This window comes from Emys orbicularis, chromosome 25 (genome assembly GCF_028017835.1).
Source record: "Emys orbicularis isolate rEmyOrb1 chromosome 25, rEmyOrb1.hap1, whole genome shotgun sequence".
In the NCBI taxonomy this organism is placed as follows: domain Eukaryota; kingdom Metazoa; phylum Chordata; order Testudines; family Emydidae; genus Emys; species Emys orbicularis.
Window position 1 is genome coordinate 16,051,469 of NC_088707.1, and position 143,174 is coordinate 16,194,642.

Consider the following 143,174-nt stretch of genomic DNA (forward strand, 5'->3'; position numbering starts at 1 on the left):
GGCACCCGAGGGTGGGGGTCAGCAGTTACCATGGGGATCTGTATAGCCATTGAGTCTAAGGCCAGAAGGGTCCATCGGATCGGCACGTCGCCTTCCTGCACAGCAGAGGCTGAGAACCTCCCCAGTGACCCCTGTACTGAGCGCCCCAATGTACAGATCTGGGAGGGGCTGGCTTAGGCGTAGCCCGTACTATCCTTGCCTTTGCTGCGTGCCCAATGCCTGAAACATCCCCCCACCCCAGCTGTGTGCACTTCCCCCAGCTCCCTCCCACAGCCTCGCTGGTGCCCTGGGCTAACCCCTGGGCATGGGCATGACACATGGTTCTTAAACCAGCAGCACTTCTTTCCCTTAGAAGGGCAGAGCTTAGCCAAGAATGAAAATTGAAATGAGATAAGCCCATGCAGTGTGTGTGTGTGCGCGCGTGCACATGGTGTGCACTTTCTGGGGCCAGTGTCCATTGCTATAAATACACCCGTGCAGTGGGTGTGTGTGCACACATGCATGTGCACCCTCTGGGGCCTGCGTGCATTGCTGTAAATACACCCAGGCAGTGTGTGTGTGTGTGTGTGTGTGTGTGTGTGTGTGTGTGTGTGTGTGTGTGTGTGTGTGTGTGTGTGTGTGTGTACCCTCTGGGGCCTGCGTGCATTGCTGTAAATACACCCAGGCAGTGTGTGTGTGTGTGTGTGTGTGTGTGTGTGTGCGCGCGCGCGCCCGCCCTCTGGGGCCTGCGTGCATTGCTGTAAATACACCCAGGCAGTGTGTGTGTGTGTGTGTGTGTGTGTGTACCCTCTGGGGCCTGCGTGCATTGCTATAAATAAACCTGTGCAGTGTGTATGCACCTGCAGCATTGCTGTTATGTTTGCTTCGTCTAGTTTGCAATTCCTCTCTAGGAAGCTGCTCGGTAAGAGTCATGAATCTTGTTTCTTTCACCCCGGTCACACAAGGAGGCGGCGGGGAAGCCAAGGGTTAAACCCCAGGGTCGGGAGTCCTCTGTTAGCAGCTTAAAGTTCTCACTATTTATTTTAAAGGAAACAAGAGGGAGGGAGGCGGTGAGCAAGAGAGAGTGAAGGGGCGGGGGGAGGGGGCAGATTTTCAGAAGCTCCCAGGCAAGGCTCAGCACCCACAATTGGGGCCAGGTTCCTTAGCACGTTCAGTGCCCCCCCCCCATGGTGGCACCCAATATGACCCTGTTGGCCTTTGAGCTGTAATCACCAGATGCAAGGTAGCCCCGGAACACGCCTTACAGGGCCTTGATGGGTCTGTCTCCACTGCAGTTAGATACCTGTGGCTGGCCCGTGCCAGCTGACATGGGCTTGTGCGGGTTGGCCAAGGGGCTGTTTAACTGCTGTGTGGATGTTCAGGCTTGACCTGGAGCCTGGGCTCTAGGACCCTGTGAGATGCCCAGCCTGAGCCCCTTAGCCTGAGCCCTGCGTGCCTGTCAGGGGGTATGGGCCAGCCCCAGGTGTCTAACTGTAGGGTGGACAGACCCACAGAGACCTGATTGTGGAGAGCCCAAAATCTGCCAAGATTTGAGCACTCCTTTGCAACAGGGAAGCTAAATGGCTTGTAGGGCTGCTACGCTGCACTGGAACAGAGCGACTCCACCAGACGGTTGGGGTTTAGTTGTGGGATTTGGTAGCTGCTTTCAACTACCTGAGGGGGGGGTTCCAAAGAGGATGGAGCTCGGCTGTTCTCAGTGGTGGCAGATGACAGAACAAGGAGCAATGGTCTCAAGTTGCAGTGGGGGAGGTCTAGGTTGGATATTAGGAAACACTATTTCACTAGGAGGGTGGTGAAGCACTGGAATGCATTACCTAGGGAGGTGGTGGAATCTCCTTCCTTGGAGGTTTTTAAGGCCCGGCTTGACAAAGCCCTGGCTGGGATGATTTAGTTGGGAATTGGTCCTGCTTTGAGCAGGGGGTTGGACTAGATACCTCCTGAGGTCCCTTCCAACCCTGATATTCTGTGATTCTATGATTCTATGACACCCTCTCCCCTGCTCCTTCCAGGTGCTTTGCCGCTGCCTCACCCTAGAACCACAGGATATGACTACCCTGCATGGGAGCCCAGGACTGCGGGACCTGGGCTTGCGCGTCCACACTGCATTGCAAACCTGGGTTTACAGTTGCAGGTCTCACAGCTGTGTGCTGATGCGTTCACATTGCACTGTGCACTGCTGCGTAGGGTCTGCGGCTCCAGCTGCATCCACACTGCACAATGACAGGGCTTGGACCTGAGTCACAGCAGGACTTGGGCTCTGACCTCCCCTACCCCAGCAGGGGCCCAGGAGCTGGCTGACCCAAGTCAGACTGATTTGTGTGTGGACAGAAGTGGGGACTTGGGCTCAAACCTGAGTCAGTCCTGGGCTTAGTGTGCCATGTAGACACACCGAGCCCTGTGCTCTGGCCTGCGTTAGGGACTCTGCAGGGTGGGCCCCTCCGCAGCGGTGCACTGGGCTGTGCTGAGCCAGGGGCTGGCTGAGGGGTGGCAAGGAGCTACCGCAACCGGAGCTCAAGCATTAGCCATGCAGGGGCTGAGCTGACCTGCTAGTTCCAAGCCCTGAAGAATGAAGCTACTTCTCTAGTCCCCCCGCCCTCCCCAAACCCTTTCTCTTTTAAACGGACCTGGCAAATTAAAACACTCTGCTAATGCTCCAAGTACCCAAGCTAAGTAGCTCAGGGGGATGGGGGAGCCTCGGGTTAGCAGGCCAGCAAGTGATGTGTGGTGGATTGGACCCCAAGGGGTTAATGGGAATGTTGGCAGCTGATGTAACACAAATCAGACACGTTTCTAAACAGGATTGAGCATTTCCAGTTTTTATTTTAAGAAATATACAAAGAGAAATTGCTCTAGCTCATTGACTGAAACTCCTTGGTATTCTTCCACCCCTGCCCAACAAGTATGTACAAGCAACAGCAGCTATAAAACATGCTTGGTTGCCAGGACTGCACCCCTTTTCTCCACGGACGTTCACAGGTAAACACACTTGAACCCATCCTCTCAAGCAGTGAATAGCCCCATCACCCTGAGCACGCTGACATCACAGAGTGCTGCTGATGAGCGGAGAACTTTGTTGTCTGCAGGAAAGATGCTCACCCTGCCACCCCAGCCCCCAAGAGGATTTGAACCCTAACCGTCTGTTGTTGGTTTGAGGCAAGTACACTCAGAAGAAGAGCCTGCAGGACCAGGGACAGCAAGTTATATGGGTCCGTGGTGCCCGTGCTCCAGGAATATTCAGAGCACGGGGACCCAGCTCCCCCAGTGTTTGGGACTGGGTCTCTCCCCTATCCCCGCCTGCTGCCCCCGCATGCCTTCCCCTGGAGCATCTCCCAGCCGCACCTGCCGCCCCCGGGCGATTTAAAAGGGCAGTGCAGCGGGGCTAAAGCGGCTTCCTGCCCGCCCTCGCTCCACACGGCGCGCCACTCCCGGAAGCAGCCGGCACGTCCCTGCAGCCCCTGGGGGGAGGGGTGTCTCCACGCGCCACCCCCGCCCCAAGTGCCGACTCTGCCATTGGAACTGCAGCCAATGGGAGCTGTGGGGGCAGTGCCTGCGGGCAGTGACTAATGGAGACCCCTGTCCCCCCATCTAGGAGCCGCTGCCAGAGGGATGTGCGGGTCCTTTTCGGGAGCTGCCCAAGGTAAATGCTGCCCCCCTCACCCTCTCCTGCACTCCAACCCCCTGCCCCAGCCCAGAGCCTGCACCCAAACTCCCTCCCAGAGCCTTACACATGGGGGGGCGGGGGGATGGGACTTGGACCGTTCTGGGCACCACCAAAAATCACACAAACCTGCGGCTCCTGCGCAGAACCCTGCATTAGGAGAAATGGCCCTTTTTCTACTGGACAAGCCCTTGGGAAAGTTATTGGGGACAATAACCCAGACAAGGTCGGTCAGGAAGAACAATGCCTGTTCATTAACAGCAGGTCTCTGCTGTGGGCAGCTGGCTCCCAGCCTAGTTGCTGCATACTCTGGGTGGAATTGCAGCCCTAGTTAAGTCAGTGGCAAAACACTGATTGGCTCCAACAGGCCGGGATTTCCCCCTGCTTGGTTCCTGAATCGCAGTCACGACGGGAAGGAAGAACAGTTCTATCAGCACAGGAATCACGCAGGGCCAAATCCCTGCCTGCCTCCAGAGGGGCTTCCAGCTTCTGCCTGGGGACGCAGTCCTGCCTTGTTCCATGCCATGACGCCCCGGCAGAGTCACTCTACAGCCGCTACAGCCATCGGCACCAGCAGCCGCACGGCCCTGTGCAGGGGACCTGTGTGCAGGGCCCTTGTGCTCAGTGAATCTTCAGGTTATGTCCCTGCCTCCCCCTGACCTCCCCCAATCCACCCACCCTGGTGCTCCGGAGGGGCTGGCTCTCCACCGCCTTCCACCCTCTGCAGCAGCACCATTCCCTTTGCTCTCAGGCTGTGCGCGCCCACGCCAGCGGGGAGGGAAGAGCAGGAGTCATGGCTTGAGCCTGCACCAATGGAAGCTTTTGCCATTGGCTTCAGTAAGGGCAAGTTCAAGTGATACAGCTCCAGCCCAACGCGTGCATAACCTTGAGCCCGCGAGCGGTCCCATTGAAACCCACTGAGCGACTCCCAGGCTTAAAGCTAAGCACGGGCTGGGGCGTGTTTTGTGGGAGCAGGGGAATGCAGCGAGACCCGTGCTGAGTGTGCCATGCTGCCCCCATGCTCACTGCCTGCCAGGGAGTCGCTAGGAGCTTGGCCTGAGCTGGGGCTGCAAGATCAGGCCCCCAGTTCCACAGGAGTCTGGAAAACAAATCTCTAGAGAGGGCCCAGCTGCCCAGGGCTGGCTAGACCCGGGACCCTTCGTGATGGCCACTGGTGATGCTCAGTGACCCTTTGGCAACTCTGACACTTCATCTGAACAGAGCGAACAGAAGAGCGTGATTCCATTAGCCAAAGCTGAGCCGGTTACAGCTTACGTTACACAGCGTGACTGCTGCTCTAGTTCACAGCTCGACACCGGACGGTGCGGCTCTGAGCAAATCCACAGACCGATCAAGACAAAGGCTTCGGAGTCAAAACTAATCAGTTAGGAAGGCCTGTTTTGAAACTCTACCCCATCTGTTTCCACAGCAGAAAGTCCAACTCCACACTAAAGAGACGTGATAGAAAAGTCTCCCCGCCCAGTCAGAGGTCACTGTGTATGGGAGGAGGAGTTGGCAATAAGATTTAGAAAAGGGAAACAGTATTTCTAAGGTGACTTTTTGCTTTACTATTTTAGGCTTTGCACATATGTTTTGCCCTGATATGTTCTGTCCTCCCGGAGGACTGTTAATTCATAAGGTGGGAGGAAAGTATTAATCACCAAGAAAGCACAGGGTTTTCCACGAGTAGATAGCAATTCTGTAAATGTACCTGATCAAGCAATTCATTATAAATATTCCAGTGCAACCAAACTGTTTTATCACCTGATCTGGCTCCACATGGCAGCCCGTGACCTGATGGGAACAAAGATTTCCTGCTCCAGGAGATGTGCATTAGTTAAGATTTGGTGAAGCTGGACTAGAGGTATTTCTGTAGAGAGAGGTGGGAATATTTGGGAACTAGTCCCCATACACCATATTTTGGTAGCTATTTTCCTTTCACATAATCTAGTTCCTAGACGAAATGGGAACCCAGAAAAGCAGCATGAAAATAACTAGTTGACGTTCCTACTGTTCAGAGCTGAATGCTTTCTGGTGTAGATGAGTGTTCGGAAAAACGTCAAAAGCTGGCGTTTAACCCTGAGAATAGAGCTGCAGATTTTTTTTACTATGCAAACAAATCTTTAAGACATAATTGCACTTTTACTGTATATAACAAAAATCCATAACGCCTATTCAAAAGAAAGGTGCTACTTTTAAGACATTGGAGATTTTTGTTCACAAAACCTTGTCATTTCTGCAATTATTTTTAATATTATTTCACTTGGCTCGTCTCTCTCCTCTAATTCATTGCACTTCAGGAACAATAATGGGGCAAATACCTCAAGTGTGAAATAATATTAAGAAATAATTTTGAAAATAAAAGGCGAGCCATACCCAGTCGTTAACTTCTGAAACACATCGCTACCATGGTTATATCGTTTTAAAACTTACAGTGCTTCTCTTTCACCAGCAATAGAGAGATTTCACATTTACCTCAGAAGAAAAATACTCAATGCCGCAAGTCGCGGTGAATTATAAAACCTGTGATGAATATGAGGTTCTGGTTAAAAAGTTGAGATGGGTCTGAAATACGGTACTATGGCGTTAGCTGTCTACAGAGAGGGATATGGGAGCGTTCTTGCAGAAGAGATACAAATGGAGTCTTTGCAGGATAGGAAGATGAAAAGTGGTTTCTGTTATACTAATGACTCTTTCACCTCTCGCTCCCCATCCCGTTTTTTCGCCTCACTAGGAGCAGCTCGAGTCTCTGGGCTTGCAACTGGTGCTGCAAGAGCCAGGCCTGGGGCCATTTCCAGGTGTGTATCACCTTTCCCATAAATCTCGTTCATTTTGTCTACAATTAGTCCTTCTTTTTCCGGTGCTCCCTCTGCAAAGACGCCCTCCTCTTGACTATGCCTGTACAGATAAGACGCCTGTTTCATTGACCGCTTTAGTAAATACCTTCGGAAGGCTCTTTGGATTTTTATGGCACAGACTTCTTCGTGCTTCCTTTTCAAAGTCGTAGTGATGGGTTCATAGGAAACCTTGGATGGGTTGGCAGCCATGAATTTCTCCTCCATTGTGGCTTTCAAGCCGTCCATTTCCCCTGAGTCACCCAGCACTTCTTTAGTCAGCGCAAAGAGAATATCCAGACAGTGGATTTTATCTCCGACAACCATCGGTAAATCCATGGTGATTAATTTAATCTTGTTTGGTTTGGCAATCTTGAGTGGCTCTTGCAGGGTGTCTACAAAATCCGACAGCATGCTGTACGTGATAAACTGGGTGGCATCTGGATCAAACTTCTCCCACGTTTCATAGAACATTTCAAAGTCATCTTCACAGAGCGGTTCACTGCTCTCCTCTGTAGCCACATTGAAGTTCTCCAGGATGATGGCGATGTACATGTTCACAACGATCAGAAAGGAGATGATGATGTAGGTGCAGAAAAAGCAGATGCCAATAGACGGGTTGCCACAGTCTCCTTTTACTGAACTTCCGGGATTCTCCAAGTTAGGGTCGCAGTCCGGTGGGCCACTGTTCAGGATAGGGTTGAGCAGACCATCCCACCCGGCAGACGTCGTGATCTGAAACAAACAGATGATGCTGTTTCCAAACGTCTCGAAATTGAAGATGTCGTCGATCCCAGACTCCTTCTTGACGTAGGCAAAGTTGGACATCCCGAAGATGGAGTAGATGAACATCACCAAGAACAGCAGGAGGCCGATGTTGAACAAAGCAGGGAGAGACATCATTAAAGCAAACAAGAGAGTCCGGATTCCTTTTGCTCCTCGGATCAGCCGCAGAACACGCCCAATTCTTGCCAACCTGATCACCCTGAAGAGGGTGGGGGACACAAAGTACTTCTCTATGATGTCGGAAAGGACGATACCTGAAAAGGGGTGAAAAGAAGGTAAGCGTGGCTCGCTCCATGAGCTGAAGTAGTGAAGCAATGGGTAACCTGCTCTGGGTCTATATGCACCCTCTGTGCTGGAGAGCTGAGGAGGTGAATTCATGTGAAGGCAAGGGTGCTTAGCGGAGGACCATAAACTCACATGGGCTGGAAAAGGCCTCAGGAAAGTTCCCTAGCCAGTGCTGCTGCACAATCCTATGTTCCCTGCGATTTGCCATCCAGCCACCATCTCAGAATCCACCATGTCCCATTGCTACTTGCCCCATTGCCTGATGTGTTTCATGGTTGAAAGGTTTTCTTACTGCTCAGTCTAACCCTTGCTCTTTTCTGTTGCCCCCGGTACTTCTCTCTGGCTAAAGGTGACAATCATGCTTTAGCCCAGGGGTCGGCAACTTATGGCACGCGTGCCAAACACGACACAGCGAGCCGATTCTGAGTGGCACGCTGCCTGCCGGTGAGAGGAGCAGGGGCGGAGGGGCCGGAAAGCGCCACGCTGGGGGAAGAAGGGGGAGGAGGGAAGCTTGGCTGCCGCAGGACCAAGCTTTTGCCTCCTGCCCCCGCAGGGGAGAGCGGGGGGGGGGGGGTCCCGGCCCCCCGCCCCACTCAGCCCCCCCGCCCACCGCTCTCCCCTGCGGGGGCAGGAGGCAGAAGCTTGGTCCTGCGGCAGCCAAGCTTCCCTCCTCCCCCGCTTTTTCCCACAGCTTGGTGCATTCCGGCCCCTCTGCCCCTCCTCCTCCCTCTCCCTGCCGGGATGGCCCTTGCGAGGGGGAGCGGAGCAGAGCAGAGCCGAGCGGCAGCGTGCTCACTGCTCTGTAGAGCAGGCAGAGAGAGGTAGGGACGGGCCTGGGGGAAGGGGGTGGAACAGGGCATATCCCTCCCAGTCCCCTGCCATGAGCCGCTCAGGGCAGGGGGCTGGGAGCACCCCCACGAGCCGAGCACCCCAGCCTTCTGCCCTGCACCCCCCCCACACCCTCCAGCCCTCTGCCCTGCACCCCCCACATCCCCCCAAGCCCTCTGCCCTGCACCTCCACACACCCCCCAGCCTTCTGCCCTGCACCCCCCACACCCCCCCAGCCCTCTGCCCTGACCTCCCCCCAACTCCCAGCCCTCTGCCCTGCACCTCCACACACCCCCAGCCCTCTGCCCTGAACCCCCCCCACACCCAGCCTTGTGCCTCCACACACACCCCAGCCCTCTGCCCTGACCTCCCCACACACACTCAGCCTTCTGCCCTGCACCCCCTCCACCTCCCAGCCCTCTGCCCTGACCTCGAGTCGCCCCCAACACCCAGCCTTCTGCCCTGCACCTCCACATCCCCCCCCAGCCCTCTGCCCTGACCTCGAATCCCCCCAACACCCAGCCTTCTGCCCTGCACCCCCACACCCCCCCAGCCCTCTGCCCTGAACCCCCCCACACCCAGCCTTCTGCCCTGCACCCCCCCCAGCCCTCTGCCCTGACCTCCCCCCAACACCCAGCCTTCTGCCCTGCACCTCCACATCCCCCCCCAGCCCTCTGCCCTGACCTCGAATCCCCCCAACACCCAGCCTTCTGCCCTGCACCCCCACACCCCCCCAGCCCTCTGCCCTGAACCCCCCCACACCCAGCCTTCTGCCCTGCACCCCCCCCAGCCCTCTGCCCTGACCTCCCCCCAACACCCAGCCTTCTGCCCTGCACCTCCACACACACCCCAGCCCTCTGCCCTGACCTCGAGTCGCCCTGCTCAGCCCACTGCAGGCCTAGGTGAACAGAACCCCAGGCTGGCAGTGGGCTGAGCAGGCTGGTGGCGTAAGATCAGCATTTTAATTTAATTTTAAATGAAGCTTCTTAAACATTTTGAAAACCTTGTTTACTTTACATACAACAATAGTTTAGTTATATAATATAGACTTAGAGAGAGAGACCTTCTAAAAAACGTTAACATGTATTACCGGCACGCGTAACCTTAAATTAAAGAGAATAAATGAAGACTCGGCACACCGCTTCTGAAAGGTTGCCTACCCCTGCTTTAGCCCCTGTTCTTCCACACAGGGAGAACAGGGAGAGGCTGGTGAGCAAAGATGGTGTGGCAGTTAGGGCAGTAGCATTCTGGCTTCGAATCCCAGCTGTGCCACAGACGTCTTGTGTGATCTTGGCCTCATCTGCCTGTCTGTAACGGGGGGAATTGCCCTGCGCCCCAGGGGTGTTCTGAGGATACCGTGGGAACAGGCAGCCCTTATTATTTTGAATGTATGAGTTTATCTAAAACAGCCTTGTAGCGCACATGCAAAGATTAAAATGTAGCCAACTCGTCGCTAATGAGACGCCCTCCCAGAAACAACGAGCCCTCCTGAGCCCTTGCTGCACCCCAGTCCATGCTAGAGGAGTGTGCCGTACAGTTCCTCCTGAAGGCTGAAAGAGGGGAGCAAGGGAGCCCTCCGCAAGGTGCCTGGGGTTGCAGACAGACCTTAGCCCCTTGGAGAAGGGGAGGTCTGCCCATGTAGGATCCCTTTATGCATGGAACCCGGGGAGTTGCTTGCGGTGAGAACGTGGGGTAGGATTTGCGGGAAGCACTTTAGGGTGCGCGCTCAGGGAAGGTTTTAGTGAGCACACAGGAAGGAGTTTTTTAGGGGGAGCACCTGGGGAGCAGGACCAGGTTAAGGCATAAGCATAATGGGCCCCTGCACCTGGAGTCATGTGAATCTCAGCTTTAATATATATAAATAATCATGTTTCTAGCTCTCCTGGTTGTGAAGAAAGTCTTGAAAACATGCGCTGAGCATGACAATGCAGCAACAGCTGTCTGAGTCTGCAGACAGCCTGAGACAGTTGCTCTAAAAGGGGTGAAATGTCCCATGCATCCCTATGGGCTGTTAACTCTGAAACCTACTGCTTTGGGGGCCCTGCCACCTGCCCACCTCTTCTGGGGTGACTGATGTTGGTAGGGTCCCCCCACACCGAGTCCTCTATCTGGGAAGGGAGGCAGGGTGGAGATGTGTCCTCCCTCCTATGGGGTGGACTTCTGCCCATCTGAACAGTGCTCAGGGAGGCCCAGTCTGTCCAAAGAGGAATGGTGGTGGGTTTCTCGAAGTGGCTCATAGAGGGTGTCCACTCCTACCACCACTCCAGCAGGCACAGGAACAGTGGCAGAGCTAGGGCCCCAAGGCAGGGCCATGGGTCTCCCAGGTAGGGGGGTGCCACCAAACCCATATTTCCCATCTAGGCATTTCTTCTCTATCTTGGTTGCTACAGAACCCACTTGGAGGCTTGCCTGAGTCAATGGAAATGCAGCTGGCGGCTGGTGCTTACCTCCGATGGAGAGGATGACCACCACAAAGTCGAAGATGTTCCAGCCAATGGTGAAGTAGTAATAGCGCAAGGCGAACATTTTGAGCAAGCACTCGCCCGTGAAGATGACGATGAAAATCATGTTGATGTTGTAGAGGACGCTGATTTTGGTTGGGCTTTGGTCGTCTGTTTCAACCATCATGGTCACCATGTTAAGACAAATCAGGACCATGATGATGATGTCAAAAGCTTGCTTTGTCACAAAGTCAAACACCAGCCCCTGACATTTGTTCTTTAATACATGGAACGTGGGTGAAGATGGAGGCAGAAGGGCAAGCCAGGAGGTGGAATGGACAGACAGGGCACAGTGGAGAATGAAGACAAAAATGGAAAGAGAGAGAGAGAAACAGTGTTTAGAAGAGGACAGAGACCCATCCGTCTTATCCCTCGTGCAGTGTGATCATGCAACAAGGATGTGGGCCCAGAGCCTCCCATGGGAGTTAGGCACCTAAATATCTTTGAGGATCTGGGCCGTGCTGCCTGGAGTGCTGTGGGCCCCTCACCTGCTGCTTAGGTCAGTGGGTGTTGCAAGATGGAGCCTAGCTGGCACATGCCGACGTCTCATATGTTATGGTGTAATAATGACATGTCTCCCAAGCGCCAGGCTCAATGACTGGGCCTCCCCACGATGGATCATTATTGAACCCTAATTAATGCCAGTTGTTTATCATGGAAAAAATGGGAAAGGTCATCATTTGAGTTAAGGGGAGGGAATGTCTTTTATTGGACCAAGTTGTGTGGTGAAAGAGACAAGCTTTCGAGCTACACAGAGCTGTGACACTCTCAGGACCTTTCCCAGACCTGAAAAGGAGCTCTGTGTGGCTCCGAAAGCTTGTCTCTTTCACCAATACAAGTTGGTCCACTAAAAGACAATCCCTCCCCTACCTTGTCTCTCTAATATCCTGGTACCGACATGGCTACAACAACACTGCAAACAGCATTTGAGTTGTACCTGTTCAAAAAAGTCAGTCACAATCGTCTAATTATTAACCACCCCCATTTTCTATTCTAGGACTGTTAACAGCTGCCAGGAATAGGGAAAAGCTGGGGATTTTCAGAAGAGCTGCCACACTGGGTCAGACCAACGGTCCATCTAGCCCAGTATCCTGTCTCCAAGAGCAACCAGTAAAGAGCTTCAGGGGGAGTGCACAGAACAGGCCAATTTTGGAGCGATCCACTCCTTGTCTTCCCCTCCTGGCTTCTGCCAGTCAGAGGTTTAGGGAGACCCAGGGCATGGGGTTGCATCCCTGGCCATCTTGGCTAATAGCCATTGATGGACCTGTCCTCCATGAACTGATTAATTCTTGTTTGAACCCAGTTATACTTTTGGCCGTCACAACATCGCTTGGCAATGAGCTCCACAGGTTAGTTGTACAATGTGGTGAAAAAGTCCTTCCTCTTGTGTGCTTATTAATTTTATCGGGTGACCCCTGGTGTTTGTATTGTGGGAAAAGGTAATTAACACCTCTCTCTTCCTTTTTGCTACACCAGTCCTCATTTTATAGACCTCTGTCATATCCCCCCTTAATCGTCTCTTTTCTAAGCTGAATAGCCCAAATCTTTTTAAACTCTCCTCGTATGGTAGCTAGGCCAGACCCTTGATTACCTTTGTTGCCCTTCTCTGAACTTTTTCCAGTTCCACTATATCCTTTTTGAAATGGGGTGACCAGAACTGCACGCAGTATTCAAGGGCTGGATTTAGATAGTGGCATTGTGATATTTTTGTCTTGGGTTCTATTCCTTTCCTAATGGTTCCTAACATTCTGGTAGCTTTTTTAACCGCTGCTGCGCACTGAGCAGATGTTTTCAGAGAACTCTCCAGTGACTCCAAGATCTCTTTCTTGAGTGGTAACAGCTAATTTAGACCAGTGGTTCTCAACCAGGGGCCCGGGGCCCCCTGGGGGGCCGCAAGCAGGTTTCAGGGGGTCCACCAAGCAGGGCCAGTGTTAGACTTGCTGGGATCCTGGGCAGAAAGCTGAAGCCCCACCGCCTGGGGCTGAAGCCAAAGCCTGAGCAACTTAGCTCTGCAGGGCCCCCTATGGTCTGGGTCCGGGGCAATTGCCCTGCTTGCTACCCCCTAACGCCGACCCTGGCTTTTATATGCAGAAAAAACAGTTGTTGTGGCACAGGTGGGCAGTGGAGTTCTTATAGCATGTTGGGGGGGCCTCAAAAAGAAAAAGCTTGAGAACCCCTGATTTACACCCCATCATTAGAAGCACTTGACTATCCTCGCCACCTTTGAAAATCTGAACCCGAATGCTTGGCAGAGCCAAATGTGTAGCAATTCCTGGGGAGGTAAAAGACCAGAGGTGAAATGCTGCTCCCAGGGAAATCAATGGGAGTTTTGCCTTTGGCTTCAATGTGGCCAGGATTTCACCCCAGGCCCATGCCTGAGCAAACCCTGAGCGTCATGGAGTTTGTCACAAAACTCATTGGCCATTATGAACATCAAGCTGTAACACTGACACGTATCTGGGAGCGTGACAGGAGGCTCACGCAGAAAGGAAAATACATGCACTACGAGAAACGACAGTTCGAAGATGGAGCAGTGACAGAATTGTGTTTGCTAGAAGGAGAACAGCCACGAGCCGTTTGGAAGTTTTAAGGAAAGGAAAACTTAAAGAAATCCAAACGAGCAAGTGATTTATAAAGCTGAAGTAGAAACTGCTAACAGGAAAAGGGGATTTGGGAGGTGGTGTCACAGGAATAACAATCTCTCAGAGTGCTTTACAAAGCACATCAGTATCAGTATCATTATCCCTATTTTACCAATGGGGAAACTGAGGCACAAGCAGGTGAAGTGACTTGTCCAAGATCGCCCAGCAGGCCAGGGTCAGAATTGGGACGAGAACTGGGTCTCCTGAGCCCCGGTGACTGCTCTAGCCACTAGGCCACGCTGCCTCTTCCCCTCACAGAGCTGATGGGCTCAGCCAGATTCAAAATTCAAAGAAAGTGGCATTTTTAAAACCACTGCCACTCTCACCATTCCAACAACCAAGGGGCTGTGCTCGCGGTCCCAGCAGGGCCCTTCTGTCCTAGCAGCATTTGCAATGGCTGGGGACATCTAATGCGCTCAGCATGCGCTCTCCAGCATGTCCTGTCAGATGCCCACCCGTCCTGGCTCGGCCTCCAGAACAGCATGGGCTAAACTGGTTTTTTTCTGCTTTGCGGGTTTTGAGCCTTCTGGGGGGAAGCTGCCTGCTCCCCCACAAGTGCTCCCCTTGGCTGCTCAGAGGGGTCACCACATGCCTTCCCCTGTCTCCTGGGCTGGGGGAGCTGCCTCTCCACCATTAGCCATTGCCATCCATTATCACTGCCCTGCCTCCTCCCCACACCTTTCTTCCTCCCTTTCGCCTAGGAACCACGGGCAGGGGGATGGAATCACCTGGGCTGGACGGTAACCAGGGCACGGGGCGAACACTCGGTGCTTGTGAAAAGGGCTATGGGACGACAGGTGGGCAGGATGTTGGGGCACGTCTCAGCCGAGAGACAGCAGCAGGAGGACTCTAGCACCATGGGGGACCACAGAGGAACCCCCCATCTAATTTCCTGGGAGGTTTCCTCTCCACAGGGCTGATTCTGGGAGATGCTAAGTACCCCCCCCGCGACGCGCTGAGCACGCTCAGCTCCCAGCGAGGAAGTCAGTCCTTGGCGCTTCTCAGGGTCAGGCACTCGGCAAGTACTCAGGGTACCTGGGCAAATACTCAGGGTCAGGTCCTGGTCCCTTGGGGGTAAGCCCTCAGTTAGAGGCAGTTCTCCTGAAGTCAGAGCAGGAGACCATAACAAAAAGAAACTAGTCTATGGTGCATTAAATACTCCACTAGTACTGTATGGCTGAAGGGCTTGGTTTCCCAGGGCGCTCACCCAACACGCTGCCATTCTGAAACTCCATCCTGGCTGCTTGTTGCCAGATGTAAAAGCATAGGAGCTCTATGTGGAGCGGAAACAGTGATCCGAGGCGCATCACAAAACCTGATTCGCCCTCTGGACACCTGGCCCCGGCTCATGCTTGTTGGCACCATTTCTGTTTCTAAACACCCCCTCCCACTAGCCCGCAAACGCTTTTAACATGCCATACGTGGGGCCTGGGGATTGGCTTCTGGGGCTTCTTTGATCCAAGCTTTTTCATGGCGTTGTAGTATTTCTTCTGCTCCTCTGTCATGAAGATGTCCTTCCCTCCAAAGTATAAAAGGAATCACCATTATTAGACTTGGATACATTTTGGTTTTTAACAAGCATCTGCACCAGCTTCCAGTAACACTGGGAGGAATTTGCTGCTCCTGGCAAGTCTTGGGGCTTGGCTACACTACAAAATTAAGTTGACTTAAGTCGAAGTACAGCCACCGCAGTAACTATGTCCACACTACGCTCCTTCTGTCAGCGGTGCCTGTCCTCCCCAGGAGTGCTTCTACCGACTGAAGGGAGGCATTGTGGGGAACTGACAGCTGGAGTCTCCCTGCCCCAGTTGTCAGCCAGGCGCATGGCTCACAGTTGCCCCCGCCCTGGCGCTGACAGCCAACAGGTGATGTAAGTAATGCAATCTCTACATGGACACTGCATCGCCCTGACTACATTGATCTAAGCACTACACCTCTCACAGGGTGGAGTTATTAGGGCGGGGTAGTGGGTGACTTATATCGCCGGGAGTACCGTTGTAGTGTAGACACTGACACAGTGAGGTCGACGTTAGCTGCCTTACGCCCACCTAGCTCTGTAGTGTAGACCAGGCTCTGCTGGGGGCAGCGTCTCCTCGAGCTCAGACTCCCTGTCCTCTGGCTTTTAGAGTCTTTTCTGCCCTGCTTTTCTTTACTCCACCCAGGAATGGAGCTTGCTTTAACTGCAGCCATGTTTTAGCCAGAGCTACCCACAGTGGCTCATGTCTCTTTCCTTGGAGGATCCCACCAGCTCAGCAAACACTGCTGGCTCCTGAATCCCAGCTGCCCTGGTGCTTCCCAGCCCGTCCGGAGTTCCCTGTAATCCTCTAGGTCTTTTCCTAATGGAAGCAGCTCAGTGTCATCACCCATCACCCGGCCCCTCCCTCCCCACTCCGCGTTTCACTGGAGTGCAGGGGATCCATGGGTGCTATGGCTCTGTCCTCCTAGGGGCTCTGTGCCTCCACAACACCCCTCCACAACACCCCTGCCCAGGCCCAGGCCCAGGCCCCTGCCCCCCCAGCGACCCCAGCAGAGCACGGAGGGCCAGGCCTGGCAATGCTGATGCTTCTGGGGTCAAAATCGAATAGAAAAGAGACTCCCTCCCTGCACCTTCTTTGGTTTTTCTGAGTACTTTCCAGGCCCCCTTTACATCAGAAAACCCCAGGCACAAAGCCCAGGATGTGACTTCTCAGGTTCCCATAGGGAGCTCATTTAGCAACCCCAGTGATCGGGAAGAGTGGGCGCTGGCACGGCAGGGAACTGCCCAGGGGATTCTCAGCTCCCGCACAGCAGCTTCTCTGCTCCTAGGCTGGGTCTGCTCCTGTGTCTGACCTCTCACTGTGACCCCACGCCCCCGTCTGCGCCCTCGCCCAGGCAGGGCCGGCTTTAAGCCGATTCACCCAATTCCCCGCGCCAAAGAGGGCCCGTGCCCACGCCTAATGGGGCCCCGCTCCGGGGGTCTTCAGCGGCATTTCGGCGGTGGGGGGGTCTGCTCCGGGGGTCTTCGGTGGCATTTCGGCACCGGGGGGTCCTTTGGTGCTGCGGAAAACCCGGAGCGGACCCCCCGCCGCCGAAGTGCTGCCGAAGCCCCGGACTGCCGCCGAGTATTCCAATCGGGCCCCGCGGGTCATAAAGCCTGCCCTGCGCCCAGGAGCTGCAATTCGCTGCCCGCCACAGAGCGCTCCTTCCTGGCCTGTCTCCTGAAGCTCTGCGCTAGGAATGACTGTGGGGCAGTGCTCTGGGTTATGCAGGAGGCCAGACCAGGGGCGGCTCTAGCTTTTTTGCCACCCCAAGCATGGCAGGCAGGCTGCCTTCGGTGGCATGCCTGCGGGAGGTCCCCAGTCCCACGGATTCGGCGGCATGCCTGCGGGAGGTCCCCGGTCCTGCGGATTCGGCGGCATGCCTGCGGGAGGTCCGCCGGTCCCGCGGATTTGGCGGCATGCCTGCGGGAGGTCCGCCGGTCCCGCGGATTCGGCGTACCCGCCGCAGAATTGCCGCCAAATCCGCGGGACCGGCGGACCTCCTGCAGGGAAGCCACCGAAGGCTGCCTGACTGCTGCCCTCGCAGGGACCGGCAGGGCCCCCCCCGCAACTTGCCGCCCCAGGCACGTGCTTGGAGTGCTGGTGCCTGGAGCCGCCACTGGGCCAGACTAGCTGATCCCAATGGCCCCGTCCGGATCTCCAGGGCTATGGAAATGCCAGGAGCCCAGGCGGGCCAGGAGATACTTATCTTTTTCTTTTGCTGGTTGAAGTTGTCGATAATGACGCCGATGAAGAGGTTGAGGGTGAAGAAGGCGCCGAAGATGATGAAGATGACGAAGTAGATGTACATGTAGAGGTTGGTCTCATACAGCGGCTGTTCTTCGATCTGAGTGAGGAGAAGGGGACGCATGAGTGGCAGGGCACAGCCCACTCCCTCCCCCCCAGGCATGGGGTCACTGCTGCACTGCAGGGGACTGGGAATGCTGACAACCCAGCCTCCCCCCTGCCCTGACATTGGGGCCCTGGCACAAAGAACAAAGAACGCACTGCTCCTCCTCTTCCCCCAAGGCCCTGCCCCCGGCCAGGCTGGAAGCTGGAGCCAGCCTGTGGTAAGTGCTGCCCAGGGAGCCTGGTCCACTCTGGGAGCCCCGGACCCTCCACCTGCCCTGGAGATGCTCTGAAAAGCTCCGTGCCGCAGAACGTCAGTCTGCCCCCAGCTGCAGATGTCATGAGGGAAGGTCAAGAGCAGCTCCCGGGACGGACTTGGCTATGGGAAAGAAGTGGGAGCATAGGGTGGGGGGACAAAGCTTCTGTCATAAACATACAGCTAAGGGTAGCATAAAATCCCTCCTTTACCTGTAAAGGGTTAAGAAACTCAAATAATTTGGTTGGCACCTGACGAAAAGGACCAATGAGGGGAGAAGATACTTTCAAATCTGTGGGGGAAGGTTTTTGTTTTGTCTCTCTGTGTGAGCGAGAAACCAGGGCAGGGAAAATACATCTCCTAAAGCCAGACTTGAACTAAGCATGTAAGATTACAAATTGTAAGTATAGAATGTCAGGGTTAGAAGGGACCTCAGGAGGTCATCTAGTCCAACCCCCTGCTCAAAGCAGGTCTAATCCCCAGACAGATTTTTGCCCCAGATCCCTAAATGGTCCCCTCAAGGATTGAACTCATAACCCTGGGTTTAGCAGGCTAATGCGCAAACCACTGAGCTATCCCTCACCTTAGGAAGGAAATGCATTATAGCCCCTCTCCTTAGGAAGGAAATAATCCCCCTGCCTTAGGAAGGAAATGCATTATATTATCTTTTGTTTTAGCTTGTGAATTTTCCCTAGGCTAAGAGGGAGGTTTATTTCTGTTTTTTTGGTAACTTTAAAGTTTTGCCTAGAGGGGAATCCTCTGTGTTTTGAATCTGATTACCCTGTAAAATTACCTTCCATCCTGATTTTACAGAAGTGCTTCTTTTTACTTTTTCTTTATAATAAAGTTCTGCTTTTAAGAACCTGATTGGTTTTTAGTGTCCTAAAAACCCAAGGGCTGGTCTGTGCCCACTTTGTTAACCTATTTGGTTGGTATATTATTCTCAAGCCTCCCCAGGAAAGGGGGTGAAGGGGTTTGGGGGATATATTGGGGAAACAGGAACTCCAAGTGGTTCTTTTCCTAAATCTTTGTCTAACTCACTTGGTGGTGGCAGCGATACCGTTCCAAGGACAAGGAAGAATTTGTGCCTTGGGGAAGTTTTTAACCTAAGCTGGTAGAGATAAGCTTAGGGGGTCTTTCATGTGGGTCCCCACATCTATACCCTAGAGTTCAGAGTGGGGAGGGAACCCTGACAGCTTCTGTCCCAGAAAAGAGGGGGAGATCTGACAGTTTGGGGTCAGCTTGGAGTACTTTTGGGGGGGCTGGTTTCTGGGGGGCGCTGGCAAGGCAAAGGGGGAGGGTGGCGCCTGCAGAATGTGTGATCAATGAAACATCAGGCTGTGTCCTGTTCCCATGGTTCACTGCTCAGCTATGGGACAGGGTGAGAGCTCCACCCCTCGACCTGCCCGAGCCCCCCAGCTGGGTGAGTGGGGCCTGGATCAGTCTGTCAGTGCCGGGGGCAGAGCACAGAGAAAGTGCCCCTCAAAGCCCTAAGCCGGCCCCAGGGCCATGCTGAACCATGCAGGGCAGGGCTCCTTGTCCCAGCATGCCCTGTGAAGTCAGGCGTGTCGGCGAGAGAGCTGCAGTACACGCTCCTTGCTCTGTGTCACCTCACCTCGCGGGAGTCCACGGCCGCATACATGATGTCCATCCAGCCTTTGAAGGTGGCCTGCCGGGACAGCACAGAGCAGTGGAGTCAGTCCCCAGGGGAGCTCAGCACGTTGGCTACTGAACATCTGGCCCCTGGGCTGTGGAATAACCAGGCTTAAATTCCTGCCCTAACTCAGGCAGAGCAAGGATGTAAGCCTAGGGCTCCTGCATCCCTCAGAAGTGCGCTAACTACGGGGCTCTCATAGGGTCTAGCACAGCCTCTCCCGCTTGGACCAGAGATTCCAGCCGAGATGCAAGGAGCCTTCCCAATGAATGGGTCACTGAAACCGAGACATTTCCAGGGGAAGTTCCCCCTTCGACGAATCGCCATTTGGACAAAAAACCTCATGTTGAAAAATTCCCAAGCAGCCTGCCGTGGAACAACCAAAACCCCCACCCACACTCCATTCGGGGGGAGAAGCTACACTGATCCCTGGAGATGGTGCTTTACCTCTGTCTGGGGAGCCCAGAAAATTGCAGTGTCACACGATGGGGCAGGCTGGTGTCAACCACTGAGCTGGGCCAGGAGCTATCTCAAGCTCCAGCTTTGCTAACCAGAAGTCTAGCTGACTCCTTGGCTTCCCAGTTAGCTTCCGGGCTGCATTTGTACAACACACAGCTAACTGATCACTGCCTAGCTGTTAACCTGTAGCACCTGATCCTGAGTCTCTGGCAATCTGGGGGGTTGGACCATTCACTCCACCAGGAGCTGGAGCGGGCTTGGTGTTTGTGACTGAACAAACGAGGGTGCATGTCTCGTTTCCTGCATTAGATGGCATGACACCACTGCAGGGGAAGCTGAGCACCAGACTGGTGCTCAGCTAGGGCTGCACTGGGTGCCAATCTGACCTGGAGGGGGTGACCTTGGGCAAGTCCCTTCCCCTTTCTGTGCCTCAGTTTCCCCCACCCCTTTCTGTAAAATGGGGCTAATCATTTGGTCGTATCTATTTTTCCTGTAAGCCCTTTGGGACAGGGACGATCACTCACTCTGCACTAGCACAGCAGAGCCCTGATCTTGGTCAAGACTCTAGGTGCTACTGTCAGGTACATAATGATAAAATAAAGCCCAGCAGCCTGGTGCCTAGGGACTGCAGGGGAGCCTCTCACTCGGCGTCTGACAGCTGCTCTATCTGGGGAGCTGTGCCAACCTGGGGTTACCCCGGGCCAAGAGCTGCCGCGTGGTGGAGTCCTTACCACCTGCAGCAGGGACAGGTAGCCCAAGCCCACGTTGTCAAAGTTGACCTTGACGTTGACCCAGCGCGCCTGGTTGGTGTGGAGCAGCGCCAGGCAGTCGCTTTTGTTGTTCACCTCGCTGATGTCAAAGAGCTCGTCCGTAGTGGTGTTGATGCACCGGTAGTACTTCCCCGCAAACAGGTTCACCCCCATGATGCTGAATATCAGCCAGAAGATCAAGCAGACCAGCAGGACGTTCATAATGGAGGGGATGGCACCCAGCAGGGCGTTCACCACCACCTGCAACGGGAAGGGAGAGGGGGCTGGATTGGCCTGGGGGAAACAGCTCGGGACCTGGTGAGTGGCAGTTCTGTGGCTGGGTGCTAGCTCTGCTGCTCGGATGGAATTACAGGTACCCCTCACCTGGGAGCAGATGCGTCTCCTCAAAGCCACCTGGACAGGCGAACAGCAGAGGGGAGCGGCGAACAGCAGAGGCTAACAGAGGGAGTTTGCCTGGGAGCTGTCCGAGAGGAGGTACGCTAAGTGCTGCATTGGGGGGCTGTGTTGGTGAGTATCTGAGTGTCTGTTGCTGGGACAGTTTGTCAGTTTGACCGTGTGCTTGATTGCTTGCTTGTTTGTTTGAAAAGTGTGAATTGGGAGTGCTTTGTTCCAGGTGGGCCTTGAGTGGGCCTGACTGGTATATAAGGGCAGTCAGCAGCGAACCAGCTGAGCGGCGAACAGCAGAGGCTAACAGAGGGAGTTTGCCTGGGTAGAGCGCACTGAGGCTTTCATCTGCAGGTTTCTCTGAGTAGTTCCTGCAACAGCTGAGGAAGCTCTTAAGAGGAAGGTGATATGGAAGGTGAGCAATCAGCTGTTGTAACCTGCACAGGTTGTGCCATGTTTGTCTTTCTTCCACAGGACAGAAGCGACTTTGTCTGTACAAAGTGCAAGCTGGTCTCCATATTGGAAGAGAAGGTTCGAGGTCTGGAGAAACGAGTATCGACTCTGCGTTGCATAAGGGAAAATGAAGATTTCCTGGACAGACGTCAGGAGATGCTTCTACGGCCACAATGTTCTGAAGATTCAGAGCAGGTGCAGCAGGGACAGAAGGATGGTGAAGAAGTTTGGCAGCATGTGACCTCCAGAAGGAGAAAGAGGAGCATCCATGTACCAGCAATGGAGATACAGGTGAGCAATCGTTTCCATGTTCTCTCTACAGGTACTAATGCGGAGAGTGGACTAGATGACCCATCTGAGGGAAGGGAGCAGAAGGAGACTCCACCGATTGGAAGGCAAAAGATGCACTGTCCTAGGGATGGGGGTTCCACGACCACCATCCCCAAGAGGAGGAGGAGGGTGGTAGTGGTCGGGGACTCCCTCCTCAGGGGGACTGAGTCATCTATCTGCCGCCCCGACCGGGAAAACCGAGAGGTCTGCTGCTTGCCAGGAGCTAGGATACACGATGTGACGGAGAGACTGCCGAGACTCATCAAGCCCTCGGATCGCTACCCCTTCCTGCTTCTCCACGTGGGCACCAATGATACTGCCAAGAATGACCTTGAGCGGATCACTGCAGACTACGTGGCTCTGGGAAGAAGGATAAAGGAGTTTGAGGCGCAAGTGGTGTTCTCGTCCATCCTCCCTGTGCAAGGAAAAGGCCTGGGTAGAGACCGTTGAATCGTGGAAGTCAACGAATGGCTACGCAGGTGGTGTCGGAGAGAAGGCTTTGGATTCTTCAACCATGGGATGGTGTTCCAAGGAAGAGGAGTGCTAGGCAGAGACGGGCTCCACCTAACGAAGAGAGGGAAGAGCATCTTCGCCAGCAGGCTGGCTAACCTAGTGAGGAGGGCTTTAAACTAGGTTCACCGGGGGAAGGAGACCAAAGCCCTGAGGTAAGTGGGGAAATGGGATCCTGGGAGGAAGCACAAGCAGGAGAGAGCAAGAGGGGAAAGTGTAGGGGACAATTTCCTGGTGCAAGTGCTGGAGGAACCAACTAGGGGCAGAGCTTTTCTTGACCTGCTGCTCACAAACAGGGAAGAATTAGTAGGGGAAGCAAAAGTGGATGGGAACCTGGGAGGCAGTGACCATGAGATGGTCGAGTTCAGGATCCTGACACAAGGAAGAAAGGAGAGCAGTAGAATACGGACCCTGGACTTCAGAAAAGCAGACTTTGACTCCCTCAGGGAACAGATGGGCAGGATCCCCTGGGAGAATAACATGAAGGGCAAAGGGGTCCAGGAGAGCTGGCTGTATTTTAAAGAATCCTTATTGCGGTTGCAGGAACAAACCATCCCGATGTGTAGAAAGAATAGTAAATATGGCAGGCGACCAGCTTGGCTAAACAGTGAAATCCTTGCTGATCTTAAACGCAAAAAAGAAGCTTACAAGAAGTGGAAGATTGGACAAATGACCAGGGAGGAGTATAAAAATATTGCTCAGGCATGCAGGAGTGAAATCAGGAAGGCCAAATCACACTTGGAGTTGCAGCTAGCAAGAGATGTTAAGAGTAACAAGAAGGGTTTCTTCAGGTATGTTAGCAACAAGAAGAAAGTCAAGGAAAGTGTGGGCCCCTTACTGAATGAGGGAGGCAACCTAGTGACCGAGGATGTGGAAAAAGCTAATGTACTCAATGCTTTTTTTGCCTCTGTCTTCACGAACAAGGTCAGCTCCCAGACTGCTGGACTGGGCAGCACAGTATGGGGAGAAGGTGACCAGCCCTCTGTGGAGAAAGAAGTGGTTCGGGACTATTTAGAAAAACTGGACGTGCACAAGTCCATGGGGCCGGATGCGCTGCATCCGAGGGTGCTAAAGGAGTTGGCGGATGAGATTGCAGAGCCATTAGCCATTATTTTTGAAAACTCATGGCGATCGGGGGAGGTCCCGGTTGACTGGAAAAAGGCTAATGTAGTGCCCATCTTCAAAAAAGGGAAGAAGGAGGATCCGGGGAACTACAGGCCAGTCAGCCTCACCTCAGTCCCTGGAAAAATCATGGAGCAGGTCCTCAAGGAATCAATTATGAAACACTTAGAGGAGAGGAAAGTGATCAGGAACAGTCAGCATGGATTCACCAAGGGGAAGTTGTGCCTGACTAACCTAATTGCCTTCTATGAGGAGATAACTGGCTCTGTGGATGAGGGGAAAGCAGTGGATGTGTCATTACTTGACTTTAGCAAAGCTTTTGATACGGTCTCCCACAGTATTCTTGCCGCCAAGTTAAAGAAGTATGGGCTGGATGAATGGACTGTAAGGTGGATAGAAAGCTGGCTCGATCGTCGGGCTCAACGGGTAGTGATCAATGGCTCCATGTCTAGTTGGCAGCCGGTTTCAAGCGGAGTGCCCCAAGGGTCGGTCCTGGGGCCGGTTTTGTTTAATATCTTTATTAATGATCTGGAGGATGGTGTGGACTGCACTCTCAGCAAGTTTGCAGATGACACTAAACTGGGAGGCGTGGTAGATACACTAGAGGGTAAGGATCGGATACAGAGGGACCTAGACAAATTGGAGGATTGGGCCAAAAAAAACCTGATGAGGTTCAACAAGGACAAGTGCAGAGTCCTGCACTTAGGACGGAAGAATCCCATGCACTGCTACAGACTAGGGACCGAATGGCTAGGTAGCAGTTCTGCAGAAAAGGACCTAGGGGTCACAGTGGACGAGAAGCTGGATATGAGTCAACAGTGCGCTCTTGTTGCCAAGAAGGCTAACGGCATTTTGGGCTGTATAAGTAGGGGCATTTCCAGCAGATCGAGGAACGTGATCGTTCCCCTTTATTTGACATTGGTGAGGCCTCATCTGGAATACTGTGTCCAGTTTTGGGCCCCACACTACAAGAAGGATGTGGAAAAATTGGAAAGAGTCCAGCAGAGGGCAACAAAAATGATTAGGGGTCTGGAGCACATGACTTATGAGGAGAGGCTGAGGGAACTGGGATTGTTTAGTCTCCAGAAGAGAAGAACGAGGGGGGATTTGATAGCTGCTTTCAACTTCCTGAGGGGGGGTTCCAAAGAGGATGGAGCTCGGCTGTTCTCAGTGGTGGCAGGTGACAGAACAAGGAGCAATGGTCTCAAGTTGCAGTGGGGGAGGTCTAGGTTGGATATTAGGAAAAACTTTTTCACTAGGAGGGTGGTGAAGCACTGGAATGCGTTACTTAGGGAGGTGGTGGAGTCTCCTTCTTTGGAGGTTTTTAAGGCCCGGCTTGACAAAGCCCTGGCTGGGATGATTTAGTTGGGAATTGGTCCTGCTTTGAGCAGGGGGTTGGACTAGATGACCTCCTGAGGTCCCTTCCAACCCTGATATTCTATGATTCTATGACTGTGCCGCAGGTGCAGTTACCTGGAGTTCTTGTGTGAGGCACACCCCACCACGGCCAGATTTGAGCCTCCCCACTCCACATAGCCGAAGAGCACACGGGATGCGCAACCCGGGAGAGATGGGACCTTGTCTAGCTGGAACAGGATTGTCAGGGACTGTCTACACTGCAGTCAGAGGTGTGATTGCAGCATGTGTAGACATACCCACCCTGGCTCTGCTGTAGCTAGATCACTGAGTGCCAATAGCAGGAAAGCCATGGTAGCACGGGCGGTGGCACAGGTTAGTACCATGGCCTCCTGGGCCTGCCCCCTCCTCTTCCATTTCGAAGCTCTAGGCCGGCACTGCGGAGGAGAGAGGAGCGGGCAGCGGGCCAGGCACGGGCCAGGTGTGGTGCAATCCAGGGCTGCACTTTGAGGGCATTAAAGTCCCTCGTTGGAGCAACTGGGCTTCAAAGAGTGAGGCCCAGAGGAGAACATCTACCCAGCGGTTACCTCCATGCACCACCAACGCCAGCTGGAGAGCGAGTCTGAGTCTACTGAATACAATTTGGAGGCCTGGCCTCCCTGTGCCCACCCTGTCCTTCCCTCAGCTCTGTGCAGGCAGCCACAAGCCAGGCAGGAAGTCCTGTCCCTTGCCCTCTGTGAGCACTCCGCACTCCCCATCGCTGGGTCTGTAAGGGAGCGAGTCTCAGGATAGTTGAGGATCTTGTTAAAGTCCCAGCTCCTGGAATCTGGTGATTTCATGAGAATTCTCGGCTTTCAGTAAAGAAGCAACGTGTCTAGCCCTTGTGATTGCAGAGAAAAGCTTCCACACGTGACCCCAAAAGACCAGCAAAGGAACTTGCCAAAGTTACTAGTTTTAGAATCTCATGATTTTAGGCCGATCTCCAATTTCCGAAGGCTGGGCTTTGGCAATGCAGGGCACCCATTTCCTCTGAAAAGCCCTTTCTAGAAGCACCAGGGCCCAGCTGGCTCTGTGTCCAACACATTGGTTCCCTCGGCCCTCACACCGAGAAGTACCTAGCGGTTCTGGGTCTACCAGGTGCCAACGACCCGGGGTCACACCTAGCCAGGAGACCTGGCGAAGGACCTACCCTCATGCCTTCGAATCTTGACAGAGCCCGCAGTGGTCGCAAAGCCCTCAGAGTCCTCAGAGATTTGATGGCACCCAGTTCGGAATAGCCCAGCCAGTTCGCTGTCAAGCTGATAATGGAAACCTTGGGAGAAACCCAGAGCCGTTAGCAGCGGCACCGATAGACCCAAGGCAGCTCCAGAGGAGATGGCAACCTACATAGGCGCTGATGTCCTCTGTTCCCAGGGGAGTGCTCGACCCCTGCTCTGCCCCAGGCCCCGCCCCCACTCCACCCCTTCCCCCAAGTCCCCACCCCGCCTCTTCCCACCCCTGCTCTTCCCCAGGCCCCGCCCCCACTCCACTCCTCCCCCCAAGCTCCCACCCCACGTCTTCTGCCCCCTCCCCCGCCTCTTCCTGCCCCTGCTCCTTCCCTACCCCCCCAGCGCCTCCTGCATGCCACTGAACAGCTGATCGTGGGGGGTGAAGGTGCTGGCAGGGAGGGGGAGGAACTGATCGGTGGGCCGCTGGCGGGTGGGAGGCGCTGGGGCGGGGAGGAGGCACTGATCCATGGGGCTGCCGGTGGGTGCTGAGCACCCACTACTTTTTTTCCATGGGTGTTCCAGCCCCAGAGTACCCATGGAGTCGGCACCTATGGCAACATGCCCTCTTCCCCTGCAGGGCCTGCGCCTCATTCCCCATCCCTGATGGACATTTCCCACCAGGAGGATTGGCGCTCAGAGGCTCAGCCCACTGGTTACGGGGTGAGCCTGGGGTTCAGGGGACCCTGCTTCTTTGCACATGCCCTGGGTGACCGTGGGCCAGTCCCTTGGGGGCGATCTACACAGCCTGGGCACCATAGGTGGTGCATGACTCTTGTGTTAGGGGAGGCTGGGTGCGAGCGCTGGAAGCTCCCAAGAAGTGGGGGAGGCCACTGGCACCTGGACCATGGCCCCACCTCCTGCTCCGCCCTGAGGCCCCGCCCACTCAGCCTTTTCCCCTGAGGCCCTGCCCCCACTCCACCTCTTCCCCTGAGGCTCCCCCACCCGCCGCTTGCTCCTCTCCTCCCTGAAGCACCCCCTGCCTGCTGCTTGCTCCTCTCCTTTCCTGAGGTCCCCCCTCTCACCCACTGCTCGCTCTCTCCTCTCTGCCCCCACCCCCAAGACTGCCCCACCCGCTGCTCATGCCTCATTACCCCCTCCCCCAAGGCCCTGCCACTCGTGTCTCTCTGCCTCCTCCCCTAAAGAGGCATAAGCGGTGGGCAGGGGGGTCTAGGGGGGCAGAGGCAGAGCAGGGGCAGGAAGAGGTGCAGCGCGGGCGAGGCCTCGGGGCAGAGTGCAGGCAGGGCCATGGTCCGGGCCCCAATGGTGCCCCCACTTCTCGGGAGCTTCCAGCGGCAGCGCTTCACAGGCGGTGGGCCCACAGCCGCCATTTCTTGCCTCTTATACCCACTGGCCATGCCAGGCAACGAGCCTCGGAGCCGGGGCCGACAGACTCAGGCTTGCTCTGCCATGCTAAAGAGCTCTGTGGATGCCGCGGGCCGGGCTCTGGCACCTCGGGAGGGCTTCACAGTCCAAGCCCTGGCCTGAGCTGCAGCTTCAGTGCTGGGGTTTGTGGGTAGAAGGGGGGCCAGTGCTGGGGATGCAAGGGGGGGATCAGTTCTGGGTTTGGGGGGAGAAGGGGGGCCAGTGCTGGGTTTGGGGGAAAGGGGGTCAGTGCTGGGGTTTGGGGATGCAAGAGGGGTCAGTGCTGGGGTTGGGGGGAGAAGGGGGGTCAGTGCTGGGGTTGGGGGGGCAAAGGGGGGTCAATGTTGGGGTTAGGGGGGAGAAGGGGCGTCAGTGCTGGGGTTAGGAGAGAGAATGGGGTCAGTGCTGGGGTTAGGGGGAGAAGAGGGGGTCAGTTCTGGGGAGGGGGAGAAGGGGGGCCAGTGCTGGGGATGCAAGGGGGGGATCAGTTCTGGGTTTGGGGGGAGAAGGGGGGGTCAGTGCTGGGTTTGGGGGAAAGGGGGTCAGTGCTGGGGTTTGGGGATGCAAGAGGGGTCAGTGCTGGGGTTAGGGGGAGAAGAGGGGTCAGTGCTGGGTTTGGGGGTGCAAGGGGCAGTCAGTGCTGGGGTTTGGGGGGAGAAGAGGGGGTCAGTTCTGGGGAGGGGGAGAAGGGGGGCCAGTGCTGGGGATGCAAGCGGGGGATCAGTTCTGGGTTTGGGGGGAGAAGGGGGGTCAGTGCTGGGTTTGGGGGAAAGGGGGTCAGTGCTGGGGTTTGGGGATGCAAGAGGGGTCAGTGCTGGGGTTGGGGGGAGAAGGGGGGTCAGTGCTGGGGTTGGGGGGGCAAAGGGGGGTCAATGTTGGGGTTAGGGGGGAGAAGGGGTGTCAGTGCTGGGGTTAGGAGAGAGAATGGGGTCAGTGCTGGGGTTAGGGGGAGAAGAGGGGTCAGTGCTGGGTTTGGGGGTGCAAGGGGCAGTCAGTGCTGGGGTTTGGGGGGAGAAGAGGGGGTCAGTTCTGGGGAGGGGGAGAAGGGGGGCCAGTGCTGGGGATGCAAGAGGGGGATCAGTTCTGGGTTTGGGGGGAGAAGGGGGGTCAGTGCTGGGTTTGGGGGAAAGGGGGTCAGTGCTGGGGTTTGGGGATGCAAGAGGGGTCAGTGCTGGGGTTAGGGGGAGAAGAGGGGTCAGTGCTGGGTTTGGGGGTGCAAGGGGCAGTCAGTGCTGGGGTTTGGGGGGAGAAGAGGGGGTCAGTTCTGGGGAGGGGGAGAAGGGGGGCCAGTGCTGGGGATGCAAGCGGGGGATCAGTTCTGGGTTTGGGGGGAGAAGGGGGGTCAGTGCTGGGTTTGGGGGAAAGGGGGTCAGTGCTGGGGTTTGGGGATGCAAGAGGGGTCAGTGCTGGGGTTGGGGGGAGAAGGGGGGTCAGTGCTGGGGTTGGGGGGGCAAAGGGGGGTCAATGTTGGGGTTAGGGGGGAGAAGGGGCGTCAGTGCTGGGGTTAGGAGAGAGAATGGGGTCAGTGCTGGGGTTAGGGGGAGAAGAGGGGTCAGTGCTGGGTTTGGGGGTGCAAGGGGCAGTCAGTGCTGGGGTTTGGGGGGAGAAGAGGGGGTCAGTTCTGGGGAGGGGGAGAAGGGGGGCCAGTGCTGGGGATGCAAGAGGGGGATCAGTTCTGGGTTTGGGGGGAGAAGGGGGGTCAGTGCTGGGTTTGGGGGAAAGGGGGTCAGTGCTGGGGTTTGGGGATGCAAGAGGGGTCAGTGCTGGGGTTGGGGGGAGAAGGGGGGTCAGTGCTGGGGTTGGGGGGGCAAAGGGGGGTCAATGTTGGGGTTAGGGGGGAGAAGGGGTGTCAGTGCTGGGGTTAGGAGAGAGAATGGGGTCAGTGCTGGGGTTAGGGGGAGAAGAGGGGTCAGTGCTGGGTTTGGGGGTGCAAGGGGCAGTCAGTGCTGGGGTTTGGGAGGAGAAGAGGGGGTCAGTTCTGGGGTTTGGGGGTACAAGGGGATCAGTGTTGGGGTAAAGGGGGAAGTCAGTGTTGTGAGTGTCACTCTTAGGGTGGAAAGGCCTTTTCGAATGGAACGGTTTTCAGTGCTCCCTATAGCCCCCACTCTGCATTTGCCTGCTCTCTGGACGCCTGTCCCACAGCCAGGTCCCCAAACACGGATCTGGGCCATGTCAGAGCACTATGTGCTGGAACCACATTGTAAAACTGGACCATGGAGCACCCCATCAAGCCCAGGCCCCCATCCCACTCAGTGTGGGAGCAGCCTGGGCTGCGGCCTCTTTTAGAGCCTGCATGGAGCAGAGATTCTGCATTCACAGACCCAAATGGCCCTTGACCCAGAGATTGCTACATTTCCCGTGCCCCAGAGCTATCCCTTTGCCCTTTGCTGCAGAAATATCTGCTGATTGCTAATGTAAAGCTCCAAATCATGGAGATGCTCTTTCCTGCTCCATTGCTCGAGCAGCAACTTACATCCACGATGAGAAAATCGAGCCAGCACCAGGCATTGGTGAAATACACCTTGAAACCATAGGCCACCCACTTGAGTAGCATCTCGAGGACAAACACGAAGGAGAAGACCTTGTCAGCGTACTCCAGGATCGTGCGGATCACCTTCCGCTGCTCAATGTAGACGTCTTCAAAAGCCTAGTAGAGACGCAGAGCTAGATGAGTCGGGCTTCCGTGAGATGGGCTCTAAGCAGAGGAATTCACGGCTACAGTGGGACAGGAGAGCAGCAGCCGGACTGAGGCCTTTCTCCTTTTGCTACATTTAAAGGGTTCTGGTGGTTTTAAAGGGCAAAAATTTCCAAAGCACTTCAGTGACTTAGGAGCCTAAAGCCCATTTTAAAAAGTGACAGACACTTAGTGCTGGATTTTGAAAGGTAGTTGAGCATCCAAAGGTGCCAATGAAATCAATGGGAGATAGGCGCAGAGGGCATTTGAAAATCCCACTGAGTGCCTATTTGCATCTTTAGGCACCTAAATACCTCTGAAATTCTGAGGCCTTGGAGCCTATGTCCATTGACAGTGGCACTCCTAAGTGCCTAAACCACTTCTGAAAATTGGACTCAGGCCCCTAAGTCACTTAGACACATGAAAATGTTACCCCCAGAGTTGCAGGGAGGAAGGTCTCAGGAATGCAAACAAGGACTGATTTTTGCAGCCCAGATGTATTCAGTCCAAATATTTAAAGGGGAACCAAAAACAAGCTGATCCATGACTTACTGTCTGACCAACTTCAAACCATCACTCAAGCACTAGGATAGCAAAGCAATAACCAGCTGCTAATGCAAATACAATAATCTTGTCTAATGAGTGTCCCCTGACAGCCAGGGCCACAGAGCTGATGAAAAGTGATAAAAGCATCCCCGTAAAATCAAGCCACCGTTACGAAAAAGTTATCTGGCAATGTCGAAGTGTGGGTGGTATTTGCCAAGGGAGAATGGACTATACGCCCTGCAGCCCGGCCACCCGAGCAGACCCACAGTCATCTAAGACATGCGAGGGGGACGGATCTGCAAAAGCTGTGATTTGGCTCTGACACCCTCTTTCAAAGAGCAGGGCCCTGGCGCAGTGGGGTGGTGTCTCCCAGAGCATTGGGAGTCCCTAGGAATGGCCAATTTTGGGGCCATTCGAGGCTTTTATCTCTAGGTTGCAAATCTTTGGGGATTACAGAAATCCCTTCCAAATGGGAACAAATGAAATGAAGTTTCCCGGAGTGGGCGGGAGTTGTGAACAATCTCATTTATTCATCTAAATGAATCATTAATACTGAACATAAGAACATCAGAATGGCCACACTGGGTCAGACCAAAGGTCCATCTAGCCTAGTGTCCTGTCTTCCAACAGCGGCCAATGCCAGATGCCTCAGAGGGAATGAACAGAACAGGTAATCATCAAGTGATCCATCCCCTGTCGCCCATTCCCAGCTTCTGGCAAACAGAGGCTAGGGACACTCTCCCTGCCCATCCTGGCTAATAGCCATTGATGGACCTATCCTCCATGAATTTATCTAGTTCTTTTTTGAACCCTGTTATAGTCTTGGCCTTCACAACATCCTCTGGCAAGGAGTTCCACAGGTTAACTGTGCGTTGTGTGAAAAAATACTTCCTTTTGTTTGTTTTAAACCTGCTGCCTATTCATTTCATTTGGTGATCCCTAGTTCTTGTGTTATGAGAAGGAGTAAATAACACTTCCTTATTTACTTTCTCTACATCAGTCATGATTTTATAGACTTCTATCATATCCCCCCTTAGTCGTCTCTTTTCCAAGATGAAAAGTCCCAGTTTTATTAATCTCACCTCATACGAAAGCCGTTCCATACCACTAATAATTTTTGTTTCCCTTTTCTGAACCTTTTCCAATTCCAATATATCTTTTTTTGAGATGAGGCGACCACATCTGCACGCAGTATTCAAGGTGTGGGTGTACCATGGATTTATATAGAGGCAATATGATATTTTCTGTCTTATTATCTATACCTTTCTTAATGATTTCCAACATTCTGTTCACTTTTTTGACTGATGTTTTGACTGATGCATTGAGTGGATGTTTTCAGAGAACTATCCACAATGACTCTAAGATCTCTCTCTTGAGTGGTAACAATTAATTTAGACCCCATCATTTTATATGTATAGTTGGAATTATGTTTTCCAACGCGCATTACTTTGCATTTATCAACATTGAATTTCATCTGCCATTTTGTTGCCCAGTCACCCAGTTTTGTGAGATCCTTTTGTAGCTCTTCACAGTCTGCTTGGGACTTAACTATCTTGAATAATTTTGTATCATCTGCAAATTTTGCCACCTCACTGTTTACCCCTTTTTCCAGATCATTTATGAATATGTTGAATAGGACTGGTCCCAGAACAGACCCCTGCGGGACATCACTATTTACCTCTCTCCATTCTGAAAACTGACCTACCCTTTGTTCCCTACCTTTTAACCAAAACAACAAGGAGTCTGGTGGCACCTTAAAGACTAACAGATTTATTTGGGCATAAGCTTTCGTGGGTAAAAACCTCACTTCTTCAGATGAGGTTTTTACCCACGAAAGCTTATGCCCAAATAAATCTGTTAGTCTTTAAGGTGCCACCAGACTCCTTGTTGTTTTTGTAGATACATTCTAACACGGCTACCCCCTGATACTTGACACCTTTTAACCAGTTACCAATCTATGAGAGAACCTTCCCTCTTATCCTATGACAGCTTACTTTACATGAGAGCCTTTGGTGAGGGACCTTGTCAAAGGCTTTCTGAAAATCTAAGTACACTATATCCACTGGATCCTCTTTGTCCACATGCTTGTTGAACCCCTCAAAGAATTCTAGTAGATTAGTGAGGCATGATTTCCCTTTACAAAAACCATGTTGACTCTTCCCCAACAGATCGTGTTCATCTGTGTGTCTGATAATTTTGTTCTTTACTATAGTTTCAACCAGTTTGCCCTGTACTGAAGTCAGGCTTACTGGCCTGAAACCTACTGATGGCATTTTACTGTTCAACATTAAGTATTTTGCCACTGATCAAAGCAAAACATCCCCAGTTGCGGTGCTTAGCCCACAGCCCCAAACTGCCTCCCTCATCTGGCCAGGTGCCCAAAGCACTGAATGCTGATCCTTTAGCTTAATATCCAATTCACCTCCTTTTAGGGAGTACCTGGTGCTGCCACAAAGCCTGCATGCAGAGTGCCATTCCGGGGTCCCACAATCCAGGGGGCTTGGTGCAGGGCACATGGGGGCTTCGGTGAGGGACCGAAAGCTGTGACTCACCAGCGCTCCGCTACTGAGCAGGATCATGAAGATGATAAAGGTCTCGAACCAGTTGTGCTCGACGATCTTGAAACAGGTTTTCCGAAGGTTCCACCAGATCTTCCCCTTGTCGGTTGTGATGTCGACGTTGAGGAAAGGAAAGCGCCGCACGCAGGCTGGGGGGGGGGGTGCAGAGTGGCACCTGTTAGCTCCTGAGCCACGGCATGGCACACGCAGACGCAGGGCCAGCACCCCCTCTGGGGAGCTGCAGGTGGCAGAGTCGTCTTCCAGTGCAGCGAGCCAGCCAGGTGCTGCTCTGCCAGACTGCCAGGCCTGGGTGGCCACACACCAAGGCAAGCTGGGCCTGGATGGGCAGAGCCGGTCCAGCCTGGAGACAGGTGAATTCGACTCATCTGCCAGGAACCTGCCCAGCGGGACGGACTAGGCCAGGGTGTAAAGCTGCTCACCTGTGTCAGGATGCTGTGGCATTGCCGCCTGCCCTCGCCTGGGGGAGCACCTCCTCTGGGGCATACGGCCCAAAACCATACACCCCATCAGCCCCCTGCTGCTCCCCTCCACCAGCCCCCCTGGCTGCTCCTCTGACCTCTCCCCTCCACCGGCCCCCGCCCTCCACCCCTCCTCTGCACCAGCCCCCTTGACCCCTCCCCTGCACTGGCCCCCCGCCCCTCCCCTCCCCTGCACCAGCCCCTCTGACCCATCCTCTACGTGCCCCCACCCCTCCCTAACACCAGTTCTTTCCTCACTCCACTCCCTCTCATGCCTCTCTTTTCTGCTCCTTAACACCAGCCCCTCCTTTTCTTCCCTCTTTCTTTCTCTGTCCCCCACAACAGCCCCTCCCCCCGCTTCCCCTTTGCCTTTCCCCCTCCAGGCCTTGCCTTCCCCAACGTTTTTCTTTGACCTGGTCCATGTACAATTCCTGACCCGCTGCAAGACGCCTGCCTCCCACCACCAACCCTGGCTAGCGCTGGCCATGCTGCACCCTCCACCCCTGGGAAAACTATCAATGGAGGGGGCTGGCGCCCTTTGGGCCAGGGGCCTGTCTCAGCCTGGGAAGCATTGTGCTTGTGAGTTGCCATGTTTGTTCTGGGGTGGGATCTGGTGTAGCGCTGCATGAGTTTGGGGTGGGATTCCTGGAGGGGGGTGGGATCCCAGGGGGGTTGGGATCCCTGGGGGGCTGTGTGAATTTGGGATGGGATCCCATGGGTGTTGGGAACCAGAGGGGTTGGGATTCCATGGGGGCTTTGTGAGTTTGGGGTGTGATTCCAGGGGGGATGGGATCCATGGGGGCTGTGAGTTTGGGATGGGATCCCATGGGTGTTGGGAACCAGAGGGGTTGGGATTCCATGGGGGCTCTGTGAGTTTGGCGTGGGATCTGACCATGTTAGATCTTTCTCTGCTACACTGAAGAGCCCATGATTAAATATTTGTTCCCCAGGTAGGTACTTATAGACAGTGATCAAGTCACCCCTTAACTGTCCCTTTGTTAATCTAACTAGATTGAGCTCCTGGGGTCTATCACCGCAGGGCTAGTTCTCTACCCTTGGCCCATTCTCTGTTGGTTTCAGGGCAGTTGTGCTGTGTTTTGCAGGCACAGCTGGTGCTCTGGGACCATACCAGGATGGGGTAACCCTCCACCCTCCTGCTCCCCCGTGTCTCTCTCTACAGGGTCACTGCGTGGCTCCCTTACCCTCGGTGAAGCACTCCTCAGGCCCCTGGCCATCGGCAGCCTCGTCTGCAGCCTCCTCCGCCTCCACCTCTGGCGCCTTGTAATCCACAGTGCTGCACATGGATGACGTGCTGCCGCCAGACAGCGGCTTCTGTGGAGAGCAGGGACAGAGACAGACTCAGCCCAGGGCTCCAGCAGGCACCAGGGACAGATTCACAAACAGGAGACACCCCGAATGCTGGGAGTGGCTAATGCACCAGCAACAAATGGCTTCACACGTTGGAGACCAAATGCTTCCAGGGAGTAATAGAGGCCTCATCTTGGGCAGGGGTGGTTACAGCACAGGTCGGGAAGGGCTGGGTTAGTGCAATTCTGAAAGACGTAGTTAAAGCCAACCTAAGCCCTGAGGTAGACACTGGGAGGTCAATGGAAGAACTCCTCCCTTGACCTCGCTACTGTCTCTCAAGGAGGCGGACTAACTACAGCGATGGCCAAACCCCTTCTGTCTCCATAGCAAGTGGCTACGCTATAGTAGCGAAGCTGCCGCAGTGCCGCTGTAGCACTTGTAGTCTAGACATACCACAATTCTATGCCCGAGCATGGCAGGTGGGCGGCGAGGAGCCCTGGTGGGATGCGCTGTGGGGTCTTGCCTCCCCAAGGCAGGGCTCGGGGAATGGTTCTGGGTGAGTGGGCTGCACTAGTGGCTCTCCACCTTTCCAGACTACTGCACCCCTTTCAGGAGTCTGATCTGTATGGTGGTACCCCCAAGTTTCACCTCACTTCAAATCTACTTGCTTACAAAATGAGACATAAAATACAACAGTGTCGCAGCACACTATTACTGAAATATTGCTGACTTTCTCCTTTTTACCATGCAATTATGAAATCAATTGGAATATAAACATTGCACTTACATGTCAGTGTACAGTGTACAGAGCAGTATAAACACGTCATTGTCTGTATGAAATTTTAGTTTGTACTGACTTCGCTAGTGCTTTTCATGTAGCCTGTTGTAAAACTAGGCAAATATTTAGATGAATTAATGTACCCTCTGGAAGACCTCTGCGTACTCCCAGGGGTAAACGTACCCCTGGCTGAGAACCACTGAGCTGCGCTACGCCCAGGGGGATCAGGGAGTGGGGGTGATTGAAACTTTTGGAAACAGGAGTTTGTTAGTCCAAAAATGGCAATTTTTAAAATGAATATTTTCACCAAAAATGGTCATCTTAAATAAAAAGTTCTTGGTGAATTTTCTCGGGATATTTTTATTCACTTTTGTTTTTAATCAACAACATGATGGAAGTGGATACTGATGTCTGCAAATGATTTTTTTTTATTTTTATGTTTTGGATAAAAATGGCAATAAAAATTTGTTGCAAAAAATGTGGAAACCCACAAAACTGCTGGGAACTCTGCAAAACGAAAACCGCCATGAAATGCCCATGCTGTTTGCCATGTTCTTTTTCTGTGTATTGACCAACTCATTCAAAGACCCCCTCTGTTGCCCCCGCAGGCAGCTACAGGATCAGATTTTTTCAGTTTAAATCAAAGTGGCCACCCACTTCAGCTTCAGGTGAGATGTTACAAGTATCCGAAGAAGTGGGCTGTAGCCCACGAAAGCTTATGCTCAAATAAATTTGTTAGTCTCTAAGGTGCCACAAGTACTCCTGTTCTTTAAGTAAGAATCAGGAAGCCAGAAGTTGCAGAATCAAAGGAAGGAAGCAGCACAATTCCTGGTGTGGCTTGCATCAGAGAGCTTGTCCCAGAAATGGTGGTGCAGGGGGAGAGCCGTGTCACAGCCCATGGGGGCGCTGATCATATGGAGAGAGCTCACCCCTGCAAAGGGGTCGCCACTTTTGATGAGCTGTGTTTCTCGAGCATTTCCCAAGTCCCAAAACGCCAGCTGGTCGGGAATTTTCTAAAGAAACATTATTTTCATTGGAAAAATGCTGATTTGACAAAAGCGAAACTGTTGGTGAGAAAGGGTGAATCTCCCACTTAGAATTTTTTTTGAAAAAATAAACAAACGTTTGGAAGTGTCAAAATGTCATGTTTTGATAATTTCGAGTCAAAAACCTTGGTTTCCCAGTTTAAAACAAGTTGTCTGCTTGCAATTTTAGTTACTTTATACTAAAAAAAGATGAAAAAAGGTAAAAAAATTGAAACATTTGAAATGAGCGAAATGACACATTTCATTTGACCTTGTCTGGATTCTTTTTGGGATGATCCGTGTGCAAAATTTGTCGAGATTCTGCTTTTTGTTCCAATTCAGAACAGAAACACTTCCAAAAGCTCACAAGATCTTGCAGGACGGAAAAGCCATTTCCCACCCAGCTCTATCCAAAATCTCCGAATGCTTCTCATTGCCCTGGTCCTGTCCCTGGGCTACCAACCCCACTGAAATCCCCGACAAATGCCCTTTGTTATAATTAGACCAGCAGAAACCTGGGCTCCCGGAATTCTGTTTATCTCAAATATTTCTGGCTCCACTTACTCTGAAGAGCTTTTAGGACAAAGTTCACTCCAGTGCAAAACCTGGATTCCAAATAGTTTTCACCCAGTAGAACTGACTCTGAATCTTGACTTGGCTGGGCTCCCAGAAAGCACTCTGCAACCTCCAGTGGGTTAGATAAGAAGAGAAAAATCTTAGCAAATCTCCAGGGATCCTCCTATTTTTATCTGTCTTTCCAGCTTGAATAGCCAGCTTTATCCAATGTGCTGAGCGGCCATGTGGTAGGTAGAGACACATCTACATACCTGTACATATTACACAGCAACAAGAGACCCCACGACAAGGAACTGATATGAAGGGGTATCTTGTGTGCAATTGGCATGTGCACTGTAGGGCTAATCTCCCCCAAGGTCACTAGCAAGTGTCAGTGCATTCAATCAATCACAGATGAGACAGAGATTCTGGAGCCAAGGGGCGCAGGTGGCAACTTATGGCCCCAAAAGTTCCAGCCATCGCTCATACTGGGTATTGTATCCACCAGGGGGTGAGATACGCCAGCTGCTCTGCGTTGATTCACTGGACACCGCAGCCAACAAGGTAGCCAGTAGCCAGCCGATTTGGCCATGTTGCACTGTGGAACTAACATGCCCCAGTCTCCCACTGGGGCTAAACTGGAGTTCAGAAAGGGTGGGAAAGGAAGGAAGCAGAGGGGGATCAGAAGAGCTGGGACAGAGCTAAGCTCACCCATGATCCCACATATGAGGGCCACACATGAGCCAATTGCCACAGGAGCTAGTCCGGCCAAGTTACACGGTGAGGTATACAAACTGTTCCGAACGCCTGTGAAGGGCTCCAGAAAGGCAAAAGAGATGCATGAGCCAGGCTGGTGAGACTGACAACAGATGCCTCCATCACAGCCATTGCTCCAGCCAATGCTTGGAACAGCTTCTGAATGTGGGTCACTAGAATACCCAGCTGCTCCAAACACAAGTAGAAAAAATTCCCTTCCTGCAGCCCGCAGCGCTTCCCACTCTCTGCACTTTGCCGCCAGTAGGCAGAACCCCACATGGAGAGCTGTGGTTGGAATCACATACATGGCTTCAGAGAATGCTCGGTATTGTTCTGTTCTTCCCTTCCCTATCCCTGTTGGCTGCCTTGCCCCAGTGGCTCGAAATGTTGAAAAATTTCATTTTGGCTATGATTGACATTAACCCATGTCCTCTGAACTGCCCCAGTGCCTCATGGGAGTTGTAGTACCTATGTAGACTAGCACAGAACAGAATGCTTCTTGCCCCCATTCACTTACGTGAGCCAGGATCCCTGGCTAGACTTTATCTCCCTTGATGCACTACAGTCATGTGACTCCCAAGAGGCATTGCAACCATTCAAACAAATGGAAGGCTGTAGTGCATCATGGATGATGTAGTCCAGCCAGGGAGCCTTCCCCATAGAGGAGAATGGGAGCATGAGGTATCTGAACTATACCTCCCATGAGTCACCTGCATATTTTGTTACCTTGCTGTTTATTTCCTCTCTAGACTGCTAATGAAAATGCTACAAAGAGCCCATGGGAGAGCTGCCCCAGCACACTGCAGTTTAGAATGACCCTTTCTTTAGGACCTTCTGGTCAGCTTTCAGTCCCCTGTTTGAATGGATTTTTCAAGGCAGATCCTGTGAGACGCAGTATCCAATGCTTCTCCTATACTAATGTATACTAATGTATACTTACATCACAGTTACTATCGAAAGTGTAATCAATGTATAATGCAGAGTGTATTATAAGAGAGGCAACAGCCACTCCATAACTAAGGCTCCTGCAAGATTCCCCTGTTTAGTCCCTATGATAACTTTGCCTTGGAACATGACTTTGCCTTGGAAAGTACCATATTTACTGTGAAGGCAAAGAAGAATGTTTCTGCAAAGTCTGAGAAAAATCTGTCAAGCATTTTTGAGTAACAGCCCATGAACAAATGCCCTCGGATGTGAAATAGCTATGGTAGCCTAATGTTCCCTCTGGCTCAAAAGCAGCTGATCCTGGAACTAACAGATTGTAAGTGAGAAAAGTTATTAATGATTTTCTTTGAGGTTCAATCCTGTTCCAAATGATATCAGTGGGAGTTATGGGGCTGATCCTGCTCTCGTTGTTTTATCCCTGAGAGCTGGAGCGGGCTGTGTGATCAGAATTTTCAAAAGTGGATGCTGAGGATTTTTGAAAACTTGGCCCCGGTTTAAATATTTCTAACCTTTATTTTCTTTTATTCTTCGAGTCCTGTCTCTAGTTTTTAAAGTGGAACCAATCACTGTTATTCTAAAAGCAGCTTAACCATCAAATAATGATAACAACATTTCAGGTTGAGGAGCAGGGTATGAGCTGGAGACACAAGGGGTCAAATTTTCAAATGTGCCTAAGTGACTTAAGAACCTAAGAGCTATTTTCAAATCAATGGGAGTCAGGCGCCTAAATGGGACTCATTAAAAATCAGTGGGACTCAGGTTCTTAAGTGCCTAAATCACTTTTGAAAATGAGTCTCAGGCTCCGAATCATGCAGATACTTTTGAAAATTTGACCCAAAGTCTTTGTCTTTACAGCCCCTTTAACTGTTCACGAATTGCCTGCGATTCAATGGGATTCTGACAGATCTGTTCACAGTTTGAGATGATTTGCCAGGTATTTTCTGTGATCGTCCATCAGGTGGTTGGTTGCTCACAGGCTATCCTGATAGCTTTGCTTTGAGCGCTTGATATTCACAGTACAAGGGCCAGACTGTGATATCCTGATTTCCAATAGCTCAGACCTTGCTGGAGGAGAACTATTGAAATCAATGGGGCACAAGCGGCCACAGATGCTGTTCGATGTGAGAAAAGAGAGCACAGTCCATCCCCCAGTGTCAAGTTCTTTCGACTGGACACCTGCATGCAATGCTAAGTGTAGAAGAGCTGAGCTAGGCATTTCTTGAGTCATTCCTTGTTTCTGTTCCCTGATTGGATGGCTTACTTTTAAACCAAGGCCCCTGGTGTGTTAGCAATACAATTCCAAAATGCAGTGCTTACATGTCTGCCACTAGGTGTCATCCTAACACAGTGGGAGAGCCCTGGACTTCAAATTAGGGCTCATCTACACTGGGAACGCATAGCTACGTCTCCGGCGTGTGAAATCCGCACCGCCCAGGGATGCAAATATGCTGACCTCACCCCCAGTTCTTCGACGACCTGGCGACCGCCTCTCGGGAGGTGTCTGAATGACAGTGATGGGAGAACCCTACCCATCACAGTAGTGACTGTCTACACAACCGTGAGGCAGCTGTGCCACTGTAGTGTTTCAGGAGCAGCCTTTTAGAGTCACAGGGGTTAAAAAGGCCAGCCGGGACCCCCAGATCACCTAGTCCCTGCAAAGCACAGGCCACCGACACCACCCAGCACCCGCATACTGACCCCCAACAACCAAAATGAGCCCAAAGCATCACAGCCCTCAGGAGACTGGACTATGACATGGCACAGGCAGAGACCAGGAGGCACTGAGGTGCACCAGTGCCCGAGGGCAGGGGAATGATGAAGTGAGATACACCCAGTGACCTGCCCCCCACACTGCAGGCGAAGGCAACACCCCCTGCCCCAAGCTCACTGCCAACCTGACCTGGGGGGAAATTCCTGCCCCACCTCACATACAGCACTCGGTTAGACCCTGAGCTTGTGAGCTAGACTCACCAGCCAAGCACCTGAGAGAGAGAGAATGGACTGTCACTTTCCACCCCCACCCCAAGCAGGGAAGGGACCATGAAGTGTGGGTGAGGGGCACAGAGCTTCTATCAGAGCTGCTGCCTCATGCAGCACCCCAGACTATGCTCCACTCCCCCACAGGCTGGCACCACCCACGCATTCGCCCATCCATCATGGACATGGGGGGGCCTGTGTCTGTCAGGAAGCAGAGCCTGGGCTGGGAGTTGCGGGGGTCCAGGGAGCAGCAGATGGAGAAACTCTGGGGTGGTGTGTCTGGGGAAGTCTAGAAGCTGGGGAGGGGCGAGGAGAAGTCACAGGGGGCATGGATCCTCCAGCACTGGTTGCAGAGTTCCTTGTAGGGACAGGCTCAGAGCGGCTTTGACAGAGCCAGGCCAGTGGGAAGGGACGGGCGGGCGGTGGGGGCAATATGGGAAGTAGTGGGGATGGGAGGGCAGAGGCAGCCCCACGGGCATGGGCTCCAGGGACTCAGACCTCCCCATCCCCACTGTCACTGTACCCCCAGCCCCAGAGACACTCCCAAACCTACTGACTCCCACTGCACCTCCAGCCCCCTATCCCCAGAAAGACCCCCAAATCACACAGACCCTAAGCCCCAGAGAGCCTCCAAACCTCACTGCTATTTCACCCCCAGAGAGACCTCCAAACCCACTGAATCTCACTGCACCCCCAGCCCCCTATCCCCAGAGAGACCCCCCAAATCACAGAGACCATAAATGCCAAAGAGACCCCCGAGCCCATTGAATGCCACTACACCCCCAGTCCCAGAGAACCCCAACCCCACTGAATCTCACTGTACCTGTATCCCCAGAGACCCCCCAGCCCCACTGAATTTCACTGTACCTCTATCGCCAGAGACCCCCCAGCCCCACTGAATTTCACTGTACCTCTATCGCCAGAGACCCCCCAGCCCCACTGAATCTCGCTGCACCCCCACCCCATATTCCCAGAGACCCCCCAACCCCACTGAATCTCACTGTACCTGTATCCCCAGAGACCCCCAGCCCCACTGAATTTCACTGTACCTTTATCGCCAGAGACCCCCCAGCCCCACTGAATCTCGCTGCACCCCCACCCCATATTCCCAGAGACCCCCCAACCCCACTGAATCTCACTGTACCTGTATCCCCAGAGACCCCCCAGCCCCACTGAATTTCACTGTACCTCTATCGCCAGAGACCCCCCCAACCCCACTGAATCTCACTGCACCCCCACCCCATATTCCCAGAGACCCCCCAACTCCAGTGAATCTCACTGTAGCCATATCCCCAGAGATCCCCAGCTCCACCGAATTTCGCGGCACCCCCATTCCCATATCCCCCTCAACTCACAGGATGTATTTAATTTTAATAATTTGTATGAAGCCTGCAGCCTCTTTTAAAACAAATATGTGCAAATGGCTTCATGAGTGAAAGGTTGAAGGTGCTGATGTGATGTGTTTATCAAAGAACTTGTGAATTGTCTGTATCAAGTGTGTGAAAATTTAAATCGGCTGGGTTATGACAGACTCCCCCCCCCGTCCTTTTCTTCAGACCGCGTTAAGCACTGGGGAGCCAGGCTCTACCATGGAGCCGGAGCAAGGGGATATTGATGGGGCACAACCCTGAAAAGGATTCCTTACAGAAATGGCCAGTGTCTGCCACTGCCCAGCTCATGTGGGCGGAACTTAGCCCCATCCTTTACCCTACTCCTGCCCCAGCTTGACATGTTTGTTTAAGGGGGGAGCAGCTCTGTGTGGCCCTTCTTGCCTCCACCCCCCCCAGGTTCATTAGCTTGGCATCAGACGCTGGAAGAAAACAAGCCCCAGCGTCCAGCCAGTTACGAGAGATTCCAATTCTCCAGGTGAAATCCTGGCCCATTGAAGTCAATGGCAAAGCTACCAGTGACTTCAACGGGGACTTCATCTGGAACCTTTATCTCTGGGCCAGTGTCTGTATGACTCTTGGCATGGCCCAAGCTTCTCAGAAAGGCTAGCAGGAATATGGGGATCTCCCTGCTGGGTATGGCGTGTGGCTGCCTGTGATGGGTTAGATCACAGAACGCCCCCCCGGGAGCTGCCGCCCGATGTGCCAAGACTACTTCTGCCCCCTGCTTTCCCTGCCAGCTCGGGACCCCAGCACCCTGTCTTGCTGATCCAGACACACCCATCTGCTCCAACCAGGGTCTGAATTACTTGCCCCAAAGCTGCAGGTTTACCTGAAAGCAGCTAACAGAAGTGTTCCTGAGTAACCAGATCACACATCCCTTCGAAGCTTGTAATGCCTTTCCCCCGCACCCACTTATCTACCAAATCTCTCATTTCATTGGCATAAGCCACATTACTCAGTTCAGATCCCCTCTTAAGACTTCTGAATTTAACCCTGTAGGTTTCAGGTGTAACCTGAAACTGTTTCAAAACCAGATCCTTAAATTTACCATAGATTGAAGCATCATCAATAGGCATCTTATTGAATATGTCCAGAGCTCTGCCAGTCAATTTTGCTATCAATGTGGTCATCTTCTGATCTTCAGGGATGGCATGGATGGTGCACAGTCTCTCAAAGGTGATGAAATATTTGGCAATATCGCTGGACTTATCATACTGTGGACATAGTCGCTCCCATTTGTGGATTTTTGGGGAAGTGGAGCCAGCAGGTGGAGGGTTTTGTCTCTTCAATTCCATAACAGCCAGTTCATGTTTCTGGGCCTCCCTCTGGGCCTCCATAGCCCTCTTGTGGGCAGTTTCCTCTGCCTCCATAGCTCTCTTGTGGGCAGCTGCCTCTGCCTCCACCCTTGCTGTCTCTGCCTCCATAGCTCTCTTGTGGGCAGCCTCTTCCCTGGCTTTTCCTGCCTCCACAGCATTAATTTCTAATTGTCTTAGTTCTAGCCGTCTCTTATGTTCGTTTTCTTTCTCTTTTGCTTCCAGTCTAGCCAGCTCTAGTTTATTAGCGGCGTCACTGGGTACTCATTTTCCTGCTTTCTTGTGCTGGGCCACAACCCCTCTGCAGTTCACTGAAACTGGGATGCACTCAGCTCAGGGGATGCTTAGTTAACAGAGACTTTCACAGTGCCCAGTGTTCAGCCTTTCTGGATAATTTGCAACCAGTGCAGTTTTAGCTTCTTCTGACCTTCAATCTTATTTATTTTGCTTCCTTTTCTGTCCCTACTTCCCTTACCCAAAATAAGCAAACAGAAAATAACAAACCAGTAACCACTTTGTCTGTTCTCCAGCCACCACACTTAAAACTCACTTAAAATCACTACCAGTACCTCAAAGCAATCAGCTGTGCACAGATCCTGCCGACTACGCCACTGTGACGGGTTGGATCACAGAAACCCCCTGGGTGCTGCCACCTGATGTGCCAAGACTACCTCTGCTCCCATTTTCCCTGACAGCTCAGGACTCCAGCACCCTGTCTTGCTGAGCCAGACACTCCCGTCTGCTCCAACAAAGACCCAGGGTCTGAATTACTTGCCCCAAAGCTGCAGGTTTACCTGAAAACAGCTCACAGAAGTGTGCTTGTCTTTAGCACTCAGATGCCCAAATCCCAATGGGGTCTAAACCCAAATAAATCCGTTTTACCCTGTATAAAGCTTATGCAGGGTAAACTCATAAATTGTTCGCCCTCTATAACACTGATAGAGAGATATGCACAGTTGTTTGCTCCCCCAGGTATTAATACATACGCTGAGTTAATTAATAAGTAAAAAGTGATTTTATTAGATACAGAAAGTAGGATTTAAGTGGTTCCAAGTAGTAACCGACAGAACAAAGTAAGTCACCAAGCAAAATAAAATAAAATGCGCAAATCTATGTCTAATCAAACTGAATACAGATAAGATCCTCACCAGTTCCAGAATGCTCCCTTTTACAGACTAATCTCCTTTTAGCCTGGGTCCAGCAATCACTCACACCCCTTTGTTCCAGTTTCTTCCAAGTATCCTGGGGGGTGGAGAGGCTCCCTCTTTAGCCAGCTGAAGACAAAATGGAGGGGTCTCCCAGGGGTTTAAATAGACTTTCTCTTGCAGGTGGAGACCCCCTCCTCACTCCTATGCAAAGTCCAGCTCCAAGTCCATGCATGACTCACAGTCTTTACAGGTAGAAGCCACTGTCCACATGGTATCTTGTATGTCTCCAGGAAGACTTCTTATGTGGATTGGAGCATTCCAAGATGCATTGTTCCCCAAGTGCTTCCTGATCGGGTACTTAACCTTGCGAATTCCTTCCTAAAGAAGCTGACCAAATGCCTCACAAAGCTTACTTAGAAATCAAGCAAGTATACAGCCAATATTCTTAACCTCAAGTAGAAAATGATATAGGCGTACAAATAGGATGAATAGATATAGTAGACCATAACCTTTACAGAGATATGTTACATGGCACAGGCAGCACAAAACATATTCCAGTTATGTCATATTCCCATAAAGCCTTATGGGAGGTACCGTCACACTGCCAATGACAGAATTACCCACTGGAGCATCCCTCTTTCATGGGTCTCACAAGTGCCAGGGACACTCGGCAGCAGCTGCACACCTGGAGCATGTCATTGCCCAGAGATTCACCTCCCAACTCTGCAGCAGTGAACAGTCAAGGAGTAGGCTGCAAGTGAGAGACTCAGAGGAAGCGTCTCTGATATCTGGGCCTGGGGAGCTTTTTGCACCCAGCTCCTGGCTGTGCCTACAGGATCAGCACCATGTGTAGTGCTGGCTGGAGAAACTTCACCGGAACTATAGTCCATGCAGGCCCGGTGCAAGGATATTTTGTGGCCTAGGCAAAACTTCCATCTTGCGCCACCTCCCCATCCCCCAGAGCATCGCTTATTATAAACTTTAAAAAATGAATACAGTGGAGTCACATCTTACGTGGGGGTTAGGTTCTAAGGTCAGCGCGTAAGAGGAAAATCGCTTATAGTGAAAATTACCATAAAGTACAGTACACACAGCATACACACAGTATACACAGTATACACTGTATACACTAGAACAGGGGTCCTCAACCTACGGCACGCGTGCCACCTTTGGTGATTTTTTTTTAATGGCAGGCTGTGGGTCCCGGACGCTGCTGAGCCCGCTGCCGGCCTGGGGTTCCGTTCACTCAGCCGGCAGCGGGCTGAGTGGGCCGGCGGCTGGGATCCTGGCTGGCGGGAGCCGGCGGACGGAACCCCAGACTGGCTGCGGGCTGAGCAGCTCCTGCTAGCCTGGGTGAACGGAACCCCAGGCCAGCAGGAGGCTGAGCGGGGCCGGCGGCCGGGACCTCGACTAGCAAGGGGCCGGCAGCCGGAACCCCAGACAGACCAGCAGCGGGCTGAGCGGGGCGGCGGCTGGGATCTCAGCTCACTGCCAGCCGGGGTCCCAGCCGCCGGCTCCGCTCAGCCTCCTGCCGGCCTGGGTGGACGGAGCCCCAGGCCAGCAGACGGAACCCTGGGTGAATGGAACCCCAGACTGTTCACCCAGGCCGGCAGGATGCTGAGTGGGGCCAGCGGCTGGGACCCCGGCTGGCAGCAGGCTGAGCGGGCTGAGTGGGCCAGCGGGACAAATTCAGACTGGAAACTGGGCATAAATTTTTAACACTGAGAGTAATTAACCATTGGAACAATTTCCCAAGGGCCGTGGTGGATTCTCCATCACTGACAGTTTTAAATCGAGACGGGATGTTTTCTAACAGATCTGCTCCAGGGAGTATTTTGGAGACGACCTGTGTTTGCAGGAGGTCAGATTAGGTATTCACAATGGTGCCTTCTGGCCTTGGAATCTATGAATCTCTGAGGTTGGCTCCTATCCTCTTGGTTACACTCACCTGTAAATTGTACACCAGACCAGCAAGCGCCAAGACTGATCCAAGGGCTTGTCTACACAGCACATTACAGCCCAGGGTGTGAATCTACAGCACACCAGTTTGCTATGCAGTGATGTCCCACGTGGATATTGCTACATGGCAGAAGCTGGAGCGGCTGCAGCAGCATCCAGGGGACTTTACTGAGCAGCAAGCTGGCGTGCTGTCGATTCACACCCTGGCTTGCTGCACTGTACCTTCCCAAGGAGCTAAGCCCCACGTGGGACGTGGCTAACGCTACAGAGAAGCAACAACTGCACACAAACAAATGAGCACAGCGAAGGAACTGGACAGTGATTTGGAATGTGAGCTGAAATCAAACAAAACATTTTGCTCAACCTGAAGCAATTTTTTTCAGACATTTCAGAATTGCCAGTGAACTGGAAAATCCATGATTCACCCACCTGCACATCTCACAGCTCCGGTATAGCCAACGGAAGCCCTTCGTTGGGCTGGTATACAGGTGTGAAAATTCGACTGACCTAGCTATATTGCTCAGGACTATGAAATGTGGTTAGGTTGACACTGGCATCCGAAGAAGTGGGTTTTAGCCCACGAAAGCTTATGCTCAAATAAATTTGTTAGTCTCTAAGGTGCCACAAGTACTCCTCATTCTTTATAACCACCACTGTAGATGCAGCTGGATGAGCAGAAGAATTCTTCTGTCGACCTAGCTACTGCCTCTCGGAGAAGTGGATTACCAACCCCTCCTGTCAACGTAGGAAGCAGCTGCACTGCGGCACGGCACCGCTGCAGCAGTGCCTCTGTAGTGTAGCCATACCCTGAGTCTCCAGACTGCATACGTGGTAGCTGTTCACTCTCTTGACATAGGCAAACCCCTCCGTAATACTGATCAGTCCAGTAGCTTTTCTCCCTGCACAACAGATATGGTGGCCCAATTTCAGTGCTCCATGAAAGTAGTCCCTGTTATGATCTGACAGACTGGTATAATTTCTAGGGCTGTCAAGTGATTAAAAAAATTAATCGTGATTAATCGCACTGTTAAACAATAATAGAATACCATTTATTTCAATATTTTTGGATGTTTTCTACATTTTCAAATATATTGATTTCAGTTACAACACAGGATACAAAGTGTACAGTGCTCACTTTATATTTATTTTTGATTAGAAATATTTGCACTGTAAAAAATAAAAGAAATAGTGTTCTTCAATTCACCCAATACAAGTACTGTAGTGCAATCTCTTTATCATGAGAGTTGAACTTATAAATGTAGAATTATGAACAAAAAATAATTGTTTTCAAAAATAAAACAACGTAAAACTTTAGAGCCTGCAAGTCCACTCAGTCCTATTTCTTGTTCAGCCAATCAAGTTTGTTTACATTTGCAGGAGATAATGCTGCCCATGTCATCTGAAAGTGAGAACAGGCGTTCGCATGGCACTTTTGTAGACAACGTCACAAGATATTCACGTGCCAGATGCGCTAAAGATTCATATGTACCTTCATATTTCAACCACCATTCCAGAGGACATGCATCCATGCTGATGACGGGTTCTGATCGATAACGATCCAAAGCAGTGCGGACCGACGCATGTTCATTTTCATCATCTGAGTCAGATGCCACCAGCAGAGGGTTGATTTTCTTATTTGGTGGTTCAGGTTCTGTAGTTTCCGCATCAGAGTGTTGCTCGTTTAAGACTTCTGAAAGCATGCTCCACATCTCGTCCCTCTCAGATTTTGGACAGCACTTCAGATTCTTAAACCTTGGGTCAAGTGCTGTAGCTATCTTTAGAAATCTCACATTGGTACCTTCCTTGCGTTTTGTCAAATCTGCCGTGGAAGTGTTCTTAAAACGAACAACATGTCTTGGGTCATCATCCGAGACTGCTATAAAATGAAATATATGGCAGAATACAGGTAAAACAGCAGGAGACATACAATTCTCCCCCAAGGAGTTGAGTCACAAATTTAATTAATGCATTATTTTTTAACGAGCATCATCAGCATGGAAGCATATCCTCTGGAATGGTGGTCGAAGCATAAAGGGGCATACGAATCTTTAGCATATTTGGTACGTAAATACCTTGCAATGCTGGCTACAAAAGTGCCATGCGAACGCCTGTTCTCACTTTCAGGTGACATTGTGAATAAGAAGCAGGCAGCATTATCTCCCATAAATGTAAACAAATTCATTTGTCTTAGTGATTGGCTGAACAAGAAGTAGAACTGAGTGGACTTTTAGGCTCTAAAGTTTTACATTGGTTTCAGAGTAGCAGCCGTGTTAGTCTGTATCCGCAAAAAGAACAGGAGTACTTGTGGCACCTTAGAGACTAACAAATTTATTTGAGCATCAGCTTTCGTGGGCTACAGCCCACTTCTTCAGATGCATAGAATGGAACATATATTAAGGAGACATATATACACATACAGAGAGCATGAAAAGGTGGGAGTTTTACATTGTTTTGTTTTTGAGTGCAGTTATGTAACAAAAAAAATCTACATTTGTAAGTTGCACTTTCACGATAAAGAGATTGCACTACAGTACTTGTATGAGGTGAATTGAAAAATATGTTTTCTTTTGTTTATCATTTTTACAGTGCAAATATTTGTAATCAGAAATAATAATATAAAGTGAGCACTGTACACTTTGTATTCTGTGTTTTAACTGAAATAAATATTTTTGAAAATGTAGAAAAACATCCAACAATATTTTAAAAATTTCAATTGGTAGTCTATTGTTTAACAGTGCGATTAAAACTGCGATTAATTGTGATTAATTTTTTTAATCACAATTAATTTTTTGAGTGAATTGCATGAGTTAACTGCGATTAATCGACAGCCCTAATAATTTCCCCTGGGCTTGTTTATTAGACTCATTTTCATGCAGGCTCAAATCTTATAGGGTTTTTTCCTTGCTTGTCTCTCCATTGTTATGTTACTGCAGCCCATGTGATTCCCTGCGTCGCACTCGCTGTCAGTGCCTTCTAGGGCATTAGCCAGCAACACAGACATCAGAAACCTTGTGACTTTTAGCTCTAAGATGCATCATTTAACGATTACCCATGTTAAACTTCCTCCGCTTCGTCTCAGGCCCCCGCTGCCCCCATGCCATGGGAGCCTGGCTGCAGCTGATCTTTTCTAAGGTATTAACAGTGGATCCAATTTTAGTGGCGTCAGCAAATTTCACCACCTTCCCCCAAGTCATTTATAATCGAATTGGAAAGCTACATCCCTGGCACTGACTCTGCGGCCGCCCACTGGTATCTGTTGATATCAACAACGACCTGATGTCCTTTCAACCAGGTAGCTTTCGGATTTATATCCCTGTACTCCACAGCAGCAGGGGTTCTCTGTGTATTAGTTAAATCACACTGTTTACAGGGTGCCATAATCACAGTCTATAAGTATTTACATGAGGAACAAATATTTAATAATGGGCTCTTCGGTCTAGCAGAGTAAGGTCTAACACGACCCCATGGCTGAAAGTTGAGGCTAGACAGATTCAGACTGGAGATAAGGTGTATGTTTTTAACAGGGAGGGTAATTAACCATTGGAGCTATTTACCAAGGGTCATGGTGGATTCTCCATCACTGACAATATTTAAATCAAGATGGGATGTTTTTACTAAAAGACCTGCTCTAGTTCAAACAGCAGTTATTTCAGGGAAGTTCTCTGGCTGTGTCGTACAGGAGGCCAGACTGTGTAATCACCGTGGCCCCTTCTATGAATTTCCATTTGTAACCCATCTCCTTAGCAAGTCCCGCTGGGCTGCAGTTCATAAGAGATCCAGAATCTGACTTGGGGGATGGGGGTTCCTGGGTTTGTATGAGCCAGAAGCTCACACAGGAAAAAGGTTTGAAGTCTAAGAGAGTGTAAATGTCAAGGAGTCCAGGAGGAATTACCCAGAGTGTGAAAGGGGCCCAGGAGGGGGTTAGGATGAGAAGTGATGGGGAAAGGAAAGAAGGGAACATGTGGATCATCCCCAAGGGGTGGAAGCCCCCCGTACTGCAACGTTAAAAAGAAGCCGGCACCAAGCCAGGGGAACTGACTGTGCCCTTGGTTCTCACAGCTCCCACAGGAGCCATGCTGCCAGGGGCTCCACGCAGCCCCACATCACAGAGGGGTGAGTAGCACAAAGGGCTGGGGAGGGCAGGGCAAGAAATTGTTGGAGGCTGGATGAGCACTGAATGAGGCAGGGTCTTGTGGAAAAAACAGTCTGTGATCATGTAATTAACGAGTGTCTCATGGTGTCTTCGCACAAGAGGGATGAATGAAAGTAGCACAAGCAGCCTTAATTCTGTCATTTACTAATTTCTGAGTGCTCGACATTGCAACCTGAATTGCATTTTTAACATAGGGCGTTTGTGTTTTAATGTCATTTCTTAAGTTTTTAAAAAAGTAAATGGAATAAACAGAAATTCCATCATGCAGAACCACGCTGTCGCCAGTATAAGTAGCCATCAGGGCTAGAACTTTTAGACCCTCCAGCATTCAAGCTAATAGAATAACCGGTAGCAGTAGAAGGCTTGCCAGGGGATGAGACACATGCTTTGTCAGTAGGTTTCACAACTACTGGCTGACAACAGAGGACTGTTGGGACTCAGGAATGTTGGGTTTGATTCCAAGTTCTGGAGAGGAGTGCGCTCTAGTGGTTATAACCTTTCTGCCCATGCTCCCTGCCCTTGCCTCCTCATCTGCTCCTATTCCTGCTCCTAGCCCCCGTTCCTTATCCCTCTGCCTTAAAGAGAAGCTGCTTCTTCCTTCATCTCCATGCTGCCGGGGCACCAGCTGGAGCAGCAACTTGAAGAGCACTGAGAGATGGTCTGCCTTCCTTCTTTCAGTTTCAGTGGATCAGCAGCTTCCAGCAGCCTGGAGGACCAATTGCACATAAAGTCTGGCTAAGCCCCTGCAGCCCTAGAAGGGAGCATGCTCAGTCACTCTGGGGGGATGGCACATGTACAGTTAGGGTGACCAGATGTCCTGATTTTAGTGCAGTCCACTCATACCAAGGAGGCGTGGGGGGCTGGAGCATGCTCAGTGTGGACGGAATATTTGGGAAATGTAGCTGCCAAACTCTAAGAAACCATTAGTGAACATGTGCTTACTGTATTTGTCAGGGGCTTATCACTTGGCTGATTTTCATCGGGATGGCAAAAGGCACCTTGCTGACCTTAGGGCAACTCCCCTTACCAAATTTCAAGTTCAAAGCACAGAGGCCCTGGACCTTCTCAATGAAACAGTTGTAAGGACTCAGATAGAGTGGAGGAGGGGGCCCAGTTGGGGGCTGGCGAGTGGGGGGGGAGGTTTGGTTTGAAGTCTGCAGCATGATTCCTTCCTCCCCCACTTCCCCATGGTTGCCACTTAATGCTCAAAATGCAGGAAGAGTAAAGAGCTGCCTGGGGCAACTGCAATGATTTAGCAAACCTAGTGCATCTGCTCCTTTGTCTGCAGCACAGACCAATCGATTCCATTGACATCCCAGTTTGGGCAACTGAATGTGCATGCAATTCCCATCAGGCTTGTCGCTGCAGCCCTAGAAAACAATCCTGCAACATGCAATGCAAATCCCACTCCAGTCCCCTCTCTGCCTTGAATGGGAGTGCTGGACAACAGGACATGGCCCATTACCATCCATGAGGCTGGCTGGCTAAAGCAAAGACTGATATGCCTACCTTGGTGTCTTCTGTGTCTGACTGAGTGCTCGTTTCTTCATCATAGAGGTCGGACTCCTCAGAGGCAATTGGCACTTGGACAGTCAGGTTGGGGTTGTTAATGAAATTCATGTGGTCCAGCTCATCCACAAACAACTGCTCTTTCCCAGCTACTCCATCCATATACTCCAACTTGGAATCCTGGCCTGAATCCATGTGGTTTAGCACATAGTTGTCTTTCTTATTATCCTCTTGTTCCTCGGATGGCTCTCTCTTCTCCTTCCACCGCAGGTGAAGTAGCATGAGGACAGTTCTCTTTACAAAGTCAATCGCCCTGGTGATCCTGCCAATAGCAATCTGCAAATTGTTCATCTCGCCATCATCATCAGAAGCCGCAAGGCTATCGGCGCTGAAGGAGCTCAGCAGCAAAGCTAAGAAAAGGTTCAGGACCTGGAGGGGACAAAAGCAAACAGCAGGTTTAGTGTCAGACATGAGCACAGTCCTAGGGTCTAGATCAGGCGGGGATCTCAATATTTTCCATGGTGTGGACCACGCCTTACTAAGACAAAATCTCATATGGACACCACCCTCCCGTTTGTGACTGTGTGGACCTGACCCTCCCATCCACAATTGCCTGTGGCCCTGACAGCAATTGCTCCCCTCTGGAGGAGTCGCAGTAGGAAAGTGCGGATCCATTTGTAAGGGAAGGTCTTCGCTGCTTGGTTGACCCAGGTGATCAGCACCCAGGTCTGAGCACCCGGTGAGCCTCGCCCAAGAGTGAGCATCCCGGCTGCAAAGTGACGTGCCCTTCCTTGGCTGAGGCACCCTGGAGTCTTTCCCATGCAGGTGCCCATTGTGGGAGAACTCGTCTGTCCTGAGGGAGGGGGGGATTGTGAGAAGATAGCACACTATTTTCCCGTGTCCTCACCGCAAAGCGGGTGGGTTCCAGCTCGAGTTAAAGCAGAGCCCAGGTTAACTGCACTGTGCAGATATAGCTTCAGTATCTGTAATGCAACACAGTGTGGTGTTGCTTCTGTAAAAAGGTCTGTCACGCCATCACCTCCTCGTGTTCTGTGCTGCTATTTCGTCTCCATCCCCAATCTCCCCTGCCTGGTCTGTTCCCAGAGCTGGTGCCCTTCTTCCCATGTTCCCCTGGACATGCTGCCCAGCTGCCTCATTCCTTCCTCCCGTGCTGGTGGCCCCCATTTCTCCTTCTCGGTTCCATCTGCCTTCCCCACAGGCTCTCCTCTGCAGTGAAGAGCCTGAGAGCTGTAGAAGCAACTGGAGATGAAGGGAGAAGAACCAGCACCATGTGACCAGACAGCTCTCCACAGACCACTGGCTCCATGTGTAACACCAACAGACCCCGGTCATCATCGGGCAGGATCGAATCTGGGATCTCTGGAGCTTAGTGCATGAGCCTCTACAGCATGAGCTAAAAGGCAACTGCCTCTTAGCTAAGGCTGCAGAGCAAACTCATTAATCTCTCTAAGTGATCTTCGTGCCACCAGATGGGATAGAACACCACACCCAGGAGCTGTGTGGGTTACACTGGCACCACACTTTGGCTCCCTCCTGAGCCAGCAGAAGTAACATAGGCCCTGAGTCAACCAGGCCCTGAGTCAAGCATGTGTCTGACATTCAGTATGTGAGTGGTTCACTACTCTACTAGAACTATTCACAGAGTTGTAGCAGGGTCACCAACTCTCACGATTTTATCGTGTTTCTCACGATATTTGGTGGTTTTTTGTAAATCCCAGCTCCTGGATCACGTGATTACATGGGAATCTTGGCTTTTATTTCAATGAAAGTGAGCTTCTAGCCCTCATAGCTACAGAGAAAAGCTTCAAAATGTGGCCCGGGTGCCTCCACTGAGCATTTTTCACCCCATCAATGAGGACTAACAACTTACTTTTCATTTTTTGTTTGCAATGTTGTTGTAGCTGTGTTGGCCCCAGGATATGAGAGAGACAAGTTGGGCGAGGCAATACCTTTTATTGGACCAGCTTCTGTTGGTGAGAGAGACAAGCTTTTGAGCTGCACAGAGCTCTTCTTTGCTGTCTCTTTCACCAACAGAAGTTGATCCAATTAAAGATATTACAGCACTCACCTTGTATCTCTTTTAATTTTTTGTAATACAAGCTGAGATTCTTGTGGACTCACATGACTCCAGAAGCTGGAGCTTACAAAACCAAAACCAATAGCGTGAGACTCATGATAACTCAACTCGGGAGAGTTGGTAATGCTGCAGTGCTCAAGGACCGCCCTGGGTCATCCATGGGAGACTGAAAGTGTGAGAGTTTTCAAAACAGGCAAGTGTTGCATTAACCTTTTGGTACAAAGAGGCTTTTCCTTGCACTGGGCACAGAACCATCCAGTTCATGCATTCATCTGTTTCTTTATGGATCTGCACTACTGGCAATCCCTAGGATTCAAAAATCCTGAGTTAACCTAATGGGAGCAAGCTCCATGACTTCCCACCATCCTTGTCTTGACTCATCACCTTGGGTGGAGCTTTGGGGGCTGAGGAGCTGTGCCCCAGGCCCTAATCTACTGGTGATTGCTCCCCTCTGCACTGCGCAGTAGTGAAGAGCATGGGGCCCTGCGCACGGACCCTCTCATGGGATGCCCTGCCTCAGCCCCATATTGCACTGGCTGCATTCCCACCATTGTCTTCGCTCCAGAGGACGCCCCATTGCACAAAGAGCTAATTGGTCCAACCGCAGCTTTTGCACCAGTATCGTGCATGGGGCCGAATCCAGCGACTCTGACCCTCCCCAGAGAAAGGCTAGCCTCGCTGTGCAATGGGAGCCGCTGGTGCTTTACAGGGTACAGCAGCATCGCCCAGAACGTGAAAAACTGACCCCTCCAGTCCAGCCCCCACAGCTGTTGATGTTTGTGCCTCCCGGTGCCAGGAGCACATTTGAGAAGGGAATTAGCTGCTATTCAAGGTCACTGCTGTTTTCGCATGGCTCATGCCATATGACTTAAACAGAGTCTTTAAATAAATCCCGGGGACCACACCAGTTTAATACTCACGTTAAGTACCAATTACAGCTAATCATTTCTGTTGCCGTTGTCTCCGGAGTGTTTCGGCAGGAGTTGATTACCTTGTCACCTGAGTGACTTCCTCCCTTCCCCCTTTAATAATGCCAAAGGAAATGCCCAAAGTGTCATTACTAGTAAAGGGCAATGGCATTATCTGGGGGGAGGGCTCCATAAATATACATCACTGTAGCCAGAATTCTTAGGCCATCACCTGGTTTATGCTCCAGGACCTGAAACACAGTACTGGGCTGGTTTCCCTACGCACAGAGAGGGCATGGAAGCGGGCCCAGGCTGCTTCCCTTTACCTGGGACTCTGCAGAAGTGTCTGCTTGAGCTCGGTGGGCTGTTGTGGGTCTTAAGCGCGGAGCAGCCATCCTCTGAGGCTTGGTCTCCCACGGGAAATCAGGTTGGTTGCTAGTGGGGCTTAGGGTGACCAGATGTCCCGATTTTATAGGGACAGTCCCGATTTGGGGGGCTTTTTCTTATATAGCCACCTATTACCCCCTCACCCTCGTCTCGATTTTTTACACTTGCTATCTGGTCACCTTATGGGGCTTCAGTGTGAGCACTCTGCAACCTGGGGAAGGGGCACCCTGCCCCCGCTCCATGCAGTAATAAGTCACAAACCAGTGAATCGAAATTCAGGATTCAGGAAAATTCAGGAAAAGCCATGACATTGCAGCCCCTCCCCTGCCTCCAGCACTGCCCTCTGCAGCGTCAGCACCCAGGCCTGATGGCACTTGTTATGCATCTCACACCCTGTCTAGCACTGATCCACCGACCAGCTCTGGGGCTGTGCCTGGCATGGAACCTGAGCTGTGACTTTCCATCCTGGAGGTGAGCTCAGCCACACTGACAGATCCCGGAGCTGCCCAACCCCACTGGCCTCCAGGGCCTTCTGCCCTCTTATACCAGGGCTGAATTTGGCCCCCGGGGAGCTGTGGAGGCCCCAGGATGGCGGGAACATCTTTAGTGATGCCCACAAAGTGCCGTGACGCAGAAGGAGATGCAGTCAGCTCTCTCCTAGATAGTTTTCAAAGTGAATTCCAACAGGCTTACACAATTCTGAGAAGTAATAGAAGCAATTAGACAAGCCACCAGGATGCCTGCTGCCACCTTGCTCCTTTGGAGGAGAGAACAGGACCCATGCAGCCAGGAAAATAACTTTCAAAGCCAGCGGGTAGAAGGGGACCAAGGTTAGAAAGGATTTCACACTTCCCTGGAACTTAGGGGTTACGTGTGCAATTCAGGAGTGGTATCAGGGCAGTGAGCAGCTCGGTCATCAAGGGAGGTAAACAGGGGGGCGGAGGAGATGCAGCCTCTGGCTGCACGGCTCCCGTGTGGAAATCCAACAGAAGGGGGCGCTATGGAGAGGAGGAGAATGAGGGGAAATACAGGGTGTATTGGGGAGGTGTCAGGATTTGTCATGTGGACGAGGGTGGGAAGGAGAGCAGGTGACATTTCTGTGCTAATCGTTTTTTTACCAAAAAATGCAATTTTAGGTCGAATTCAGTGACTAGTTTCAGCCGAAACAAAATGGAAAAACCTGTAAATGTCCAAACGAAACATTTCAACATGTCACTTCGGAAAGCCGTTTCGTTTCAGTGTTGACCTACATTTTGTTTAAAAAATATCGCAAACATTTCAAACCCTTTGAAAATTAAATTAAATGGTTCATTTGACCCCAGAGTAAATCATTTGGGGTTTTGCTGGCTCATGGTAGCGTCCGTTGATAAAATGGGACCAAAGGGAGAGCAATGGATACTGGGTTAGATGGACCTTTGGTCTGACCCAGTATGGCCATTCTTATGTTCCTATGTTCTTATCTGAAATCCATGTAAGGAAGACGCCTGAGCCATCAAATACTCGCTCTCGGCTCCTCACTCTCTAGCTGCCCAGCCACCAGTTAGTATTGTTATTAGGATAAACATATCCAAGGCGCCATCCCTACAGGATCTGTGCCCCATTACAAACGTACAGAAGTACAACAGTGCTGCATTACTTATCTTAGTAGCCCATACAGGCGCCAGCTGAGGTTTAGGCCCATTGCGCTAGCTGCTGTACAAACACAGAGCAAAAGACAATCCCTGCTTTGAAGAGCTTACAATTCAAACAAAGAGAGGGAAAGCTAAGGCACAGGGAGACAGGACTTGCCAACGTCCCAGATCTAAACTTAACCCAAAGACTCTCAACAGGCTTTTCTCCAGTTTCATACTGGAGCTCTGAGCAATCATACTTCTCTTACATATAAACAAGCTTATGTTTAGGAAATCATACCTTTTCCACAGTTACCTTACGTGGCATATCTGGTATAAGAGTCATTGCAATTTGGTATTGATAATATTATAAATGGTCGCCCATATTCCATACAGCATCACCATCCCCCCTGAGGCACTAGATACCTTTGCAATGAGCAGGTCCTTCCCTGCCTTCCCTTCCCTCCACTCTTGAGCTGGGCGAGTTCCAGCTTTTCTCGCTTACTGGGCGAACTGAAATGGTTTTTTTTAAAAGGCATTCTGGATCAAACCAAAATGATACATTTTTGGTTTTTCGGGCTGAAACAAAACTCACCACAAGGTTCCCGATGACCATGACCATCAAGAAGACAATGAGGCACATGGGCTGGCCAGCCACCTGCATACAGTCCCACATGGTCTCGATCCACTCCCCGCACAGGATGCGGAAGATGATGAGGAAGGCATGGAAGAAGTCATGCATGTGCCAGCGGGGCAGCGTGCAGTCCAGAGAGATCTTGCACACGCACTCCTTATAGCTCTTCCCAAACAGCTGCATGCCCACCACGGCAAAGATGAAGACGATGATGGCCAGTACCAGGGTGAGGTTTCCTAGAGCCCCCACGGAGTTGCCGATGATCTTTATGAGCATGCTGAGGGTCGGCCAGGACTTGGCAAGCTTGAAAACTCTCAACTGCAAGGAGGTGGAAACAGAAACCTTGATTGGCCTGTGGAACTCATTGCCACAAGATATCACTGACATCAAGAGGATGCAGGATTCTGAGTGACAGCATTCAGATAGTATCCAGAGTGACAGTGGTAAATACTACAAACACAAGTGTTTTGGAAGGGGTACAAAGCCTCCAGCTTCCACGCCTAACCCAACCTCTAACCACTGTGGGTTAGGAGGAAACTGTCATGGGGCAGATAGCTAACTACCTCCTGCATGGCTTCCTGCATCTTTCGCTGTAGCATCTGGTGCTGGCCTCTGACAGAGACAGGACACTGGTCTGGGCGGACCTCGGGTCTGATCCAGCCAGCCTGGCTGTTCCTATATTAGCTCAGAGGGAATGCAGATGTCCCTGTGAGTTTAGCTCAGGGCCGGCTTCAGGCACCAGCTTAACAAGCAGGTGCTTGGGGCGGCCAAGGGAGGGGGCGGCACCTGCGGCAATTCGGGGGCGGCAGGTCCCTCACTCCCTCTAGGAGCGAAGGACCTACCGCTGAACTGCCGCTGCCGATCGCGGCTTTTTTTTCTTATTGCCGCCGCCGATCGCGATCGTGGCTTTTTTTTTTTTTGCTTGGGGCGGCAGAAATGCTGGAGCCGGCCCTGGTTTAGCTACTGCCCCAATAAGGCTAGGGGAGCTGCTGTTGCCATTTCATCTAAAATGGACAGTACAGACATGCCTTCCTCGCACCTGCCATGCTAACAGCTCCGCCAGGGCACACGGAACGTTCAACCTGGGCTGCATCAGCCTGATCTTTGAACCCAACGTGATTCAGTGACCATCACCGCCCGGGAGTTAGAAATGACCCTTCTCTGGGTATGGCACTTGCCATGAAGCCCCTCAGCACAGCAGAGCCACAGGGCAACCTACCAGGCGGAAGGATCGGAGCACAGAGAGCCCCTGCACATTGGCCAGGCCCAGCTCCACCAAGCTCAGGGTGACAATGATGCTGTCAAATATGTTCCACCCCTGCTGGAAGTAGTCGTAGGGATCCAGGGCTATGAGCTTTAGCACCATCTCCGCAGTGAAGATCCCAGTGAAGACCTTTGAAAACAGACCCCGTTAGTGCTCATCACACAATCTGCACATCACAGTGCCCCGAGGGAGGGGGATGGGCCCAGGGGGGATCTAGCACCAGAGCCCACCCCGGCTTAGAAAGCAGCAGTGGGCAGCCGACTGAGATCATGCCACGGCACCAGAGGGCCTGATCCAAAGCCTACGGAGTCTGCGCTGCTACCAATGGACCCTGGCTTGGGGCCATAACGCAGTGCACCCTGACCACCCATCACATGAACATTCAGTGCCTTTCCTTTCAGGGCATATGATCAAAGCTACAGGTGCTGCCGCAGCTCCCCCTGACTTTGTTTGTGTAAAAGTACGGGCTCAGGGCCATCTCCTGCATCGCTTCCAGGCTGGTTTCGGGGTGTGCTGGACAAGGCAGGACTGGGCCAGCCCTTGCCCACCCCGTCCCCAGTTATGATAGGGATCACAGGGCTCGCCATAGGGCTCGGCCTCACACATGGGTGGGAAAGCAGGTTTACGTTTTAGCACGTCTGAGGGCATAGAAACAGCACAGATCCAGAAGAGGGAGGCTCCATCCTGCGACAGCCCCTCGGCCCTTACCCAACCTGGGAACAATTCCCCCCATGCGGACACTGTGTAAGACCGCCATCGGTCCCTGGCAGTGGGGGCGGGCCAGTGGCAGGGCCAGAGCGCACAGCGCTGTGGGGATTCTGAGCAATGGCAGAGCTCCTCCGAGGCAGCCCAGGCAGGGCGGAGGTAACTTACAGCAGAGCTCCAGGGGCTAGTTACATTGGGGGCCGGTCACTCCCAGAGCAGCCCAGGGTTAAAGAGCTGCAAGTTTAGTGCTGTGCCTCTGAGAGTCTGTCTGCACTGCTGTTGGGCGGTGCGACGGTAACATGCATCAACATATCCGAGCCAGCTTCGCTCTTGCTTTGCCAGGGGCTGTTGTGAAGGACCAAAGTGTAACTGAGCTAAAAAAAGAACTAGGTAAGTTCATGGAGGATAGGCACAACGATGGCTATTAGCCAGGATGGGCAGGGATGCAAACCCACGCTCTGGGGTCCCTAACCTCTGACTGCCAGACCCTGGGAGTGCATGACAGCAGATGGATCACTTATAATTGCCCTGTTCTGTTCACTCCCTCTGAAGCATCTGCCTCTGCCTACTGTCGGCAGACAGGATACTGGGCTAGATGGACTATTGGTCTGAGCCAGTGTGGCCGTTTGTATCTTCTCTAGCTAGATGAAAGCTACCCCGGTAATAACAGCGGTGAAGCTGTGGAGGGTGGCGTGGGCTACCCCGGTAATAACAGCGGTGAAGCTGTGGAGGGTGGCGTGGCCTACCCCTGCTCACCCAGGACCCTGGGTACAGAGTGGAGCAGCCACTGCCCATGCTGCTGCAGCGGCACTGCTAGTGACACTCAGACAAAGCTAGCTCGGCTATGTCTCCACACTGTGCATCACACCCCGAGTGCAGTGTAGACATGCCCTAACGGCAGAGCATAAAACGGCACACACCAGGCATGACAGCACAGGAAAAGTAAAACTAAAGCAGACAGTCCAAGAGCCTCAGGAGACGCAGAGCCCTGGAATTCTCTTCCTGGGAGCCCAGAGAGGCCGAGTGCACTGGAGTTCTTTCGCTGGAAGCCGTGTGGGAGTGCGACGGGCTCCAGGAGACCCCGAACGAAGGTAGTGTCGCTGCTATGTGGCAGCTCTGGGCTGACTGGGAACGGGAGAAAGAGCACTATTGTGTGTGAGCCCCGGGTAAACGCTTTCACCACCAATTGCCTTCAGAAATACTTGGCATGCGGGGATGTTGTCACAACAAAATAAAATCCAGTTGACCAAGTAGCACCCTCAAGTTACTTTCAGCTCAGGAGGAAACCCAGGGGTCCTGTCCAGCGCTCTGCCTCTGTCACTCCTCCTGAGGTCGGCTGCTGGGTAAAGCGATCTGGCTTTTACACATTACTGTCTTATTGGGACTATAACGATGCTCTGCATTATCGCATTACCTCAGTACAGTAGCAATTATGTGACAATTAGCCACCTACTACAAGTGTTTGCATTTCATGGCCCTGAGTTCTGGGTGCGCAGAGCTGGGCTGATGGTAGGTTGCACACACGACACGTGTTCAGCTCAGCAATGCTCATTTTGCGGACTTTAGTTTCCATTTGTATTTGACTCCTGCTGGACTTCATCTCCTCACCGGCCAGACTGATTATAATCATATTGTCTCGTCGAGCCACAGGGTGCTGGGCCAGATGCAGGAATTCCTGGGTGAAATCCGCTGGTCTGTGCTAGGCAGGAGGTCAGACAAGATGATCATGCGAGCCCAACGAGAAGGTCTCTTCATTCTAACTCCCTTACCTCTCTCTCCCACAAGGTTTTCTTCAGAGATTCTGCCTGGGCTCAGTCCAAAAGGGAGTTTGCTGGGAAGGGGAGGGAGAGTGGGTCTTGTGGAATCCATTCGGCTGCTTTCTGAGCTGGAGACGAACACTTTCCCTTACAGTTCTGACTGAGTTTGGCACTCAAATGGCAGCAAGCGTTACCGTCACCATGGGCCAGATTTTCAAGAGTTCTGTGCCCCAGTGTGCTGAGCTCTGGCAAATCTGGTCACTGATTTTGGTGCCCAAACTGTAACTGAGCTCTGAGAATCCGGCTACATGAGGCTGGGTCTCAGGGAGAAGCTATCTCTGATACGTTTAAATCGGCGAACCCGTCTCTGAAGGGCTAGTAGGCTAGCTGGCCTTTCCGCTCATGCTCAGTACCCGGTTTCCTCCTCATCCCAAGTGTCTACAGCAGGAAGAGGTTTTATTCCAACTCTCCAACTTTTGGTCATGACCCACAAAGTCACGTCTGTGCCCTGAGTCTAGGCACACGGTGTATGTAACTCCCGTGGGCAATCCACCAGCGGGCGGGAGCGCTGGCTTCATGCCATGCTCCCCCACCTCGGAATCCATGGACCATCCTTCACTGGAGTTCCATAAGGTCTGGGGGGGAGCAGGATGGGAGGGGAGAGAGTGAGGAGCAGCTGGGGTCCCTGGCAGGCTTCTCGTCTGACCCTGCTTTGGTCTGGAGCAGGATCACATCCTGCTCTGCTGCTGCAGGCAAGCGGTTTGCAAATGTGCTGAGGTCTTATCCTTGGGAGAATGGTTTGAATCACTGGGCTCCCACGGCACGAACGACACGCACGAGGTGGCAGGCAGGGGGCAAGGCCGAATGGGTGCTTGGCAGCAGCAATATGGATGCTTAGGCCATTGGGGAGCATGCTCACTCTCTCTGCATGCACAGCCCTGCCTGGGGAAGGCACTGGCAGGGCTCTCTGCCTCCCCCACCCCCCGCTGTCCTCCTGGATTTAAACTCTGCAGGAGGATTGTAAATAGACTAAAGGAAAAGCCAGAGCTGGTTTTGTGGATAGACTGTGCTAAACCCAATAGTCTATTAATCCCCTTGTATTTCCTGAATGAAATCAGATACAAAGCCGGTATGTGACTAGCGTCATTATGCCTAGGGCCGCTGGCCCCCACTCCGTGTCCGTTCAGCAGCTATGCACAGAGGCTCTGGGAGTGAGACTAGCCTAGCCGTGTGAGGGAAGGCGGAGAAGGTTGGGGCCTGCTTTATGTTCCAATGCAAAGGGAAATGGAGTGAAGTCATAACATACTGGGTCCCCTGCATGGAGGGAGAGCCAGGGACAGAGAGTGCCTGGACACGCACAGTCTGCTCTGGGGGGTGAGATGGCAAGGGTTGTGCACACAAAGGGAAACAGGTAGATATTGACCCCAGTTCCCTTCGGCTCCCCCCCGTCTTACGGCAAGGTGACAACAAGAATTGCTGGGTGCTTGCCTCTCTGACATGTAGCACCTAATGCAGGCCTGCTCTGCTCACACTGAAAGCCACGGGGCAGGGAGGGGGAGCTAATGCAGGCTTTGCAGTGAGACACGTACAGGATATGGCTACCTTGCAATGAGGGGGTGACTGCGGCATGCATAGCCCAATAGCAGTGAAGCAACGGCAGCACAGGCCTTAGTGCGGGCAAGCTGCCCAGGGTCTGGGCTGGGCTCGTATCAGATCTAGCTCAGGCCTGTCTGCCTGTCCTGCCCTCCCACCCCAAATGCCGTGTAGCCAGACCCAGCGTCGCACTCACACAGCGCTGGCTTCTTATCTCTTTGCCGTTTTGGGACGGTCTCTTCCTCACTCTCAACGCCCAGATGACGTTTCCTTCGGCCCAGGGATCAGAGCCCCCTGGCTGTACCACTCAGCTGTGCCCCATTCTCTCAGGCACCTGGCCGTCTCTCGCCTTCGGCATCAAGCTCACAACCTTCTTGGCCAGCACAGCGTGGTCTTCTTCCATCTCTGCTACACCTGCTCCTGCTCCCCTTTATCCAACGCCAGCCTCCTGTCTCACCGCTCCTTCTTCCTCCTCCTGCCTGGTGCTCCCTTCCCCTCCTGTTGCCTGGACCTGGCAGTTCCCAAGGAGTCTGCCCTTACAGTCACACTTGGACGCTGTTCTCGCTGCCCTGCCCCTCAGTTCTGAATCGATTTCCGGGGCTGCTGTCTTGAGCCCTGCATGAGCTGGGAGCTGCGCTGTGCTGCGCCCTGCCCAGAGAGCCAGGGGTCCAGCTTCCAGGCTGTTTATTGAGGCTGCAGCATTTCCAAAAGTGGCCTCCAATCTGTCTGCCTAGAACCGGATTCTCCAAAGAACGGCACACACAGACCCCAGGGCATTTGTGGGGCTGCGGGCACTCAGCGCCTCCGAGCATCACACCAATTGGTCTCAAGGCAGGCTCCCAGAAACAGTGGTATGTGTGCCTGACAGCTCCCCCTCTGTGCCTGATCCACAGAGGAAATGAGCCTGTTACAGCCCAGCTCTTTAGCGCCAGCTGGGACAGCTCTTGAGGTCCCCAGTTTGTCTGGGTTTGCTAAGACAAACAATGGGCTGTAACAGACTGACCTGCTCTGCAGATCGGGCGCAGAGGGGCACCGGTACCACACCCTCACGAGTGGGCTGCAGGGCCACCAGGATCAGTAGCTCCCTTTAAAATGATGGGCCTTCACTGGCCTCTTGAGGAGTTTGTGAGAACATGGGTGGGTGAAACATGCATCCTCCACTGTATGGCAACATTTTAACCTGGGGTGTTCAGGGGAGCCAAGGGGAGTTAGCAATTTGATGGGGGCTGGGGCCATGCCCCAGTGAAATTCCCAGGCAGGATGGCAATTGTGTGGCACGTTCCAGTGGTCTGTGAAGAGCTACAGGAATGTTAACATTTGCCCCTCAGCAGGGCCCCCCCTATACCCAGCAAAGTGCCTTGGAGTCTCCTGCTTCTGCTGACAGCTAAGAGGATCCCGTGTCCAGATGCAAGAGTTCAAATGGCCCTGTGCAGCCCAGCGAGGAGAAAATACCCGATTCAGAAGACACAAGGGAATGAAATCATCATTTTGCCCCCCTGGGCCATGGGGACACCTCGCAACATGTAAACAGAAGCTGCTTGGGCTGAGACTCTGGCTTTGCTGGGGAGGAGATCACAGCTAGGCAACAAATATGGAGTCTTCTCAGGCTTGGGATTACCAGGGAGCCAACAGGAGTTAGGTGCTTACTTCACAGATTCCGGTGGGATTTGGGTGCCTATCTCCTTTCAACTCCTTGGAAAATCCCACCTGCACAGCCACGTGAACACCCAGCCGGGTAACGAGCAAGGCCGGTGTCTGACATCCAGGATTTGCCAGGGCAGAGAACAGGCTGGCAGGACCAGTCTTCAGGGCTGTGCCTTGATGGACAGCCTGGCTGTCTGGGGTCTCATCTTCACTTGGAATTGCCCACGCTGGCAGTGGTCTTTTTGACCAGGCTCCCTACAGTGGGCTGGGACCCGTCCACAGGGCTGTGATGCACAGTTGCATCAAGGCTGACAAGGAGGTGTCAGGCCACATGAGCTTCTCCAGGGAAGCTCCAGCAGGAGAAACGGGTGGCCCCTGGTCCCCTTCTGCCTCTCGTGGTAGCTTTCCTTGAGTTGGTGCAGTCACGCTGCAATCCAACCCTGCTCAGCACCGTCCCTGCAGTACGGCAGGGGGTTGTCCACACGCCCGCAGTCACTGCTCATAGGTCCCTCGCCGAGCTCTGGAGCAGAGCTGTAAAGGGTGATCAATGGAAAAATCAAAGCCATGCAATTTCCTACCAGGTTCCCCACAGTTAGCACGTTCTCAAACTCTTCGGTCATCGGGTAGTGCTCCATGGCCATGAACAGCGTGTTGAGAACAATGCAGATTGTGATCCCCAGGTCGACAAACGGGTCCATCACGATCAGCCGTACAAACGCCTTCAGCTTCAGCCAGAGAGGGCAGCAGTCCCAGACCAGGAATGTATGGGCGAATTTATACCACCAGGGCGGACATTTCTGGTGAGCTTCCTCTAGCTCTGAAAACAAAAGACAAAGACCCCGTGTCATTGCACAGGCACCTCCAGAGAAGAGTCACATGCTAAGTCAACAGATGGGAGCTTGGTTGAGGATTCTTGATCCAGCCTAGCGGTGGCAACAAGACTAGTGCATTGGGACATTGGGCATAGAGTGGGTGCAAAAGGGTGCCAAACTCTTTGTTATGGTTGTGCAAAGGACTGTTTGGGGCACACAGATGTGGTAGGCGTCATGAAGGTGTAACAGAAACACAGGCGTCTGTGGGACACAGGCATTATCTTCGTCCTCGAGAATGTGTTCATTAGGCTGTATGCAAACCCACTGGCAGACACCTATCTGCTCCTTTCCAGGATGTGACGTTTCCCACCGCAGCACAGGAAAACAACTTGGTGGAGAAAAGTGTCTGAACCCAGCTTGGCTGGGCTGACATTCAAAAATGCAGCTGATCTAAGCTGGGGCTTTCAAATGAGCCGAGAGTTCAGTACCCGAATCCCACTGAACTGGTTATTTATATATTTATTTGTATTACCGTAGCAACCAGGAGCTCCACTCCTGGCCCTGAACCCTATTGTGCTATGTGCTGAACAAACAGATGGTCCCTGCCCTAAGTGGCTTACAATCTGAGACAGCCACTGCGATTGAGTGCCTAACTCCCTTGGGCCTCTGAATAGCCCAGCCCCAATTATTGTTGAACAGCTGCATCTCTGATGGAACAGATCCAGGGGAAATGCAGCTGATCCACTAAATCAAAGAGGACTGGAAAGGGCAAGGAGTCAATGAATAAACTATTCCTGGTCTATCAGACCTTTCCTGCGCTTTGGATCTTGGCTATCTTAATGGGGGCCTGTCCCCCAGTGCATGTGGGGTCAGCTGGAATGCCCGAACTGACAGTGCCTATGCTGGATCAGCTTGCAGCTTTCGTATTTGTGTTCACAGATGGGATTGGCTAAGGGCTGGCGTCGAAGAGACATGTTATAGCCAGGAGGACAAATCAGTGAATGAATAGAGTGTGCTTTTATTTAGGAAGTCACAGAATCACTCCTGGCTGCACTTGCTATAAAGACTGAATAGCAGCTCTGGCTGGGTCCATAACGCAAACCGTTGCCGAGGAGTCTATGGGACATCTTACTCGAGTCAAGAAAAACGTTCCATGTGGGCCCGGCCGTGGAACCAGGTGGCCAGGAGCTAAGAGATGAATCTGGGGTTTGAAGTGATATTATGACTGTTTGCAATCTCGCTCTGCTCATTTTATCATCTCTTTGGAATCCTGCAGTGTGCCCACAACCTGATGAGCCCTGGCCACAGCCACCAAAATACACAGCCTCTGCCTCAAAGGCCTTGGGCAACAAGCACTGTTCACAGGTTATCAGCAGGGATTGAAAGCATGCTTTTCTGTGGAGAGCATGCACTACTGTCACCTAAGCTAAAGGAGCAACTTCTTGAGCAGCTACTTTGGGGGACCAGGCACTAGAGGAGATTGGACCTACATGGACCTACACTAAACAGTCTTACAGTCTAAGACAAGCAGCAGACAAAGGATGGGGAAGAGGGGAACAGCTTAGCATAGCTAGATTGGAGCTGGGATAGCACTGAATTGTGTTGATAGCAAACCTTGGGGGGGGGAACCCCAGGGAGGGAGAATGTTGGCACAAGAACTAAAGGGGAGAAAACTGTCTGGGAATAAATTTAGCCTAGAAATTAGAAGAAGGTTTCTAACCATCCAAGGTGGGAGGGTCTGGCACAGCCCCCCCCCCCCCAGTGGGCGCAGTGGGGGAAGCCAACCTCACTAGTTTTAAGATGGAGCTTGCTAAGTTTATGAACAGAACAATATGATGGGTTGCGGGCGATAGCGAGGGCCCGCACTCACTGACCCAACAGGTCCCTTCCAATCCTATGTTCCTATTCTCTGGTTTATATTAAGCGACATTGGTCCTGAAAATCCTTTTTGCTTCTCAGAGTCTTTATGGATTTGACATTGATTGTCAGCGTTACAGTCAATCCATACAGAGCTCTCTGTGGCACATGGGAGCGTGTCCTCAGCTTGGCATTTTCCAGCTGAACAGTACCCAGCACATCCCCTGCTTTATCAGGGCGGGAATCTACCTTCCATGGTGTTAGAGATCATGCTGACTGCGCTCTCTGCTCTCTGCTGGAGACCAGGCCCGTCTTGGCTGCCTGCTAGCACGTGATCAGGATCGGACTTGCCTTGCTCATCCACAGGACTTGGCTACAAAAAGGAGAGCAGGTCATAGTATGAGAACATGGGTCACAGCAGTCCGTTAAATGCACTTAGAGGGAGGGCAGCATAACAAATAACATGGGTCCTCGTGGCACAGCCTGGGCTGTACTAAAAGGAAGAACTAGGCAGGTAATAACCAGATGGGTCTGGGGCTACTGTGGGAAGCTCCTTAAACCATCAGCTGACTCTATGGCTGCAGTAAAGGCAGGTCATTAGTCTCCTGAGGGATGTCCTAGGCTGAAAGCTGTGTAAAAGGGAAGTGATTGGAGCTGGGGACAGGACAGGGTCTTGGCTGGAGTGTTAGCACCAGATGTTCTGCTGGGCTGTAACAGTCCATCACAGCCATTGCAGCAAGCAGAACAAGTTGGAGCAGCCCTCGGACTGTGGCTCCCTTCAGCCCCAGGACAGACAAGTCCAACCTCTCCCCACTTGGTCCCTCTGCTGGGCTCTGCGGCAGTGCAGAGACGAATCCAGCCCGCCATGCACAGACAGCACCAGAGAGAGGAAACATAACCAGTATATACTTCCTCAACCGTCGCCAAGCGCTCCAGCATGACCCTGGGTATGACTCGCCCGTTGCAGTCTTTGGATTTGCCTTGGTTGTTAGCCGCAGCTGGGGCAGAGTCCCCTGTCTTCTTCTCCACTGCGCTGCTGCTCTGGGAGCTGCCGCTTGATTTACGGTCTCGTAACTGCAAAGAAACCAGAGACTTTTGTGGTGGGAGCTTCCTCAGTGGGACGCAGTGTGTGTGTTGGGGGGAGGGGAGGGAATCTTTCTGCGGAGACTGAGGCAATGGTTTGATAACACATTTCTCTTTGCTTAATGCTTAGTCGAAAACGGGTCAGGATGCACCTTGGAAATGACGCAGCCCGTGCTGCCTCCCTGTCAGCTCCACACAGGAAGGGACATGGGTAACAGCTGCCAGAGTTATCTCCTTGGGGAATGGAAATGGTGCAGCCTCTTCCACTGCTGACGTGTCTTTTCTCCTCGGGCCCCAGAGCTACCGCTGTGGGCAAACAGTTCTCCCCTCTCAGCTGAGGTGACCAGAGAGCAAGTGTGAAAAATCAGGATGGGGGTGGGGGGGTAATAGGCACCCATAAAAGGCAAAGCCCCGAATATCGGGACTGTCCCTATAAAATCGGGACATCTGGTCACCCGACTCTCAGCACATTCTCAGATCAAAGCAAACCAAACTCAAAGCAGAGTGACTTAGACAAATTGGAGGATTGGGCCAAAAGAAATCTGATGAGGTTCAACAAGGACAAGTGCAGAGTCCTGCACTTAGGATGGAAGAATCCCATGCACTGCTACAGGCTGGGGACTGACTGGCTAAGCAGCAGTTCTGCAGAAAAGGACCTGGGGATTACAGTGGATGAGAAGCTGGATATGAGTCAGCAGTGTGCCCTTGTTGCCAAGAAGGCTAATGGCATATTGGGCTGTATTAGTAGGAGCATTGCCAGCAGATCGAGGGAAGTGATTATTCCCCTCTATTCGGCAATGATGAGGCCACATCTGGAGTATTGCGTCCAGTTTTGGGCCCCACACTACAGAAAGGATGTGGACAAATTGTAGAGAGTCCAGCAGAGGGAAACGAAAATGATCAGGGGGCTGGGGCACATGACTTACGAGGAGAGGCTGAGGGAACTGGGCTTGTTTAGTCTGCAGAAGAGAAGAGTGAGGGGGGATTTGATAGCTGCTTTCAACAACCTGAAGGGGGGTTCCAAAGAGGATGGAGCTCGACTGTTCTCAGTGGTGGCAGATGACAGAACAAGGAGCAATGGTCTCAAGTTGCAGTGGGGGAGGTCTAGGTTGGATATTAGGAAACACTATTTCACTAGGAGAGTGGTGAAGCACATGGATTAGCCACTTCCTTATCTGAATGAATGTGGGGGGAAAGCAAGTTGGGGGTGTATTTAATGACAGCACACTTGGCTTGTATGAAGTTCTCTTTCCAAAGGTGGGTGAGCATTAGCATTGGACACCATCTTTTCATCAAAGTGTTTTTCTGATGAAAAATGCCATTTTTGTTCAAATGGACTGTGACAAAGTTCCTCCTCTATCTTGGTGGGTCCTGCGCTTATTGGCGGATTTTCTTGCCTCAGAGATTCACCATGTGGGTTGGGGAACAGCCCAGAGTCCTTCCCCTCTGGAAGAACCCACAGTCCAGGTCAATTGGGAGGTTTGGGGGGAACCCGGGCCCGCACTCTACTCCGGGTTCCAGCCCAGGGCCCTGTGGACTGCAGCTGTCTATAGTGCCTCCTGTAACAGCTGCATGACAGCTACAACTCCCTGGGCTACTTCCCCATGGCCTCCTCCAAACACCTTCCTTATTCTCACCACAGGACCTTCCTCCTGGTGTCTGATAACGCTTGTGCTCCTCAGTCCTCCAGCAGCACACCCTCTCACTCTCAGCTCCTTGCGCCTCTTGCTCCCAGCTCCTCACACTCGCACCACAAACTGAAGTGAGCTCCTTTTAAAACCCAGGTGCCCTGATTAGCCTGCCTTAATTGATTCTAGCAGCTTCTTCTTAATTGGCTCCAGGTGTCCTAATTAGCCTGCCTGCCTTAACTGGTTCTAGCAGGTTCCTGATTACTGTAGTGCAGCCCCTGCTCTGGTCACTCAGGGAACAGAAAACTACTCATCCAGTGACCAGTATATTTGCCCTCTACCAGACTCCTGTACCCCACTGGTCTGGGTCTGTCACAGGACACATTTAGAGAAACTTATTGATTCTGATGAAATTTTGTTTAATCCCCCCTCCCCCGCCACCACCATGACACAAAGCACTTTAATCACGTTGAAATGGCCCATGTTGACATTTTTTGGAGCAGCATGTTTCCATTTTTAATTTCAAAATAACTCTTTGGCAGAAAATTCATGGTGTTTAAATGATTTTTTAAAAAAGTTTTAAAATCCTAACAAAACATTTTTATTTTATCAAAACAAAACATTTCAATCAACCCCAAACCATTTTTTCTGAATTTAGTTCACAGGAAATTTCAATATTTTGGTGTTCATTCCATTTCGGAATGGAACAAAATCATGGCACTTCTGGTTCACACCCAGCGGCACTGAGCATCATTCTCCCAGTTTTATAGTTTCCCTCCATCTCCAGGCTGGGGTAATAATAAATAAAACTGCATTGAGGTGTTTGGAGGGTTCATTAATTAATGTTGTGACAGGGCTTTGAAAATGAAAAGCATGAAATGGGATTAATATTATTATTGCAAAGATCTAGACATGGCCCCATCCTAACCCTGCACACTCCCCGCACCCTTGACCCTTTGGCAGGGCATGGATTAGCCACTTCCTTATCTGAATGAATGTGGGGGGAAAGCAAGTTGGGGGTGTATTTAATGACAGCACACTTGGCCCTTATGAAGGTCTCTTGCCAAAGGTGGGTGAGCATTAGAGTTCAGCTATGAACTTTGCACCTTAGGCCGTCCCTGCAGAGAACAATGATGGGCAGACATCAAGGTCTTCAAGGGAAAGTGAACCATTTCCACGTAGGACACAGTAGCTAAACGTGGGCTGGAAACAGACATCCTGGTTCAAATGCTGGGGGATCAGAGGCAGATGACTGAGACAGCAAAACACAATTTTGCATTTTTCTTGATCAGTGAGGAAGTTGGTCATTTGCCCAACCAAAAATTAGATTTGCAGGGATGGGTCATGGGGAAAAATCGGGAAGAAGCCAGCAAGGGCCAAAATGGTGATTAGAGGATATTAAAAATGACAAGTACCTGGAGCAGATACCGGCAAGGCAGCTGTGTCAGGTGCTGGAGAAGCTTTTGCCCATGTTTTACAGGCTTGCTATGTTTAGGGAGTGGATGAAGGGATGGGCTCGCCGAGGGGAAGGGAAGATGAGGAAGAGGGGAGGGAGAGAGGCTCACTGGTCAGAAGAGTGAACTGAGCCAGTGGCAGTGGTAGGGGGAGGTGGGAACTAACAGCCAACAGCAACACAGCAAATGAAACAAGAGATCCTAGGCTGCAGCTAAGGAGACCTTGTCACAACAGAGGACAGGGGGTTCAAACGTGGCCTTAAGCCACCTCCCCGCCCCCAGGTCCTGGGCCATTCCTTCAGTGTAAGATAGACCTGCCTGAGGGTCACTCTAACGTGCACCTGCTGCAATGCCTGACAGCACCAGGGTGCGGGGATGCCTAGGCCACACCCCTATTGCTCTGACCACACCCCCTAGGCGAGCTGCAGGGAGTCGGGGCTTAGAAGCTGCTCAGGGCAGAGCAGCCACAGTGCGACCAGTAAGGTTGCCAACCCTCCGGGATTGTCCTGGAGTCTCCAGGAATTAAAGATGAATCTTTAATGAAAGATTATGTCATGTGATGAAACCTCCAGGAACACTTCCAACCAAAACTGGCAACACTACAGCCCAGGATTGGAGCCCCAGAGGCTGCATTACAGAGCGGAGTGAAGGATGGTGCCAGAAGGCCATGAAGGCCCTTCCCATCTGCTGCTCACAATGTGGGCAGGACCCCTGAGGCTGCTGGGCCTGGTGCCTAGGGGTGGGTCCAACGGGGAGGTGGGAGGAGGTAGGACTGGACATCCCTAATTTTACCTCCTTCAGGTCTGCCTGGCACTGGCTGCTTTGAGAAAGGAGCCATGAGGATTTGGGGACTTCAGCCCAGCCCTGCAAGCTCCTCCCAGCTCCGGCAGGGAATGGCCACACAGAACTGCCAGGCTTCTTCTGAGCCACGTTTGCACCCCGTCCTCTGTCGTGCCAGGGGCTCCTTAGCTTCAGTGGAGGACCCCATAGCCTGGATCTCTCGTCTCATTTTTTGGGATGACGTTGGCTGTTAGTTATCTGTAATCCCACCCCTCCCTACCACTGCCACTGGCTGAGCTTGCTTTTCTGCCCAGTGCCTCTCCTCTTCCTCATCTTCCCTTCCCCTCGGTGCCCCCTTCCTTTGATCCTTCCCACCCAACCCCCTACACTTGGCAGCCCGAGCTGCAGAGTCCACTCTGGCACTAGTTCCAGCCCTGCCCTGTCGACCTGGTCTGGGTGGCTTGCTCCCAGCTTCAGTACAGACCTAGACTCCGGCCCCACATTCTTAGTGCGCCCAGTCCCCATGGCAGCCAGGCCCCCGTAGCACTGACCAGTTTCTCTTGTTCCTCCTGATGCTTCTTCAGCTGCTCCAGGAGCTGCTGAAACTCCTCCTCTCTCTGCTGCTCCTCCAGCATGGTAGCATTGTTTTGCTCGGCGTAGGCCATCGCTACAACAGCCAGGATCAGGTTGATGAGGTAGAAGGAACCAAGGAATATGATCACCACAAAGAAGATCATGTACGTTTTCCCAGCGGCACGGAGGGTCTGTGGAAAGAAGAGGTATGTTCCATCACAGAAGGTCAGACCACTAGCCTATTTACTCTCTAATTGCTAGGCTACCTGCCTAGCATGCGTCTGACAAAGTGGGTATTCACCCACGAAAGCTTATGCTCCAATACTTCTGTTAGTCTTAAAGGTGCCACAGGACTCTCTGTTGCTTTTTTACAGATCCAGACTAACATGGCTACCCCTCTGATATTAGGCTACCTTAGTGCCTCTTCCTAGTGATGGGTGTGGCTTTGAGTCACCTTCTCCTCACATAACTGAGAGGACCTTACTCCCAGCTAGCCCTCACCTCATTGCTTATGCTGCGGTGAGTGTCAGTGGGTTGTGAGTTATGCTACAATCCCCAGAAACCTCAGCACAACTGGGCTCTCCTCTGGCATGCGCACTGGGATGGCATGCATGGTGCTTCCACCACAATTACAGCAGTGGTCTGAGGGATGGCCGTGAATGAAAACAACAGATCCTCACGCTCCTGAGGGGCTGAGAAGTCGAACCTGGATATGGAGAGCAGACTCTGATCATCACAACAGGCTCATCCAAATGCCCCTGGCCCCGGGAGGTCTCAGACTCTGGGTACAGATACAAACTGGCGGGCTCAGTAGAACGTGAGTATACCTGTGTGATCTTGCCCTCTAGTGACGCCCCAACAGAGAAGATAGAGGACCTGCTATTCCCACCAGCTGTGAGTCCTCCTTCAGCGCCAGCCCCTGTCCTTGCAACTGGGCAAGGGCAAAGGTTGCAGTCCCAGCTCCCAATGTGCCTGGGTGGGACTTATTTAGTGGATTGTGATTATGTCTGTTGTCAACTGTAGCATGTGGACTGGTTACATCAGGCCCAGCTCCATGGAAAATATGCCCCATTGCACTCAGCCAGGTGCTCCCTTCCAGCCCAGATGCTTTTGGATGAATATCTATAAGCAACAAGCTCCCACGTGTTTTACACTGTGTGAACAGAGGCACATTTTAGATCTCCCAGCCCACAGATGGACTGGACTCTCCATCACCACACACAAAACAAGAGGAAATTAAAAAAAAACAACCCACAATGACCTTTAATTCAAAGGACCCCTGCCATGTGTGTGGGGACGTGCAATCGAATGCAAGCTATTGCCTCTGCCAGTGGGAAAACCCAAATAAAACGAAAGAAAGGGCTCACCAGCTGGAAGAGATTCTCCCAAAAGTCCTGAGTCATGAGGCGGAAGAGAGAAAGGAAAGCCCAGCTAAAAGTGTCATAGCTGGTATAGCCATAGTTCGGATTCCTTCCTGCTTTCATACACATGTATCCTTCAGGGCACTTCCTGCCAGAGGGAGCAGAGAGTAGAGGGTATGTTAGTGCCGGGTTCAGCCCCTGCCTGGCCCAGGAAGGGTAAGCCAGGGCAAAAGGGAATCTAGTTTTACATTCAGAAACTCGAGGAGGGTGCAAGGTGCAAAGGGCCCAGTTTTACCTGCACAACCCCAGTGAAGCAAGTGGGCTTGCATAGAGGTGACTCAAGGCCAGATGGAGAAGCATGCAATTCAGAGTCAGATCTGCTCTCACACACATACACATACACACAGCTTGCACCAACACAGCATGCACCAACAGCCATGCACATTTGCAGACAATTAAGCCAAGACTTTCAAAACTGGGTGCCGGGGAAATGGGGTCAGGGTGCGGGGGCTTGCCCCACCCCCCCACCTGGCATGCCTGAAGTTGAGGTGCGGGGGCAGCAGGAGTGTTGGGCAGGTGGATCAGACGCGGGGGAGCCCATTTTTCTGGGTCCCCCCAATTGGCCGGGGCCCCTGGGCACGGGCCCTGTTGGCCCAGTGGCTAATCGACCACTGCCTCACACTCCCTAGCTCCCTCCCAAAAGATGGCTGCTCTAGCTCTTTGTTCGTGGTCAGGGCCGGCTCCAGGGTTTTTGCCACCCCAAGCGGAAAAAAAAAAGCAAAAAAAAAGCCGCGATCGCGATCTGCGGCGGCAATTCGGCAGAAGGTCCTTTGCTCCAAGTGGGAGTGAGGGACTGTCTGCCGAATTGCCGCCGAATAGCTGGACGTGCTGCCCCTCTCCAGAGTGGCTGCCCCAAGCACCTGCTTGGCAAGCTGGTGCCTGGAGCCGGCCCTGTTCGTGGTGCTGTGTGGAAAAACTTGACTGTCCACCACGGCTGTTACAGGAAGTTTGAACAGCCACTAACACATTCTACTGACTTGGCATTTTAATCTGCACAGTCCCAGCAACCGGAGCCAGCAACATGAGGAGGTGCCATTTAAAGAACTTGTCTTGCTTGCACTGTCACTCCTGTTTCAGGAAACGGGCAGAACTTCCATGAGACTCCAGTGGATGTCCCGGCAGCATTTTCTGGCCCACCAAAGAGCTAATGATGGAGCAGGAGGAGGACACAGACATGGCTGATGCTGCTCATGACTCTTGGCATAGCTGCTGCTGAAGCAGGGCCACAAACACGGACTGGTGGGATCACATCACCATGCAGTTTGTGAGCAGCTTGCCCTGCCCCTCCAGCATAAAGACATGCATGAGGCAGGCCACGCCGGCCCAGAGGCGGGTTGTTATACCTGTCTGGAAAGCTGGCTACACCAGACTGCTATAGGGCCATTACTAACCAGCTTGGTGTTGGAAGGTCGGCTGGGGGTAAAGTGGTGGCAGAAGTTTCTGAGGCAGTCAGGCATGTGAGTTACTCCCAACGTGGAGTTATTGCTGACTTTGAGAGAATGGGGTTTCCAGACTGCACTGGGGCCGTTGATGGGACTCATGGGCCCATAGTTTGTCCTCCTCAAGAAGCACACAAGGACATGAACTGCAAAGGGTATTGCTCCATTGGTATGCAGGCCCAGGTGGACCACAGACTCTAATGGATGCCAGCGTGGGCTGCACTGGACAGGTCGTGATGCCAGGGTTTTCCGCCTATCGGGGGGCTACATTCAAGGACAGGCTGGGACACTATTCCCACCAAATGACATTGTCAAAAGTGGAGCTACTGTCTCCCCTGTTTTCTTGAGGACCCCACATGCCCCCTTTTGCCTTAGCTTATCAAACTGTCCCCTGATCTCAGAGGCCCTGGCAAGAGGAGGTTGAATGACATGCTCAGCCGGCGTCAAATGTGCTTTTGGAAAGCAGCCACATATGCTACCAAAGTATTCAAACGTATGGCGACTGAACAGCACACCTACGAGCGGAGTGGGCTGCTCAGCTACCAAGTGGCCCTGGAAAATGCGCCTTTCCCGAAATGGGACTGCCTATCTGGAGTTCCTGCTATGGGAAAAGTTAGCAGCTATCAGCACCCGGGATTGGGTCAAAAGTCAGGAGGGAATGAACAGGATGCTGCGTTAGCATACACATGGCTCAGTGCTTCCTCAAGGCTTCCAACATAGCCTGTTATGGCTGGATGCAAACACACAGACCTGCACTGCCATCGCCCTTACATCCCCTCTGGCACATTTCTGGACTGAATTCAAACCCCCAGTCGTATTTGGGAGAAATGATTTCGTCATCCATGGATGGCATGGACTGCATTTAACAGAAATGGGTGAGATTTGAAAATGGATTACAATTCAACCGCCCCTGACGCCAGTTCACTGTTTGGGTGGCTTGTCACGCCGGTGGGGTGCGGTGGAGCAGTGTGCATACACGGAAGGCAATTTTATAGAATCATAGAATATCAGGGTTGGAAGGGACCTCAGGAGGTCATCTAGTCCAACCCCCTGCTCAAACCAGGACCAACCCCAACTAAATCATCCCAGCCAGGGCTTTGTCAAGCCTGACCTTAAAAACCTCTAAGGAAGGAGATTCCACCACCTCCCTAGGTAACCCATTCCAGTGCTTCACCACCCTCCTAGTGAAAAAGGAGGTCCTAATATCCAACCTAAACCTCCCCCACTGCAACTTGAGACCATTACTCCTTGTTCTGTCAACTGTTACCACTGAGAACAGTCTAGATTCATCCTCTTTGGAACTACCCGTTGAGCCCGATGATCTAGCCAGTTTTCTATCCACCTTATAGTCCATTCATCCAGCCCATACTTCTTTAACTTGCCGGCAAGAATATTGTAGGAGACAGTATCAAAAGCTTTGCTAAAGTCAAGGAATAACACATCCACTGCTTTCCCCATATCCACAGACCCAGTTATCTCCTCATAGAAGGCAACTAGGTTAGTCAGGCATGACTTGCCCTTGGTGAATCCATGCTGACTGTTCCTGATCACTTTCCTTTCCTCTAAGTGCTTCAGAATTGTTTCCTTGAGGACCTGCTCCATGATTTTTCCAGGGACTGAGTTCCCAGGATCCTCCTTCTTCCCTTTTTAAAAGATGGGCACTACATTAGACTTTTTACAGCCATCTGGGACCTCCCCCGATCGCCGTGGGTTTTCAAAGATAATGGGCAATGGCTCTGCAATCATATCCGCCAACTCCTTTAGCACCCTCGGATGCACCGCATCCGGCCCCATGGATTTGTGCTCATCCAGCTTTTCTAAATAGTCCTGAACCACTTCTTTCTCCACAGAGGGCTGGTCACTTCCTCCCCATACTGTGCTGCCCAGTGCAGCAGTCTGGGAGCTGACCTTGTTCGTGAAGACAGAGGCAAAAAAAGCATTGAGTACATTAGCTTTTTCCACATCCTCTGTCACTAGGTTGCCTCCCTCATTCAGTAAGGGGACCACACTTTCCTTGATTTTCTTCTTGTTGCTAATATATCTGAAGAAACCCTTCTTGTTACTCTTAACATCTCTTGCTAGCTGCAACTCCAAGTGTGATTTCACTCCTGCATGCCTGAGCAATATCTTTATACTCCTCCCTGGTCATTTGTCCAATCTTCCACTTCTTGTAAGCTTCTTTTTTGTGTTTAAGATCAGCAAGGATTTCAACGTTAAGCCAAGCTGGTCGCCTGCCATATTTACTATTCTTTCTACACATCGGGATGGTTTGTTCCTGCAACCTCAATAAGGATTCTTTAAAATGCAGCCAGCTCTCCTGGACTCCTTTCCCCCTCATGTTATTCTTCCAGGGGATCCTGCCCATCAGTTCCCTGAGGGAGTCAAAGTCTGCTTTTCTGAAGTCCAGGGTCCGTATACTGCTGCTCTCCTTTCTTCCTTGTGTCAGGATCCTGAACTCGACCATCTCATGGTCACTGCCTCCCAGGTTCCCATCCACTTTTGCTTCCCCTACTAATTCTTCCCGGTTTGTGAGCAGCAGGTCAAGAAGAGCTCTGCCCCTAGTTGGTTCCTCCAGGACTTGCACCAGGAAATTGTCCCCTACACTTTCCAAAAACTTCCAAGATTGTCTGTGCACCGCTGTATTGCTCTCCCAGCAGATATCAGGGTGATTAAAGTCTCCCATGAGAACCAGGGTCTGCGATCTAGTAACTTCTGTTAGTTGCCGGAAGAAAGCCTCGTCCACCTCATCCCCTTGGTCTGGTGGTCTATAGCAGACTCCCACCACGACATCACCCTTGTTGCTCACACTTCTAAACTTAATCCAGAGACTCTCAGGTTTTTCTGCCGTTCATACCGGATCTCTGAGCAGTCATACTGCTCTCTTACATACAATGTAGCTCCCCGACCTTTTCTGCCCTGCCTGTCCTTCCTGAACAGTTTATATCCATCCATGACAGTACTCCAGTCATGTGAGTTATCCCACCAAGTCTCTGTTATTCCAATCACATCATAGTTCCTTGACTGTGCCAGGACTTCCAGTTCTCCTTGCTTGTTTCCCAGGCTTCTTGCATTTGTGTATAGGCACTTAAGATAACTCGCTGATCGTCCTGCTTTCTCAGAATGAGACAGGAGTCCTCCCCTCTTGTGCTCTCCTGCTCGTGCTTCCTCCCAGGATCCCATTTGCCCACTTACCTCAGGGCTTTGGTCTCCTTCCCCCAGTGAACCTAGTTTAAAGCCCTCCTCACTAGGTTAGCAAGCCTGCTTGCGAAGATGCTCTTCCCTCTCTTCATTAAGTGGAGCCCGTCTCTGCTTAGCACTCCTCCTTCTTGGAACACCATCCCATGGTCAAAGAATCCAAAGCCTTCTCTCCGACACCACCTGCGTAGCCATTCGCTGACTTCCACGATTCGACGGTCTCTACCCAGGCCTTTTCCTTGCACAGGGAGGATGGACGAGGTTTAAGGTTGTTATTTTTAACAAACCAGAATGTCCTAAGAAAACGTGCGCCTTTCTAGTAAAACTTCACTTTTCATTGCTTGCTTTCCTGTTTGTGTTTCCTGAGCTCCATGTTGAATTCCATGTGGTGGGAGGGAGGTGGGGGTGCCAATGTGCTGGCATGCCATCTGCCATTAGCGGATACAGGATGCTACCCAGGGCTTGCATTGGTTCATGGACTGGAAATCCCTCCCATTTCTAATTCCTATTTGAATAAACACCAAAATGGAGCCAGAAGCTTGCCAGCGGCTTCTGCCTCTTCACTTTCTGCAGCCAGTTCTGCAGCGGCCATTTCTCCGGGGCGGAGGGAGGCATCAAAAAACTCCTCTCAGAGCGGCCCCAGGATGTGCTGCAGCTGCTCCTGCGGCAAAGCCTCCTCTGGGGCCGGTTTCGTCAGCAGAGTCACTTTGCTTGCCTTCTTCGGCAACTGCTGCTGGCTCCCCTCAGTTCCCATGTTGGATTCTGGGGCCAGCAGATCGCCATGCCGTCTGACCAGGTCATCCTGCACTGCCAGGGGCTCCGTGCTGGGTGCAGTACCTCCCAGAGCCCGGGCTCCAGTCCACACCCAAATATGTACCCCGCAATCTCCTAGCCCCGCAGCCCGAGCCAGACTCAGCTGGCCTGGCCAGCCGCGGGTGGTTTATTGAAGTGTAGACATACTCTGAGTGGCCGAATATTCAAGAGTTGAGCACTCAGCAATTCCCACTGACTTCCTGGGAGCTGCTGAGTGGACAGGACGTTTGAAAATGTGGCCACTTACTTAGGTATCTAGTCAGGATTTATGACCAAGATTTTCGCAAGTGACTAGTGATTTGGGGTGTGTCATCTTGGGGGTGCTCAATCTAAGGTGCCCCAAGGGGCTTGATTTTCACAGGGCAGGTGCTCAGCACTTCCTGACAATCAGGCCTCATGGGGCTCTGGGCACAGACCCTCACTTTAGGCATCTAGGGCTGAAAACCTCAGCTCCAGCTCTTACCAGGTGGCTACTGGTCCATTTGAGTCATTTCACAACAGCCAGTCGGGGAAAGACGGGAGACTTGACAGGCCAGAATTCACACCCACCGCCCCTCCCCCCAAAAACAGTTTGTCAGTCTCAGCATATTATAAACCGAAAACCCTGTGCTCGGAACAGGCCTGGGGCTGAACTGCCTAGAAGAACCTCTGGAGAGTGACAGGGCGGAGGTGTTCTCCAGCACCGATGGCAGGAGGAAGAAGGAGGCCGCAGCTGCCTATCTATCTAGCATCTGGGCTTCCCCTTTCTCCTCATCATATTCCCCTCCCCCCCACCCACCCCAGTCTGTGCCGTCATTTCCTGTGCTACCCTGGGGGATCTGCATTCACCAACCAGGTGTACCCGCAGGGAGGGTGAACAGGGCGGGCAGAGACCCGCAGTTTGGCCAATAGCTCTTCAGACACAGAAGAAGAGTCAGCCCCCAGGCACTCCCAGCAGAACCTCCCACAGGGTCATTTCTCAGGGGGAGGTACAAATACGTCAGATTCCTTTTCCCTCCCGGTAAAGAAGGCATCCCCCGGCAGTGGGGGCGCAGCTGGCCTAGGGGACCCTGGAGCCCAGAGGGGTGTGCCTGTGCATCAGTCAGCACTTCTCTCGGCACGAAAACTCTTCATCCCTGTGAGGAGTGCTGGGAGTCAGCAACCAAGCCAGCACTCTGGTCACTGTCTAGCCAATGAGGCCCCCAAGGAGGGCCTCATTAAGGAGAGGAGCTCCTGATTACCAGATCAGATTGGGGCTGGGTAGCTAATGAGCTAATTAGCTTGTTAACAAGGAGACTGGGTAAAAGAGCCCAGGAAGGAAGCGCAAGGGGGTGGGGAAGCAGAAGAGGGAGAGATGCAAGGGTAGCTGGGGCCTGATCCAGGAGATCTCTATGTGGAGAGACCTTTTCCCATCCCCGTCCCTTGGGAGAAGGGCTAGTCAAGCTGAATGACTGTACATAGGATGGCTGTGCAAGGTGAAGCACTGTCAGTAAACTACACGGTGGTGTCTACAAAGGAAGGGCTCTGAACAGTCTGTGGGAGAGCAAAGGTGACGGGAGCAGAGGGTTCCCCTCACAATCCCCAAAAGATTTGTGCCCAGACGTACAATGGGAATTGGTGCCCACAATCCTCTTCTCCAAACTCACACAATCACTTCTCGTTGGCTGGTCCGGCTGGGTGCTATCCCTAGACTAAGCCACGGCTGGCCTCTTTGTTTCCCTCCCCAGGGGCCGCCCAGGTCTGTCTGTGCCAGTCAGAACAGACCCCACTCACCCGGCGTCGCTGCTGTTCCCGCAGAGCAGAGCATCCAGCGAGCCCTCCAGAAAGTAGAAATTCCCTTTGCAATTCAGGAAAAAAGCAAGAAGTGAGAATTGCAGACGTTGATTTGCACGTTTGTTTATCATTTGCAATTCTTCAACAAATGGCTAATTGGATTGTGTCCCAGCACAAAGCATTCACCACAGCTATTGCTTCCTATATTTGCTATTTCTAATGTGCTAATTTGCATAGGTGACCTTAGTCACACGGTTTTGTTTCACTTGCCCAACTGGCTGACTCCCAACCCCAGCGACAGCTCTAGAGACAGCCAGCAAGAGTGGCCAGCGCGAATGCTTGTGTGAATACATGTTAACGTTCTCTTTCGCGCAAACCAAGGCTCGCTGGTGTGAACGTTCACGGAAAGGGACTGAAAAGCCTGAAGAAAGGCCAGCGCCGTGGCTCTGTGGGTTTTCAGCTGAGTGAATTTTTGCACATGCCCTGCTGGGAAACTGTGGAAAATAACAAACACTCTCAGGCCAGCACCAAACTGAGCCCACTACGAGACCGGGAATGCATCAAGCTCATTCCTCTTTGATGTTGCCAGTGACCCACCCAGACGAGAACCACAGCAGCTGCTGAGACATGGCAAAGAGGGAATTTCATTTCATTTATGGAGAACATGCCCCTGGGGTCAGGCCCTTCTGGCGGGTGCGGATCAGCAGCCTGAGCCACCTGCATGGAGAAGCAATGAGTACCCCGCCTTGGGTGTTACTGATTTGGACTTTGCCCTCTGAATGGCCTGGAGGGACCTATCTGGAGCCTGTTCTGTGCATCCCAATCAGTGATTCCTTCCCAGCCCCCATGCTTCTATTTAACTAACCAGTGGAGTGTTGAAAAGCCACCACACATATGGCATTTCAGGCCAGGATGTGTTGCTCTGGTGTGAGCAGCTGTTAACCTGAATGCATGGTCAGAATGTGTCGCTGCTGTTTGCATAGATCTCAGTCGTTCGTGGATATTGACTTTAACTCCCCTGCTAAGGAGCCTTCTTGTGGTTAACCTCACAGCCACTTATGCCGTTGGAATAAAGCACCTCAGTCAGCATGTAACGTGACCTGCCGCTGAGTTCTGCTGAGTGCTCTAAACAAGATGTGAAACACTCCAGCCAATACCTATCCCGCTGCAGCGTTACTTGGCAGCGACAGGCTGACTAGCAGCTGGTTCTGCCTCTTGTATAAATGTGCCTGCACTGTGGAAGGACCCTGGATATGGAAGCAGTTTCAGAATTCTCTCTTCACTCTTGGTGTGTGTCTCCGTATTCAATAAAGGGTTCTGCCCTTTTGTTTTAAACGCTTTATTTTTTGCCAAAACATTTTGATTTTCTCAACATTTTCTGGTTTTGGACAAAAATATTCATTTATCGTTTTTGGATTCTACCTCCAGCTTTTGATGTTTGTGGCCAATTTTGATTCGTCATTGGCTTAGTCACATGGTGCAAAATTTTCCAAGGATGGTGGATAGTCCTGGATGTTGATTGGCTTAGGAGTGGGGCTGTGAATAGTGGCCAATCCTGGACATTGATTGGCTGAGGAGAGGGGCTCTGAATGGTGGCGAGGAGTCAGTCAGGTTGTTTACTTGGGCACATTTTAACAGCAGAGAGAAGGCACACAAGTATTTACCTTCATCGTTGATGTAAGAATCCCAGTCAAAAGTCCCATTACTCAACCCAGTTGTGTTGCCGTAGAGAGTTGAGTTAGCGAACGTGTCATTGTCCATTCCAAAGAAGTCCTCTTGCAAAGTATCATTTATAGGGGGCGGCCACCTGACACATTTTTGCCGAAGGTTCCCCATGAACAACTGAAGGCCAACTAGTGCAAAAACACTCAGACAGAAGACGGTGAGAATCATGACGTCAGAAAGCTTCTTCACGGACTGTACCAAAGCTCCAACAATTGTCTTCAGCCCTGAGGAGGGAGACATTATTATTGATGTAGTTATTAATTTGTTAATCATCGATAATGTTCTAATGTTGCTATGGAGCTCATGCGTCCCATAAGAGTTGCCCAGTGCCCTAACTCCAGCAGAACCTGGATTTCAGTGTAAGGCAAGACCCCTTCCCATAAAAATTCACCTGCCCGTGGTGCAATGCTATTATCCAAAGGGTTGGAAATAAAGTGGGGTGAAATTTTTCTGCCAACACTTTTTTTTCTGGCACAAAATGCAGATTTGGCAACACCAAAGTGTTTTGCAAATTGTTTCAGATAAAACCCGCCCCCGCCCCAAAAATAAAAAAAATGAAAACATTTTGTTTCAACATTTTTAAAATGAAATGTTTCAATTTTTCAGTTCAAAACTTTTTGTTTACAAATTTCCTTAGGTTTATATAACAAACAATTTAAAACATTTTAAAATGGTCAAAATCAAAACATTTAGATTTTGTTAAAACAAAAAATCAGAAATGATTTTTTTGACTATTCAGTTCACCAAAAATTTCAAAAAATGTCATTTTCTATTAGTCCTAAAACGTTTTTTTCCTGAGTTTTTGGAATTGCCAGTGAACTGAAAAATCCCTTATTCACAGAGCTCTGTCAGTTCTTTCCTGACCCTGCTAGACACCAGCACATGCCCTGACACATTAATTATGCCGTGTAATGAGGCCTGCTGCCCCTGAGGTTTTGAATCACTCTGTGCCCACAAATGGTCCTTTTGATGTGCTAGATCACACAAAAGAACAGGTTTCAGAGTGGTAGCCATGTTAGTCTGTATCAACAAAAACAACGAGGAGTACTTGTGCCACCTTAGAGACTAACAAATTTATTTGGGCATAAGCTTTCGTGGGCTAAAACCCACTTCATCAGATGCATGGAGTGGAAAATACAGTAGGAAGATATATATACACAGTACATGAGAAGATGGGAGTTGCCTTACCAAGTGGGGGGTCAGTTCTAATGAGACAATTCAATTAAAGTGGCCAAACTGGACAGTCTCTATGCAAAAGAATAAATGGGCACAAATCAGATGTCAAGAATTATAACATTCAAAAATCAGTCGGAGAACACTTCAACCTCCCTGGACACTCAATAACAGACTTAAAAGTGGCAATTCTTCAACAAAAAAACTTCAAAAACAGACTCCAATGAGAAACTGCAGAACTGGAATTAATTTGCAAACTGGACACCATCAAATTAGGCCTGAATAAAGACTGGAATTGGATGGGTCACTACAAAAACTAAAAACTAATTTCCCCATGCTAAGAAGTGGGCTGTAGCCCACGAAAGCTTATGCTCTAATAAATTTGTTAGTCTCTAAGGTGCCACAAGTACTCCTGTTCTTTTTCCCCCTACTGTTACTCACACCTTCTTGTCAACTGTTTGATATGGGCCACCCTGATTACCACTACAAAAGTAATTTTCCTCCTGTTGATAATAGCTCACTTTAATTGAATTGTCTCATTAGAACTGACCCCCCCACTTGGTAAGGCAACTCCCATCTTTTCATGTACTGTGTATATATATCTTCTTACTGTATTTTCCACTCCATGCATCTGATGAAGTGGGTTCTAGCCCACGAAAGCTTATGCCCTAATAAATGTGTTAGTCTCTAAGGTGCCACCAGGACTCCTCGTTGTTCTTACAAAAGAACAGGTTTCACCGACACATTTAGATGTATACTATGGAAACATCCCTAGACTGGCCCTAAAATCTTTCCATCACAGAAGCCATTACTGTTTTCCCCTGATGGTTTCTAACTCCCTTTCGTTGTGTGTTTTTCCTCTCATTTGAAATTTGCCAAATAAAATCACAGTTAGGTTCAAATGAACAGGAGGAGGTTCCGTGCTGTTGCACCTGGGATGAATTATTTGCTAACCCTGATCTCAGGGCAGAGAATTCTGCTGCGTCCAAAGGAGTGTCTCTCTTCCTGTAACCACTGGGAGAACTTTGAGCTCTGCCAAGCCATTCCGCTCTGCTCCGAACCCTTTGACCCGGAGAAGTCTTTGTGCTTCTGAGTACAGGCGATGGAGTGACAGTTTGCATTAGGGGCTAGGTTACCTCATCTTTTGCTCTGAAAGCACAATGGTAGCTTCCTGTCCCAAGCGGGAGCAGGCTATTGAACAGACCCTGAGAGGCCCTTGGGATGTGAAGATATTTATTCCCCTCGTGTGACGCCCAAATTAGTGATGGGACCAAGCCTCAGAATTAATCTCTGGAGCCCAAAACACTCCCCAAGCACGGGAGTGCTCAGATCTGGCATTTGCTTTGGACCTATTTCATGTCCAAATATACATTGGAGATCAGTTTGTCCCAGTCGCCGTGCCAATATTTCCACCTGTTGAGGTAAAACTCCGATTCTCTAAGGACCTGTCTACATGGGGAAACTGACTGGAACAACAAGAGGAGAATAAACCACTCCAGAATAACTGCCGGTGTGGTGGAGACTCTAGACCAGATAGAGATCACATTCCAGATTAGTTTCTCTGCTTGGGAAGTACATTGATTATCCTGGAATAAAAGTGACTTTCATTGTCTCCGCAGATCCCCCACCCCAACAAGCCAGCTGGCCCTGCCGTTGGCCTTGGCACCCATTCGAAGCTGTTAGCCGTTGGGGGAGTGGGCACATGCCCATTTGACTCCCACATTGTGGAACCAAGGGAAGATGCAAACCCTATTCCTGTGCCAGGGGCTTAGGGGAGTCATTGTTTGGTTTTGCTTTTAACCCTTTGTCTGGTAGGGAGTTCATAGGGGGCTCCCCCACATTACTGTATTTTGGCTGAGGAAGGACTAATCATGTGAGTAAAACAAGCAGGCTATAGCTGGCGTTAGGTCCCTTCTGCCTTGGCAGGCGGTGAAAGAAGCCAGGGCACAAGAGTTCTTGTCCTGACGAAATATCCCCAGAGCGTCTTTGACTTGGCCACTCCTGTGATGCCAGGACACTCTCCTGGGTCTTTGCCCGAGGAATGTTAGGATCCATTGGACAAGGTTGGCAGCCACCCTTGCCAGACACCCTGCTTGCCCAAAGGGTTCTGCACTGTGCCAGCGAGGCAGCCTCCCCCATTGAACCTGAGCTCTTGGTGTGTTTCTACCTTATCAAAACATAGAGCTATGTGTGCTCAGGGTGAGGGCCCAACATCTGGCTCATATTGGGGCACATAGTCTGGTAGTTTGAATTTACATATAACCCGGCGCCATCTAGAGGCTGGGATAAGGTGACCATCAGGAGTCCCAGACCGCATATATTTGCAAAAGTGGCCTCTAAGGGTACGTCTACATTGCAATTAGATGCCCACGGCTGGCCCGTGCCAGTTGACTCGGGCTCGCGGGGCTCAGGCTACGGGGCTGTTTAATTGTGATGCTGATGTTCGGGCTCAGGCTGGAGCCTGGGCTCTAAGATACTATGAGATAGGAGAGCTTGGGCTGCAGCCTGAGCCCAAATGTCTACACTGCAATTAAACAGCCCCTGAGCCCTGTGAGCCCGAGTCAGCTGGCACAGGCCAGCCGTGGGTGTCTAATTGCACTGCAGACATACCCAACACTGCCAGCCAAATGGTGGGCCTAGAATTACATGCTCACCCCTTTGTGCTCGCAGCTGCACACTTTTCCTTTCCTAGCTTTCTGCCTGCACCCAGTTTTGGAGGCCAGGTTGAGATCTAGCTAAAATCAAGGCCAAGACGGCTAAGCACAACTCTGCGGTCAATTAGGGTCATGATTACGCATGTCACAATCCCGCCCCCCCCCACAAACATGGAGATTAGATTGAGGTCCTTTCCATAATTAAGTCCTTATAGTTCAGTCATTTTGGACTTATATGAGTGCAGTAAAAATGCTAAATCCTGCTTCTCTTGTTCACATGAGTCGACCATTCTCAGTTGGATAAGAACAGAAGAACATCTCATAAGAAGGGCCATACTGGGTCAGACCAATGGCTCAGCTAGGCCATCCTGTCTCTGACAGAGGCCAATGCCAGATGCCCCAGAGGGAATGAACAGAACAGGGCAATTTATCAAGTGATCCATCCCCTGTCACCCACTCCCAGCTTCTGGCAGTCAGAGGTTTAGGGACACCCAGAGCATGGGGTTGTGCCCATGACCATTTTGGCTAATAGCCATTGCTAGACATATCCTCCATGAACTGACATTTTTTAAACTCAGTTATACTTTGGGCCTTCACAACATCTCCTGGCAAGGAGTTACACAGGTTGGCTTTGTATTAGTAGGATTTTATGTTTGTATTTTGTATAATCTAGAATGAAGGATAAAGAATAAGATAATAATGTAGCATGTATTAAATGTATTGATGTATGATTTGACCATATCCTGCCAGCCACCCTTTTTGAGTAGCAGAAAGGAATGGCCTAATGTGCCATTGGTAGAGATGCATCATCCAGAATTTCTTTGTGTTTGGACTTATTTCAAGGCAGTAACAGACCTTTGAGGGCCATCACTTTGTTGTACTTTTAGCATTTTAAAATAAGTAAAAGAATGTGGTGATTGTTTTTCTTTTGCATTGCAATTTGATGTTTCTGTTCAAAATGTTCTATGTAAATTAATTCTGTTTTGTGTGTGAATGAGGAATGTGTGTTAAGAGATAGGTGTGAAGGCCATCACTGAACCAGATGTTCTAGGGAGACGCAAGGGCACCAGGAAGCTGCAACACGCCCCTATTGAAATGCCAGAGGAGGGCAGATTGACGACTCTAAAGATGAGACAGGCACCTATCAATGGGGACAAGATAGCAGTGATCAAAACCAGCATGGGATAACTCCCTGAGAGACTTAATAAAAGAACAAGATAAAGAATGAAAAGGACAATTTAAGAAAACAAGCACTCGTCAAACAACAATTGATTACAGCATGACAGTGCAAAACTCGTTGGTCCCAATGAAGGAAAATCACTATATAAACAGGGGGCCTTTGGGTTCATCCTGCCAAGACTTCCCTGGAGCATCGTGTCGTGACCGACAGAACCCGGCTCTTACCTACCCGTGATCAACCTCGCTGGCCACTAGATTGATCCGGACTCTGGACTGGTAACTATAACATCAACTGGCGGGGCAGCGTGTGTGTGTGTGGGTGGTGTGATTGAATGCATATGCTAATTGTTGTATCTTCAATGAACGCGGCATATTGCCGTTTCCCCTGAAAAAGATCCCGTGTGCTTCTTATAAGCAGAACATTTTTGGTGGAGAATGTGTTGTGTGAAGTAGTACTTCCTTTTGTTTTTTTAAAACCTGCTGCCTGTTAATTTCATTGGGTGACCCTTGGTCCTTGTGCTATGTGAGAAGGTAAATAACACTTCCCTATTCACTTTCCCCACACCAGTCATGATTTTATAGACCTCTATCATATACCCCCTTAGTCGGCTCTTTTCCAAGCAGGACAGTCCCAGTCTTATTAATCTCTCCTCATGAATAGCCCCACTGAATGAATGGGACTCACTCACATATGTAAAAAGCAGCAGGATTTGACCCTAAAGGCTACATCTACGCTTGGAGCTAGGGGTGTGATTCATAGCTCATGCAGACACTCTTGTGCTAGCTCTTTTCAAGCTAGTATGCCAAAAATAGTAGTGTAGCCGCACTAGCACAGTCAACGGCAAGTGGTGGCCTAGCTTAGCCACCGCCAATACGCGCCTACGGGGTCCAGACAGGTTTGTGCACTGGGCAGCTAGCCTATGCCACTGCTCACCACTGCCTGTGCTACTGCAGCTACACTACTATTTTTAGCCCAATGAGAGTGAATGCGAGTATGTCTACACGAGCTGGGAACACACGCTGAGCTCCAAGTGTAGACAGTCAAAGTCTGAAACGTATTACTTTTTTTTAAAGACAGAAAATAATGCAAAACAATTAAATGCATTTTCCTCAAAGTTTTCCAAGGCAAAAAAATTACTCTGGGACATGGAAAATGGCAGCTCAAAAGGCCATTTTTTTGCAAAAGCAAAAGCAGGGTCTTATAATTGGGCTGGCAATGCTGCTGGAGCTTTTAGCACTACCAATGCTATAATGGCCCCAACTCAAAGAAAAATGCCTTCACCTCTCAACAGGCAAGGGGCCTTTTCTCCACTATCCTCCAACCTGTATAGTCAGTTATGCCAGTGACAGTGAGTGCAAAGTGGGTATAAAACACTGTCACACAAGAACAGGAGTGTTCCACACTCACTTTGCACTGATGCATGGGACAATCCAAGGTCCAGGGCAAAGATCTGAAAGCCGGCTGGTTTTTCAAGTTAAAGCTTAAACTGTGGAAAGGAACGGAGATGGTTTGGAAGGCAAATGCTCCTTGACCTACCTGGAATCACGGTGATTGTTTTCAGTGCGCGGAGGACACGGAACGTTCGTAGAGCTGAGACATTTCCCAAATCCACAAACTCTGTGGTGTAACTGAGGGAGGGGGGAAAGAAGGATTCAGAAGGATTCAGACTTTGATCTGCTGCGGTGACTGGAGGTGAGGGGTGTTTTCACAGCACTCTAGGTCATGGTCACTTTCAGAGACAAAAGCAGTAGAGCTGCCAACCTGCAGCGTTATCACCGAGGGAGCCTACAGGCTGTGTGCTGCTGTGAGTGCCTGAAGAGGACTCATTAGCACTTCACAGCTACTTGCAAAGACTAAGGGGGGAAGGTCTGGAGCTGTGTTGCCTTGCGGTTTTGTCTACACTGGGAAGTTTTACACCAGGTGAGCTATACTGATTGATTCCTGATGATGATGATAGCATCCTTGAGCTCCAGTCTTGGACATGGCCCCACTCCGCTAGGTGCTGTACAAACACAACACAGAGATGCCCCCTGCATTCATTGGAGGTTTTTAAGAGCAGGTTGGACAAACACCTGTCAGGGATGGTCTAGCTAATCCTTAGCCGTGCCTTGAGTGCAGGGGACTGGACTAGATGACCTCTCAAGGTTCCTTCCAGTCCTATGATTCAATGAAATGCCTCATGTCCACATGCTGCACTGGTGCGTCTTACTCTGGTTTCAAGCCAAGGAAGATCAAGTCCCTTATTATATTGGTGCATAAGATGGCTGCTCCACCTTCCCTCAACACCGGACATTCCGGTACTTCTGGGAATGGTGTGACCCTACCCCCGTCCCCGCCGGTGTTAACTCTGCCCTCACTGGCATGGTGATGGGTGCGAGGTCATGCCACATGCGGAGGGGGCACCATCTTTCAGAATGGGCTGCCTCACCTCCACCAGCTGGGGCAGAGCCATCTGATACGGGATAAAACCATGTCCAGTTTTGTCCAAGTACCGGGCCATCCAGTTTAATCCTGGACTAGTGGCCTCCCTACTGTGCACTAGCCTGTGCGGACAAATCCTAGGATGTGGTAGTCACACTGTCATGAGGCCACTGTGGATGATGCCTTTGGGATCTGGGCTAGGGTTGCCAGGTGTCCGGTTTTCCACCGGAACGCCCAGTCGAAAAGGGACCCTGGCGACTCCAGTCAGCACCGCCGACCGGGCCGTTAAAAGTCCGGTCAGCAGTGCTGCAGGTCTAAGGCAGGCTCCCTACCTGCCCTGGCACCGCGCTGTGCCCTGGAAGTGGCCAGCAGGTCCAGCTCCTAGGCGGGGGGCCACGGGGCTCTACATGCAGCCCCCGCCCCGAGCTCCGCGGCCAGTGGGAGCCGGGAAGGGGCAGTGCCTGCAGGCGAGAGCAGCACACGGAGCCTCCTGGCCCCCCGCATCTAGGAGCCGGACCTGCTGGCCTCTTCCGGGGCGAAGCGCAGTGCCAGGGCAGGTAGGTAGCCTGCCTTAGATCTGCAGCACTGCCGACCGGACTTTTAACGGTGAGCCTGCACCCCCAGGTGGAACCCTCACCCCCCCCCCGCACCTCAACCCTCTGCCCCAGCCCTGAACCCCTCATCCCTGGGCCCATCCCAAAGCCCTCACCCCCGCAACCCTCTGCCCAAGCCCAGAGGCCCCTCCCACACCCTGAAACCCTCATCCCCAGCCCCACCCCATAGCCCTCACCTGCTCCTGCACTCCAACCCCCTGCCTCAACCCGCAGTCCCCTCTCACATTCCAAATCCCTCAGCCCCACCCCCCCAGCCTGGAGCCCCCTCCTACACCCCAAACCCCTCATCCCCAGCCCCATCCCAGAGCCAGCACCCCTAACCGAGAGTCTGTACACCTCCCACACCCCAACCCCCTGCCTCCACCCACAGCCTCCTCCCACATTCCGAATCCCTCAGCCCCCCCCCTCCGCCTGGAGCCCCCCAAACCTCTCATCCCCAGCCCAACCCCCAGAGCCCTCACCCGCTCCTGCACTCCAACCCCCTGCCTCAACCCGCAGCCCCCTCCCACATTCTGAATCCCTCAGCCCCACCTCCCAGCCTAGAGCCCCCTCCTACACCCCAAACCCCTCATCCCCAGCCCCACCCCAGATCCCGCACCCCCATCTGGAGCCCTCACCCCCTCCTGAACCCTAATGCCCTGCCCCAGCCCGGAGCCCCCTCCTGCACCCTGAACCCTCATTTTTGGCCCCACCTTGGAGCCCACACCCCCAGTTAGAGCCCTCACCACCTCTCACACCCAAACCCCCTGCCCCAGCCCAGTGAAAGTGAGTGAGGGTGGGAGAGAGTGAGTCACCAAGGGAGGGGGAATATAGTGATCGGAGGGCAGGGACTTGGGGTAGGGGTGGGCTAGGGTATTCGGTTTTGTGCGATTAGAAAGTTGGCAACCCTAATCTGGGAAGGTTGGGAGCCATAGGCACGTTAACTAGGGGTGCGGGGGGTGCTGAAACACCCCAGGTTTTATGTTGGGTCCCGGCTGCTGCCCCGCGCCTGGTGTCCCGGCTGCCGCCTCTCACCCAGGGCTCCACTGCTGGCCCCGTGCCTGGGGTCCCGGCTGCTGCCCCTGACCCCAGCTGTAGCCCCAGCCTTGGTCCCATTACCCCTGTCTGGGTCCCCCCTCCCAGAGACACGGCCCCGCTCCCAGCCCCAGTTCTGTGGGGGGTGAGGGATGAGGAGGGACAGACATGGATGCGGTAAGGGGGCTGGCTTTCAGCACCCCCACTATTAAAAGTGTTCCAGAGCCACTGGTGGGAGCAGGGACGGTCGGACTCTACAGCATCCCCTCTGTGCTGCCACCACTCCATCCCCATGGAGCAGAGAATCCACTGGGTCCTGTGCAGCTAGCAAGGTCTGGTCTGCCCTGGGAAATGCCATCGGGTTTAACAGTGGAGTCAGCATCATGCCTCCTGGGACCAGTGCTGGGGTCAGCACTTAGCCCACAGGAGCTGGTACCACCCATCCTGGTCTGCATGGAGCCAGTCGCTGGTGGCCAGCATCATGTCACCAAACTCAGTGGATCAAAACAGTCTTTCATTGTGATTCCCTTTCCAAGTGAAGAGGAGGCCAGAGGAGCTCAAGCATCTTTCCCCTGCCCCTCCCTGCAGGTTGTCCTACAGGAGAGAGTCTCTCTTTTTTCCCCATCTGTAAAATGGGGAGAAGGAGCCTTCGCCAGAGGGCCCTGCAGGTCTAGAATCCAGGGCTGCTGAGCTACCAGGCAGCCAGCACCTCCAGGCTGTCACCCAGCAGCAGCTCTATCCAGCCTGTGTGCCATGACCCATGACCTGCTGGGGACCACCTTAAGGGTTTGATAGGCAGCAGCCTCATGGCTCCTGTTTGGCTCCCGGCTTTATACAAACCCAAGGGGCATTCCAGCAGGTGTCCAAGAGGGTTCCTGTTCTATGCTCTTAGAACTCTTGGCTTGACCTCGGCTTGTTCTGGACTTTGCCACCTGACTCAGACCCTGAAAAGTGACTTGGATTCTGACCCTCGGTATTGACCCTGGCCCAGAACTGACCAGGAACTCCTCGGCTACTCTCAGCCTCAGGTTTGTCCATGTTTTGGCCCTTGGCCCTGACTGCCCCTGTTGGGATCCTGATGGCCCCTACCCCACGCAGAGGCTGCCAAGCCTGCAAAGTGTTTTCAGATCCTCAGATGAGGGAGCAGCGCCACGGAAATGAGACTGTTGCATGAAGGTGATGGAGGGAGGGAGAGCTCAGTGGTTTGAGCAGTGGCCTGCTAAACCCAGGGTTGTGAGTTCAATCCTTAAGGGGGCCGTTTAGGGATCTGGGGCAAAAATCTGTCTGGGGATTGGTCCTGCTTTGAGCAGGGGGTTGGACTAGATGACCTTCTGAGGTCCCTTCCATCCCTGATAGTCTATGATTCTAACACTTGCTAAACCTTATTAGCCAAACTAATTTGACTCTTCTTGGATGGAAACGCCATCTGAGGGACTGCGAACAAGAAGCAAGGCTGAACCTGACAGATCAAAGCATGGGGAGCTGAGAAGTGGGGTGAGGTAGTCATCAGGGTTAGGACTGGTTGAATTTAATGTCTTCACTGCCAATCTGGAAGAGGGAGTAGCCGGCACATTAACTGGTCCCAGTGGATATTGAAGGGATGTGGTGTGAACACTAGTGAGGACAGAGAAATAATAGGAAGAGATTCACTGCAGAGAGACTAGAAATATGGGTAGGAAGTAGCACAATTTGATTCTTCCTGGGCAAAGTGAGGTAACAAGCCAGGCCTGACTGAGAGGGACAGGCAAGGTGACCTAGGTGGGCCTTGTCTGCTTTGGAGATGTACCCCAATCCTGGCCATAGGGGACCAACAACCAGAGCAAAACCCCAAGTATAGACAAGGAAAGTCACAATATACCCCAGTGAAGTTTAACCCTGCTTGGCACTGGGGTTAGCTCCACCAATGCAATCACAGCTCTCCCTGTCTACATTTGGGGTGTGGCTACTTCAGTGACTGGCCATCAAGTGCAGGAATTGGGGTATATACCCAGTGTAGATGATACCAGCTCCAACATCTCTGGCTATTTTCCAGACATTTGTTTCCAATTCATCCTATACCACCAATGTTACAACTTGGTTAGCTAAGCTTCCTGCCTGTGCCATGTCCCTTACTGAGTATACTTACGCCATAACGATAACACTGAAATCCAGCCAGTTCCATGGGTCGCGTAGGAATGTAAATTGGTCAATGCAAAATCCTCTGGCTACTATCTTTATCATGGACTCGAAGGTGTATATCCCAGTGAAGGTGTATCTGAAAGCAGAAACAGTGACTTATGATAAGTAGACAAGACAAAAAGCAACAGAGGGTCCTGTGGCACCTTTAAGACTAACAGAAGTATTGGGAGCATAAGCTTTCGTGGGTAGACAAGACAAGCAGCTCAAAGGGAAAACTATCCAAGACACTTGCAAAAATGTTATGTGTATGCGGGAAAAATGGGTCCTGAGACCTTCATGGGAAAAGGGTTGGAAAATATGTCTTATCAGTCATTTCCCATGGCTGCTGACAGCAGTTGAGCTCTGCTAGCATTAGCAAAATTGGGAGCCTTAATACAGATGGGCCACTCACTACCAACACTGATTTCAGCACCATGGGCCAGATTTCCAAATGAGCTCAGCATGGTGAGGGCATGCGGGGTCCGGGCCATTAGTGTCACCACTGGGGCTGCTGGGTGTTTTGAAAACTTCAGCCCCTGTTTAGGCACCTAAATGGGAGGCTCTTTGGAAAATCTGGCACTGATAGTGGGTGCTGAGCCATGGTTATCTGACCCCAAATTGTGGGTGCTGAGCCCTCAAAAACCTGCTGCCTGCTCGGAGCCCTGTCTGTCCTGTAGCTGAGGCGCGGTGAGTAGTGGTGGGAGGCTGTTCAGAAATGTGCCCGTGGTTGCAAAGTCTAGAGCAGGACACAAACTTGGGTTCTGAGATCACAAACGTGGTGACAGCTCAGTCCGGGGGTCTCCAAACTACACTTGCCCATTTCCCAAGGCCCCTCCACACCTTTCCCTCAGACCCCTGTCTGATAAGCAGGACAGATTTCTGTAAGGAGCAGCCACGCAGCGAAGGGGGCCACCCTCTCCAGTGCCATCAGGAGGCCAAGCAGCGAATGGAGGAAAGGAACTTACTCCACGTTCTTGGCCCATGGTGGCGGGTCGCTCATTGCCATGAACACACAGTTGGTCAAAATGGTGATCATGATAAACATGCTGAATAATTTACAACCAGGTCAAGGAAAATCTCTCTGGGCTTGTCACAGGCTCCCCTCCTCCCCCGAGTCCTTGCCAAGGCCGGGCACAGCGGTAAGAGCACATGCAGCGTTTCCCTCCACCCCAGCCCTGGAGTGCGGCTCCCAGAAAAGACGCCTGGCGCTTGTTATTCCTTTCAGAACAACGGAGAGATGGAGAAAGTTTACACTATTCCACCAATGCCCCCTTCACTATGGTCACTTCTCTGCCTCCAGCCACACCCACAGCTTGCGCTGAGCCCCAGCCCTTCCTGGCATCCCTCAGCCCTCCTCTCTCGCCCCTCCCCCAACCTCTAGCCACTTTGCAAACAGGATCTTCCCTTTGGTCCCCCGCCTCTCTCCCTAGCAACCTGCCCCCACCTATGTCTCCACTGGCCCAGAACCCTGCATGCCTCTGATTCTCCCCACTTCTGGGTACTGGGCCCTTCACACAGCTGAGATGAGCCCTCCCCACAGGCACTAATGGGCCCCTTAAAGAGATGCTCAGGTTCAGCTACAGCTATTTGACTCGAAGCAGGAATGAATGTGTTGCCTGGGAGGTCAGACTGGGTGATCATGGTGATCCCTTCTGGCCTTAAAAATCTCTGACTCTCCTGGCCAGAGCAGGTGAACACTTCTCTGTTCACATTCTCCTTGCGCTCCCTGCTGCCCTCACTGCCCTGACCTCCCTCGCCCTATCTCCTCCTTCCCGTGACCCTTCAGCTCCTAGTACACGCTGCACCCCCTGGCAGCTGGAGAACTCCCTCCTAGACAGGGCTGGATTTATACCTTGTGTGCCCCTAGGCAGGGTCCCCACACTGCTCCTGGTGGCTGGGCAGCTGCGAGGGCCCCGGTTCCAAGTTCAGAGCTCCAGGGTCCCCTGCCGCCTGCGTCTCGCAGTTCCAGGCCCCCTCCCCCACACTGACCGCGGTGACCAGGAGCTGTGGGGTGGCCCCCTATGGCGGCCAGGAGCTGTGGGGTGGGCTGCTGTGGCGGCCGGGAGCTGTGGGGTGGACCCCAGCGCTCACAGCAGTTCAGAGCTCCAAACCGCCACTTTTAACTTTTAGGCACCCCACTGCCCAGCGCCCCTCTGCCCACAGACCCCCCCCACTGCCAAACACCCCGAAACACACAAACCTCCTCCACTCCCCACTGCCCAGCATCCCCCACAAACTCCCCACTGCCCACCGTCCTCCATTCCCTCACTGCCCAGAGCCCCCCCACAAGCCCCTCCAGAGACCCACTCTCCTGCGTCCTGCCCCCTGGCCACACTCACTGGCCCCACTGGGAGGTGACTGTGTCCACTGGGTTAAGCGAGAAGCGCTCCAGCAGGGCTGTGTGGCGCCGTCTTCCCCTCAGCCGGCCCCGGCCCCTGCCAGGACCCGGGAGTGGCAAAAATTGAATTTTTAGGTGCCCTTAGAATGCCGGCGGCCCTAGGCACGTGCCTACTGTGCCTAATGGGAAATCCAGCCTTGCTCCTAGATCCCCTTCAGTCTGGCTTTTGTCTCCCTGCCCACCCCCCGCACCATCTCTGCTCCCCTTCCTGGCTGGGCCTCATGGCCTGTTCCCCATCCCTCAGTGTCTCTGTGGCTTCTGATGCTCTCGGTCACTCTCTCCTTCCTTGGCCTCTCCTGGTTCTCTTCCAATGCTCCTTTCACATCTCAGGCCTGAGCTCCCCCTAAAGCTTAGGTCTCTCCAGCTATGTCACTCAGGGGTATGAAATGTAGATCCAAGTGCGGACAACACTTGGCCGATGGAAGAATTCTTCCGTCGCCCTAGCTACCACTTCTCAGGGAGGTGGATGAACTACAGTGACAGGCGAACCCCTCCTGTCGGCATAGTGTCTATGCTACAGCGCTACCATGGTATAGGGCAGCATTTCTAGTATAGACATGCCCTTGGTGTCTCCTTCCATTGTTCCTTGTCCTTTCCCTTCTGCCTGTCTGCTGGCGACTCTCTCCCTGTTCCTTCTCCTTGCTTGGGTGACCTAATTCCCCCCGCCCGGTGTCAGCTATCCCTCTGCAGCAGGGATTCCAAATCCACCATTCCACCCAGCCCCTCCTCTTCTGTCCAGTCCTGCATCTGGAACCGACACCTCCTTTTAGATGTTCCACCATCTGCTCACACTCACTCTTTGCAAACCTGAGCTCTGTATTTTCTCTCCTGGCTCCCTCCCACCATCTCCCTTCTCCATCCTCTACATCTTCAGGACCTAGGAGATGGTATTATCTCTGACTCTGACCCCGATGACTCCTGCCACTTCCGCCTCTCTCACATTGCCTCCCCTCACCCTCCACACTGCTAAAATCCCTCTCTGGCTGCTCATCATCTCTTGCCCCGATCACTATAATTCTCTTACCCACATCCTGCCCTTACTGCCCTGGACAATCCAAATAATTGCCTGTGGCTCTGGCCGAATTACTCCCCACTCCCCAGCCCTACCTCACACTCCTGGGACTCTGGCTTCCTGTCTCTTACTCCTCCATCTTCAAAGCTGCAACCCCACCAACAGCTCTATTCTCAGTTTCTCCTGCTCCCCAGCCCCCTGCAACTCTTGAGCACCCCTTGGTCTCTCCTCCCCTTGCTTCTCCCATGGTTTCTGTCTCTCTCACAGTTTTGTTCCCTGGTTCACACCGTCCCATGTTTGGAGCAGTCCCTCTTGTCCCCCAAGCAACCTCTCTCTCTTTCAAAACCCCCCCAAAGCACTCTCCTGGAAAGGCTTCCTGCCCAGGTCTTCACACCAAGAATCTCTCCCCACTCTACTTTAACTGGACTATAGTGACCACGGACATTGGGGGCCTCACCACTGGATGCCCCCCAGGAGCTGACTAGGTGCCTGAAGCTGGGCTACCAAGAAGCCGCCAAGCTTACCTGTTGCCAGCTACCCAGAGGAGCTGCCAAGCCTACCCCTCGCTAGCTACCCGGAGGAACCCATGGTGCTGGAACCCTCTGAGGACACCACCCAGACCCAGGTACCGTATGAGGGGGAGTCTGGAAGTAGCCCGGGGGCAGCCGACCCTAGTCTGGCTGCAGCACTGCCAGAGCCAACGTCAGTGTGTTGCGGCCGGGATCCCCACTGACACAGCAGCGGATCTTCTGCTGCTGCTAGGGCCCCGGGCTGGGACACCAGTGGAGTGGGTGGGCCTGTGTCCCCCCTGCCACCCACCTCGCGGGTGGCAGTCTCCCCCTTCCCCAGGTTGCTCTAAGCCAGGGCCTGGGCTTATATTGAACTATTTGCTCAGTCCCTGCCTGAGGGCCTGAGCTCCTGACTGTTTGTTTGCTGCCCGCTCTGACCCAGGGCCTGGGCTTATCTTGTACTGCTTGCTGGGCCCTGCCAGGGCCGCCCAGAGGATTCAGGGGGTCTGGGGTCTTCGGCGGCGGGGATCCTTCCGCTCCGGGTCTTCGGGGCACTTCGGCGGTGGGTCCCAGAGCGAGTGAAGGACCCGCTGCCGAATTGCCGCCGAAGACCCGGAGTGGAAGAAGCTCCGGGTCTTCGGCAGCGGGTCCTTCACTCGCTCCGGGTGTGTTCGGCAACACTGAAGGACCTGCCACCGAAGACCCACCAAAAACTCTCGTGGGGGCCCCTGTGGGGCCCGGGGCCTGGAGCAAATTGCCCCACTTGCTCCCCCCTCTGGGCGGCCCTGCGCCCTGTCTGAAGGTCTGGGCCATACACTGGGTATTCCCCAACCCAGCAAAGAGGGTGTAGCGAGGCGGTGTAGTGCCCAACCACCCTGCCGGGGGTCGAGTCCCCTACACTCCCCCACTGCAATTTGAGACCATTGCTTCTTGTTCTGTCATCTGCCACCACTGAGAACAGCCTAGCTCCATTCTCTTTGGAACCCCCTTCAGGTAGTTGAAGGCTGCTATCAAATCCCCCTTCACTCTTCTCTTCTGCAGACTAAATAACCCCAGTTCCCTCAGCCTCTCCTCGTAAGTCATGTGCCCCAGCCCCCTAATCAAGTGATCCATCCCTGTCGCCCATTCCCAGCTTCTGGCAAACAGAGGCTAAGGACACCATCCCTGCCCATCCTGGCTAATAGCCATTGATGGACCTATCATCCAGGAACTTATCTAGTTCTTTTTTGAACCCTGTTATAGTCTTGGCCTTCACAACATCCTCTGGCAAGGAGTTCCACAGGCTGACTGTGCGTTGTGTGAAGAAATTCTTCCTTTTGTTTGTGTTAAACCTGCTGCCTATTCATTTCATTTGGTGACCTCTAGTTCTTGTGTTATGAGAAGGAGTAAATAACACTTCCTTATCTACTTTCTCTACACCAGTCATGATTTTATAGACCTCTAAAAGGATTAAGAGCAACTTAGGGAGGCTGGCGAGGTAGTTGGCCCAGGTGTGGCTGGCTTAATCAGGCCACAGCTGGCCTGGATAAAAGGGCTGTGGGGCCAGTAGACAGGAGTCCCATTCAAGCCCTGGAGTGGGAGGGCTAGCTGCCTGGGCGCAAGGTACCTGAAGTGGAGCAGTGCTGGGGAAGGGCAAAGGGAGCTGGGAAGATCCAGCCTGGTAAACCCCCAGACTGCAGGCCTTGTTAAAGGCCCAAGGCAGGTACTGGGGCTAAAGAGGTGTAGCCTGGGGGTAGGCAGAGGCAGCTGGTCCAACCCCCTTGCCAATGATGAGTGGCCATTACAGACTGCAGTTTGCCCCAGGGAGCGGGGGCTAGATGATGACTGGCAGTAGCCACTGAGGCAAGGTGGGCTTAGAGGGTTGGGGGTTCCCCTGGGAGGGGAGACCCAGAGTGTGGGGTACTGCTGGGGCAGAACCCAGAGGTAAAGGGGCACCGGGGTCCAGGAGGGACATGGGGCCTGAGGCAGGCGAGTCACCAGCCAGCAGAGGGAGCTCTGGAGCTGGAGTTGAGCTAATTCCCAAGACGACCAGCAGGAGGCGCCTCACCGGTGAGTCTCGCCGTGCTACAGACTAGTCCCAGTACAGACCCCTGGGGGACACCACTATTTACCTCTCTCTATTCTGAAAACTGACCATGTTTTTGTTTCCTATCTTTTAACCAGTTACTAATCCATGAGAGGACCTTCCCTCTTATCCCATGACAGCTTACTTTGCTTAAGAGCCTTTGGTGAGGGACCTTGTCAAAGGCTTTCTGAAAATCTAAGTACACTATATCTACTGGATCCCCCTTTCCCACATGATTGTTGACCCCCTCAAAGAATTTTAGTAGATTGGTGAGGCATGATTTCCCTTGACAAAAACCATGTTGACTTTTCCCCAACAAATTACGTTCATCTATGTGTCTGACAATTTTGTTCTTTACTATAGTTTCAACCAGTTTGCCTGGTACTGAAGTCTAGGCTTACCGGCCTGTAATTGCCAGGATCGAGGCAATCCTGGATGGAGCCTTTTTTTAAAAAATGGTGTCACATTAGCTACTCTCCAGTCATCTGGTACAGGAGCTGATTTAAGTGATAGGTTTCATACCACAGTTAGTAGTTCTGCAATTTCATATCTGAATTCCTTCAGAACTCTTGGGTGAATCGCATCTGGGCCTGGTGACTTACTACTGTTTAATTTATGAAAGGATATGAATGTATAAGCACTTTGATGGCACCTCTCCTGAGGGGATTGAAGGGTCCCAGCATGTATAGGGCCGGGGTTGTGCTGAACCGGAAGATTGCTTTTCCTTTGTTTAGGACGATGAATGTCTGAAAAACAAAGAGAGAAGGAAGCTTCATTATTCCCTTCTCACAACACACACACAAGCCAATCAAACAAAGACATAAGGGTACCCCAAGCAGAGCTTTTATGTCCAAAACTAAATCAGCAGCTCCATGAATCTCACTATGGACTATGCTATTGCGAATACATTTCACTGGATGGTGCTCAGATCCTAGGTGATAGGCAGAAGGATAAAACCTTAAGATAGAATGCTAGATGTTGGTGGATATCTGAATGATGGGCGTATAGCTTTAGCTTCAACTAATTATTAGCATGGATGCTAGTGGTGTCATCTATAGGTCATGTAAAATCAAGTTTCCACAATAGCTTCATGTTTTAGGATGTTCATAATTTCTGAGATCTCCAGAGATGAAATTTTCCATACTTGGTCTCTTTTCAAACGAGAATATTGGCTCGTGCTAATGATAATCAATGGTAATGACTATTGCTTAATCAGGGCTATATTAGCATAATTTAGCTGGTATTGAGTGGTTCAAATGTCAAACTGCTTCTACCGTGAAAAATGTCTTTACATAAAAAGTATTGAGGAGGTTTCCACGTCTATTATGTCTCAATGACGCCAGTTCAAATGTGCTATTTACATATTAAAAGTTGTTGTTTTTTCTAGCTGCCAGCCTTGCAAACTCAACCTGGGATCTGAGAGTCAAACTGGGTTCTTCAGGGGCCACTCTAGCTTTAGGCAAACTAAGCAGTTGCCCAGGGTGGCAGATTTCTGGAAGAAATGATTTTTTGAGCGGCGTTGTGAGCAGCGTTTGAGCAGCGTGCTCCTGGCCACAACACTCGCTCAAATCAGTCAGCCTCACCTCAGTCCCTGGAAAAATCATGGAACAGGTCCTCAAGGAATCAATTATGAAACACTTAGAGGAGAGGAAAGTGATCAGGAACAGTCAGCATGGATTCACCAAAGGGAAGTCGTGCCTGACTAACCTAATTGCCTTCTATGATGAGATAACTGGCTCTGTGGATGAGGGGAAAGCAGTGGATGTGTTATTCCTTGACTTTAGCAAAGCTTTTGACACAGTCTCCCACAGTATTCTTGCCGCCAAGTTAAAGAAATATGGGCTGGATGAATGGACTGTAAGGTGGATAGAAAGCTGGCTAGATCGTCGGGCTCAACGGGTAGTGATCGATGGCTCCATGTCTAGTTGGCAGCCGGTTTCAAGCGGAGTGCCCCAAGGGTCGGTCCTGGGGCCGGTTTTGTTTAATATCTTTATTAATGATCTGGAGGATGGTGTGGACTGCACTCTCAGCAAGTTTGCAGATGACACTAAACTAGGAGGCGTGGTAGATACACTAGAGGGTAGGGATCGGATACAGAGGGACCTAGACAAATTAGAGGATTGGGCCAAAAAAAACCTGATGAGGTTCAACAAGGATAAGTGCAGAGTCCTGCACTTAGGACGGAAGAATCCCATGCACTGCTACAGACTAGGGACCGAATGGCTAGGTAGCAGTTCTGCAGAAAAGGACCTAGGGGTCACAGTGGACGAGAAGCTGGATATGAGTCAACAGTGTGCTCTTGTTGCCAAGAAGGCTAACGGCATTTTGGGCTGTATAAGTAGGGGCATTGCCAGCAGATCGAGGAACGTGATCGTTCCCCTTTATTCGACATTGGTGAGGCCTCATCTGGAATACTGTGTCCAATTTTGGGCCCCACACTACAAGAAGGATGTGGAAAAATTGGAAAGAGTCCAGCGGAGGGCAACAAAAATGATTAGGGGTCTGGAGCACATGACTTATGAGGAGAGGCTGAGGGAACTGGGATTGTTTAGTCTCCAGAAGAGAAGAATGAGGGGGGATTTGATAGCAGCCTTCAACTACCTGAAGGGAGGTTCCAAAGAGGATGGAGTTCGGCTGTTCTCAGTGGTGGCAGATGACAGAACAAGGAGCAATGGTCTCAAGTTGCAGTGGGGGAGGTCCAGGTTGGATATTAGGAAACACTATTTCACTAGGAGGGTGGTGAAGCACTGGAATGCGTTACCTAGGGAGGTGGTGGAGTCTCCTTCCTTGGAGGTTTTTAAGGCCCGGCTTGACAAAGCCCTGGCTGGGATGATTTAGTTGGGAATTGGTCCTGCTTTGAGCAGGGGGTTGGACTAGATGACCTCTTGAGGTCCCTTCCAACCCTGATATTCTATGATTCTATGATTCTATGAAATTTGGCCCAGATGCTCCTCTGTAATGGCGGAGGGAAGGTTTAGGGGCCAAGGGCAGCACCTGTGTGTCCCCCCCCCACCTTCTTCAGGTTCTCAAAAGTGGGGGGGGGGCAGTGGCCCTTGGTGCCCCCCGTCTCCAGTGCCTACGAAGAGGGGGGGGCACACTGAAGTTTTGCCTAGGAGATTGTCTTGAGCGACAAAGAATCCTGTGGCACCTTATAGACTAACAGAAGTCTTCACTACTTCTGTTAGTCTATAAGATGCCGCAGGACTCTTTGTCGCTTTTTACAGATCCAGACTAACACGGCTACCCTGAGATTGTCTTGAGTGATCTCTGGGGTTCCTTCCATCTTTCTCATCACCCCCAGTAATAAAGAATGTGTGCATCAAATTCCTCCGTCAGTGACATCTGTGCACCTTGTTAGCCTCCCGGGCATCTATTTCCCATGAAGGACAATATAATAGCACGTCAGTTTTCCTACAACTTCAGATGCAGGTGGGTAGCGCCTTACTGTGCTGGAGGCTACTCAGTGTGTGCCAGGCAAGGAGAGCCCATGAAAATCATTCACAGAGCTGGTCAAATATCAGAAAAAACTAGTCATAGATTTTAAGGCCAGACGGGACCATTATGACCCTCTAGTCTGACCTCCTGCTGGACACAGGCCAGAGAACCCCGCCCAGTAATTTTTCAGCAAGCCCATAACTTCAGTCTGAGCTATTCTGGAAGTCTGGCATGTAAATAGGGAAGTTAATGGAAGATGACACCAGCAGTGGTAGAATCTGGAGTGGCAACAGCAGAATAAGGGGTAAAGTCATAGCCTCAGGAGCCTGCTCCAGGTCTCAGGTCTTCACTGTTAATTTTTGGTGGAGCAGGACATTGTGTGGAGGTGAAGAGCAGGAGTTGGTTACTGGGAGAGCCATTAGGATCCTGCTGAGCATTAGGAGCAGAGGTGGATTAAGGTCTCCTGGGGCCCTGGACCAGAGCAAGTGGGTGGGCCCCGGTGCTGGAACCGTTGCCCTGCCCCACCCCTTCCGCCTGCGGCACCACCCCTGTTCCTCCCCTTCCACTGGTGGCCCTGCCTACAGCCCCACCCCTTTCTGCCCCTTCCCCCATGGCCCTGGCCCTGTTCCACCCATGGCCCCATCCCATTCTGCCACTTTCCCCACAGCCCTATCCCCACTCTACCTCCTTCCCCTGTGGCCCCACCCCCGTTTCACCCACAGTCTCTCCTCATTCTGCCCCCCTCGCAGCCCCACCCCCCATTCACTCCTTTCTGCCCCCCTGCACTGCGGTCCTGAGACTGGAGAAGCTCTGTCCCCTCGCCAGGGCCCCGAGGCTACAGCGGGGAGTGAGAGCTCCTCCAGTCCCGGGGCCACAGCTGGGGTCCGGGTGCTGGGGCTTCCCCTGCCTACCCTGTGGCTTCCCCTGCACACCCCGTGGCTTCTGCCAGGGCTCTGGGCTTCCGCCGTCCCATGGCGGATTTCTGCTGGGGTGCCCATTTTTTGGGGCCCCTGGGCATGGACCCCGTGGACCCATTGGATAATCCACCACTGGACAGGAGGGCCTGTGATGCTGACAGGCCAGGTGCCAGCTCTTGCCAAAGCTTTAGGCCTCAGCTGAACACTGACAAATTCATTGCTGGAAACCAGTCTGTTTCCCCTGTGTGTTAGGGCTTGTCTACACTGGCACTTTCCAGCGCTGCAACTTTCTCACTCAGGGGTGTGAAAAAAAACCCCTGAGCGCAGCAAGTTTCAGCGCTGGAAAGTGCCAGTGTATACAGTGCAGCAGCGCTGGCAGCTACGCCTCCATGGAGGTGGTTCTTTTAGAGCGCTGGGAGAGCTCTCTCCCAGCGCTCTGCCGCAACTACACAAGCCACGTTAAAGTGCTGCATCGGCGGCGCTTTAACATTGCCAGTGTAGACTAGCCCTTAGTATGGTTGAGATGGGTATTGTTGGATTTATAACCATGTGTTTAGTGTTTAGACTTTCTGAAATGCTTGTAAGCTGCTGCATGCGTTAGTCTCACTTATAATTTCTTTATCACATGCTCAGGGCCGGCTCTAGGCACCAGCAAACCAAGGCAGTTGCGCTCCTGGAGGTTTTTTTTTTTTTTTTGCTTGGGGTGGCAACAAACCTAGAGCCGGCCCTGCACATGCTATACAGTGTGACAAAGTTCCTCCTCTATCTTGGTGGGTCCTGCGCTTATTGGCGGATTTTCTTGCCTCAGAGATTCACCATGTGGGTTGGGGAACAGCCCAGAGTCCTTCCCCTCTGGAAGAACCCACAGTCCAGGTCAATTGGGAGGTTTGGGGGGAACCCGGGCCCGCACTCTACTCCGGGTTCCAGCCCAGGGCCCTGTGGACTGCAGCTGTCTATAGTGCCTCCTATAACAGCTTCATGACAGCTACAACTCCCTGGCTACTTCCCCATGGCCTCCTCCAAACACCTTCCTTATTCTCACCACAGGACCTTCCTCCTGGTGTCTGATAACGCTTGTGCTCCTCAGTCCTCCAGCAGCACACCCTCTCAGCTCCTCACACTCACACCACAAACTGAAGTGAGCTCCTTTTTAAAACCCAGGTGCCCTGATTAGCCTGCCTTAATTGATTCTAGCAGGTTCCTGATTACTCTAGTGCAGCCCCTGCTCTGGTCACTCTTGGAACAGAAAACTATTCATCCAGTGACCAGTATATTTGCCCTCTACCAGACTCCTGTACCTCACTGGTCTGGGTCTGTCACATATCCCTCCCCTCTGCTCAATGCCAAAGGGTTGGGCAGCTTGGGACGCCAGACAGTGCACACGTGACAAGCCATCGGCGTTGCCATGACGGCTCCCTGCTCTGTGTTGCACACGGAACTGGAAAGGTTGGAGGGATAAGAACCATCTGGTCACCCTTGTGTTCTTCTCCTTGTTCCACTGCATCCATTGAAGAGGGGCATGGTCGGTCACGAGGACAAATCTGCGCCTGAGCAAGTAGTAGCGCAATGTTTCCATGACCCATTTTACAGCGAGGCATTCTCTCTCCACCACTGCATATTTTTGTTCCCTTGGAAGGAGTTTCCGACTGAGGTATAGAATTGGGTGTTCCTCCTCCCCGACCATCTGTGATAGAACGGCCCCCAACCCTACTTCCGATGCATCCGTCTGCAGGATAAACTCCTTGGTGAAATCAGGGGCTATCAGTACGGGGTTATTGCAGAGGGCAGTCCGTAGGTGAATGCTTCCTCTGCTGCGTCAGACCTTCTCACCAGATCAGGTCCACGGGCTTTCACTAGGTCTGTCAGGGGGCTTGCCCTTGTGGCAAAGTGGGGGATAAATCGTCGGTAATACCCCACCACACCTAGGAACGCCCGGACTTGTTTCTTGCGAATTGGTCGGGGCCAATTTTGGATGGCCTCTAACTTGTTCACTTGGGGTTTTACCAGACCTTTTCCCACAATGTAGCCAAGATATTTGGCCTCTGTAAACCCTACAGTGCACTTGGCAGGGTTTGCTGTAAGGCCAGCTCGCCTGAAGGTATCGAGGACTGCCTCCACCTTCTCCAGGTGGGTTTCCTAGTCTGGGGTATGAATGACCACATCATCCAAGTAGGCAGCAGCATAACTGTTATGCAGGCGTAATAGCTTGTCCATGAGGCGCTGGAAGGTAGCTGGGGCCCTCCTCAGCATTGGGACACTGTGCAGCTATGTGTCCCCACTCCCCGCAGGCATAACATTTGTATGGAGCCCTAGGCGTTCCCCGGTCTCTTGGTTTGGGCAGTCTAACATCACGATCCTCTTTTCCCTCAGTGCTCCGACTCTTTGTGGCCTCTGATGGGCTTTCAGCCTCTCTCTTTTTCCACCTGGGCCCTCCTGGTGGCCCAGTCACCCGAACTTTAGGGCTTGGTGCTGCTAGTTTAACCCGGGGTGCCTCTTCCTTAACTGGTCGGGTCAGCTCCCTTGCTGTCCTTCACCTCTCTACCAGGGCGACAACCTCATCATAGGTGGAGGGTTCGTTCTGGCTTACCCAGGCACGAAGGTCTGGTGGAAGTCCCCTCATGTATCGGTCGATGACCAGAACCGCTAGTATCTCTTCCGGACTCCGGGACTCTGTTTGCAACCACTTTCGTGCGAGATGGATGAGGTCATACAATTGGGACCGCGGGGTTTTGTCTTCCTGGTACCTCCAACCGTGATACTGCTTGGCCCGCACTGCTGTCGTTACCCCAGATCTGGCCAGGATCTCTGCTTTCAGCTGGGGGTAGTCTGCCGCAGCCTCTTCAGGCAGATCATGGTAGGCCTTCTGGGCCTCCCCACACAGGAATGGGGCAAGGATGCCAGACCACTGATCTCGAGGCAAGGCCTCCCGTAGGGCTGTCCTCTCAAAGGCCAGAAGGTATGCCTCTACATCATCCTCCCGTGTCATTTTCTGCAGCCAATGGCTGGCCCGTATAAGCCGCGTCCCATCATGGCCACGATTCAGCTCTGTAAGGGACTTTACCTGGTTTACCAGTTCCCGCAACATAGCTCGGTCTTGAGCAGCCTGGTCCATCAGCAGGCGATTAGTCTCTTGCTGCAGCCGCACTGCCTCCTGTTGGGCAGCTGTCTGGACACGGGTAGCCTCCTGCTGGGCCGCCGTAGCTTGTATCAGTGCCCGCACTACGTCATCCATTGTGGTGAAAAAAAATGAACCCTCTCCCTTTTTTTTTTTTAAATCACCCTCCTTCTTCCGCCGCGCTGTGCACTCCAAGATCCCACTCCTGACACCAGTGTGACAAAGTTCCTCCTCTATCTTGGTGGGTTCTGCGCTTATTGGCGGATTTTCTTGCCTCAGAGATTCACCATGTGGGTTGGGGAACAGCCCAGAGACCTTCCCCTCTGGAAGAACCCACAGTCCAGGTCAATTGGGAGGTTTGGGGGGAACCCGGGCCCGCACTCTACTCCGGGTTCCAGCCCAGGGCCCTGTGGACTGCAGCTGTCTATAGTGCCTCCTGTAACAGCTGCATGACAGCTACAACTCCCTGGGCTACTTCCCCATGGCCTCCTCCAAACACCTTCCTTATTCTCACCACAGGACCTTCCTCCTGGTGTCTGATAACGCTTGTGCTCCTCAGTCCTCCAGCAGCACACCCTCTCACTCTCAGCTCCTTGCGCCTCTTGCTCCCAGCTCCTCACACTCCCACCACAAACTGAAGTGAGCTCCTTTTTAAAACCCAGGTGCCCTGATTAGCCTGCCTTAATTGATTCTAGCAGGTTCCTGATTACTCTAGTGCAGCCACTGCTCTGGTCACTCAGGGAACAGAAAACTACTCATCCAGTGACCAGTATATTTGCCCTCTACCAGACTCCTGTACCCCACTGGTCTGGGTCTGTCACAACAGTAATATTTAAGATTTTACTTTGCCACTGTAAAAAATGTTTGCTCTGAAACAAGAAACTAAATGGGCCATTATAGGACATCACTATACAAAGACTTTGTTAATTGCCCCCTTACATCCAGGAAGAGGCTATGTAAAAAAGGGCTCGTCCCATCAGCTTGAATTTTGGAAGAAGGGAAATAAAAATAGCTGACCAAGAAAATTTTTCATCTCTTTTGCTGCTTGGAGTCTCACAGGGCTGGAGCTACAAACCAGAAGCAGAGATCCCCAGGGTCAATCTGGGTTAGCCCTAAAAGACATTCAGTGCTGACAGGTTTCAGAGTGGTAGCCGTGTTAGTCTGTATCAGCAAAAAGAATGAGGAGTACTTGTGGCACCCTAGAGACTAACACATTTATTTGAGCATAAGCTTTTGTGGGTTAAAACCCACTTCATCGGATGCATGCAGTGGAAAATACAGTAGGAAGATATATATACACAGAGGACATGAAAAAATGGGTGTTGCCATACTAACTATAATGAGAGTAATCAGTTAAGGTGGGCTATTATCAGCAGGAGAAAAAAAAACTTTTGTAGTGATGATTAGGATGGCCCATTTCCAACAGTTGATAAGAAGGTGTGAGTAACAGTAGGGGGAAAATATTAGCATGGGGAAATAGGTTTTACTTTGTGTAATGATCCATCCACTCCCAGTCTTTATTCAAGCCTAATTTAATGGTGTCAAGTTTGCAAATTAATTCCAATTCTGCAGTTTCTTGTTGGAGTCTGTTTTTGAAGATTTTTTGTTGGAGTATTGCGACTTTGAGTTCTGTAATCGAGTGACCAGGGAGATTGAAGTGTTCTCCGACTGGCTTTTGAATGTTATAATTCTTGACATCTGATTTGTGTCCATTTATTCTTTTGCGTAGAGACTGTCTGGTTTGGCCAATGTACATGGCAGAGGGGCATTGCTGGCACATGATGGCATATATCACATTCGTAGATGTGTAGGTGAACGAGCCTCTGATAGTGTGGCTGATGTGATTAGGTCCTATGATGGTGTCCCCTGAATAGATATGTGGACAGAGTTGGCAACGGGCTTTGTTGCAAGGATAAGTTCCTGGGTTAGTGTTTTTGTTGTGTGGTTGCTGGTGAGTATTTGCTTCAGGTTGGGGGGCTGTCTGTAAGCGAGGACTGGCCTGTCTCCCAAGATCTGTGAGAGTGAGGAATCATCCTTCAGGATAGGTTGTAGATCCTTGATGATGCGCTGGAGAGGTTTTAATTGGGGGCTGAAGGTGACACCTAGTGGCGTTCTGTTACTTTCTTTGTTGGGCCTGTCCTGTAGTAGGTGACTTCTGGGTACTCTTCTGGCTCTGTCAATCTGTTTCTTCACTTCAGCAGGTGGGTATTGTAGTTGTAAGAATGCTTGATAGAGATCTTGTTAGTGTTTGTCTCTGTCTGAGGGGTTGGAGCAAATGCGGTTGTATCTTAGAGCTTGGCTGTAGACAATGGATCGTGTGGTGTGGTCTGGATGAAAGCTGGAGGCATGTAGGGAAGTATAGTGGTCAACAGGTTTCCGGTATAGGGTGGTATTTATGTGACCATCGCTTATTAGCACTGTAGTGTCCGGGAAGTGGATCTCTTGTGTGGACTGGTCCAGGCTGAGGTTGATGGTGTGATGGAAATTGTTGAAATCATGATGGAATTCCTCAAGGGCTTCTTTTCCATGGGTCCAGATGATGAAGATGTTATCAATGTAGCGAAAGTAGAGTAGGGACGTTAGGGGACGAGAGCTGAGGAAGCGTTGTTCTAAGTCAGCCATAAAAATGTTGGCATATTGAGGGGCCATGCGGGTACCCATAGCAGTGCCGCTGACTTGAAGGTATACATTGTCCCCAAATGTGAAATAGTTGTGGGTGAGGACAAAGTCACAAAGTTCAGTCACCAGGTTTGCCGTGACTTTATCGGGGATACTGTTCCTGATGGCTTGTAGTCCATTTTTGTGTGGAATGTTGGTGTAGAGAGCTTCTACATCCATAGTGGCCAGGATGGTGTTTTCTGGAAGATCACTGATGGATTGTAGTTTCCTCAGGAAGTCAGTGGTGTCTTGAAGATAGCTAGGAGTGCTGGTAGCGTAGGGCCTGAGGAGAGAGTCTACATAGCCAGACAATCCTGCTGTCAGGATGCCAATGCCTGAGATGATGAGGCGTCCAGGATTTCCAGGTTTACGGATCTTGGGTAGCAGATAGAATACCCTTGGTCGGAGTTCTAGGGGTGTGTTTGTGCAGATTTGTTCTTGTGCTTTTTCAGGGAGTTTCTTGAGCAGATGGTGTAGATACTTTTGCAGATCTGTGACCTTTTGGGACCACAGAGTGTAACTCATCAGTGTACATATGTTTGCTTGTTTTAACCCTCTCATTTCTTTTCTTAGTTAGTAAGCCCTTAAATAGCTTATGATAGGATTGGCTACAAGTGTTGTCTTTGGTATGAAATGGGAGGTACAAATTGACCTGGGGTAAGTGACTGAGTATTTTGTGAACTTTGGTGTATAGCACCAACTATCACTAAGTCCAACTTGCCTGAGTGGCAAGATAGACTGGATCGCCCAAGGGGACAGGTAAGACTGTAATAGTACTTTAGGAGGTCACACTTGTTACTGGGTTGGTGAAATCTAATTATAGAACACACAACCAGTTTGGGGTGTCTGCCCTGTTTCTTGACAGGTTGGCACTCACAGTGGTGAGCCATTCCCAACAGCGTGACAGGGTCATAGCATGGAGGGGCTGAGTGGACCATTAAGAGGGTTGGGAGAAAATCATACAAAATGGAAGGGGCAAAAATACCTTGTGCTCAGTTGTCTTCCCACCTGTATCTTTTGTCTGTGTGGTGCGATGTTGTTACACTTGTGAGCGCCCTAGGAACAGGGGCCCTGACATACTATAGATCTGTAAAGTGCCTAGCACACTGAGAGCACTAAATTAAAACTAGGGCTGGTCAGACATTTTCCATCCAAACCGCTTTGAGATGGAAAATTGGGTCTTCAACAAAATGATTTTTTTTTCATAAAAAGTGTCCACTTCAGGGGAAAATTTTGACTTTTTTCTAAAAAACCAAACATACAGAAACTGAAAAGTTAATGTCTGAAATGTTGCCACAATGCTTCATGGGAGTTGTAGTCCAGGTGCTTCATACCCCCATTCTGCCCTATAAGCCATGCTCCCTAGTCGGACTTCATGTCCCATGATGCATTGCACCCATGGGACTCCCATGATGCACTGCAGTCACTCAGCAAGAGGGGAGTCAATCTCTGACAAAAACTACATATAAGAACAATTCTGCCTTATTTTCAGGAGATGGTGTAAATATTGCACCATTCACTGTTAACTGCTATTTCCTGTGACAGTTTAGAGGATCCATTTGGAGATGCAGCTAAAATTGTGGTTGCTTCTTCAAAGCAGATCTAAATTCCTTTGCTGTGGAGATCCAGTCGGACATTTCAGGAGGTCTCCCATAAACTTTTCCAGGGTTTCCTGATTTTATCCTGGGTCAGACACATAACAAATCAGCCTCACTCCTGCTGTTTCTTTCCTTCTGGTCATAAAACCAAGAAATGCAAAGAAACTAGCCACACCACATGCCACACAAATCAGCTAAGAGGACATACTAAAACAAGATGCCATGGCTTAAGAGATGGCTCAGAGAACATGCTGTGATGGGTGCTGGAGAATGTGCCACAGAACATAGAGAACGTACCAAGCCATGCCAAACTAAGGGAATTCTCCACTCTCTAGAATTAATTAAAAACTCCTTGGACTCTTCAGAAGATATTCTGAATGCAAGGGACCATGTCCAGAAAGTCCAGTTCACTCAGCATCACTAAGAGCACCCACAAGCAAACAGCAGAACTATCCTACAGCTCTATGAGAAACTCAGAAACTACACCAGCTCTATGGATTCGATCGCATGTGGAACAGGCCTTTATGCAAGATGTAGCATTGAGCAAGTGATGGACAAATGGGCAGTTTCCTTTAGGTGGGGAAAAGCTGATGATATTCGCCATGATTTTATCGTGACTCTCACAATATTTGATGTTTTACTTCAAGCCTCAGCTCCTGCAGACACTCACAGGAGAATCTAGCCCTCATGGCTGCAGAGAAAAGCTTGAAAATGTGACATAAATGCACCCCAAAACGCTCAAAAACCAGAAGGCAAAGAAAAAGACCCCAGATTTATTATATTTTTTAAAATCTCATGATTTTTTTCAGTCCTGACTCACGTTTTTTGAAAGTCTAGCAACTTAGGACTTCAAATATTTTCAGGCTGTCTAGGGGCCTGCTTGGACTTTGGCATAAGTTAGAGCCTCAAAACATCTCTATCTCACGTTCTGGCTAAAATGGCTGAGAAAAATTGGGAGTGCGGCACACAGCACACACCCCATGCCAGGAGTGGGACTTGGGAGGGAGTCAGGGGAACGGTTTTGGGTTTTTGTTGCATTCTGCAGTGTTCTGCAAAAGAGTTTTGATAATATAAATAGCCAAGGCCCTGCCCTGTATGTCAGAATACTCTGCAGCCAAACAAAGGAGAAAATTGATAACATTATTTATTTCCAGTTGTGCCCACGATGTGCTTTCTAATCCGAAAAGAAGGTAGATCCCTGCCCGAGTTCGCTATCTAACGACAAACAGACACAGTCACGGGAAGGAGGACGACGTTAAGATATGTCCAAGACAAGGTCATGAGAAGCATTAGCTAGAGTGTTTCGGTGGTGTGAAGTGTGTGGGAACCATTTTGTGGGAGAGACGCTCGAGACAACAGTTAGTTGGCGTGTTTATTGAGTTTAGAGTTGAAGAGAATTACAGGGATGGGGCAGTAGTCAAAGAGTTCAAGCTGACAGCAGAGCAGAGACTCTTTGAGAATAGGGAATCTGGAGAATGCTTGTATTGCAAAGGAAAGGAGCCAGAGGTCAGCATAAAAGATCTGGAACCAGCAGAAATGGGAGAGGAGAAGTCCAATGTCTCACCTGCTCCCTTGGGAATGATTGGAGGTGTGAGATGTGTAATAATGAAAAAACACCATGATGGTGCACAGCTGACAGGGCTGTGTCAGCCAGGGGGGTGCCATGTTTCTGTGAGTGCCAGGACATGGGGAAGGAGTTGAAAGTGCTGTGAGGGTGGTGGTTCTTTTCAAGATAGCATGGGCAGAGCAGGGGTAGCAGGAAAAGCAGAATGGTCCTGACTCATGATCTTTGAAAGTCTTCACCTGGCAATACTGGAGAATGGAGGAGTTATCCAGCCTGCATCTTCTCCATGGTGGGATGGGATGTTATGTGGGGGGCAGAAGTTCTATTCTAGAGGTGCCATATGATAATCTAGAGCCGATGAAAAGCATTATGTGCTGGCACAGATGGATGTTTATAGTTAAATTAGCTCGTTCAGTGAGCCCATCACTGTTAATGGCGTTACATGGATGGATGGTTGAGTGAGGGAGAGGTGAAGCCTTGGAGAGGCAGCCAGACCTACAAGGGCTCATCCAAACCTAGAGCGAGTTGAAAAAATGTCGACGTAACAGTTTTCCACTGAAAAATGCAGTTTTGTCAAAATTCTAATGTGTTGCGGGAATGTGTTGGTTTTAACAAAAAATTTTGATGTGAAAAAGTCAATATTTTGTTTCAAAGGTGTCCTATTTATTTATTTCATTTAGATGATTTATACAATAGTAAAATAATTGTAATATTATATTTATATATATTTAATGTTGTGTCTGTATAATCTAAATCAAAATGAAATGAAAAGTTTCAACACCATTGAAATGGAATGTTTTGGTGGTCCTGAATCAAATTGTTTTTGCAATTTTTGGTTCATGGAAAATTTTCAAGTTTTGGCTTTTTGTTCTGATCCAGAACAACATTTTTGGTAAATGTCTTGATTTCCTGCAGAAGGGAAATTCCAGTTTGTGACCAGCTCTTTCCAAAGCCTTGTCGTTACTCAGACTCTTACCCACTCCATGGCATCAGCTCCTGCCCCCGCTCACGTTTTTGAGGAATCCCCAATCCAATGGGTAGCTTCAAGACAAACTTGTAGGAGCTCAGTGGTGAGATGCTTGAAGCAGGCTCAGAACATGTGGTGGGGGAGCTCCCAGCAACTAGATTTCCAATGCCAGGCACTGATTCAGTGAGAGCCCCTGAAGATTATGTGGAGTGACCTAGAGCAAATCCCTATCAACTTTGCCTGCTCCAGAAGGTGGAAATGTGGCAGAAAAGGCACAAATCATATTCTGCCATTTAGAGATGGGGCCACGGTGCAAACTTTGGATTTGGACCCGGGTTTGGATTCTGGATGTCCCAAAGCTCAGTGGTTTTGGGAGCAGGGCCGGCTCTAGGCACCAGGAAACCAAGCACGTGCTTGGGGCAGCACAATTTCAGGGGCGGCATTCCGGCCACCTTTTTTTTTGCTTTGGCAGTTGCGCTCCCAGAGGTTTTTTTTGCTTGGGGCAGCAAAAAACCTAGAGCCGGCCCTGTTTGGGAGCTGGGATTTTGGGTTAATCCACAGCAAAGAGCCATTGGCAGGATTTGGCTCCATTCTGGGTTTGGGGGAGAGCTGGACGAATAATGAATTTTTTGGGTCGCTGGCAAGTCACAAAAGTAATTTTTTTAAAAGTTTCATTTCAGGCTGTTCCATCTTTTACAGATAAACAGTTACCGGGGCTTGGCAGCCCCTGGCCTGAGCAGTTTGGGTAGGACCCACCTCTCTGAGAAGGGCCTTTCTCAGCAGGGCCTGGCTCCTACTTTCCTACCTTTTTATCGTTGTAGAAGGGATCTAGATCTTCCAAGGGCACCCCGATGAGTGCTGGAGGCAGGTCCCCGTAAATGCGCGGGAGGGGTTTCCCAGCTTCCAAATCGCTGCTGGCCTTCAGTTCTTCTTCCTCATGCACTTCGACATGCTGCTGTTTGATCTTGAGGGCTTCCGCCTCAGCAATCCGCTGTTCTATGGCAGCGAGGGACTCGCGGGTGAACGGGCGGAGACTATCAGGACCGGGTACATGTGGCGGGATTGCCATCTTCTCATTCTGCTCTCAGAAACCCTCTGCCTGGCCTCTTGGGAAGGGAAAAACCTGAAATGACAGAAAGGAACAGGTCTGTTTCACACCACATCAATTTCACATGCAGCTGAGTTTCCTCTTTCTGGGATGTGATCCACATTGTGATGTTCTTGTTTCCTTGAGGCGAGCGACTGCCGCTGAGTGCTGAATTCGAATCCTACCAGAGCGTGTAACTGACAGCAGAATCCAGCTGCTAATTCTGCACTATCATAGAGCTATGGTCAGTAACATGATGTACCATGCACTCTTACATCTGCGTAACTGGTTAGTGTATGTTCTGTGTCCCTCTCTGTGTCCAATCCACAGAGGATATGAGTCTGTTACCACTCCAATTAGTGAGCATGGCTCCACCTGTAGCACCTCAGGCTTTTAGTTCTAGAGATCCCCAGTTCAACCAGGGTCTGTCAGCCTAGCTGGCAACCATCACACATGCATTTCCTCAAGGTGCTCTAGAAGTTGATCTGCTAATGATCTCTGGCATCAGCTGGGACATTTATAAATAAATCTTTAAAACTGAGATCCATATGTTAAATAAACCACTCCCAACATCTGTCCCTGCCTCGTCCCCTCCCCTCACTCGATACACTGCCAGCTGCATGACCCGTGGACTTAGCTTTCAGTCCTTGTGGCACTGTTCAGATCCAAGTTATTGTTGTTTATATATTAGGGAACTAGACCCCAATCAAGGATCAGCACCCCACGATACCAGGCGCTGCACAGACACGTAACAAAGACAGACCCTGCTTCAGGCTGGATCCCACAGGCACATAGGTGGAGACACACAGATTCATAGATCCCAAACCCGGAAAGGAGCACTGTGATCATCTTGTCTGACTTCCTGTATAACACAGGCCTCAGAACTTCGCCAGAATAATTCCCAGAGCAGATCTTTCAGAAAAACATCTAGTCTTGACTTTAAAATTGCCAGTGACGGCGAATCCACCACACCCCTTAGGAAATTGTTCCAATGGTTAATTACCCTCCCTGTTAAACATTTTTACACCCTGGAAAAATCATGGAGCAGGTCCTCAAGGAATCAATTATGAAACACTTAGAGGAGAGGAAAGTGATCAGGAACAGTCAGCATGGATTCACCAAGGGGAAGTCGTGCCTGACTAATCTAATTGCCTTCTATGATGAGATAACTGGCTCTGTGGATGAGGGGAAAGCAGTGGATGTGTTATTCCTTGACTTTAGCAAAGCTTTTGATACGGTCTCCCACAGTATTCTTGCCGCCAAGTTAAAGAAGTATGGGCTGGATGAATGGACTGTAAGTTGGATAGAAAGCTGGCTAGATCGTCGGGCTCAACGGGTAGTGATCAATGGCTCCATGTCTAGTTGGCAGCCGGTTTCGAGCGGAGTGCCCCAGGGGTCGGTCCTGGGGCCGGTTTTGTTTAATGTCTTTATTAATGATCTGGAGGATGGTGTGGACTGCACTCTCAGCAAGTTTGCAGATGACACTAAACTGGGAGGCGTGGTAGATACACTAGAGGGTAGGGATCGGATACAGAGGGACCTAGACAAATTAGAGGATTGGGCCAAAAAAAACCTGATGAGGTTCAACAAGGACAAGTGCAGAGTCCTGCACTTAGGACGGAAGAATCCCATGCACAGCTACAGACTAGGGACCGAATGGCTAGGTAGCAGTTCTGCAGAAAAGGACCTAGGGGTCACAGTGGACGAGAAGCTGGATATGAGTCAACAGTGTGCTCTTGTTGCCAAGAAGGCTAATGGCATTTTGGGCTGTATAAGTAGGGGCATTGCCAGCAGATCGAGGGACGTGATCATTCCCCTCTATTCGACATTGGTGAGGCCTCATCTGGAGTACTGTGTCCAGTTTTGGGCCCCACACTACAAGAAGGATGTGGGAAAATTGGAAAGAGTCCAGCGGAGGGCAACAAAAATGATTAGGGGTCTGGAGCACATGACTTATGAGGAGAGGCTGAGGGAACTGGGATTGTTTAGTCTCCAGAAGAGAAGAATGAGGGGGGATTTGATAGCTGCTTTCAACTACCTGAGGGGGGGTTCCAAAGAGGATGGAGCTCGGCTGTTCTCAGTGGTGGCAGATGACAGAACAAGGAGCAATGGTCTCAAGTTGCAGTGGGGGAGGTCTAGGTTGGATATTAGGAAACACTATTTCACTAGGAGGGTGGTGAAGCACTGGAATGCGTTACCTAGGGAGGTGGTGGAATCTCCGTCCTTAGAGGTTTTTAAGGCCCGGCTTGACAAAGCCCTGGCTGGGATGATTTAGTTGGGAATTGGTCCTGCTTTGAGCAGGGGGTTGGACTAGATCAGTGTTTTTCAACCGTGCCGCGAGATGTTGCCTGGTGTGCCGTGGGAAAAAAATATTAAACCATGCTTGAATGTCGGAACCGGTTACTAAAATTTTCCACTACATATCTGTGTGAGATGAGCTTTTCAAGCATGATTGCTATAAAAACTAAATACAGAGAGAGACTGAGAGCTGTTGACGAAGAGCTACGTGTGTGTCTTTCTTCGATTCCAGCCAGAATATCAGCTTTGTGTTCAGCCAAACAGGCCCAGGTTGCGCACTGAATAAAGTATTTTATAATTTTTCATATTTCTGTTTACTTACTATTTCATAATAAAGTAATTATAAAATACTTTCTTTGTGTTTATTTGATTCCTATTCAAGAGAATTACTTTATATATAGTCAATATAGGCACAGAGTTAAATTTTTTAACATTTTCTAATGGTGGTGTGCCTCGTGATTTTTTTCATGAAACAAGTGTGCCTTTGCCCAAAAAAAAGGTTGAAAAACACTGGACTAGATGACCTCCTGAGGTCCCTTCCAACCCTGATATTCTGTGATTCTATGATTCTATTTCCAGTCTGAATCTGTGTAGCTTCAACTTCCAGCCATTGGATTGTGTTAGACCTTCCTCTGCTACATTGAAGAGTCCCTTATTACATATTTGTTCCCCATGTAGATATTTACAAACTGTAATCAAGTCACCCGGTAGCCTGCTCTTGGTTAAGCTAAATAGATTGAGTTCTTCGGGTAAAGAAAAGACCTGTGGCATGGCTGCGGCTGGCCTGAGTCAGTTAGTATGCAGTGTAGGTATGCAGGCTCGGGCTGGAGCCCTGGCACTGGGCCCCTCCTCCCTTGTGGGGTCTCAAAGTTCAGGCTCTGGTCCAAGCCCAAACATCTACACCACAATTAAACAGCCCCATAGCCTGAGCCCTGTGAGTCCAAGTCAGCTGACCCAGGCCAGCCGCGGGTGTTTAATTGCTGTGTAGACGTACCCCTTGAGTCTGTTACTACAAGGCAGGTTTTCTAATCCCTCAATCATTCTCGTGGCTCTTCTCTGAACCCCTTCCAATTGATCAACATCCCTCTTGAATTGTGAGTTACAATGTAATCAAGATGATGAGTTAACGATGAAATGAACAGGCTTTAGCATGAGAGCAGAAGTCCCAGCTGGTCAATGAACGAACGTGGCCGGAAAGATCTTGTTTGAGATCATCACGCTAAAGATCTATGGTGTTTGTTTTATGGCACCCTGCCCGTCCTGTGCTTTCTGCACACACGGTTAGAAATAAATGACAACAATTAGCAGCAATATCCCCCTTTATCAAACACTTCCAAATCCCGCCCAACTAGCCACTTCCCCACTCCTTCTGGGAGACTGGGATCTGCAACACGCAAATCGAAGGTCAACGGGTTCAGGCTCTGATGACCAATGAGAAAAGACCAGTCAAGGGGCCCACATACATCCTCCTTCCAGCCCCTTCACACTATTACCTTGTGCGTGTCTGCCACTATCACTGAGCCCCGAATCATTTATTTTGACTGCCTTCCCTTCAGTCACCTGTTCTATATTATTCAATTAAAAAAGCTGAGCAAGTTCTCCTGACGTGATGTCTTCTTTACAAGCCCTCAGTGCTGCTTCCATCAGCCTCTTGGTGTTTGCAGCCCCCCGCCCCACCCAGGGCTGGCTCCAGGGTTTTGGCCGCCCCAAGCAGCCAAAAAAAAAAAAAAAAAAAGCCGCGATCGCGATCTGCGGCGGCAATTCGGCGGAGGTCCTTCGTTCCGAGCGGGAGTGAGGGACCGTCCGCCGAATTGCCGCCGAATAGCTGGACGTGCCGCCCCCCTCCGGAGCGGCCGCCCCAAGCACCTGCTTGCCAGGCTGGTGCCTGGAGCCGGCCCTGGCCCCACCATATGCTCCATTATTTTATTAGTGACGTTAGATGACACAGCCCGTATGCTGCTTCGGAGTGCTCTGCTCCAAGGACAGCAGTATATGCAGCCACCTGCTCTGGGGGCTAGGAGACCAGATCCCAGGGATCCTGCAAAAGCCAGAGAATTTCAAAGGTGGCCTTATGGATTCATGCCTTGAAGACTAAAGCACAAGTGTAAACTGGGAACTAGGAAACATCCACTGCTCCGCTTTGACCTCAGCAGGCAACTGTAAAATGACCTTCTGCTTAGCAAGAGGGTGTTTACCACCCTGTAGCTTCCCCTGGAGGGAGAACTCAATCTGAGACCACTTCATCCCCCTGCAGCCTGCAGCCCCCTTGTCCGGTGAAGCAGAGAGAGGCCAGGTTTCAAGGCATATTTTGAAAGGGGAACAGAGCTGTTTACTCCTTCCCCAGTGCTGCCTCTGATATGTTAAATCAGGTCCCTGAATTCTGCCCTGGGATGGGAGTGCTGTGGTCTGCCCATTTCAGCTGAATTGCTTCCATTTTATGCTCTGCAAATTGTGCATAGAAACAACGAAGACTGGGATTCTATTTCCTGCTGGTAAACCTTGTATAAAAATCTGAATCCTTCAGTAGTCTGCCTGGTTTAGCCTTGGCCCTCTGTCAGGATTTCTTCCGCAGTGGAGCTGTGGACAGAGCTGTGGCCTCTGGACACTACTTATAATATAAAAACTAACTAATACCTTGTTTGAGGTCCTATAGTTCCTATAAGACAATTAGCCCTGGATGAACCCTCATATGGCAGGGCAAATGGGCCCTGATGCTCAGCACAAGTGGAGCTGGTCCACATTTTCCAAATTTCGATTTTTCAATGACATTTTTCAACAAATTCAGAACTTTCACCAAAAATGGGATGATTTTTTTCTCACACACACAAAATCCACATCAAAGATCGTCCTGTTTTTCAGTCTGTCGGAACTGGTCAAAATAATCTGAATTCTGAAATGTGGATAACAATTTTCATTCAAAGTTCAGATTTTGATGGCAAAAAAATGGCAGGGTTTTTTTGGCGAAAATATTCCTGAACATTTGTTCCCATGTTTTGACCCACTCTAGCACCAACACAGAACAGAGCTTTATTAGCAGTAACCCAGCATCACAGAGAATGAATGCTGCCTCGGGGTTCATAGATTTGAAGGTCAGAAGGGGCCATCATGTTTATTTAGTCCAATGGTTCTCAAACTTCTTTGATCCTGCCCCCCTTCTTTGTGTCTGTAGTTGTTTTTGCGCTCCTCCCAAGTCCATACACCGCCACCCAGCTCTGAGGGCAGAGTGGAGAGCAGCGGCTGTTGGATGGGTGCCCAGCTCTGACGGCAGCGCTGCACCAGCAGCAGCACAGAAGTAAGGGTGGCGATGTGAAAACTGATCTTTGTCAATATCATTTTTCACAGCAGACTTAATGCTCCACTGCCACCCTTACTTCTGCGTTGCTGCTGGTGCAGCCTTCAGAGCTGGGCAGAGCTGCCGCCCCGGGGGTTGACAGCCGGAGTCCCACTGCCACCAGGTGAGGGATTTGGCTGGGGGAGAGGAGAGCCCGAGCCCAGGCTGCCTCCCGGTAAGGGATTCATGGGGGGAGAAGAGCCCGAGCCCAGATGGCGGGGCTCCAGCCATCTCCTTTTTCCCCGCCTCCTGGGTCTATGGCCCTTCTGCAGGAGTCTCAGCCATTGGGAGCTGACAGCCAGAGCTCTTAAAAATACCACACAGCTCATGCCTCTCTTGACACATTCCCGCACCTCCCATGGGAGGCTCGCCCCATAGTTTGAGGACCACTGATTTAGTTTAACTCCTGCATCACACAGGCCAAGGTATCTCACTCAGGGATCCCTACAGCCAGCCCATGACACACCATTTGAGATCAAGTTTGTCACTTAGAAAGAGACACCCAGTCTTGACATAAAGACTTCAAGTGATGGAGGATCCACCACATCTCTAGGTGAGTTGTTCCAATGGTCAGTTACCCTCCTTGTTAAAACTCCCCTCCTGTACCTAGCCTGATGTGATGATGCAAGACCAGAAGTACTAACTCTTAAACTGCCACCTTGGCTTCGGAGCAGGACAGCGTTAAGCTACTGATATTTTTGGCACAGTTCTCAGCACTTTCTTTCAAAGACTGCACTCTTGATAAGGGTTATTGAATTGGTTCTTGACAAATTAATTCAAAGTAAAGGATCTGTAGACCCTTCACTCTGGCACGGCCTGGACCCACTGTTCTGTTCCTTATGGGCCAGGCCCTCAGCTGGTGCAGCTCGGCACAGCTCACATCTAAGTCTGTTCTCTTGGGGTTGTTTAGATGATGAGGAGTAAATTAGATGAGTGACTTCGGCTATTGAAAGTCAATGGAACACAGGCTCCTAAATCATGGAGGTGGCTTTGAAAATTTTGTCCCAAGCCACTTACGGATGCACCAGGATCACTGGAAGACGGGGGGAGAATCCTTCACAAACACAAGGTGTAGTTTTGCAGTAAAGCATCCATGGATCAAGCTTAGATCAATCCTGTAGCCCCTGTACACTAGAACCAGACAAATAATGGAAGTTTCAGTTCACTGGCAACTCCAAAATCGAAGAAATTAACTCTGCTGCCAGGTTGAACTGAAAATGTTTTTGTTTGTTTTTTTAAATTTTCAGCAAATCAAGAAGTTGAAAAAATTTCACGATGGGTCAAAATGAAACATTTTGGTTTGACCCAACTTGAAATAGTTCATTTAGATTTCGGGCATTTTGACAAAAGCAATGGCAGTCTAAATTCTCGAGCTGGAAGTGGCAGTGTCCCTTATAACCATTAGCCCGGTGGTTAGGGCAGAGCCGAATTACCCCATCTCGGGACTCCAGGCAAGCATTCAGTGCTGGGCCCCTACCTTCCCCTATGAATAACACAAACAAAATCCCATGCACTGCTACAGACTAGGGACCAAATGGCTAGGCAGCAGTTCTGCAGAAAAGGACCTAGGGGTTACAGTGGACGAGAAGCTGTATATGAGTCGACAGTGTGCCCTTGTTGCCAAGAAGGCTAACGGTATTTTGGGCCAGCAGATTGAGGGACGTGATCATTACCCTCTATTCAACATTGGTGAGGCCTCATCTGGAGTACTGTGTCCAATTTTGGGCCCCACACTACAAGAAGGATGTGGAAAAATTGGAAAGACTCCAGCGGAGGGCAACAAAAATGATTAGGGGGCTGGAGCACATGATTTATGAGGAGAGGCTGAGGGAACTGGGATTGTTTAGTCTGCAGAAGAGAAGACTGAGGGGGGATTTGATAGCTGCTTTCAGCTACCTGAAAGGGAGTTCCAAAGAGGATGCATCTAGACTGTTCTCAGTGGTACCAGATGACAGAACAAGGAGTAATGGTCTCAAGTTGCAGTGGGGGAGGTTTAGGTTGGATATTAAGAAAAACTTTTTCACTAGGCGGGTGGTGAAGCACTGGAATGGGTTACCTAGGGAGGTGGTGGAATCTCCTTCCTTAGAGGTTTTTAAGGTCAGGCTTGACAAAGCCCTGGCTGGGATGATTTAGTTGGGGTTGGTCCCGCTTTGAGCAGGGGGTTGGACTAGATGACCTCCTGAGGTTCCTGAGGGGGGAGGGATAGCTCAGTGGTTTGAGCATTAGCCTGCTAAACCCAGGGTTGCGAGTTCAATCCTTGAGGGGGCCACTTAGGGATCTGGGGCAAAAATCAATACTTGGTCCTGCTAGTGAAGGCAGGGGGCTGGACTCGATGACCTTTCAAGGTCCCTTCCAGTTCTAGGAGATAGGATATCTCCATTAATTAAATTAACCCTGATATTCTATGAACAAACCTGAGCAGTGCTGCCACCCCACACACCAGGTCACCATGCCACTCACTCACGTTTGGCCCAGTCACCACCCCATCATGATGGTGGGGCAACTGGGCCAAACCTGAGCAGTGCTGTGACCTGGTGCTTAAAAGTGGCTGGAGCATGGCCTGGGTGGCCCCCCAGCCTGTGACTGAAATGGTTGGAATGTCAGTGAGCGATGGTCTTTCATTTTGCGTGCACACCTGCATGTGTTAGAAAAACCAAACCAGGACACGTGCCATGTTTGTGTCGGTGTTAATCTGGATTTGAGTGAGGGACCTCAGTTCTCCCCTTGGTGTGATAAGGGGCAGGGGTTTGAACACAGCTCTCCCCCATTGCTGGTGGGTGTCCTGGGCATGGCAGAGGCTGCACTGGGTTTATCTCAATCTCCCCTTGTGAAGCTGTTTTACTTTTTATAAATAATTAGTCACTGACACAGGGACTTGAACTTGGATCTGCCCCCTGCTAGGTCAGTGTGTGACCCACCAGGCTAAAAGTCACCCCCCCCCCCCCAAGCCGCTCCAGTGACTGTCCATTGTCTTCACGAACGGCTATGAATTGCGGGGTCTAAATTAGCTGTTACCACTCAAGAAAGATATCTTGGAGTCATTGTGGATAGTTCTCTGAATACATCCACTCAATGCACAGCGGCAGTCAAAAAAGCGAACAGAATGCTGGGAATAATTAAGAAGGGGATGGAAAATAGGACAGAAAATATCATGTTGCCTCTATATAAATCCATGGTACGCCCACATCTTAAATACTGCGTGCAGATGTGGTCGCCCCATCTCAAAAAAGATATATTGGAATTGGAAAAGGTTCAGAAAAGGGCAACAAAAATGATTAGGGGTATGGAACGGCTTCCGTATGAGGAGAGATTAATAAAACTTTCAGCTTGGAAAAGGGACAGCTAAGGGGAGATATGATTGAGGGCTATAAAATCATGACTGGTGTAGAGAAAGTAGATAAGGAAGTGTTGTTTACTACTTCTCATAACACAAGAACTAGGGGTCACCAAATGAAATTAATAGGCAGCAGGTTTAAAACAAATAAAAGGAAGTATTTCTTGACACAATGCACAGTCAACCTGTGGAACTTCTTGCCAGAGGATGTTGTGAAGGCCAAGACCATAACTGGGTTAAAAAAAGAACTTGATAAATTCATGGAGGATAGGTCCATCAATGGCTATTAGCCAGGATAGGCAGGAATGGTGTCCCTAGCCTCTGTTTGCCAGAAGCTGGGAAAGAGCGACAGGGGATGGATCATTTGATGATTACCTGTTCTGTTCATTCCCTCTGGGGCACCTGGCACTGGCCACTGTCGGAAGACAGGATACTGGGCTAGATGGACCTTTGGTCTGATCCAGTAGGGCCATTCTTATGTTCTTATGAATTGCTACCACATTTCCATTTTAGCTTCAGTTTCATAGAATCAGAGAAATGTGGGGCTGGAAGGGACCTCGAGAGGGCAGCTAGTCCAGCCCCCTGAGCTGAGGCAGGACCAACTAAACCTAGACCATCCCTGACAGCCTGTTCTTAAAAACCACCAGGGATGGGGACACCACAACCTCCAGAGCCTGTTCCAGAGCTTAACTACCCTGAGAGTCACAAAGTTGTTTCTAATATCTCACCTGAATCTCCCTTGCTGCAGTTTAAGCCAGTTGCTGCTTGTGCTACCTTCAGTGGAGATGGAGAACAATTAATCACCCTCCTCTTTATAACAGCCCTTAACACATTTGAAGACTGTTCTCAGGTCCCTTTCTCAAGATTAAACATGCCAAATTTTTCCCTCCTAGGTCAGACTTTCTAAAACTTTCATCATTTTTGTTGCTCTCTGGACTCTCTCCAGTTTATTCACATTTTTTTTAAGTGTGGCACCCAGAACTGGACATAGTACTCCAGCTGAAGCAACACCAGTGCTGAGCAGAGCAGGAAAATTACCTCCCGGGTCTTACATATAACACTTCTGTTAAGACACCACAGAATGATATTAGCCTTTTTTGCAAGTGCATCACACTGTTGACTTGTATTCAATTTGTGATCCACTGTAACCCCCAGATCCTTTCCAGCAGTACAGCCATGGAGCCAGTTGTATTTGTGCATTTGATTTTTCCATCCTAAGTGCAGTACTTTGCACTTGTCTTTATTGAATTTCATCTTGTTGATTTCAGACCAGTTCTCCAGTTTGGCAAGGTCATTTTGAATTCTAATCCTGTCTCCAAAGCACTCACCACCCCTGCCAGCTTCAAACCTAAAAAATAAATACAGTGGGGTAGATCCATTGGGCTACAACAATTTACACCAGCCTGGGGATCTGCCCCAGCATGAACAATACAAAAGCAGTTTCTCCTCCCTTGGTGTTCACACCTCAACTGCTAGAAGAGGGCCTCATCCTCCCTGATTGAACTAACCTCATTATCTCTAGACTGATTCTTGCCTGCATATTTACACCTGCCTCTGGAAACTTCCACTTCATGCATCTGACGAAGTGGGTATTTACCCACGAAAGCTTATGCTCCAATCTGTCTGTTAGTCTATAAGGTGCCACAGGACTCTGTCGCTTTTTACAGATCCAGACTAACACGGCTACCCCTCTGATACTTGACACCATGCAAGGCACTGCATTTAGCTGTATGGAGTGGAAATCCATCAACCTCATGAAGAAACTTGCCTCATAACCTAAGTCGTGCAGAACGCAATGCCATCCACAGCCTCAGAAACAACCCTGCCATTATAATCAAAGAGGCTGATAAAGGAGGTGCTGTTGTCATCATGAACAGGTCTGACTACCAAAAGGAGGCTGCCAGAGAACTCTCCAATACCAAATTCTACAGGCCACTTTCCTCAGATCCTACTGAGGAATATACTAAGAAACTGCACCATCTACTCAGGACACTCCCTACACTAACACAGGAACAAATCAACATACCCTTAGAGCCGACCGGGGTTATTCTATCTACTACCCAAGATCCACAAACCTGGAAATCCTGGACGCCCCATCATCTCTGGAATTGGCACTCTCACTGAAGGACTGTCCGGATATGTGGACTCTCTACTCAGACTCTATGCCACCAGCACTCCCAGCTATCTCCGTGACACCACTGATTTCCTGAGAAAACTACAATGCATTGGTGATCTTCCAGAAAACACCATCCTAGCCACCATGGATGTGGAGGCTCTCTACACAAACATCCCACACACAGATGGAATACAAGCTGTCAGGAACACTATACCTGATGATGCCACAGCACAACTGGTTGCTGAGCTCTGTGACTTTATCCTCACACACAATTATTTCAAATTTGGTGATAATATATACCTCCAGAATAGTAGCACCGCTATGGGCACCCGCATGTCCCCACAATATGCCAACATTTTTATGGCTGACCTGGAACAACGCTTCCTTGCTCTCGTCCACTCATGCCCCTTCTCTACCTACACTACATTGATGACATCTTCATCATCTGGACCCATGGGAAGGAGACTCTGGAAGAATTCCACCACGATTTCAACAGCTTCCACCCCACCATCAACCTCAGTCTGGACCAATCTACACGGGAGGTCCACTTCCTAGACACCACGGTACAAATAAGTGATGGTCACATTAACACCACCCTATACCGAAAACCCACCGACCGCTATGCCTACCTTCATGCCTCCAGCTTCCATCCCGGACACACCACACAATCCATCGTCTACAGCCAAGTGCTGAGGTACAACCGCATTTGCTCCAACCCCTCAGACAGAGACCAACACCTACAAGATCTTCACCAAGCATTCTCAAAACTACAATACCCGCACGAGGAAATAAGGAAACAAATCAACAGAGCCAGACGTGTACCCAGAAGCCTCCTGCTGCAAGACAAGCCCAAGAAAGAAACCAAGAGAACTCCACTGGCCATCACCTACAGTCCTCAGCTAAAACCTTTCCAACGCATCATCAGTGATCTACAACCCATCCTGGACAACGATCCCTCGCTTTCACAGGCCTTGGGAGGCAGGCCAGTCCTCACCCACAGACAACCTGCCAACTTTAAGCATATTCTCACCAACAACCACACACTGCACCATAGTAATTCTAACTCAGGAACCAATCCATGCAACAAACCTCGATGCCAACTCTGCCCACATATCTACACCAGCGACATCATCACAGGACCTAACCAGATCAGCCACAACATCACCGGTTCATTCACCTGCACGTCCACCAATGTAATATACACCATCATGTGCCAGCAATGCCCCTCTGCTATGTACATCGGCCAAACTAGACAGTCCCTACGTAAAAGAATAAATGGACACAAGTCAGATATTAGGAATGGCAATATACAAAAACCTGTAGGAGCACACTTCAATCTCCCTGGACACACAATAGCAGATCTAAAGGTAGCCATCTTGCAGCAAAAAAACTTCAGGACCAGACTTCAAAGAGAAACTGCTGAGCTTCAGTTCATTTTCAAATTTGACACCATCAGCTCAGGATTAAACAAAGACTGTGAATGGCTAGCCAACTACAAAAGCAGTTTCTCCTCCCTTGGTGTTCACACCTCAACTGCTAGAAGAGGGCCTCATCCTCCCTGATTGAACTAACCTCGTTATCTCTAGACTGATTTTTGCTTGCATATTTATAGCTGCCTCTGGAAACTTCCACTACATGCATCTGACGAAGTGGGTATTCACCCACGAAAGCTTATGCTCCAATACGTCTGTTAGTCTATAAGGTGCCACAGGACTCTCTGTCGCTTTTTACAGATCCAGACTAACACGGCTACCCCTCTGATACTTAATACTAAGAGAGACACCTGCTCTCACAATCTGCAGGGTTTTCGGCTGAGATGTGGATACCTACTGCCCTTTACAGTTAATTAGGTCTGGGCATTCAGATTCCCTAGGTGGATTGAAAATCACCATTTGGATGTATAATTCAGATCCACCCTACATTCCTGAGCTGATTATAAAAACCTGGCGATTAAATACAACAACGAGAGGTATTGATTTCAAACATCACCAGAGAATTCCACTGAAAGAAACCAGAATCCTTCAATAACACCATAGAATTGACTCACAACAAGCAAGATATATTTTCCTTAATCTCTATAATCATGCTACGAGGCGATGTTCTCCCCTGTGCAAATTGTAGCACAAGGATTATACATCATTTAAATCCCACTTAAACCCAGTTGTGAAGATATAAATGGTGCCTAAGCATTGTGCTTAGATTGTAAGATCTATGGGGCAGGGACTGTCGTTTTGTTCTGTGTTTGTACAGTGCCTAGTGCAATGAGATCCTGGACCATGAGTGGAGCTCTTAGGTGCCACCACAATACAAATAATGAATAATAACAGTAATATGCTGGCCTTCTGCATGGGGGCAAATTTAATCCACGGTACATAAAAATCAAGTTGAAAGATTGCAGAGTTCATCACACAAATGAGAAGATGTTTCTGAGGAGGGAGAATTTTGCCCTCACTTAACAGCTTTACCTTGTAGGTTACATTGGACCAGTTCAATGTGACTCCTGTTTTTTCTTGGTCATTGTGGTCCAACTAAGTCTCTTGTCCTTACAGTTGCAAAGAAAACCTTCAAAATCTAAACCATGTGATGCAGTGATGTCTGCCTGAGTCTCCAGGCCCCCTGAAACAATATCTCTGAGAGGTGTGAACTGCCCCATTCATCTCAATGAGACTGTTGACTCTGAACCCTAATGGCAATCATTTATAGACCAGCTGATCAAAATAGGGATGATGATTGTATGAATTGCTACGCAAGTGGGTGGAGCTTGGGAGAGAACCAATACTAGGTTCTCCACTCCCCCCCAATCTGGCCTTTGCTGTAGGAAATCTGAAAGATGAACAGGATCATTAGACATTTGGGGTGTGATTCACTTCATAATTGTACTCCTGATTCACATCAGTATAAGTGAGCCCAGAACCAAGCCTATACAGCCTGCGTTCCAGCTATGCTTGACAAGAACTGGCAAACAGCAGTTTAAATTCACTTTGAGTACAATTTTCAGCAGTGACAGGTGATTCTAGCGGCTTCCTTTTCTGGGTGTCTGTGGTGGGGCGGCTGCCCCACACCGGGCAGAAGGGTTAAGGCAGCCTTACAGAGGCTATGCAGAACCCTGCCAATCAGGAAAAGGCTCATTGGGAGAGCCAATCAAGAGAAGGCTTGCTGGAGCAGCCCATATATAAAGGGCTGCTCAGCAGAGCAAAGGGAGTCTCTTCCTGGAGGGCAAAGGGGAAGAATTGTCTGCCGAGGAGCACCGGAGATACTGCAATGCTGGGCAGGATAGTGGAGCAATAGGGGAGCTCTTGGCTGACCATGGCCAGACTGAGGCTCTGAAGCAAGGGCAGGGAAGGTGCTAGGACTATGGGGGAAGTGGCCCAGGGAAAGTAGGCAGCGGGAATAGATGGAGGGGGCAGCAGGAATAGGAGTAAGTGGCTGCCATCTATAGGGACCCAGATTAGTGGGCAGGCCTGGGTCCCCCGCCCCCTTTAATCCTACTTGCCAATGAAGAGAGTGGCCTAAATCCAGACTGCAGTTTGGCCCTTAAGCCAGGGGCTAGACTAGAGACTGCAGTTGGCTGCTGAGGCAAGTAGAAGAAGCTGAGGACAGATAAGAGGGAGACAGCAGGTTGGGGCACTGCCGGAGGGCTGTGTCCCAAAGAGGACGCCGCAGTCCGGGAGCAACGTGGGTCCAGATGGTGGAGACAGTGGAGGAAGTGGAAGTAACAATGAATGAGACACTGCTAGTAAAAGGCACCCTGGTGGTCCAAGAGAGCTAATTCCCAGCATGACCAGCAGGAGGCGCTGCAGCGGTGGGTCTGCACCACTACATTGTGGTGGAGAATGCAGTCACGCGGTCGCCCCGATACAAGGGGCAAGGCAAGGACTGTAGGACTATTGCCCGGATCCGAGACTTGAGAACTGGAGGGTGGAGAAAATGGTGGACTGCTACTGGAGAGCCTGTGTGGTCTGGCTAGCCAAGCCGCAATGGGCATTGGTTAAGCTGCTGCGGGCGAGGGCCCACAGACAATACGAGCCAGGCACCAGGGGCGGGAGGCCAGTGTCATGACCTGGACAATGTTTTGCCTGTGGGCGACAGGGACACTTCAGGAGGGAGTGCCCCTACTGGGATGGGGAATGGAGATCCCACCCAGAGAATGGACAAGAAGAACCTAAGAAAGCCGCCCCCCCCCCCCGCCCCCGGTGAAGAGAGCAGGGAGGTGGCAGACTTCTTGGGCCTGTGGGGAACTGGGGCACGAGAAGAGGGAGTTCCCAAACGGGACTTGCAAGGCCCAGGCTAGCTCGGAGGGAAGGACTAAGCCAGAAATAAACTGCGGGAGGGCTGTGGCCAAGGGAAGGCACAGGAGGTGCTTCTGGTGCCACAAAGAGGGCCATATAAGGTGGCATTGCCCCTGGAGATGGAGGGGGAAGCCGGATAGTTGGGGTCGGTCAGAGACTGCTCAGAAGGAGGGGGCAGTGAGGATTGAGGCCCTAGCAGAGGGAGTGTCTGGGGCAGAGGGGCCCCAGATCAAAAGGGGAACCCATACGAGAGTGAGACGAGCTATGGTGGGAACCCAAATGGAAAAGGGACCCCACGTGGGAGCCGAGCAGGCTACAATGGGTACCCAAACCCTTGAGGAGGGAGACCAGTGGCTCCTCATGCTGGAGAGCCTTCAGCAGGAAAGGGATGTCCTGAGGGCCCAGCTGAGGAAGAAACTGGGGAGATAGACCCCTTCCCCTCCCCCAGTGTGTGGTCTTAAGGGGGAGGGTGTGGGGTGGGGCAGCTGCCCCATACTGGGGAGCAGAGTTATGGCAGCCTTAGAGAGGCTGAGTAGAACCCCGCCAATCAGGAAAGGGCTTATTGGGAGAGCCAATCAAGAGAAGGCTTGCTGGAGCAGCCCATATATAAAGGGCTGTTCAGCAGAGTAAGAGGCAGTCTCTCCCTGGAGGGAAAGGGGAAGGACTGTCTGCTGAGGAGCACTCGAGATACTGCAGTGCTGGGCAGGGTAGCAGAGCAATAGAGGAGTTCATGGCCAGACTGAGGCCCTGAAGCAAGGGCAGGGAAGATGCTAGAGCTACGGGGGAAGTGGCCAGGGAAAGTAGGCAGTGGGAATAGGAGGAGGGGCAGTAAGTGGCTGCCAGCTATAGGATCTCTGGGCCAGGACCCAGAGTAGCGAGTGGGCCTGGATCTCCCCCCACACCCTACAGCTACTTGCCAATGAGGAGAGTGGCCTAAATCCACACTGCAGTTTGCCCCTGAAGCCAGGGGCTAGACTTGAGACTGCAGTTGGCTGCTGAGGCAAGTGGAAGAAGCTGAGGACAGCCTGTCCCCAGAAAGGACGGAGACAGCAGGCTGGGGCAAAGAGGACGCCGCGGTCTGGGAACGATGTGGGTCCAGATGGTGGAGACGGTGGAGGAAGTGAAAGTAACGGCGAGTGAGACGCCGGTAGTAAAAGGCGCCCTGGTGGTCCAAGAGAGCTAATTCCCAGCATGACCAGCAGGATGCGCCGCGGTGGTGAGTCTCGCACCGCTAGTGTCTAACTGATCTTCAGAAGGTGCCGAGTACCCACCCTCTGAAAATCAAGCCCCTTAGAGGTGCCATGGGGAGAGCACCCAAAACCCTCTTGTGAACCCTCACACAGGCTTGCCTGAAGCTGGCTCCATATTCACCAAACAAGATACAATACAAGGGCCTGGTCTGGGTGAGCTATTGACTTGGGAGCCATCTGGTTCATTAGCAAGTGATCTTCTCCCAGAAAACGCATGTGCCTGAGAAGGTGGGGGACACACAGAGGCCCACTGGCAGAAGGGGGCAGTATCTGATGGTCACTGAGTCCTGTGTCCAGCCTGGCTCTCTGTAGGAAGAGAGAATGTCGTGACTTGAGGACCTTGCCTTCTGGCAGCTGGTTGGTTGGGTCTCTCTGGCACCCTGAAAAGAGTTGGATACTCTCCTCCCAGCTGATGCTCTGTGATGCCCTGGGGTCCATCTTCCCTCCCTCTCTGGGGCTTTTCCAGTCCCATGAACTAGCCTCAAATGGGGAAGCTCATAGGCCCCAGTTCAGCAAAGGGCTTAAACACATGTGTAACTGCAATGACTGCACTGCGAATTATGCACATGCTTAGGTGACTTTGGGTCACGGAAATATCCCTGGAAGCAGCACAAGTCCCTGTCCTTCCTCCCCTGTGGTACTACCCCTGCTGGGAAGAGCGGTGGATGGCTCTTGAAGGTGGCCTGCAAAGGAAAAAAACGGGGCTGTTCCCTTTCAGGCCTTTATAGTTCTGTAAAAGGCTAAAGAGAGGGTTCTTTATGCCCATGGCTTCCTTACGGAGAGCAGGAATGTCAAGCATTGTTGTCCCTTTTCTTTGCTGGAGAACTTTTGGGATGGCTCAGAGGTGTGGATTGGGAGCTCTCTCATACCGTCACTGAAGGAGCGGAGCCAACCCCTTACCTAGGAGCTCTCTCCCCGTCCACTGGAGTCAAAAATAATGTCACATCCCATCTTGGCTCGTCGAGTTTGACATCTCTGATGTCACAAACTCTAGTCCTCCATAAGTTTCCCCCAGGCCAGACCAGACCTATCTCTCCATAGGACTTCTCCGCATCCCATCACTGTAGAACTTGAACATCTCCAAATCTTTAATGTATTTATCCTCAGAAAAGCCCTGTGAAATGCAGACACATGATCCCATGGTACAAGGGGGGAACTAAGGCATGGAGAGACCACATGACATCCCAGGTCACACGGTCTATGGCAGAGCACGGGACTGAAGCCCAGTCTCTCAAGTCCCCGACTAGTGTCACTGGGCCAGCCAGACAACATCCAGTGTAACACACCACAAGAAAAGAACCCTCCCAGGCTCCCGTTATCCACTCTAATGGGGCACAAAGGGCGTGCGACCCCTTCACTTCCCTTTGCAGGTCCCCCTCCCGATCAGGCGCACAATGGCAGCCAGCCAGACTCCATCTAGTTGCACTTCCCTGGCACAGTTCTGGGGCAGACAGGTGGGAAGGGGAGGCCGGGGGGAAGTCCTGGGCAGCGTGCCCTCCACAACAAGCCCCCAGCCCCTTTTTTGCTTCCTCAGCCTCTCCAGTGGTAGGGATCCGTCTCAGCTGAGGCCAAGAACTCTGTCAGGAGGCTGGGTGCATGTGAATGGTATGTATCCCTCACCCCGTGTGACAGCAGTCAGCTTGGCAGACACCAGTGCTCCCTAGAGCTGAGCACATGAGTCTCTGCAGCTAAAGGGCCCAGGCTGCTACGGTGGAGCAGTCATGGACTCACACCTGCGCACAGAAGGGGACACACTCACCCGTGGGCTACAGAAAAAAACGGGGCCATGTCCCCCTGTTCTAGGCTGGGGAATGCAATAATGAGAGGGGAGCAGCAGCGCGGTGATTCTGCCGCTCCCCCTGGGGCTTCAGACTGGGCTAGTTACCATCACAATTCCTTAGAAGACCCCAGATTCATCCCTACACTGCAGCTTGCGCCTCCCTTCTTCAAGCATTGCTGGGGGGCCGGCTCAACCTCCAGCACCAGGCTAACTTGCTTCCCTGATGCATCATGTAATTAACGTCTGTCCCATGATGCACACACACAAGGGGTTGAATGAAGGTTGCATGGGCCACTGTCAAACATACGTTGGTTGTTTCCTAACTTACAAGCGCTAGACACTGCACCTTGAATAATGCTCTATTAACATAGATTTTTTTTGTACATAACTTTTTCCTTTGGGGGGAAATAAAAACAACCCAGGAAACTGCAGACCAGTTAGTTTAACTTCTGTGCCAGGGAAGATAATGGAGCAAGTAATTAAGGAAATCATCTGCAAACACTTGGAAGGTGGTAAGGTGATAGGGAACAGCCAGCATGGATTTGTAAAGAACAAATCATGTCAAACCAATCTGATAGCTTTCTTTGATAGGATAACGAGTCTTGTGGATAAGGGAGAAGCTGTGGATGTGGTATACCTAGACTTTAGTAAGGCATTTGATACGGTCTCGCATGATATTCTTATCGATAAACTAGGCAAATACAATTTAGATGTGGCTACTATAAGGTGGGTGCATAACTGGCTGGATAACCGTACTCAGAGAGTTGTTATTAATGGTTCCCAATCCTGCTGGAAAAGCATAACAAGTGGGGTTCCGCAGGGGTCTGTTTTGGGACCGGCTCTGTTCAATATCTTCATTAACGACTTAGATATTGGCATAGAAAGTACGCTTATTAAGTTTGCGGATGATACCAAACTGGGAGGGATTGCAACTGCTTTGGAGGACAGGGTCATAATTCAAAATGATCTGGACAAATTGGTGAAATGGTCTGAGTTAAACAGGATGAAGTTTAACAAAGACAAATGCAAAGTGCTCCACTTAGGAAGAAAAAATCAGTTTCACACATACAGAATGGGAAGAGACTGTCTAGGAAGGAGTACGGCAGAAAGGGATCTAGGGGTTATAGTGGACCACAAGCTAAATATGAGTCAACAGTGTGATGCTGTTGCAAAAAAAGCAAACATGATTCTGGGATGTATTAACAGGTGTGTTGTGAGCAAGACACGAGAAGTCATTCTTCCGCTCTACTCTGCTCTGCTTAGGCCTCAGCTGGAGTATTGTGTCCAGTTTTGGGCACCGCATTTCAAGAAAGATGTGGAGAAATTGGAAAGGGTCCAGAGAAGAGCAACAAGAATGATTAAAGGTCTTGAGAACATGACCTATGAAGGAAGACTGAAAGAATTGGGTTTGTTTAGTTTGGAAAAGAGAAGACTGAGACGGGACATGATAGCAGTTTTCAGGTATCTAAAAGGGTGTCATAAGGAGGAGGGAGAAAACTTGTTCACCTTAGCCTCTAAGGATAGAACAAGAAGCAATGGGCTTAAACTGCAGCAAGGGAGGTCTAGGTTGGACATTAGGAAAAAGTTCCTAACTATCAGGGTGGTTAAACACTGGAATAAATTGCCTAGGGAGGTTGTGGAATCTCCATCTCTGGAGATATTTAAGAGTAGGTTAGATAAATGTCTATCAGGGATGGTCTAGACAGTATTTGGTCCTGCCATGCGGGCAGGGGACTGGACTCGATGACCTCTCGAGGTCCCTTCCAGTCCTAGAATCTATGAATTCAAGACCCATTCTGGGATGTGCAAGTGAGAACTGACCCCTAGTACTTCGTGAAGAGGGTCTGAACCCTGAACTCACAGCACCAACGCTCAGAATGCTACTACACAGCATCAGCTGGAAGTGGGAGAAGGTTGGTACTGGTTCCAGCGCTGTGGCATTTACTGAAGGGAGTCTGGCAAAGTTCCTGCCCCATGTCTACGGTATGGGCCACTGGGGCAATGTGAGCAGCCTGATTCTCTTCCTCCTGCACAGCACTACGGCTAGGCTGGCAGCTTCCAGCTGCTTCCAGGACAGTGGCTGTTGCTGCCCAGGACATCTGAATGTTTGAGTTTCCTTATCATTTCGTCAGGTTGCCAACATTTTCCAAGTAACCCCAAGTGAGAGAAGGGAAGTGATGATTGTTAACCGTTTAGATCTCAGCAAAACCTGAATGGAATTTCCTGGGACAAAGAAAAGACACATTCCTAGCCCAAGGGCATTCCCGTTGCCAAATATCAAAGTCCTACTGTTAACAATGGAGGTAGGAAAGCGTCTCAAAGAAAAACAACAAGGACTCTGGTGGCACCTTAAAGACTAACAGATTTATTTGGGCCTAAGCTTTCGTGGGTAAAAACCTCACTTCTTCGGATGCATCTGAAGAAGTGAGGTTTTTACCCACGAAAGCTGATGCCCAAATGAATCTGTTAGTCTTTAAGGTGCCACCAGACTCCTTGTTGTTTTTGTAGATACAGACTAACACGGCTACCCCTGATACTCAAAGAAAAAGGTGCAAGAATCCTTTATGCTGGGAAGTGTTAAGCAGCCCAGGTGCCAGCTGACCCTGTAATAACCACATGAACTGCAGGACCAATGTGAGACAGCCAGAGCACTTGTACGGCCGGGTCAGCAGCCTTCACCAGCTCAACAGCCACGGGAGCAATACAGCCTCAAGCAGAGCAAGCGGCGGCTTGTTTTCTCACAGAGGTGCGTAGCACTTGCACTGTTGCACTGTTGAATAAAGACTTTGTTGTCTTTATTCAAATACACAGCAACAAGGACCTGCTGTGAGCTGCCCCAGCCTGCTCTGCCCCCTGCAGCCCGGAGCCCCGCCCTCCAAACTGGTGGACGACCTTTGGCCTCGACAGCCAACAACAGCAACTAGCCCCCCGCCCTTGGATAATTCATCAGTGGACGCCCTGGAAAGAGTTAAACACGGCCTCACAATGCTGGGGGGGGGGAGCTTACCCCCCCCCCCCTTTCCACAAACTCTGTTTTACCTCTGCCGCTGCTTGAGGCAGGACTTTTCCTTGAACCTTCTCACTGGAATCCCCCCCGACCCGCCCAGCTCGGGATTCTCGAGCCAGACATTCCGCAGAAGCAGTTAGGAGGGTAGAAGCGGGCGGTGGATTGTGGCTGGCAGGTTGCTGGCCCTGAGAGAAGATTCCCCCTGTTAGACCAGCCTAAGGGCTGCATGCAAGTTCATAAATAGAAACAAAGCTATCTCTGGGAGGGCTTTGGACAGGAGGTTTAACTGGCCAGCGCGGGGCCCACTCATGTCCTTCTGCTCATCCTTATCAATGCATTCTCCCCCTCCAGAACCAGCCTGAAATGCCTTCTGGGCTCCAGGCTGCCTTCTGGAGCAGGGGCTCATTGACACTTGAAAGTTAATTCGGATTAAGGTTGGGTGTGAAAGGCTAGGTCTACACTACGAGGGGGGGGGGGGGGGGTCGACCTAAGATACGCAACTTCAGCTACGTGAATAGCGTAGCTGAAGTTGCGTATTTTAGGTTGACTTACCTGGCTGTGAGGACGGCGGCGAGTCGACCGCTGCTGCACCGCCGTCGACTCCGTTTCCGCCTCTTGCCGCGGTGGATTTCCAGAGTCGACGGCAGAGCCATCGGGGATCGATTTTATCGCGTCTTCACTAGACACGATAAGTCGATCCCCAATAGATCGATTGCTACCCGCCGATCCGGTGGGTAGTGAAGACGTGCCCAAAGTCAAGAGCAGCGGCTATACTGGAATAACTCCAGGTGTGGACAAGCTCTAGCATGACTCCTCCTTTGTTCTGTTCCACCCCCTTATATAGCTTTGGCACAAGGTAGGAATCTTTTGTCTCTCTGGGTCCCTGTCTCTCTAGGTCTCCTGTCTCTGGGTCCCCACCCCTCCTTCTAAATGGAAAAGCCCCAGGTTTAAGATGGATTCCAATACCAGGTGACATGGTCACATGTCCTGTGAGACCCCCAAGCCTTCATTCTTCCCAGCTTGACTCACAGGAAGGCTTGCAAGTAAACAGAGCCCTCTACAGTCAATTGTCCTGGTTAATGGGAGTCATCAAGATTCCAAACCACCATTAATGGCCCACACTTTGCATAATTACAATAGGCCCTCAGAGTTATATTTCATATTTCTAGTTTCAGATACAAGAATGATACATGCATACAAATAGGATGACCACACTCAGTAGATTATAAGCTTTGTAATGATACCGTACAAGAGACCTTTTGCATGAAGCATATTCCAGTTACATCCTATTCACACTTATTAGCATATTTTCATAAAATCATATGGAGTGCAGCGTCACACCCAGAGGCAGCAGCAGCACAGCCCCATCCCACGGCTGTGCCAAATCCGGCCGTCTGGGGAATCCATGCCCAGGCATCTGTGTGAATTCCTGAAGGGATAATCAAAGAGCCAGTTCAGCCGGCTGTGGCTCTGGAGCCCACCCAGGGCGTAGGCCGGTTGTGGGAAGCTGGGATGCTTCCCTCTTGAACGTGATGTTTTCATGCAGTTGAATTCCTGCGATTCCGTCCCCAGGGCATTGAAAGCAGGTGCTAGCAGAAAGATGCCAACAGATTGCAGGGGGGTTCAGAGAAGAGGCTGAGAATAATAATAGCAACGCTCCTGGAGGGACTGCGTCACGGGGAACGATAGAAAGAAGAAAACACACCTAGCGGCAGGCACCATGGGTCTGGCTCAGCTTCTGAGATCGCCCCGCCTGCCCTTTCATTTCCCTGAGAGTGGGTCTGGAGGTGGCTGGGTAGCTGGAGACACTGTTCCTTTTAACGTACCAGTGACCATGCTGGGGATTTGCCTTTGTGGCTATGAAGACGCCGGTTTGAAAAGCCCAAACAAGCTGTGGGTAATCAGTCAGAGGGAAGAAAGTCCCCTGGTCTAGCAGCAGCAGAGCATGTAAGGATCGCCCCACACTGGCTTGGGGCTGCTCCTCTATAAACCAGGGCCTCCATGAAATCCACAACAGCCACACCTGGGCACACAATGAGGCGGAAAGGGACTGGCATTTCTCTGCTGGCCCCAGCAGTGCTGGGGGATCTGTGCTGTGGTGGAGCATCACCGAAACTAGAGGGGGACAAGCCTGTTAACTCTGCTAGTCCATCCCCGGAGGCCAGGGCAAGGACCCTTCCCACCAGTGGTGGCCAGTGCCTTGCTCAGCCCAGGTGATATGGATTCCACCCAGGTGGGGCCTGACCACAGACCCCTCCCAAACTGTGGGGAAGTCTGGGTCTGGATCAGTGTGCTGTGATTCAGGCCGATGCCCAGGCCGAGATCCCCTCATGTCCTGCCCATGTCCCTGGGGAGCCACTCCACTATCCCAGAGCTCTCACCACTGGAGCTCTCCTGGTCTTTCCAACCTCCACGTTCTTAGTTTCATCTCATTTACCCCTCGAGGAACTAGAGCTGGGGAGCCAGGGGGACCACCAGTGAAAGGGAAAGAGGGCCCAGGAACCCCCAAGGCAGGGGCATGGGGAGTAGAGGATGAGTACACAGACATCTCTTCCTGGGTGGCATCAGGAACATAGCACCCCAGAGAGCCACTATGCGTCTGCAGCCTGCACAATGCGGGGCTGTCTCCAGGATTTGCTGCACAATGCTCACCAAGGCCAGGCAGTGATGTACTTCTTACTTCTGACACCCGCTGGTACTGTGCTCTCCAGCCTGTGTATATGGCATACGCTATAACCCATGCAGAGGCAATCAAACACTTGGATTGAGCAGAGTTGTTATTAAACCTCATGTCCTGGCTAAATTCCAACATGAGAGGTCACATCCAGCTACCTGAATTTCCCGGTCACTTTAACTGCTGTTCTATTCTCCTCCACATCCTGTCCTTAAGATATGTTCTGTGGGGTTACTTGTACCATTATGCTGCTGCATCCCTCCACAGAGGTGGCTGCATTGTAGAGCTGGGTGAGGTGACCGGGTAGGAATGGAGCCTGTAATTTGGTGAGCTTGCAGACAGCCTTTCATGGATACTGTAATAACAATCAATGGCCTTTCTTTCTTGCAAGGAGCCTTTGGAGCCCTGCTCACTGCATCTTGGCCACTCCTATGGCTAATTGCAGACGTCCCTACAGTCAGATGTATCCAGCTGCCGTTAATCCTGAGATTGGGGCTAGAATGGAAACCACTGCCAGCCTCTCTCTGAATGCACCCCTTGCGTCATCACCCAGCCCCCCTCTCCTCAGGGCAGTGCACATCACGGGCTCTTTGTAATCATCAGACAAGCAAAGAGCATTTCGCATTTTGAGAACTCGCCCCTTTGTGTCCCATTTTCATTCCCTGCTGCTGTTTGCACCGATCCTGATGCAGCCTGGAGAAACCAACCCTACCTGCCTCTGTACTTGCCCTGCTTTGATCCTGCTACATGCCTCTTGCTCTCCCCCTTTGACCCCCTATCTCCTCCCTCTGTTCCCTCTGTCCCCGTCCCCATTCCATTCTACTTTGTAATCACCTCTCACAGGTTCCCTGGTCATTTCCTCTCTTCTCTACTCCCTGACCTTTGCCTGGTGTGTGTGATGTATGACCTGGAAGATGCTCTGCTTGGAACCTGCCCTGTGTGTATGTGCAGGGCTGGGACAGGGTGGGGCAGCATGTATTGTGTCCCCTGCTTTTATCAATCGGACAGTGCTAGGGGGCTGTACTGGCAGTGCTGTCCCCCCAGCAATACATGGCAGCATGGAGATTAACAATCAGAAGGTCTAAGGCTGAAATGTTCACACCTCCCAGGGCAGAACATGCCCTGCCCATGCACAGGCTCAACATGTCCTGCACAGAGCAGACGGAGAGAGCACCCCCAAGAAAGTGCCTGGTCAATGGATGAAGGAAAGCCAGGATAAGCCCCAGGGCAGGGTTAACTTCTCCGGGCTGCATTGCAGGTACCTGCATTAGTACCAGTCCAAACAGCAGCAGGGAATGAAACGGGACCCAAAGAGGTGGCGTCTCAAAATGCTAAATGCTCTTTGATTGTCTGACAGACGCCTAGAAATTCAGTCACAGAACACACCTGCCTCGGACCCAATTCACACCTGGATGCATGGGTGTGTGTGACGTATTTCCCCAGGGACGCTCAGCCCAGAGAATCATAGAATCAGAATATCAGGGTTGGAAGGGACCTCAGGAGGTCATCTAGTCCAACCCCCTGCTCATGGCAGGACCAATCCCCAACTAAATCATCCCAGCCAGGGCTTTGTCAAGCCTGACCTTAAAAACCTCTAAGGAAGGAGATTCCACCATCTCCCTAGGTAACCCATTCTTGGCAACAAGGTCACACTGTTGACTCATATCCAGCTTCTCGTCCACTGTAACCCCTACAGTTTCTGCAGAACTGCTTCCTAGCCATTCGGTCCCTAGTCTGTAACAGTGAATGGGATTCTTCCGTCCTAAGTGCAGGACTCTGCACTTGTCCTTGTTGAACCTCATCAGGTTTCTTTTGGCCCAATCCTCTAATTTGTCTAGGTCCCTCTGTATCCTATCCCTACCCTCCAGCGTATCTACCACTCCTCCCAGTTTAGTGTCATCTGCAAACTTGCTGAGGGTACAGTCCATGCCATCCTCCAGATCATTAATGAAGATATTAAACAAAACCGGCCCCAGGACCAACCCTTGGGGCACTCCGTTTGAAACCAGCTGCCAACTAGTCATGGAGCCATTGATCACTACCCGTTGAGCCCGATGATCTAGCCAGCTTTCTAGCCACCTTATAGTCCATTCATCCAGCCCATACTTCTTTAACTTGCTGGCAAGAATATTGTGGGAGACCGTATCAAAAGCTTTGCTAAAGTCAAGGAATAACACATCCACTGCTTTCTCCTCATCCACAGAGCCAGTTATCTCGTCATAGAAGGCAATTAGGTTAGTCAGGCATGACTTGCCCTTGGTGAATCCATGCTGACTGTTCCTGATCACTTTCCTCTCCTCTAAGTGCTTCAGAATTGATACCTTGAGGACCTGCTCCATGATTTTTCCAGGGACTGAGGTGAGGCTGACTGGCCTGTAGTTCCCCGGATCCTCCTTCTTCCCTTTTTTAAAGATGGGCACTACATTAGCCTTTTTCCAGTCATCCGGGACCTCCCCCGATCGCCATGAGTTTTCAAAGATAATGGCCAATGGCTCTGCAATCACATTCGCCAACTCCTTTAGCATCCTCAGATGCAGCGCATCCGGCCCCATGGACTTGTGCTTGTCCAGCTTTTCTAAATAGTCCTGAACCGCTTCTTTCTCCACAAAGGGCTGGTCACCTCCTCCCCATGCTGTGCTGCCCGGTGCAGCAGTCTGGGAGCTGACCTTGTTCGTGAAGACAGAGGCAAAAAAAGCATTGAGTACATTAGCTTTTTCCACATCCTTTGTCACTAGGTTGCCTCCCCCATTCAGTAAGGGGCCCACACTTTCCTTGACTTTCTTCTTGTTGCTAACATGCCTGAAGAAACCCTTCTTGTTACTCTGAACATCCCTTGCTAGCTGCAACTTCGAGTGTGATTTGGCCTTCCTGATTTCACTCCTGCATGCCTGAGCAATATTTTTATACACCAGCTTTTCAGGGAGCCACACAGGGACTGCCAGGCTGGTTTACACCAAGGACCATGGAGTCCAGCGCCCCACTTCTGAGAGTGGCCAGCACCAGATGCTGCAGAGGAAGGTGTGGGAT

General features: G+C 51.2%; 1 protein-coding gene across 1 annotated transcript; it reads right to left on the reverse strand.

Moving 5' to 3' along the window:
* Positions 1–6,336: 6,336 nt before the first annotated feature.
* Positions 6,337–116,059, reverse strand: SCN4A (sodium voltage-gated channel alpha subunit 4). Its single transcript, XM_065422505.1, has 25 exons — positions 115,787–116,059; positions 101,355–101,473; positions 95,709–95,798; positions 94,712–94,840; positions 90,074–90,165; positions 83,470–83,754; positions 81,806–81,869; positions 74,553–74,694; positions 73,164–73,376; positions 68,577–68,741; positions 67,917–68,040; positions 65,577–65,815; positions 59,255–59,428; positions 57,997–58,353; positions 52,399–52,827; positions 34,784–34,913; positions 33,097–33,251; positions 29,798–29,971; positions 25,884–26,006; positions 20,501–20,779; positions 19,272–19,325; positions 17,261–17,398; positions 14,956–15,060; positions 10,839–11,109; positions 6,337–7,532 (listed from the first exon to the last, which is right to left on the reverse strand). Exons 1-25 carry the CDS (start codon positions 116,048–116,050, stop codon positions 6,337–6,339), a joined length of 5,511 nt encoding a protein of 1,836 aa, XP_065278577.1. The 5' UTR covers positions 116,051–116,059.
* Between the last annotated feature and the right edge of the window lie 27,115 nt (positions 116,060–143,174).

Coding starts and splice junctions, on each gene's coding strand:
- SCN4A (XM_065422505.1), bottom strand. CDS start 116,050: ATGGCAATCCCGCCACATGTACCCGGTCCTGATAGTCTCCGCCCGTTC. Junction 90,166..94,711: donor TTCAGTGTTATCGTTATGGC/GTAAGTATACTC, acceptor CCCCTCCCTCAG/TTACACCACAGAGTTTGTGG. Junction 74,695..81,805: donor GGGAACAGCAGCGACGCCGG/GTGAGTGGGGTC, acceptor TCCCTCTGGCAG/GAAGTGCCCTGAAGGATACA.